Raw genomic sequence first — 144,179 nt, forward strand, 5'->3', positions numbered from 1 at the left:
ACACAGTAGGCAGCCGAAACGTACTCTGCTGAACTCAAGAGTCAGATTTGAAGCTGGCCAAAAGTCTGAGGCCTCCAGATGAAAGGTACTTTGCTATTCAAATAGCACTTACTTAAATATTAATAGCTATTTCTGAGCCCTATACCAGTCCAAACAGAAAGATTATTTCTTTGAAGAAACATGAGTCACAAAGATTAGAGGCTAAAAAAAACGATCGTAGTGGAAGTACATCTGGTTTTATCAAAGGAAACTTTTCAAAGCAGAAGGTGCCTAAAAGCCAGTGTGTTACATGCAGACTTCAGTGAGCTGTGGTTTTATACCATCCGAGGATCGAAAATGATTTTTTTAACACAGCAAACCAGTTAAGGAGCAAAATTTTCATTGGAGGTTAAATGAGAGAGGGAGTCTAAAGTTATGTTTGGTATTTCAAGTGCCTAACAGAAATGGAAACTGTTAAAATTTTAGGAGTCTCTATCGATCACCCTGAGGGAAGGAGGCAATTCCTTCCCACCAAGGACCTTTTCTTTCTCTATAGATGGTGATTCACTCTTGATTGCATATTTCTTCCATACACTCGCTAGTATTGGTGCTATGTGACAACTGCTTATGTATCATAAACTGGGTTTGTGTTTGTTATACAGTAAGCTCTATTTAAGGGGCTCCCCAAAACCATAATGTGTTACCCTAGAGGAACATCCTTCTTAAATGAATATTGTCGTTACGGTGACTGTTCAGTATCTGTACTGGTTATGTTGGACAGTTGCTGTTTTTGTAGAAGTGGATGTGATGGTCTATGAATTTTGAAGAAACGAAAATTGCCACTATGCAATCAGCACAGAACAAACATCCTTACTGTCATACTGTCAGCATTTTCAGGGAATTGTTCCTTTCATCTTTCTCATGACCCTCAAGGTATTCACCTTAACCAGAAAAGTCTGACAAGTATAGTTCGTAACCGTACAACATTCTGAAAATCACAGACTGAAAATAAAGCTGGTTTTGTAGTATATACTGCTTCCGCCTACTTCCCACTCTTGGTTTACCCCTTACAGGTCTACGTTGTAAGGAGTAAACTACTTCTCTCTCTTTTTTGGAGCTACCAACCTTTCAGCCTTGTCTTTCTAGCATTCATCTCTGCTTTACAGGTATCAGCCACCTCTTCTTTCAAACCGTTTAATAGATTAACATGAATCAAGTTAAAATCTCATTCAAATTCTACTTAGCTTTGAGGATGTAACTTCTCCATCAGACTGGAAGAAGGGCTGTGGGCATGTTAGTTGGCCTGTCTGATTATATTGGTTTATCTAACAAAAGACATTATCTCTTGTAGCAAACAGTGCCTCACAGAAAGTGTCGTCATAATTTTTTACGGTGAGTTGTGTGGTGGTTCAGTGACGCTATTTCTCAAGAGGTGCAGCTCTGGTTGATCAAGTTCCTCTCTACAGCAGTGAACAAATGACTGTGAACCTGCTAAGAGGAAACACGTTTCTGGAAGTGATACCCACTGTAGGCAATGTTGCTCTCTACTAAGGAGGAGCCAGCAGGAAGGAAAATACTACAAGTTCTCTAGAACTAAACTGAAGATTCACAAGCTGCTCCAAGGGTTGAGCGTATGATGACAGCCTTTGTGTAAGACCAGAGAATGAATACCTGAACATCATCTCTCATGTCTAAGGGAATGAGGAATTATTTTCATGTCCGGCCTGTGCGGTATCCACCTGTCTGAGCACACGCCCGTTTAACCCCCACAGGAGAGAATGCACCACTTCCAGGCCCACCTGAGCTATGACTTGAGCTACAAGGGGGACAACATGGACTGAGCAGGACAGTGGGTGAAGTAAAGCCTATGACAATCTAAACTTCTGTGTCAATAACTGCAAGGCGTGACAATATTAATACACTAGGCAGGTCATCCCTGCCTAGGGAAGAATCTGTGAAAAGAGAACAGAAGAGCTGCAGAGAGAGCTGCCCTTGGTAGTTAGCCTGGGGATACTTCCAGTGGAAAGATTTCCTTTCTGCCAGCCTCAGAGCAGCCAGTTCCTTACAGACAACTTCAGGGACATTTGAATTTCAGTGCAAGGGTTTGTGAGCACTTGTGAGCCTGATGTCTGAGGGCAGAACTGAATTTAGGGTCCCTCCTGCCCCTTCAGTACAAAGTCCCTGCAAAGACACAACTGCCTCGGCTTCCACTGCAGAACTGCTCCTCTGTGCAGCACAGCAGAATCCGTGCAGGAAAAGCAGATTAGGTTTACCTGTTTCGCAGTTCGTAAAATAAAGTATATGTAACCTGGAAGAGCTATTGCTTAGGGTAGTTAGGCATACTCGTGATTTCCACCAGTTGCCATGGCTTATCAAATACAGAGGATGAACACGGCTTCTGATAAGGCTTTGAACTATGTGCTGTAGCTTATGAAGTTTCAGTAACATGGAGCACATTTCTGTGTTGTTACTTACTAATGCTAGGCTTGGCAGGCACTACAGATTATTTTGTTAAAGTGAGACAGTATCGTAATCTGTAAAATAAACTAGGATGTAATGCCTGTGACTCATGAGTAGTTTTGTTAGAATAAAGCTGCTTCATATCCAACATAAAATTTAGAAAACAATACCTGGAATTTATTGGAATGAAGTCTGCCTGTTCATCTCTCCTTGCTCTGTGTACAAGAATGAACTGGAAACCTTTGAGGGTTCTTTTTCTCTTCTACTCCTCCCAGAAACAGGAGCTGTACCAGGAACAAGAAAAGATGCTTCATAAATTAGGGTGAAACATGATAGCTGAAAAGATTTTATTCTGTGACCAAAACACCAAGAAAAAAGGGATGCTGTGCTAACGCACTAACAAAAGGACTAGACGAGAGCATCTGCATAGGCACAGCCTAGATAGCTTGCCACAGGTGGGCAAAAGAGCATAAAGACTGGCACAGTGTTAATCTAATAAATTAAAGCACAGACTACAAGCTTGTCGGAAATTTATTTCTTTTTGGAAGTTAAAATTGACTGAGAGGTAACTGCAGGTGTTGGGGGGGGATAATTGTCCAAGAATCTGGTTACTGATATTTGCTGGCTGTCAGAGCAAGCTGTTTATTTTAACCACTGACAGTAAAAAGAGGCATGGGTTTATTCCAAGCCTGAGTATCACTTAGTATTTTTAAGGGAATTAGGGTATATCTAACAATTATAAAACAGTTTTAAAATTAGATTACAAGACTGGCTCATAAAAATAACTGTTACATGTAATATCTGCACTGTGTTCAGATAAGAAAATTAATCCCATTAAAATGCCAATAAGCACATATCAGAAGGGGTCAGAGCTGGTTCAGGTTTTAAACAGCCACCAGTGGCAAGGTGGCATAGGCATGAGCTTAACTGATTTTTAAATTATTATTATTAAAAGCTACTTTAGAACATTCAGTTTGTAGAGAGAGGAACACAGACTGAAAGTGACACATAAAGAAAAAAGGAGTGTATGTTAGAAATCTGTGATTCTGAAGAGGTTTAAAAGGACAAAACTGTCAGTAAAGGATGTAATGGCTGTTATGAAGGAGCTATGTCAGCCCTATGCCTTACTTAAAAAGGGAATACTCAGGATCGGTACAGAGGTGATATTTGCCTCTCATGTGGCTGATGCTGGAATAATGCCTAAGTTCTGATCTACCCTCACTGAAACAGTGAAATGGGTTACCAAAAGGAAAAAAGGGATGCTGTGTTCAAGCCTATGAACCTTATCCAAAGAATATTAATTATAATTACACAATTACTGGAAGAATATACTGGGAAACAACTTGCTTTTTAACAGAGAAATGGAACTAAGAGCTTCAAACAACTGGAGACAGCCTTTTCAGTTGCTGAGCATAAGAGCACACCAAAAGATGCTCCAATGGAAGAAGGTGGATTCTCCTACTGCCGCTGTGGCCAAGGAGGGTCTCTCAGAAGCTATTCCACTTGCACAGCATGGAGTTTCCCCACAGTTTTTCTGCAACTTCAACTTCATACTAGCTCCATCTTAAAAATTATCACTTCTGAAAGCAATATGGCTGCAAGATATGAACACAGTTTATTACTCCCCCACTTTTTATTAGTGTTACGTGTATCTGTAGATTTCTACTAATGTGACTGAATTAAACCTGCGCGGGTGGCTTCTGTTAAAACTTCACTCTCCATTCATGGATGTTTTAGTTTTAGCTTCTAATTTAGTTTCATGTTGTAAGGTATGTGAAGTATGCTTTCCCCTATAATATTACTTCTTTCAAAACGTGACAAAAAGAGGAACTCAACAGGGTTTGAAAGAAAATAAACTTTTGCAACTTTGAACCCTGAATTTTTAAGTACATTTGTCTATAAACAGCACCGGGAAGCCGACTAGAGCAGCCTACTCATAGATCTGCAACCCTGATAAGTTTTTTTCAGAGTGTAATACAGAAAAATGGTAAATAGGCTGAAGTTTGTTTCTTATACCGTTTTTTTATTAACATACAAATGCAAACAACTTTATTCTTGTAACATAGTCCTACTTCTCATAAGTAGTGCAGGGAAGTCCGTCTGTTGCCTTCCATTTAAACCACCACTGATCTGGAAGAACTGCAAAGCTCTTAACTCCGTAATAACGTTCCCTTTCAAGACTGCTTTTTTTTCTGTGTCAATTCTAAGTAAGCTACAGTGAAGAGGGTTTTTTTTTTTTCCTTTGCTATTGCTTTCTAGATGGCTGCTAAACCCCAGGCAGCCACTAACCATACGTTAATCTAGAGATTTGGCAAGTGAGAAGGACTGGTAGAATGAATTTCTGCAGAATTTGTGCTTTAATTGTAAATGTGGTCTCTAGCTGTGTGTCACGAAACCCTGGGCTGATGCTGCAGCCGCTGAGCCGTAAGAGGGCAGCTGCTGCAGATGAAGCTCCATCCTCATTCTGGTCAGCCGCAATGTGAATGCTTGTGCTGCCTCTCCTCTTCCCTCAGCTGAATTTCTTTGCCTTTTAAAAATTCCCACTGCTGGCTCTATTAGGAGGAAGAGACACTAATGATGTGCATGAAGAGACAGAAAAGGAAATGATAGGAGGAATGGAAAAAAGATTGTGCAGCACTCTTATCTACACTTGCAGTTTGTGCACCTGCAGTTCCACATCTCATCGGGAAAGAACACTACGTTTCTTCTGCTGCAGTCTCAGTCACGTTGCTATTACTAATAGTCATTAATTCTGCATTTTCACTATGTGTTAGAAGTGAAATTAAGAATCTTGAGTAAATGCTAAAATTCTGTTTCATTAGTCTAGCGGTGGTTTGTTTTTGTTTTGCCTCTTCTGCATTTGGTATACAAGCTCTAAAATCTTTCCTTAAAGGACAAAGCACAGGAGATGTGGTGGAAGCGGGGTATTGGCTACATGAGGCTTCTTTCTTTCAGAGGGAATTTGAATGCTAATTGTTTCTTTAAGGCTAAGAAAAATGAACAAAAGCCTGAGTCATTCTGCCTTTTCAACCGCAGTGGAATTGGCAGGAGATGGGAGGTTCCCGACTTCCCGTTATGCTTATTCACTTTTGTGATCACGATGATACATAAGCGCCACTTCTATATTTTTTAGATGAAGATGACAGTATTGACAGCTTTTATGACCATTGCTGGAGAGAGAAAGCACTGTCCAAGATCACAGTCCTGCCTGGAAAGAAATAGATGAAAACCAGTGCTTTCACAGATGCCCTTACCTACACAACCTGCGTTCAGGAGCAAGACGACAAATGGATACGAACAATACAGAGAAGCTGATGCTATAGTAAGTGCCACAGCACTAGCAAGGATCCACTGTAACGTCTGAGGGTGGGTATTGCAGCAGGCTGGCGACTTCGCTGGATAGGCGTGTTGAGACTTCTTTCCTAGTACTGGACTGAAAAATTAAGTCGTGTCATTCATTACAGCACTCAATCGCAACAAAGATGATTAAAAGCCACGAAGGTAGCGAAGGGACTGGAACATGTGACGTATGAGAAGAGACTAAGGGAGCTACGATTGCTTAGCCTTGAGAAGGCTCAGGGTGCTCTTATCAATGTGTATAAAGAACTGATGGTGAGACCAAAGAAGGTGGAGTGAGATTCTTCTCAGTGGTGTCCAGTGACAGGACAAGAGGCAATTGAAATAACAGGAACTTCCATTAAACATGAGAAAAACGTGTTTGTTTTTTTTTTTTGCAGTGAGAACGATCAAACACCAGACAGGTTGCCCAGAATGGTTGTGGAATCTCCATCCTTGGAGATACTGAAGACACAACTGATGTCCTGAGCAACATGGTCTAGCTGATCCAGCTTCAGCAGGCCTAGACAATCTCCAGATGTCCTACTGACCCTCAATGCTTCTGTCATTTCCTGCGCTTTGATAATTGCAAGCAGCAGAGCCAGCTACTGATTTCACATACTCTCAAAGGTCTCTTGGTTTTAAGAGCCTGCAGTTTGTAGGGATGGAAATGCTTCAAGAGGCCACATAATGCCCGTAGTTTTAAGGCACTGCCCTTCGCCTCCTACCAGCTGAGACAGCACCTCTCACAACCCTCACTGCCCCACACCGGGAGCAGGCCTGGCTGCCCAGAGCTCGCTCACCATGACTCCCCATGGGGGCCCTTGGGCCCACCCACGTGCAAACGCTTCCCGCGGGAGCCGGCCATCCTGCTCAGCTCTCCTCACCCTTCGCAGCTGACGTTCCCCCGGAGATGCGTGCGCTCCGCAAAGCGAGCACCACACGCGGGGGGTTACCGCCAACTGCACCCTGCCCATCAGCAGCCGGGACAGCTCCCTGCTGGCTCCCTTCCCCTCCCCTCGACGCCCGCGGACGCGCACGCCGAGCCCGGGACGGGACATGGGACACGGGACACGGACCCCGTCGCCGCAGACCCCCCGTCGCCGCAGACCCCCCGTCCCCGCCGGCCGGGCCGCCTCACGCCGGGCCGCGCTACCCGCACCTGCTGCCGCCCATTAGCCCGGCCGCGTCACGTGGCCCTGCCATGCCGCCCGGGCGGGCTGGGGCGCCGCAGCTGCTGCTGCTGATTCACCGGCTCTGGCGGGGCGCGGTTCGGTTCGGTTCGGCCGCTACCGCCGCCCAGTCAGGTAGGAAGGCGGGGACGGGCGTTACCCCCCGCCGGCTCCGTCCCGCCCGGCTCCCCCTCAACGCTGCTTCGTGGCTGGGCGAGGGCGTTCGTAGGGCGGCTGCGCCTTTCGCCCGGGACGCGAGCGGCGCTTCGGCGGTTGTATCGCGCCCGGGGGCGCGGGCGGAGGTGCCCGGTAAGCGCGGTGAGGGGAGGGCGCCACGGCGGGGGGCGAGCGGGCGAGCTGAGAGCGGGAGGGACGGGGCGGCGCTGCCCGTCCCTGCCCTGCCCCGCGGTGGGGCCCGCCGCTGCGGCGGGGAGTCCGCGGGTGGGTGCATGGGTGCTCCCGGCTGGGCGGCGTGGAAAGCCCTGTGCGCGGCGTGGGGTGCCGCTGCTCCAAGTGCCTGTAATTCAGCCCGCTTGAACGGGCGGCTGCGTGGTTTCGAAGCCGAGACCCGTCGACTTTTGCGAGCCTTAAGGTCTGAATTGCTCCCCTATTTTATTTAAAATAATTTTTAAAAGAGCTTGAGGTGGCACTGTTCGTTTGGGTGATGTGGAAAATGCCACCTGCAGAAAGCTTGTGCCACGTTTCTGAATTTGTAATGGTGTGATTCCTTCTGATGTTATGAAGTCTATGTATTCAGAAGCAAAACAGCTAGAAAGCACGTAGGTTGCTAGGAATACATGGAAATTAATGTCAGTCCCCCCCAGTTATGTGTTGCATAACTTTCTGACTGCGGGGCATTTGAATTAACTTAAAGATGTAACCTAAAATGTTTGGGGAAAAAAAAAAGGCAAGATAAGTTTGTGGTGTGTTTTTTTCTTTTTTTTTTTTTCTTTCCAGATGACATCTCTCTTTTTGCTTTCAGTCTGAAGGGATGAATGTTTCTCCTCTGCTCAGCCTTAGACTGCTTCTCCTATTCTCAGTCTTGCCCTCTTCCCTTTCCCCAGTGTTCTCTTCCCTAGTCTGCTGCTGATTCTCATACTCTTTTTTTTCCTCCCCTCCCTTCTTCCTCCCTTAACAGTCTCTTCTTTTAACAGTCTTTATCTTAGCAGTCTCTTCTTCTGGTGAGCAGCCTCTGTTGATGACTGGTATGGTAGGCAGTTCAGGTCCCTCTCCTGAGATATCTGCCCTTGTTCTTGCTGGAGACGATCACCTCAGTGACCAGCTAGCAGAAAACTTCCCTCAGAACAGGCTCTGTTCCCTGACATCTGCCTTGCTTGTTCTGGTGTATCAACTTCGTCCGGCACTTGAAGCTGGGTGGTGACTGGAAGCGTAGGCAGATTGTTAGTTTGCCACTTCTCCTGTGACAGGCATAGCTGCTAGAGGGACGGGACAGCAGTGACAATGCTGTCTTAAACTGCCTGGGCAGGGCTGGTTGGGGTTTGTTTGCGAGAAAGTTGAGGTGCTTCCATTTTCAGGTGTGTTTCCCAGCCTGCTGCTCTGTTTTGGAGTCGCTCCTTCTGCTCCTGCCTGTAACTCTCATATGAGCTCCCCAGAAGCTGTATACACAGGGATGCAGATTTACGTAACTGCTGTGGCAATAAATAGATGTTTTGGTTTCTGCTTGGAGATAATCAGGTAATAGTCTCAAATACTGCTTGTTTTTTCTTGTCCATTTGTGGTTTCCTATTCAGGTTCCTAATGTGAGAGTCAAGATTTTTTTTTAACCACAGGAGTAAATGCCTGGAAAGGTGCCAGGGGAACGACAACTCTCCATTGACTGAGGACAGTCTGACTCCATTCTTGCCAAAAATAATGAGACATTCTGGGTGTATCAGTCACAAGCAAAAAAGTATTAAATAAATGAAGCTATTGCAAGGCAATACCCTTTTTTTTTTTTTTTGAAGAAAAAAAAGTAGTCCAGAGATTAAGAACTAGACAGAGTTGTTTACTGCCTGTTCTTTTGCTGGTTGTCCATGTACGTTTTGTGGTGGAAGAGGTTTTAAGGTGAAGAACAGATGATACTTTTGCAGCTTGTTCAACATTTTAAATCAAATTTCCAGTCTTTGAACTAATAATATGATCTATCACTGGCAAAATTTTAGTACAGATTTTAATACAAATAAATGAAGGCTTTATTCTGCATACTCACTGCAGTGGGCCTTGGCTGTACTGTTTTAATGTTTCCTTGGTCTCTAGTTACTTGTTCATAGCCTGGTGTAGCACAGGGATGTGGCAGGGATTAAAAATGGGACAATTCAGACGTGTGCTTATGAGTTGTGCACTGCTGTCTGGTTTACCTGAAAAGAAATTTGTATTTGAGGCACTACAATAAATTGTGTGCTTCCTCAGCAGTATGGGAGGGACGAATTAGATCTAAAGACATTAAAAAAACCAGTTCTGGTTTGGAAAAATCCCAAACCAGTTTGACTTTTAATAAACAGCTCAATTTCAGTGACCAGAATTCTCACTGAATGGATTAAGGCAAAATTTCTGCATCGTATTTTAGGCTAACTACAGAAGTTCAGAAAATGTTTTTCATTAGAGTGTGAAATTTTTTAAGAAAAGCTATGAACAGCTCTGAACAAATGGTCTGTTGTACCTGAGTTCTTTTTCATCTCTGCCAGTTTATCTTCCACTGGCTTCAGCGTAAATGGGCAACAAAACTATTTCTGTAGGGACAACCACTACGAAATGAAGAGGTGCTATGAGAGGTGTGCTATGGCCTGTACTTCAGACCATATGGACCTTACATGAAGATTAAAGTCTTATTTTGTAATGGGAGAGAGGAAGTGTACTCAGCTTCCACTCAGTGCCTTGGTGGTTTTTTCACTGATGCAAAGCCAAAACAGCTATGAAACGAGGCCTCAACGCGCTCATCCATTTTCTTGGCTGCGCAACCCCTATGAACATCTGCTCCGCGTTTAAACCATGGGGCTGGCACATTGTGATGGGGTGCCCTGCAGGTTTGGTAAGGGTGGCCTCGACAGCAGCAGCACCTCCGCTGTGTGGCATGGGGTGTCTTCAGGCCCAGGCAGCTGACACGAAGGGTGCCCGGGTAATTTCAGCTGTTAATCAGCACCGAGTTTCCTAGGTGCAATCAGACAGGAATGACTCTTTCTTTCAGCTTTGCCCCTGTTTCAAGTAACCACACCTAAACTGACCATTTGTAATACTCCCTAGTGCCTCTGTTCTTGGATTTGGTTGTTCTTTTGGCTAGGCTGAGCACTCTGCTTCCAGTGTTTCTCCATGACTTGCACTCTAGCCAATTTGATTAAATCTAGTCTAGTAACCCTATATGTAGGGTTATATGCATTGACATAAATCCTCATAACAAAGATTACTTTTTTCCTTTTAAATTTAATGTCCTTTTTTAGTTGAGACTGCTTTTTAAAATAGGTTCTTACATTGTAGACTCTTAAGACTTAAGACTTACTCTGGCTGTAATTTTTAAGGCTTTTGGTTAAGCTATTTGGTTCAGTGTGTTTTGGGAGCAAATCACAATAGCTCTATGCGAACTGTTCCATGTCCCTTTACTCTCAGTGCAGGAGTTAAACTTTTTAAGAGCAGAAAGGATAGATAGCTTCTGTGAGGGCATGTTAGGTGTAATTCAGCTGTCTTCTCAGACAAGGCTTATAAGTGACCTTATATAATGTTCGCTTTATTTCTGAATCCATATAGTTGTCTGTGAACTCATAGTATGGTATGATTTCATGTTAGTTTCTACTTTACTTCTAGGTGGCTCCTACTGAGTTGACCTACTAAGCTTGCATATGTCATCATTATCTGTTAGGAAAATATTTGGCAAAATGTTTTGGCCTTTTATTTGTTTGACTTTACTTTAGAGTAATAAAGTCATCACTTTTAAATTAAGTACAAACAGTAGCTATACAATTAGCGTGCAAATTGTATATAATGGTGTGGAGACCTTTTACACTGCAGCACACACAGTGCAAGACATTAAGCATTAGTACATGGAAAATAAGATATTTTGATGAAAATTTATATGTGTGGTATGTAAGCAGGTTATTGTTGGAGTCTAGTTTACATTGCATAGTTACAAGGATAATAAAATGTATGTTACATGATGTGTAATAGAGTGGTAGGAGGCACAGATGTCTGTAACTTAGTCATTTCTCATCCTTAGTTCCCAGGATAAGCAGTGACTAAACCAGCATTTTTCCTTACCATTGTTATAAAGTCCTTCTGTGATGAATCCAACCATTCTTGCTATTTTAATGCAATAGCTCATGCACATGATGCTGTTTGTGAGCATCAGTCACGAACCTAACCAATGCTAACAGTGGTGCTTCCTTTTTCCCTCCGAGTAGGTCCCAGGTGTAATGCACTCACAGCTAGCATGTATGATTGGTTTTGGTTTTTTTTTTTCACAATTATACAGTCCGTTGTCAGTTATCTTTCTGTTTTTCTTTCTAAATTTCACTTGTTTAGTATAGTTTGCTTTCCTTTCCTTTAATGCAGGCAGGAAGATTGGGTATTCTGAAAAGACCAAAAGTTTGATCTCAAATCCTGCACATCTACGATCCTGAGAATTTGCAAGAAGCAAGGACCATTTGGTTAAGTATTTCCTGTAGACTCCTTTCTCATCAGTGGTTGGGAGTGGCACAGCTTGTTTGAAGCAATAGCCATGTAGTAGGGTTGTAGTAAGATGGTTTCTGTATTACCTTTCAGCTCACACAGTGCAGAGTAAATAAGTTTATGCTTGCTTTTCTTATTGAATTCTTTCCCTCTGACCTCACCTCTTCATCCTTGGAATGGAGTAAAAAGGAATATGGTAGTGGTGGGCGATTCCCTTCTTCCCCCATGCAGATTATTGTTGCCGGTGTGGGGACTTGCGGGGTGTGGGAACAGCCTGAGTTGTTAACTTCTCATAGCTAACAACTTCTGGGTTAATTGTACTGCCTAGCTGCATCAGGGTGTAGTGCTAAGCTTTCTCAGGCTAGGACTTCTCACAGTTTGAAATGTTGCTACTTTTTTTTTTCCTGCCTGGCTTTTGGGGCCTTCGCAGTTTGCAAGGGGCCAACAGTTTGTTTGTTTATTCTATGAAGACTGTAAAGTGCTTAGACTCTATAGCAGTAAGCAGAACAGAAGTATGTGGAAAACAAATGTAGTTTTTGATTGTGAATTTACCAAGTTGCTTGTGTCTACCATATCGGTAGTTTCTCTTGCTCCAGAAATGAACAGTACATTGACCACTCCACATGGATTTATTCTTGTGCATGCAGGTCAGGTGTGGAGGTGGTTCTTGCTGGTTATTTACAAGGCTGGTTCCAGATATACACAAACCCAGATTTGCTTTTGTGGCCCCAGTGGTGGTGTAAGCCATGAAGTTGTGCTTCAGATACGGTGTGTGCCCAGTTTTGCCTTTACAGTGACTCAGTTTGAAAGGTAAGTGGCTGTAAGCATTGTTTAGTGTGCCGATGATGTCCAAATTGAAGCAAATAGCCTAACTGCAGCAGTGTTTGATGCTGTGCTGCTGCAGGTCAAAGATGTGGATTTCGTGCAAATGTAGCCCAACGGTCAAACTGGCTTGCTCAGGCACCACTGGCAGGCAAGCTGTGACCTTACAGACTTTTCCAGGGGTCACAAATGAGTTCTTACGAAGGTATAATTCAACTCCACAAGTTGCAGTTTTTTCTCTGTGGAGTGTCTGGGTACCTGTTGACATCTTTTATCTGCAGAGACCAACCCAATCCTCCAGAAGGTGGCCATGAGCACTTGCCCTTTTTAGTTTCCAGGAGGCTGACCTGCCTGAATTTCCTGGCTAGCAGCACTGAACACAGCCCTCCTTTGGGGTTTCTTGAATGATGAACGTGAAGCTCGCTTACTTGCTCCTGAAAGAAATGAGTCAGGGTGAGGAAAGGCTGTCTGCACCCATACACATCAAAGTCAACAGAGGGGCTTTCATGTTTGCCTTAAACAAGTCCCGTGCCCCCACAAAAAACCCTCAGTAAGGTCAGTTAGAGGCGCTCCCTGCCATGCCTCAGAGCTGTGGGATGAATCACTGATGGCCGCTCCTGGCAGAAAGAGCACTTGAGTGCATCTCCTGGGGGAATTCCTTCCCAGAAGCCCTTACCTGGCACCCGCAGTTCCTCCATGACCTGGTGCAGCCTGGCAGATGCATATGACAGGCTGCTAGCGTGCCAGCTCACCCTGCTTTGCTCTGCTTCAGGAGATGCAAGGTCTTAGTGTTCACTACTTTAGCTGTGCTGGTCCTTGTTCCACCATACAAGGCTGGCTTTTTAAGTAGAAAAGTTTTGCTTTAACGTGTTTCAGGCAGAGGTTTTGGAGGCATATGGACAGAAAAAGCTTACAAGTGAGCTGTGAGCTAGTTTGGGACCATGTTTATGCTTAGCTGTAATGGGTCATTTAGAGGCGTATTTCCCACAAACCTTGAAGCAATGGTTTAGCCTGCGAGCTGGTGACCCAGGTTTCAGTTAGCACCTCTCCTGCTAGTTGCTTGTCTGCAATGGAAGTAAGTCTAGAAATGCTTTTAGTCAGTTGTGAAATACTGGAGCTTCTAGTCTTAACCTAAGACTAAAACAGGACAGAATCTCTGTGTCCTAGAAGTGGCTGTTCTCCCCATAAATCATAAATGGGCATTTGTGACTAGATTGGGAGAGAGATCTGCATGTGGCCCAATTAATCCAATCTGCCCGCAGTCGATGCGCAAGAAGAAATGTTTCTCAGACTGTTCATGTACTCTGTTCTGAAGTTTTCTGCCTGCAGATTACTGTTCAGCTCTGATAATACTAAAAGCAAGGAGGTGACAGTGAACATTGGTGAGGCCATATGAGAAATATTTAAAGACTTCTCTAGAAAGCTACAACGGAGAAAAGTAGTCTTTAAACAGGAATGTGCTAATAACATTTGGCAAGAGACGCATCATCAACAAAACACTGAGGAGAAGGGGAAAAAGATAGTGGGAACCCTGTGCAGCACCATGTAGTCTCTTGAGGGCTCAGTCACAAAATGAAACACAAGTCTTGTAAGAGGTGACTGACAGAGCTGAGATGGGAGCAAACTAGGACAAGAATCTCTGCCATTTGCTTCTCCCAGAAGGCAGCAGTTACCTTAGTTCAGTAAAAACAATAAAAACTCTGCCTAAAGCTTAATTAGACATTCTTTCTTTGATGCCAGGAAATAAAGTTTTCTAGTCACTGGGAAAGCAAAGGAGGAACTTGACTGTTAACACAGTCATTTAAAGTTAGTTGTGTTCTTTGAGGGTTGGAAGTAGAGGATGGGAAACATCCTCAGCCATGAACTGGATTGTCCATTACAGCCACATTTTTTTCCTTCCTCCTCTATGCTCCAGGTTGGTTATTCTTACTGGGAGTTTTCTGAGTGGTTACAGGAGAGTGAGGGTAATGTGAAGCTCCTTATCATGACCCAAGTAAATGGGGTTGGTCACTTCTTTCCTCCCTCCCCCCTGCCCTCTTCCTGTTGGCAGATTGCTCATTGTGAGAACTAAGTTGGTTTGAGTTGAGAAATAGATCTGTTTCTTGTTTTAAGGGGTTCATCACTTGCTAGTCAAGTTTTGGCATGTGGTTAAGGTTCTTAATGTTGTAACTGGGTATGAAGTTTACTTTTTCAGGCATACTTCCCTGTTTATTTAAAAATGTTTTGAGTCATTCTCGCTAGCATTTACTCATGGTAAAACAGTTGCAAAAAGAACTTTGTTACAAATTTGAAAAGCGGTTCATATTCCCTGGGTGAATTAGTGTTCCTCATTTTGTGTCTGAGTCCTGTTCTTTATGTATGGCCCTCTTAGCACTTCAACAATGTGCTTTACTTGCACAGCCTTAAACTAATTCTCCTTAGGAAGGACTGAAGGCTCAGTTATTTTGAGTGACATGGCTATTTAGGGCCCTTCTTTTCAAGAAATTTTATCTGGATTTGACTTTGTGCTGCGAGAAGTTTCATTGTCCACAGAACAACTAATTGCAATAGTTCTATGAACTGCACGAAGTCATCGCCCTGCTGGGTTTTAATTGAATGCAAAATTACCCGAAGCTCAATTTGCTTTTACAAATAGTGTTTTGTAATATGTTTCAAGTTGGATGTCCTGACTCCAGCTGCTGCAGCAGATGTTTTGTGCAGAGATGTGCTCTCTTTTTGGTATGCATGAAACTGTCTTAATATTCTGGAAGAAATACTCTGCAAAACTCCAGTCCCTACTGCAATGTCATGGTAATGACAGAAATATCTATCAAGCCAATTTAATGATGCTTAATATTGCATTGCAGTTCTTGTTAATCTGTGGGGAAAATCACTTCTGCTTTTTTTCCTTCCATAGTGGCGTATTGAAGCTGTTTATTAGTGCACAGAGAAATTTAGGTTGGAAGGGACCTCTGGTGGTCATCTGGTCCAAGCTCTGGCTCAAAGCATGTTCAATTAGGTAAATTTTTCCTTATATCTAATTTAAATTTTCTGTTTGCCAACTTGTGTCCATCGCTTCTTGTCCTCTTACTCTCTGCACCTCTGAGAAGAGTCTGGCTCCATCATCTCTGCACCTTCTGACTGTAGCTGTAACTGTAGACAGCACGAAGGTCTCCTGGGAACCTTCTCTTCTCCAGGATGAACAAACCCAGTTCCCTTAGGCTCTTGTGCATCCTGTGCTTCAGCTCCCTGACCGTTTTGGTGGCCTTCCACTGGACTTGCCCCAGCACGTCCGTGTCTTTTTGGTTTTGGGGATACCAAAAAGAGATACAGTACCCCAGATACAGTCTTACCCATGGTGAGTAGAGAAGAATAAACACTTCTCTTCACCTGCTGGCTATACTATTGTTAATTCAGCCCAGTACACACTTGGCCTTCTTTGCCACAAGGCATATTGCTGACTCGTTCAGCTTGTTGTCCATGCCAGGTCCTCTGCAGAGCTGCTCCCCAGCCTGTACTACTGCATGGGCTTATTTCCTCCTCCCAGATGCAGGACTTTGCATCTGCATTGGTGATGCTCATGAGGGTGCTGTCAGTCCCTTTCTCCAGCTTGTCTGGTCGGTCTGAGTAACAGTCTGCCCTCCAGCCTCTTGACTGTCCTCACGTAATCCGTGAACTTGTTACAAGTGCACTTTAATTGTGCAGCTATTTAAGGAAGATGTTAAATGCTATTAGCCCAGTGTCAGTCTGAGGGGTACTGATGGTAACCAGCTGGCAGCTGGCCTTTGTGTGGATGATACAGCCCTTTGAGCCTGGTGGTCCTGCCATTTCTCCATCCAGATTCTCATGGCAGCATTCACCCTAAGGTGCTGAGGCTGGTGGTCTTTGGTATTTACTATTTTTGAGCTATAAAAGCTATGTTCAATCTGAGGAGCCTGGGTTTTGATACCTTTGTACGCTTACAGGCATCTGTGTGCAAGTGAACATAGATTCTCTTCTTTCCATTGAAGGGAAGCTCTGTGTTGCCTAGTGGTTGGCCAGGAAGGAATGTGGGAGAATGTGATGGCCTTGTCTGATGGGCCACTGATACTGGTTTTTAAAGGAATAGGTGAGAGCGCCTTTGTAAGTGTGAGTGGCTCTTCTGGGGGACAGTGGTGAGGAAGAGATCCCATAAAGAAGGAAGAATTCTGTATAAAATCAACAGATGCACTAGAGGTATGTAGTCTCTATTAATGCGTTTTGTATCCACAGGTATATATTTATGCAAGATGTCTGCCCTGAGGCCGATTTCTAACAGAACCTCCCAGCAGGCCTTGTCTAACTCTGATTACACCTGGGAGTATGAGTACTATGAGTATGGACCAGTGTCGTTTGAAGGCCTGAAGGCTCATAAATGTAAGTTCAGTAGAGGTACACTTTATTGCAGCTGAGCTTGCCCATCTTAATGTTCCTACTCTTCATTTGTAACTCATTATTGTACAAAAATCTCTCCCCTAATTTTTTTTTATTCTTAGCAGTTACAGTTATTACTCTGTTTATTAGATTATTGTAATTGTTTATGATTCAGTGTATTTTTATTGACTGTGTTTCTTGTGCATGAGAGAACTATGGATTTCTTGGCTGTGGTAGAAATTTGTCAATGCTGAGGAATATCAGAGGATCAGGAACAGATTATAACAGCACATACAGCCACTGCTGCTTCTGGTGACTACATGGTATGATCTGTTTGGCTCTGGTCTTGTTCCTGTTAATGCTAAAAAGGCAGTGGTGAGCAGCCTTATGGCTTTTGTTTTTTTTTTCATAGGAAATAAATTTAAGACTATAAAAGATTTAAAACAAAAGAAAAAATTCTTCTTTCTGAAGAAAATTTTATCGTTGGGACTTCATAGGAAGAGTGTGCGAAATTCAGCATTCTGCTAATACTGGAACTGTTTTACAGAAGTAACAAGTGGAGGACAGGGGCCAGAGAGATGAAAACTATTGGTAGGAATTGAGAGGAGGTTTAGCTAGGACAAGCTGGTACAGCTGGACTAACATGTACCTAAAGTTTAGGCAATGGCTTTGACTTTTACAAAATTTCTTTTTTTGGGGGGGAGGAGATGAGTGTTGGTAAAAAGAAAAAAAACTGACAGAGACTAACCCAGAATTACTGGACATGTTTTGCAAGCATTTTGGCAAGGAGAAGGAAACTATTTTGTGTCTCTGTTCCTGATCTGGATACACTGTGAAGGGGTTTGAGCACCAGGTTTCAAAGTGGGGAGGGGTCTCCAGCCAGTGCTGGAGCACTGGTCTGGTGTGGGATCGTACTTTCTGCCTCATTCATCGTGATGAGGGTTCAGACTGGGAGAGAGGAGTGCTTGCAGTGGCAATCAGTAGTCCAGAAAGGCTGACCTCCCTTGGCTCTGGACAGTCAGGATGTTTTGGGGAGACTCTGTAAGGGTCAGAAGAAACTTGTTGAAGTTATTGATAACTTTTAAAAGAACTAGAGCAGAAATTGCTTTTTAGCCTGAATTGTACTTTACCTATTTTTCCCCCCAAAGCCTGCTGACTACTGTCTGTATTTTTACAAATGTTAGGTACTTGAAAAATGTAGGTCAGCTTTTATCATATTTCTAATTTATATTCCATTCTTCCACTTAATCAGAGGCCAAACCTGATTATGAAGATCACTGATTACAAAGATTAGCTACAATGTTATGTACATGCCTTCTTTTTAGCTCGGTGTATAGAAAGAGTGTGACAGGAGAGAAAAATATGCATGATAGTTAGCTCTGGACCGCAGAAGGTATAGTGGCAAAATGGATCTTGGATTGCCATCAAAGTGATTGCCATGCTAAATGTGGCAGCTCAGCTTCGCTGTCTGGCTGTGCTGTTTGTAGAGTAGGAGGGTTCTGGACAACTCTAAGAGAATGGTACAGAAGACACAGTTGCTTTTCAGGTGGAGCTTGATGTACTTATGAGAGATTAATAGTAGAATCAGTGACCTAGGAAGTCCCTTCTGTGTTGGTGTGTTTTTGGTTTTTTTCTTTTCCTCCCCAGTTTTTTTAACCGATGGATTGGAGTTAGTTCTGTTTACTTTGGTGTTACAGCATGCATTGTGAGACGGCTGAGTTTAACCTAGTAAAAGAACAGTCTACGTCTGTCTTGTGTATGGCATGATATTTCTTGTCATAATATGTTCTTGGCATGTTTCTTTTTCTAGCTATTCCCAGCTGTGTTGAGACTGTTGAGGAATGTGGAGGCAACGTGATCAGACATTTAAGTTTACTGCAATCCTAACCTGAGAGGAAGGAGGACAGATTACACTGGGGTTGTATTAGAAGGGAGACTTTGGAGACTTTGAATATGGACAAATCCTCATTTTTTTATTTATTGGCTTTTTTTTTGGCCATGTAAGAAATCTTGACTGTCATAGCCTTTGGCACAGCTGCAAGTAGGCTTAGTTTCAGCCTCTGTTAATAAAGATAAATTTTGTAGAGGCAGGTACCACAAATGGTGAAGTTGGGGCTTTGTAGACTTATTATCACTTGGAACTATTCTGTCTCCTTCAGGCATGCTATTGTAACTTTTGTAGTAATGGTAGAATTCAAATTGGTGATATAAACTGAGGTGAAAGTGATGAGAGAGGCTGCTTCGGTGATCAGGCTTACAATGTAAAGTTAAAGTGTGCTGTTGGCTCATATGTACGTTGTACTGTGAGCTGTAATGAAACCAAGGCGATAAATGGTCTGACCAGTTGGTGGAGAAATGTGTGGTGCAGGGAAAAAATGTCAGTGGTACTGCTCCATTTAGAAAATGCCAGCTCATCCAGACTGAGTACTGATAATCAGAAGTGGCTGAGTAGCTTCTCTGAGAGCAGGAAGCACCTTGAAGGTGGGATGGTCCTTGAATGCTGCTGGGTATATGGATGTGAATGCTACCGAAGTCTGCAAGTGAGTCTAAAAGAAAATAAAACAGCAGAGCTGGAGAAGGGGTGTTAATGAATGCATGTAACTTATGTTGGAGAATTTAAAGGGGAGAGGACTTCAGTTTCAGAGATGGTTGCAGTGACAGTTGGCCAGCTGTAAAACATCCCTGACCCTTCTTAAAATTAGAGGTGTGCGAATTTTAAATTTTTTAAAAAAATTTAATTCTGATACACAAGGTATTTCACCCAACATGAGAAGGCACTGTTTTGAACCAAAAGGTAAAATGAGTTCCACAAGATAAAGTTGGCAGCCACCTTCAGATTAATGTTGATTAATTAATTGTAGGCAAGTGGAGGTTCCTAATAATTCAATGTATATATAAAGGAATTCCAAAGCCTGCTTTCTGAGAGAAAAAATTATGCAAAGTGACCTGTGAAGAAAAAATATTCACAAAACAAATTAATACACAAAAATACATTTCTCTAAAAAAAACAAAGTGGAGATGGGGGGATGATGAGGTGTTCAAATGACACAGTGACTTTTTGAATATTTCACTGCAAAGGAAAAAAAAGGTGTTTTATAAGCAAAAAGTGTGTCCTGCCTGAGGATAGGTGAAGGCAGGAGCTAGAAATCAGAAAACCCAGAAAAGTAAGTACCAGATGTTTTGTAAATTAAAATTTAGAAAGTAAATATACAAAGATATCCAGGTAATATCTGTGACTGGCAGAGATACGAAAAAGATCCTTTTTGTGCCTTTAGATCAGAAGAAACCTCAGTAACGTTAGAGAGAGAGGGGTAAAATAGGTAGGAATGATCGGGGGATCGGAACTGCTGCCAGGCTGTTACGAGTCTGTGCTAGGAAGGAAAGGAAGGCTGATATTGCAACTTGGGAAAGTCATGGGATAATTTCCCAAACTATTTGTAACCTGGGGCAGTATTAGAAATGTAGTCCTGCATACCATATTATTTGAATAAATGTTGTTTTATGTACTGTTCATTTTGAATAAACGTTTAGAAATTAGTAGGTTTGGATAATTTGCACTTAAATGAAATACTGAAGAGGACTCAGGCCACCTGCTTTAATTTTAAACAAATCCAAAGAATGTAATTGATACAGCAGAGGGTTGGGAGTGTGTGAGGAGCCACAATAAAGCAAGGAAGTTGTAGCTCTAGGCTCAGTAAACATAGGAATTCTGTTGGTGGGGGAGGTCACCGAAGAAACCACAAGACAGGCTTGTTACTCATGAATTACAAGAGTACACAATGCTGGCAGGTGTGATTTTTGTGGAGAGTAGTTTATCAGGATCCTGATTTTTTTTTTTCCTTTGGTATTTTTCCTTAGTTGGTGATTTTAGTTTTGCAGCTCTATTGATATAATCTATGTGCATATTTCTAAGACATCCTAATTGATCAGAATTTACGTTCTGGTTATCAGTGCAGTTGCATATCACTGAAGGATGCCTGACTTATTGGTAGGTAGTGGTACCTGTAAATGGTTAAATGGTGATTTTTAATTTTTTTTTTAATGGGAGTATTTCTTTTTAGATGAAACTTTCAGGTACCGCAAAGTCCAGTAGGATGGGAGATAATCATGAGCTATTGTGTAGTAGTAAGGCCAAACACAAGTTGCGTCTTGAACCAGTTAATACAGGCTAGACTTATAGAACGATACTGAAAATAATTTAGGGCTCATGATGCATGGAATTAGAGAAATGAGCTCATACCAGTGTGCTCTAAGCAAAAAGAGGTATTGCAAACTCCCCCTCCCCCCTTCTAGTCCCCCAACCCCCCCATCCCCCAGCATGGGAACATCTCGTTGAACCACTCTCTAGTTATTTTCACAAAGGGTGTTGAGAGGGGGAGATGTGGCAGATGAGAGATTGAATAAACCTTGCAGTGCAAGACTTGAAACTTAACCTCCTTAGCTTACCAGAAAAAGGGATTAAGGAGTGACTTGATTGTGATAAAGTATTTTCACAGGGAGAAAATCTCAAGTTGCAGCAGGCACTTTGACTTTGCAGAGAAAGAGCAAATGGTTTGAATTGATTTCCAGTTTCCAGATCTGCTTTTTGATGTGGAAGATAGGGGAGTGTGGGAGTGTGATGAACTGTTGTGGTCAAGCACCAGGCAGGATAGCTGATTCCTTGTTTTCTGGTGTCTTTAGTTGGTCCTGTAGGAGATTCAACATGTTGGCTAAAGTTCTGCACTGTGCCTGCTGCACTGGGTCAGACAGATCATCATGTAGCTTTATAGCTAGTGAGTATCTTTGAGGTTCAGTAGTAGCTGTGTAATGAGAGGCTGAGGGTAGATCAGATACATGTTCTGACCAAGACTTCCCTCTTGCATATTTATATGTTAATGTTTCGAACTCTTACAGTGGAAGTTCTGAATATTTGCATAAACAAAAAATAACTAACTGAGATGACAGTTGGTTTGGTGCTCTGTAGCTTTGGGCCGTACTTATAAATTGACTGTTGTCTGGTAATATGTTTGTCCCACTTGTACCTCTCAAGCTCAAAGCTTCCAGGGACTTGATTCCTTCAGCAGCAATTGTGGATCAATCTTGAAGTCATAACTGGGCATAGATTTATTTTAAGTAGGACTGATGATTTATCTACGGGTCTATGTGCTGTAAATGAGAATAGTAGGTACATTTTATGCACACAGGCAAAAAAACCCCCCGACTTTGTGCACAGATACATTTTATACACACCACGCTCTTCCCAACTGCTTCTATATTTGGCTATTGCATTGGTGTTTTCCTTGCAATTAACTGGTGGTTTGACTTGTTTGTCCAAATCCCTTTGGCTCCTCAGTGTGTTGCAGTTTTCTCTATGCAAGTTGGAAGCCCAAATTAAAAATTACTCAAAAATGCCTTGTATATGTTGATTATTGTTATTTGTTGAGGTAGCAAATAGTAGTATCTGTGGTTCTGTTTATTTCAGAACCCTCTATCTTACCACTGAAAGAAAGCTAGATCTTCCTAAACTTATTATGTCAAAGAAATCCATCAAAACCCAGAAACCTAATGGTCTCAGGCAGGAATAATTTAAAATAGGAGGAGTTCAGTTCTACAGGGATTGAAGTTTTTGCTGAAAATCAAATAATCCTCTCTTCTGAGTTGTAGCACTGACGTTGTTTCCAAAGCAATGCCTGGACATGGGCCATGCATCACAAAGGATGCTGCTCCAATTTTACTAAGCAAGAGAAGTCAGTGTCTTCCCTCTTTCAGCTTGTTTTTGGTTTGTCCAGATAATAAGTGAAATTCAGGCTAGAAATGAAAGCTTCAGTGGTGGCATTCTGTTTAAAAATAGATAAACATAAATCTGATTGTTCTTCCTCTTTGCCATCCCAGAATAAGACGTAAAGTCTGGGTTTTGCAGTCATGCTGCACATGGAAAGGAACTTCCTGCAAATGCAGGTGAAATACTGATCATCTTGTTTTCTCTTTTCCACCAGATTCCATTGTGATTGGATTTTGGGTTGGTCTTGCGGTTTTTGTCATCTTCATGTTTTTTGTCCTGACCCTGCTGACCAAGACGGGAGCACCACATCAAGAGTGAGTCTGAAAACTGGAATAACACATCCAACTTGCTAAGTAGGGTGTCTGTTCTTTGCAGCACCCAAAGAGGCAGCGACAGTGCTGACGTTGCACTGGCTCAGCACCATCTTGTTTTACTCTGTTCTGATGAAAGGGTGAGGTCTGTCGTTGTTTCAAATAATCTTTGTTCCAAGCACTTCTAGGAGACCAGTTCTGTAGAATGGGATTTGGTATGTTCCCTATTTAGCAAATAGTCAGTAGGCATGCAGTGAGAAGGGAATAACTGCATGTATGTATTTTCATGCTAAAATGAAGCTGGTGCGTAGGCTGCCAAATAGGTGGCTTTAGATTACTGTTCTGCAAACAAATGGAGTCATTCTAGGTAGGGTCATGATGGAGTGGAACAGAGCAATGTGAATATTGACAGAGTGTATACAAATAAAATGTGGTGCATATGTTAAATTAAGGAAGTTGAAGTCTGGAGGGTTTCTACATGTTTTTGTGTTCAAGTCCAAAAGGTAGACATTGGTGTATTTGTAAAATCTTCTCTTAACCCTGTAGCTCCCCTAGTGTCAGAGAGTCTTAGTTTCTGCTGAGAAATTCTAGTAGATGCTGAAGTACAGATCAGCCAACACGTGTTTAACACTAGGGTCCCATGAAAATCACAAACTAATCACTCACCAGCTGGAAAGAACAAGAAAAAGCATGTGCAGACCATGTCTTTGCCTCAACCATTTATCTGCATTTGCGCAGCACACAAGCTGACAGTGTCCCTTCCTCTGAGAAAGTTAGAACCCACATCTCCTCCCAGGCTCGCATGCCATAAAGTAAAAATAAAAAGCCTCTCTAGAGAGTGAGAGCACTTGCAGGAAGGTAGCAATGATGAGAAGCTGATTGTGAAAGGCAGTTGTTAGTGCTTATCACTTCCTACCTCTGCCTACTGAAGGCCCTTTGCTATTTAGTCATACGTAGACTGGCTCTGAAACTTCATGTAAGAGCACATCTCTAGAGGCAGAGCTATATGAGGGAGGGCATACATATATTGTGAGCCTCTTCTGTGCTCCTAAATTTATTTCTGAGAGAAGGAAATAGAGGCAGAAGAATTCAGCTTCCCAGCACTGACTTGAATTTCACAGCTGGTATTTTTGCCTCCCTTACAGATTGCCAGAAAATAGCCAGACCTTACTCCCAAATATATTTAAAGTCCTTGTAAGTATTGGTGTGTTGCTGCTTTTCCCTGGAAATCTTGTTTCTTAGCTGAGCATCTGAGTCTGTATCCCATGTGAATAATATGAGAGGGGAAGACGTGATGAAGTCAAATAAACAACAAAAAGGATTTCATATGGATATTTGCCAAAAGCGTGTACACTTGTAAAATCATACTTTCAGGTAGCAGAGGGCTGCTTGATAACTCCCACTGTGCTTCTGCTTTCTTCATCAATTTTCTGGGAACAGGTTGCCTAGAGAGTTTGTGAAACCTCCATCTTTGGTCAGCTTCTACATCCAGATAAACCGGATCAGAATTCGGAGTTGGCCTTGCCTTCAGCAGGGAACTGGGCTAGAGACCTCCAGAGGTCCCTTCCAGCCTAAATCTTAATATGATTTCTTCAGTTGCTGAGAAGAGCCCAGTCATTTCCTTTCTGTACTTGCTTTAAACTTCCTTGCAGCTTTGGGAGCTGTGTGCTTGAATGCTTGTGTGCTTACTACATATGCTGAGTTGGCACCTTTAAGAAATTTGAGCGCTTTTTTTTTTGAGATTCGGTAACCCCTTGTGTGCGGTACTGGAAACAGAACATCCAGGAATATGCTAAGGGCAGTGAATACTGTTGTTTCCTCTTATTTTTGGTGCATGTATATAAGAACTGAAGAACATATATACCTACCTGTAAAACCAGTGCAGACTGTGGATTTAGTTTGTCTGCATCTTCTGTCTTTACACCTGACTGGATTCTTCATGACTCAGTTTCATTAGTGGCCTGTCTTGCAGCTCTCCTTTAGAAATAGATGTTAATGGGGTTCCTAGGTCTTAGGAGAAAGCCAGCCTGATGGATGGACATGTCTCTGACTTCAGTAAGTCAATTTAGCTGTTCTTTAAAGTACCATTAACGTGAGAGATAAGTGTATCTGGGTTCAGATGGATGGATCTGAAGTAGAATACTCTGTTTTTTCTAGTAGTATGTTTTTCTTGGCTCAATATAAAGGGGTATGATAGCATGTACTTTTCAAAATTGTACAAGATGTTCAGAATTGGGTACATTCGCAGACCAGAAGAAAAGGGTCAGGATATGGATGGGGAGGGGCAGGAATTTAATTAGCTGTGGAAATTATGCCTGTTGCATTCTTCTTTTGTTTGCTTGCATATTAGTATGTGTAGAACATTAGCTGGTGCGACAGAAAATTGTGTTGACGATCTTTCTGAATTTCTGCCTGAGAAGTACTCTTGTTCATCACTCGGGAGGAGATGGTACACTATGTTTCTGCATTTAAGAATGTCCTTAAAAATGCATTTGTGCAACAAATTCGTGTGTTCATGTAACCTGTCTGTACAAAATCTAGGCTATTGTAATCTCAAAGCTTTGTGCAGCTATTGAGGCAGGTTGTGCAATCCATTGCAGTAAAAGTGAAATGACTTTTCTTTTGTTAAAGAGATCGGTTTTGGTTAAGCATTCTGGGGTGGAATCCACTCAGAGAAATGCAGGTCCACTGAAACAAACACTTTTACAGATATATGTATGTGTTTGCTGAAAACTTATTCAGGAAGCTTTCTCAGGTTCATGGTAGCCCTTCTGGCTTGGTACTAAGAATCTGTTTAGATCCCCCAAGTTCCCTTTGGGATCCCAAACCCTGCTATTTTGGAGGATTGGCTTATTCCTTTCTGTGGTTTGCCAGGTACCCCAGGTCACTTCAGGGAGGGTTGAGAGAAGGGGTGTTTAAGCTAGAGAGGAATGTCAAGTGTCAGTCCCAAACTAGTATGCCTCTGTTAGAAAAGTGTACTGCGTAAAATGGTCTGTACCCTGACAGTGCACTCAGGTCCAATGTGCAGAGTCCAGAGCTTAATACTGAATCCAGCAGAGCAGAACCCAGCATCATATGCTGGAAGATTACCAGAAAATGGAGCTTGGGTTAGTTCGTTAGCAACTACTTGTTTTGAGTAGTTTTTAGTACGCGTGATGCTCAAGGTGCCTGGCATTCACCTTCCTGCTCTTGTTCACAGCTTCTGGGACTCTAAGTTGGCCCAAATATTGCAAAACGGTTTGAGTGTCCTGGTGGCTGTGCTCCCTTCCATACTAAAATGGGGATTTCTTATTTTTAGGGTTCTAAAAAGATACACACTGAGGTATACTTGCATACTGTAATGAGCAAGACTATGCAAGTTTCTAGTCTAGTTTAAAAAAAACAATTTCCTCTCCAAACTTCAGGAGGATGGTGTTTGTGAATTTTAGAATCTGAAAACATGACTGCGTATTATATCATGTGTTCCCCACTCATTAGCACAGGATTGTTCTCTGTCATATGTTCTCAACATCCTGGTTCATTACAAATTTTCTCTGCATCTTCTATTCTTTATAAAGCGCTTTCCACACCTGTGAGCTAGTTTTACTTCTCTGATAGATCCTTTTCAAGCTTTTTTCCGAAGTAATTTCTTCCTAGGCTTAAATGCACGTCCTTCTTTCTGAGCTTATTTACCACCTCCACTCTGTGCCACAACAGTACATAGAAACTCTTGGCGATGGATTTGCAAAACTACATCTGCAATTTAAATTGAGTGGTGATTTCTGTTGCATTATAAATAAATAAATGTCAGTCATCAGCTCTGAAGGCTACCACAGTATTATTCCAATCTGTTTGCCTCTTGGTATGTATACAGCAGATTATTTGTTACTTGTCTGCTTTGCGTTAATTTAAACATTATGCTTCTACATGCTTCACTTCAAAATGCAGAACGAGCCAATATAGTTTTGTTAAACCAGAGGACTCTCTGATTTGAAGGCTAGTGTAACTGATTTTGTTAGGAAAGAACCCTCCTATCATGTAAAGGGAGTAAATTAGCATTTGAGAAGCAGGGATCTTTAACTATCACTGAAAGACTAATGGGTTAGGGTTACCCTCTGAACTTGAAGGTTTTAGGGGTAGATTTCTGAAGGTGCCATCTGAGCCTTTTGGAAACATACAGGCACTTAACTCCTACTGCAGGCTTGAGGGAATTAAATTATAATGTTTCTCTGCAAATCTCTGTAAGTGCTGTGCGCACCCTTGGGAGCCCAGCTATCTGCCTCCAGTGCCATTTGCTATGTGTTCACATGTAAACAGTATGATTTATTAATTCTTACTTAACAAAACTTACATTCTGAGAATACATTTAGATTTTTCACTACTCATCCTCTGAATGCCTCTGCTGCTTTTCAGATGCAAATTAACTTGCATTTTATGATGATAGCATATAAATCCAGCCTGACAAAGAACGTATTACTAGCTGTAAAACTCCCGTCTAGCTCAAGCTTTTCTCACCCCTAGCTGTCCATGGCTCCTGCGCAAGCCCATGCCGATTAGAGCTGGTTTGAGCTAATGCTTCTAGAAGATGCCAAGAGCAATGTTACGATGTCCTTCCCGGGCTACATGTCTGAATTGTTGAGGCTGCTGGTCTTTATAGCAGCCTTTAGTTCCAGCTCTCCTGATTTGGAAATCTGAATGTCATTGACTGAAGTCAGTGGAAAAGATGGTTTCATGTCCGGACAACCAACCACTCAAATGATGCCTTTAGGGACAGCAGCGCTGCCTGTGTCTCGGAATGATTTTCTCGATCAAAGACTTGTCTCAAAGTGTTCTATAAGCCATTCTAAAAAACTTGTTACTACTCGATACTATTTGATGTCAAGAGTAAATACTGAAAAGTATTTCTGAGCTCATTCAGAGAGCTGATTATTTGAGTATATTGATTACTAGAAGAGCCGAGCCGTTTAAGAGTGCTGGCATTGATAACTTACTCCCATGCAAAATTATCATGACAAATCAAGACTTAAAATAGCATCAGCATTAAAAAATAAATAGTGCTGGCTTTTGAAGTCCGTCGATAAAACTGTAGGGTTTCCTTTCTTCCTGATCGTAATGGTTGCTGAAACTAAATCTGCTGTTAAGAACTCGAATAGTTCTTTCATGTTTACTCTATTTTTCTTTTTCTTCCTTAGCAATGCAGAACCTTCTGAAAAAAGATTTCGCATGAATAGTTTTGTGGCAGATTTTGGAAGACCTCTAGAGTCGGAGAGGGTCTTTTCCCGTCAAATAGCTGAAGAATCCCGGTCACTTTTCCATTTCTGTATTAATGAAGTGGAACATTTGGACAAAGCAAAACAAAGTCACAAAGGTCCAGGTCTGGAGAGTAATATCCAGTTCCAGGAAGTTCCCAGGAGCAGTGGAATGTTTGAGGAGGACCTAAATTGTCTTACGAAATTTAACATTCCTAACTTTGTGAACACTGAGCAGAACTCTTCGCTAGGTGAGGATGATCTCCTCATCTCGGAGCCACCAATCATTTTAGAAAGTAAATCGGTCATGCAATCTTCTCATCGGATCCTTGACTGAAAAGTCTTTTTACTTTAAGGTAAACATTCCTGTTATTGTCCAGTTTGAAGCCTTTCTTGGCCTTCTGGTATTCTGATAGAAGGTATTTCAGACCTCTGCTTTTTATGGTACATAAGACTGGCTGTGCTGACAGAACTCAGTTTAGACAAAAAGTAAAACACTGGATGCTTTATTCTGACGCCTTCTGTCGTGGTCTAAACATTTTGCCCAGCATTATTTTTGCTTCCTGATTACTTGTTGGTGTTTTGTTCTTTGTTTTTAAATGACTGCTTATGTCCAGCTTCTGAAAGATACCATAGTAATTTGCGGGGACTGTGAAGGCTGGAGCCTGGCATTGGGAGGTGTGTGAAAACTCCTCAGCTAAGAAAAGCGTAAACCTCAAATTAAGACTGAGGCGAGGAATAAACAGGCAGCCCCTGGGGAGGTTCTGCAGCTTCGGCCACTCCCCAAAAGGACACCTAAAACTGAGCAGCACAATGGATATCTGCTTGGCATTAACTGCTGTTTCTGATTCCTAACTGCTTTTCGGTACAGGTTCAAACCCAACTTACAAAGCTTCCAGAGGGAATACCTTGCATGTGAAATTGTTTGATTACAGTGTTTACAAAATGCTACCACCACCTGCTGCTGAGTAAAAGCAAATTAGTGCCTGTAATTATAGTACTTCAGAGTGACATCCTGACAGTTGCCCAGTGATGACCTGGAATTAGTATTCTACACACAAATAGACATTTGGCTTTTGTTTGGGTTTTGTTTGTTGTTTTTTTTTTTTTAATTGCTGATGCAGACTTCCAGTTTGGTAAGTGCGGATTCAGTAGTTAAATCACAGGAGATCAGAAAAAAGCTATTCTTCTTTTGCCAAGAGTTCCTATGTGCGAACAGTGGTGTTATGTTAAGCTGATGTTGCAGTTTGCTTATAGGCTGAACCTTCCCATGCTTTTTTTTTGGCTCTATTAATGGCCCTTTTTTGACCAGCGGGCCAGTGAAGGGCTGGCAGGCTTTGAGCTGTTGAGAGGACCAGCTCCAAAAGCACAGCTGAGCTGCGCTTGCTCCATCTTCTTTTGTATTCAGTTGGGATGGTGTTGCAACCACAACTGCTCTCCCAGGGAGAGGTTTGTTAAGGAATGGAATAGGTATAATTTCAACCCTTAAGTTTATTTTTTTTTAGAGAGAGAATAAGGTTCTGAACCTTAGCCAGCGCTTACATTACTTCTCAGCTTTCTTCAAAAGATGGTAACTCCTGGCCAAATGGTTCCAGGGCAAGCACATAGGATGCAGGGGCGCTGGGTTAAAATCCTTCACTGGATTTGGAGTAAGAGCACTCTGGGAGGTTCTTAACTGAAATGAAACTAGTGGCTTCAAGATACTGTGCCTCACTGGGTTTTCTTGAAACTAGCCTGCTTTGTATACATCATGTTTGTGTCAGAGTGAAAATGCAGCAATATGAGACAGATACATTCTTCAGACACTTAAATGGTGATTAATTCATTCTTCCTTCACCTGACAAATAGGAAAAATAGTGAATGGGTTGTGTATTTAAAGAATACAAAGTGGGGGAAACCTCTTTTATAATTAAGGGCACAGGAGATAAAACCAAACCACTTACACGTAAATTTCCTGTTTCCAAATGCAATTTTTGCACTACTTCCTAGTGTTTAAAGTAATGGGGTTATACTTAAAGCAAAGCAGAAACTGTTCAAAACTAGCAGATTACTGTTGGATATAGTTCCCAAGAGGAGACTGAAGTGACCCAGGTTAGAAAAGAGCGTGGCTGCGTGGGTTGCAGCGCAGGTCTCCAGCATGCTGCTTCAGGTGCAGAAAAGGCCTCCTCTTACAGTAAGTACTTCACCACAAGTATGAAGGCCACAGCTGTGGACTTTTCCTTTCCCAAATAAAGAAATTTGGGAAATCTGCTTTCTGAATGTGGCAACTGCTTCCTGCTGAGGCAGCTCAGACAACTGCTGGCTATCTGATGGTTGGGCTTTGTCTGAACTGAAGCTCAGTATTGTTCTTGCCAACAAGCTCTGGGACTTCTAAATGTGGCTTCTATAGCCTATTTCTGGGTGAGTGAGCTGCCTTCAGTGATGTTTGATCTATTCTTTTCTAATTTTTTCCTTTACCATGCTTGAAAACAGAAATTCTGCTTAAATGAGGGGAAAACTTGTGTAGAATCCAGATCCTCTGCAATTGAGAAGTGAAGCTTAATTTTAAAGGATTTAAAACCAGGTTTAAAAATAATGAAGGTCTAGTTTTAGAAAAGAAAAGCTTGCTATTCCCAGTGGGCTAACCTAAGCTTTTCTTCTGCTACCTTAAATCATTGTGGCTTTTTTTCCTGGGCGCATAACTGCTGCTTTGGGGAGAAAGGAGGAGTATTCATATGTATGGATACTGGTTACACTTACCGCCTAGATGAAAAGTATTTAATCAAATTATCAAGGGCTAATACCAGCTTAACTTACAACACACTTGAATTGTATTTTTAGTGTCCTTCTGAAGCATGTATTAATCCCGTAGAGGTATGTAAGTGTTTGGTTCCTGCTTCTGTTTGTCCCTGATGGTGGTTCTACTTTTTCCATCTTCTCTCCCTTCTATCTTTAAAGTCCTTCACGCTGCTTTTTCCAGAAAAACAACCTGGCAGTCCCCACGGCGCAGCTCCCACGTGACTTCAGAAGTGCTGCAGCAGCAATAGTCTTATTCAGATTTTTGCTCTGCCTCTGCATTAGAGCAGAGTCAAACGCAGAAACTTTCTGCAGTCTTCAAAAGCAGTTATTTTAAAGCTGTTCTTTGTTTTTCCTTTTTTAAGAGCTAGTAATAGACACGATGTTTTGCCTCAGGGGAAAGGCGATTGGTGTAATGACTGACTTTTGAATATAATTTTTAAAAAGATTCATCTTTTCTGAGAAAACACGAAGAGTTGGTTCACTATGAAGTAAATAGAAACTGTTTTGACAAGGGTAATCCTTCAAAAGGAGTACTCAGAATTCAGTGGTGTTTGAAAACACGATTTTTGCAAGTTTTCTTACTGCTTGGGCCATCTGTTTCAGAGCCTCATCTCAAAACTCATTAAAAATGCTTTACCTGTGGTAGATCTAACTTCATGGAGAGTTCCCCTAAGATAATTACATATGTTTGTTTGCATAAACACGTATTGTAGTCTGTAAGAACTTACTAGGTCAAGCTATGTATTCCAGTTTTCAAATGTGAGTATTTGTGAAATGTTCTTACTGTAAACAAGTTTTAGTTGTGTACCTTTAAGACAAACAAAACACATACAAAAAAACCCCAACCCAAACAAACAAACAAACAAAACCCAAAAAAGGTATACTATAAAATCAGAAAATGCCTGTTCATAGAGAAAAGAAAGGGAAAGGTAACCCCATGAACTTCTCTACTAAAAGTCCAGTGCTACATGGTCTCTGAGGCTAAAAGGTGAAGTAAATGATGGGTATTTGCCATGCATTTTAGTATTTATGCACCTGAGCTGTAGATGTTGAGTACTTTAATACTGACATTTTTAGCCACCCTGTGGTTAAAAGAACCCACAAAACCCTTCATAAGCCACTGGCAAAGGAAGAATTCAAGCGTGCTTCTTCCTCTTCTACTCTGCCCTATCCTCCTGGCAGTGAAAGATGACAAAGCTAAATACGCCGCCGGAGATGCTGCGGAGCTGGACTAGTAGTAGTCTCACTATGCGAGTGAACAAGTAGCCTCAGCTGTTGCCAGGTAGCAGGGACGTTCTCCAACAAGAGCAAGAGTTGGAGGCCTGTGCTTTCCTTGTTTTGGACATGAGGTACGTAGTTAGCTGTGTGAAAGGCTAAACGTTATGATTCAAAGTTACCAGGGGACTTTCTGTTCAAAAGGGGCAGGGCAGCACTCGATGCAAGGCGCCCTTCCCTGCAGAACTGGATTTGCACAGCTAGTGCTAGTACATAGATCCATTTTCCTTCTTTTTTTTCCAGAATACGTTAAATACTGGCTATTGTGGCAGACTTCAAAATGTATTATGTACTATCAAATAAAGTCTTCATCCATGAGAACCTATTTGTTACATGAACAATTCTGACATGTATTTCAGAGGACTTGAAATGGAACACGCTGCATCTCTCTCCACCACAAGTGCCACAATGAGATCACATATTCTTCTGCAGACCCAGTTTTCCTCTCTTGAAGCAAATGTCTTCTCTGCAGTCTGGGTTGCTGAGTCACCCAGCCAGCTGCTCACTTGATTCCCTAAAACCTTCACACATGACAATTCAAATTATTATACTCCAGCTGCTTAGCTGTGAACAAATGAATTGCAGCTAAACATAAAGCAATGATTCAAAGGAATGATGTTTAGGATTCTTTTAATCCATCCATTGTAATGCCTCCTGGAAATGCATGATGAACTAGTGTAACATAAGAAAACTATACATGAGGAGTATGTAATTCTAGTACTCTCTGAAAGATCCCACTGAATTGCTTGGTGGAATACAGCAAAAGCCAGTGACCCGTTTTGTCAGCCTTTGCGCCGTTTCAGGGGATTTTCCCCTTTCTGCACTGTCAAGCCTGCTGGAGAGTCAAGAACTACTGACTTCATCAGAATAGTTACAATTTGAACCTTAGTTCTGCAAAAAAGAACACCGTTACTGCGGCCATTCAAGAGCAGAGAGAGGCTGTTAGTGTGTCACCTTTGTGGTAAGTGCCTAGAAACTAAAGCCCATGCTTCAGTGAGTCTACAACTACATAAATACATGTGAGAACACAGTCTAAACTGTACCATAGCTTACAGAAATGGTAAGTAAAACTGTCTCTGCTCAGTTAAATAGACTCACAGAGAAAATTTAATTTGAAATTTAATTAAAACCATGTAAGATCCCAGCATTTCCTGAGAACTGAATGTAAGAATTTTAAAAGCTGTTTGAATGAACTGCATGAACATTAAGGCAACCCCTTCTTGATGACCTAGCTGTTACATGTTTGAGGGAGAGCTTCCAGCAACCAGAAATGCTTCCCCTAGGCCTTCCCGTCCCAGGCGGTGCACGCACAGCATCCCTGCGTTCCCGCTCGGGGAACACGAGGGTTGCTGTAATTTAACAACAATCTCACTCCAGGTCACACACTGTAATACAGAGTTACACATAGAGCCAATTGTACAGGAAATAACTAGGAAGTTGTGATTATCCAATTTTACCCCTTTCATTTGCAAAATATTCCCAAATCAAGAAAATGCAGCATATTTACACGTAGCTGATATTTTTATATACAAAGTCTTGTTGTATGTACATTTTATGAATACAGACTAATACTTCATGAATGGGGGACAAAACATCCATCCAAAAAATACTGAAAATATCTGAATATGAAACAACCAAGATTACTATATTAATTGCAAACAATTTTTTTCATGTCTCTTTATATACACTCTCTCTCACATTATCTTTGTGTGCATGTGTGTCAAAAAGAGCATGGAAGGGCCTTGAAGAGGCGTGTGACTCCAGCAGGGCAGAAGCAGGGAGGGAGAAGGCAATGGTGTCTCTAACATTCTGCTTGTTACCCGCTACGATGCCCGTCAGTTCAGCAGGCCGGTACATCTGCAGGCGGTGGTTGGGTGGTAGATCACTCCTGCTTTAGCAAACTAGTCTCCCTTGTCACTCTTGAAGATGTTTTTTTCTTCCTCCTGGCCCCTTTTCCAAATCGCTCTGTATTTTAACTCTGAATTTGCCCACCACCCTGACCCTGCAGTTGAGCTTTAGTACATTGTCTTCACATTTGATGGGCCTCTATTCTGTCAAGACCATCCCTGAAGATGGTACTCCGTCAGATCCAGAACAGCCCTGTGTAAACTTACTCAGGACAGCCTTCCCTTTCACAAGGGATACCAATAACTACTCTCGCACTGTATTTTACAGGCTTTTTTCCTATCTGCCCTGTAACAATTCAGGCAGCCACTCTGCCATCATTCTTCCCAGTGCAGTTGGAAATCTCTGCAGAGTAAACAGGGACGACTTGGAATCTGAGCATCACCAGGGAACACCTGCTCTGCTCCACCCCTCCAGTCATTCACAAGGGTAAAAGGTGTCTTAAGGGAAGGAATATTCTATGAAGTGGAGGGAGAGAAGCAACATGTTGGGGGGGGGGAAGGGGGGAGAGGATTTTTGTGCCCTATCAAATGAAAAATAACAACACTATATACTAAAACCACAAGCCAAACAGCATGGTAGTCAAATTGTTCACAGAGGAATCACTGTGAGACAAGTTATAAGCAGAAGTTAAAGGTATTCAGGTATGTCCTCCAGTATCTGAAAAAGCATCAAATGTAATTTCTCAATGGTAAATGAGTTCATGGAATAATCTCAGTATTCCTAAGATATTTAAAAAATTGCATGTAACTTTATTACTAACAAAATACGAGACATCATACAAGATGACTGGGGTGGTGCTCAATGCGAATCTACCTTTGGACAAGCAAGATTCCAGGTAAGATCAGAATGTAATTAAATTTACAAGTGTTACATTAATGGTTTTCAATAATATTTTCTATAGATAACTGAGTGTGAAAATTCTGCTTCTCTAGCCCACTCCTACATAATCACGTCTTCCAAAAGCTGTCCGTCACGTTGAATCCACTGGAATTAGGTACAGGAATAACAACCCCTTGTTTCTGCAGTTCACGTAGAACATCTAATATCGAATCCAATTCCACTCGAAATTTCTCCAGTTCTCGATTCTTCCGCTGTGCCAGCCTTCGCCACTTCTCAGCCTCGCGGCTTTGCCTTGCTTCAGTAGCGCGCTGTGTTAGTTGGGCTGCCTGCAAACGAGAAGTGAGTCAGCGCTGGGACGCCCTAGTCAAAAGCTCAGCCAACGCCGTCCCTTTGCAAAAACACGCCACTTCGCTTTATTTGATGCTCAGTCTCAGAGCCCAGTGCTCATGTGAAGTGGAAACAATTTGTCCTGACTGTTACGAAAATCATTCTGATAGCGATGAAGTTCTTTAAATAGCTGCATTAATGACAGAAGGGTAGAATCCATTACTGACTAATGAGCCTTGAGAGAATTTAACTTATCCTCTCCAAAGCAGCAATGAAAGGTTTGAATAAGACAAAGCTGAGCATTTAACATAAACCCCTCTATAATCAAAACGAACCTTTTGAATTGCCATTTAAACGTGTTAATTAAACAAACGCTCTGCTAGAGAAACCAAATCTGAATGACATGTTCTGGGCTACAACTGTTCTTTTAGAAAACCACAAGTTCTATGAATGATGAGAAAATATCCTGTAGTCACAGAGGTCTGGAGCTGCTGCAGATAAAAATTTGCAATAATTTTGCCGTGACTCCATGGCACAATCCTATTAAATTGCCCAGAATAAAAAGTATCACAAGGGATCAAAATCTCCACGCCACTATTAATTGTAATAAATCCTTTAAGGAAAGCTCTGTCACTTGAAGGCCATAATCACTGTATTTGCAGTTTGATCCTAAGGATAACCTATTATTTCCTTGTTCAGCAGTTAGTTTTTCTACATTGTTCAGTTCGTTATCACTCGGCTGGGGGACTGTTCGGTGCCCCGCCGCAGGTGAGTAAAGGTGCAACGCTAGGACAGACAAACCCCAAAGCTTAATAACAAGGCCAGCGGCCCCAGGAAAGAGGAAATTACTTAGTAGTAATTGTTGCGTGTACTGTCGCTCCTATTTTATTAAAGTAGATTACGAAACAGCTTAGTAAATACTATGGGTCAGTAATGATTTCAGTGGCGACAGATGACAGACTAGGCAGCGGCAGACACTTTAGAGAAATGGAAGAGAAATTGTGTTGTACAAAAGCTATTGCAGTTGCCTTTAGCAGGACAAAAGGTGAACCGAAATAATAAAGTCATCGGTGGTGGCAGGGTTCGTTCTCAATGCACAGACTTGTTTTATGCACAGTTCTTTCTTTTTGGGAAGAAAAGTAAATATCTGATGTAGAAATGTATGAGAATAAAGCCTTCTACCACCAACAATTCTGTAAAGAAAAGTGTATTCCTTGAGATCTGGTTCAAAACTGTAGAACAAACTCCACAAACTAGGAACAACGGCAGGTTTGATTATGTTCCAGCCTAACTGCCCTTCGACTCCATGTATTTAAGTAAAACCTAAGTTAAAACACTAATGAAAGACAATCATATATTTAAGTGATGAAAGTGTTGAGAAAAAAAAAAATCTATATGAGCTAGAAAACTGTTTCCAGATGATAGAAGCTCCCAGATAGGTGAAAAATCAGGATGGAGGCCATGACATAAGATGGAAGTAACAATGCAAAACTGTTTTACCCATTCAAGGGATACAAGCGTCAGATACAAGAAGCTGTAGCGCAAAGAGCCAACTGTCAAAATCCAAAAGTTTTAGTTTGTAGAGGATAAAGGCTTTGTAGTTGTTGTTTCATGTATTAAAACCAGTACGTGGTAAACTGCTGCAAGATGTTTCTATGCTTTTAACGCAGCTTTTCTGAATGGGACTTCTAGGACTAGAAAATAAAATTAGAGTTCAGCTGAGGAATATATCATAGCTTAACTAACTCTGCGTTACAAACTGCCGCAATTTTTCAACACCTAGCTTTCACTGTGTAACTGAAATACGAAATAACTGAATGATACAAGCGACTACTAGAGGTCACGTGGCCCACCCAACCCTCTGCTAAAGCAAGGCCTCCTGAGGTCAGGTTGCGAGGAAGTTACGCACCTGATAGGCAAGTCACGCGCAAGGTACCACGGCGAGGAGGTGCTGACTGACGCTGCATCCAGAGTCACCGGTGTCAGCCAGCACCAAAGACAAACCATGGCTGCACTCAAAAGTTCCTGCCCCGCTGCAGCGTGAGCTAAACGAGCCTGTGCATAAAGTTACGGCTAAACCCATAAATTGCTCTTGAGAAGTAAATGCAGATATGCTCCAGCGTACCTTTTGAATTTCTTGCTCTCTTTCTGCATGTCTGGTCTCTATATGCTTGATTTTCTTTTCCAGGCACAAGAAATGCTTCATTTCAGGACTCTGGCTCTCCTTAGCCTCTCTCAGTTCTTCCAACAATTTTGTCACCTATGGTTTGAGAGAATCATTGTGTTAAGCAGCATATGAAACAGATTCCTTTCAAAGTGTATTTGTGTTGTTTCATCATTCCGTTCAAAAGCTGCAGAAAGGAAGACCAAAGAGAAGTCTTCTGTTTTCAAACACTTAAACAGGGGCTCCAGGGACTTCAACCGGGATCTTTCATTTGTAAGAAGAGGCCTGAGGATATGAAAATCTAGTCCTTTTTTATAAGTCCTGTCCTGTTCATAATATGTTATGAGATGATTATTTACAGTAAATTTTTGTAGTTTTAAACATACTAAAAAGTTAACAGAAAATATTATGATTAGATGTTCTTACAAGATCCCTTCCCACACCCTGGTTAAAGACCAAATATAAGATGTATCAGTGTGTATTTCTAAGGAATAAATTAAGAAAAGACAGGCTGCTAACACACATGATTACGAACAGCCTTTGGTTTAATAATTGCCAGGTCAAATCAAGTCTTCCAATGACTTACAACTGATTTCCTAATCCTCCAGAAATTCAGGTAAGTTTTCTTATGAACCCCTACTGGTTTATTCTAATTCTTTTCCTATTTTAAGTAATCTGATATTTCTCCATGTAGCATCCTTCGAATTTTTTGGTCACTTTCTTAATGTGTATAAATAAACTGAAGTGAAAGGTTTTCAGTTTTTCTCCTTTATTACAAGCCTTAGATCCCTTTACCCAACATATCTGCGAACTGCTGATCCTTTTCAAGCTCTCAGCCATCCTTGGCTCTCTGCTGCTGAATTCAAGTAGCTGGAAGCATTGTGTGCTTCATAAGATGTTGCCACTCTTACTCAGAACTGACTCCAAGATGGCTTACTATTGTCTCCATTTTTTAATGTTTTCTAAAATACCAATGCCTATGTTACTACATTCTTCCTGTCCATTTCTCCAGCAGCTTTGAACCTGTGGGCCGATTTCAGCCACATTTGTCAGCGGAGCAGAAGTCTTGGTTTCGTAAGTTCTGTGAAAATGAGCTTTTCTGCTAAGCTGCGCCACTGAAGGAAAGGGCTGATGCGTGATCTCAAGCATATAATTAAATTCCAGAAAAATTAATGCAGGAAAGATGTTATGAGGGGGAAGAAGCCCCAGGAGAAAACGAGCTCCGTGTATTTTGCCAGCAACAGAACTGTGTTAAATACAAAGCTGTGCTACGTGCAAGCTGTTATTCAAGAGAAGAATATAGTTAATAGAAAACATCCACAAACAGCGTTTCTGAAATCACTATTCAAATAGCAATCTTCCAGTGAGCCTCAGAAAAAAAGTTTGCCTTTTTGAGGTACCACCGTTTTAGACAGAGGATTCTCAATCCTACTGCGAATGGTAGTGGTTTTCCCTATCACGACTAATGACGTTTGCAGGTTTGGTTGCCTTCTTTTTTCAGCTCAACTTATTTAACCATTTAATGCTTAAAATGTATTTTAAAAGCAGCGCAGATTGTTATTTAAATAAAGCAGTCATACCAGAGGGCAAAGGCAAGGCTTTATTTGGATATTTCTCTCTGTATAGTCCTGCAATGATTTTTGCAACCAAGACACTCCGTTACATTTTCTTAAATGCCAGCATCTCGAACTCGGCCTGTAACGTCTGGGTCAGACAGGATGACCATCCTCTTAAGCATCGCTGTCATTAGTAATCTCTAAAGCAGAGAGGCATAGAAGAAACATATCTGTTGAATAACATTTGTCTCGTCGTACTCTTGCCCTGTTTTCCCAGGAGGAAGTATTATATATACACCGAGGTCACTGGAGTGAAACCAGCGTCGTATGGAAAGGCAACATCTATCATTAGATTCATAATATGAACGCAAAGTCTCCGCCTTTATTCTGGAAATACAGAGCTTGTTTAATAGGAGATCTTGCCTCTCACCCTACGAACCCTCACTTTTTTATAAATCCCAACAGAGGTGGAATTTGTCATGGGTAAGAAATATTGAATGAGTTTAGTGAGACTAAGGTTTATTATATTAAGTACGTACTAAACACATACTGATAATTCTTTCATTTCTTCTATGTACGGGCAGCAAACAAGATTAAACATCTGAAGTTCTCAGTCCCTTACAGAACAGAAGGATTCTTTTTAATAACACTTGCAGGTTAATTACTGTATTATCAAAATTAAGTTAAAATTAGCAATGTATCAGGGGGATGGTGAATTAAGCATAGGCACAAGGCTAAGCCAGGCTATATCCTCCTCCTGACCAGCAGGTGATATAAAAAAGACTGGCAGCATTTTAAGAACGACAAAAGCATAGCCAATAGTTCAAAAAGCTTGAGCTGAAAGACAGACAGCAATTTTACACATTAACTCAAAAATGAAAACATGAACAAGTGTAATTTTTATATGTTATTAATAGAAGATTAGGAAAAACAGATACCTCACAAACCAGTGAATTTCAGAAGAACTATTACAACTAACCTTCTCTTCTTAAGAGATCTCAAGTTTTGTAGACATTAAAGGAGAAAACCAAGAATGTAATTGCCTAAGTCAGTTTTATGGCGATGAAGGATGAAAAAAGGAAGGCTTTATCCGAACAAAGAATTTGAAACAATAATAAAATATCCTCTTGTAAAGAAAAAGTCCTGTGGTCTATTTACTACCCATCACAACTCTCAAAAGAAGAGGCTATGAATGCTTGGATTAACATGCTGATCAATTTCCATATAGATGTCAGACATTTCTAACATAATAAATAATGATATCATCATCATCAAAGGAGGTCAGAGTTCCACCTTCTGTGCTGTGTTGTTCTCTTGTTCACATTAGAAAAATATATTGCATTCTCAGGTACAATTGATGTAGAAGCAACTGAAAAGATACTGTATCTAAGACTTATTTCCTATGTATTATTTGAGGCTTTACAAGGATGAAAGTGAAAACTCTCTAATTAGTATAAGGTACCCCTAGTCCAAATTTAAATATACCTCTTTTTGTAGGAGTTCCTCTCGCATTTGTGAAACTAGAAGGGCTTCCTGATGTCTCTGTTGTTCAGTGATTTGTTCTTGGAGATGCTTTATTAATATCTACAAAAAGGTTAAAAATAGTCATTGTTAACGTAAATATCCGTGACAACATGTGAAGACCTATACAGGAAAAATACACCAAAAATAAAATTAGTATTGTAGTATTGCAGGTATAAGTGATGCATATATTAACAATGCAACCCCTGACACATGCTTATCTGTGCTAATTAACAGTCCTTTACGTGGACTGTTAAATAGCGCACATGTATGTACAATACATGTACATGAAAACAAGTCTTGATCTTCAAGTTACTTTCTTCAGTTAAAAGGAGTTCTGAAATAATCTGAATGCATTAGCTCTTTCTACGTTCATACCGTGTGTAAAACTTTTCCCAAAATAATAATGCACAAATATAAGGACAGGCCCAGGTCCTCATGGGGGATTTCAACCACCCTGATACCTGCTGGAGGAACAACACAGCAGGGCATAAGGAATCCGGGAGGTTCCTGGAGAGCATGGATGACAGCTTCCTGACCCAAGCGATGGAGGAGCCAGTGAGGAGAGCTGGGCCTTAAACCCCTGAACAAGGGTTTGTTGGGGGATGGTAACCTCAAAGGCAACTTGGCTGCAGTGGTCATGCGATGGTGGAGTTTGGGATTCTGAGGGGAGGGAGAAGGGCAAAAAGCAACCTTGGACTTCAGGACAGCAGATTTTCTCCTGTTCAAAGATCTGTTTGAAAGGATCCCATGGGATGGGGCCTTCAAGGAGGGAAGAGGGGCCCAAGAAAGCTGGGTGACATGCAAGGATCACCTCCCCCAAGCTCTAGAGCAGTCCATCCCAACAAGCAGAAAGTCTGCCAAAAACACCAGGGGGCCTGTATGGATGAACAAGGAACTCCTGGACAAACTCAAACACACAAAAAAAGAAATGTACAGATGGTGGGAACAAGGACAGGTAACCTGGAAGGAATGTAGAGACCCTGTCCGAGCATGCAGAGATGTGGTTAGGAAACCCCAAGCCCACCTGGAATTGAGTCTGGTGAGACTGGCAAAGGCAACAAGAAGGGCTTCTCTAAGCACCTAGGTGGCAAACAGAAGACTAGGGAATACGTGGGCCTGCTGCTGAATGGGGCAGGGGCCCTGGTGACCCAGGACATGGAAGACGCTGAGGTACTGAATGCCTTCTTCACCTCAGACTTTACTAGCAAGACTGGCCTTGAGGAATCCAAGGCCCCAGAGACTAGGGGACAAGCCTGGAACGAGGAAGATATACCCTTGGTGGAAGAGGATCTCATCAGGGAATACTTACGCAAACTGCGCATACATTAAGTTCATGGCCCTGATGGGCTTGGCAGATGAGGGGAGAGCAGTTGATATTGCCTACCTGGGTTTCAGTAGTGAGGCTTTCAACACTGTCTGCTGTAAGATCCTCATAGAGAAGCTGATGAAGTACAGGTTGGATGAGCAGACAGAGAGGTGGACTGCAAACTTAAATGGTTGGGTCAGAGGGTGATGATGACTGTAATAAAGTTGAGCTGGAGGCCAGTAACTTGGGGGGTGTAACACATAGAATGGTCAATTCTGGGATCAATCCTGTTCAACATCTTCATTAAAGATCTGGATGGAAAGGACCTGGGTGTGCTGGTGGACATCAAGTTGAAAAAAATGCTAACGGTATCCTGGGCTGCATTAGTATGAAAGTTGACAGCTGGTCGAGGAAGGTGGTCCTTCCTCTCTACTCAGCTCTGGTGAGGCTGCACCTGGAGCACTTGTTCTGGGTTCCCCAGTGCAAGAGGCATAGAGCTACTGGAGGGAGTCTGCAAAGGGCCACTAAGATGATGAAAGGACTGGAGCATCTCTCTTATGAGGGACTGTTTAGCAGTGAAGAGAGAAGGCTCGGAGGGTATCTCGAGTGTGCAAAGCGAAGAGAGCCAGGCTCTTTCCAGTGGTATCCAGAGACAGGAGTAGCAGCAAAGGCCACAAACCGAAATACAGGAAGTTCTGTCTGAACATAAGGAAAACTTTTTTTACTGTGAGCATGACCAAGCACTTGTTTGGGTCTCTAAGCCCAGAGAGGTGGTGGAATCTCCCTCCTTGGAGATAATCAAAAGCCACCTGGACGTGGTTCCGAGCAGCTGGCTCTACGTAACCCTGCTTGAGCAGGGGGGTTGGACAAGATGACCTCCAGAGGTCCCTGCCAACCTCAGCGATACTATGATTCTGTGAAAACAGTGGCACAGGCTCATTTTTGGAACTATAGAACCTACTTCAAAGCAAGACAAAGTCTACAGTAATCTAGAAAGAAATAACTTTAACAGGTATCTACGTACAATGACTGTATCTACAGCATGTTACCTCTTGTGTTGAAATTCTGCTGCTTAGTTCAGCTACTTTAGAAGTAGAATGCTCCTTTGCGTGCTGGCAAAGAATCTTCTCCACTTCCCTCTGATGGGAAGCTTTCAGAGATGAAACGTACTCTGCTGTCTCTTCCTGTATCCTGAACAGAGTGAGAGGAAAATAAGATATAGTAAAGCAGCTACAGAGAGTTCTTCAAAACTGCGGTGAAGTTTCTCACTTGAACATATTAAAAAAAAGTTAAAGGCATCTTTTAAATTTCAAAACAAAACCTCGCAAGACAGCACCACTGCTACTTCGGCTGCTCTGGAGGGATGACAGGGTGGGAAGCCTACAACGTTGGCTATGTGCCTCACTTAACTGGAAGTAGCTAGAATACAGAAAGCTCAGCCAATCACTTTTTTTGGCGCCTCTTATTAAAAAAAGGGAGAAAATAGATGCTTTTAAATCATAATTCAGCTGTCCTATTTCAGATATCTATTTTAGAACAGAATGTGCCGCAATCTAAATAAGCCAATTTCCTCTAGTTCAACTATGAAGGGGTCTAAGGGAAACGAGGTGAAGTGTGAAGTTTCTACAGTTGGTCAAGTAAATCCCACTTAAAGCATATCCCAGATTGAAGGAAAGTATGTGTACCAAATATTAATGCTATACAACACAAATACAAAGCATCTAAAATGCAACTATTTATACTGAGATCTTTTTACTCAAAACCATGATGAATTGTAGCATTAACAAGAAGGATTAATATAGGTTTGCCTGTAGAAAGAACCATGACAGTGCAGTGCTCTAAAACAAACAAAACAAGCAAGTCCAGCAGAGAGCTACCAAGATGCTCAGGGGACTGGAACATCTCCCTTATGAGGAAAGGCTGAGACACCTGGATTTGTTCTGCCTGGAGAAGAGAAGACTGAGGGGGGATCTCATCAATACCTATAAACATCTAAAGGGTGGGTGTCAGGACGATAGGACTAGGCTCTTTTCAGTGGTGCCCAGCGACAGGACAAGGGGCAATGGGCACAAGCTGGAACACAGGAAGTTGTACCTGAATATGAGGAAAAACTTCTCTCCTGTGAGGTCGACAGAGCAGTGGCACAGGCTGCCCAGGGAGGCTGTGGAGTCTCCTTCCCTGGAGACATTCAAAACCTGCCTGGACACGTTCCTGTGCCCCCTGCTCTAGGCGTGCCTGCTCAACCTCCAGAGGTCCCTTCCAACCCTACCATTCTGTAATTCTGTGAAAAAAAAAAAACCCCAACCCAACCACAAACCACCAACCAAAAAACTCAAAAAAACCCGGAAAACCAAACAGTAACAATGACATTTACAGAGAACACTGGCCAAGTAAAAGCTAGCTTCACACACGGCAGACATGTTAATGTGTCACTTCAATCCTGCATCAGCCAACACTTTAATAACTTTTTTAAAGGAACACGTTGAGCATTTACCTTCGTATGTTATTTTCAGAATAAGCCAGCGTTGCTTGAGACTTCACCCTCTGCTGGTTCATTTCTAGAGACAATCTGTCTAGCTCCTCTTTCAGCTGTGCATTTTCTTGCAGAACTTCCGAGAGGTTAGAATCAGAAAAGGTACGTGGTTGGTATATTTTGTCATCCTTGAAAATGCTTAGAAAGGGTTCACTGTTGCTGGAATTCCTTTTATCTGTTGCTGAAGTACTCTTTTTCAAGATGTCTGTACAGTTTTCCTTATTATCAGTTTTATTTCTCAAATTATTATCGGACAACATCACCATTCTTTCTTTTTGAAGTTTCTCTACAGTTTTTGTAAGGTCTTGTATTTCCCTATTTTTGGTGACCAGTTCTTCATTTAGTTTTAGCAGCCTGTCTTTTGTGTTACCTTGTTTCATTTGAGAGTCTGTGGACTCTAAGTCTTTATTATCCTTTTTACCTCTGAGTTTTAATTGGGAATTTTGACTTTTAAGGTTTTCAATTTCTGTCTGGAGGTTTTTAATGGTGATCTGATGGGTCTTCTTCAGATTCTGAAGCTCCTGTTCAAGTTCTGCAGGACTGGCTTTATCACTGTCCAGTTTTGGCGATTCGCTCATAAATTTGTAGGCAAGCAGTTGCTCAAGCTCTACAAGTCTTTGCTCATACTGTATCTAAGGGAGGGGAGTGGAAGGAGGGGAATAAAAAGCGTTTTCCTCACGTGTACTTTTATTATTAGCTCTTCCTATTATTCTTTAAAGTTACTGCACAGCTGAAGCAAGGATACACATCAGTATTACTAACAACACTACTCAATCAGTTCAGAAATGAGTGAGTGAAAAAATTATGTGAAGCAAACTTAAGTCTCCTGTAAAACAGAATTACTCAAAACATTTACTACAAAGTAATCCTCTACTCACGATGCATGCAGTTACTATGGGAAAGAAAATTAAATTGACAAGAAACTATTTCATTTTTATATAATTGAGTTCTCTTCAGATGTTACCGACTTGGACAGGCAAAGTAGCGCCTTATTTTAATATGGCAAGAAGTCTTTAATTTTTTAAACATCTGTCATTATGTATTTGCCATGTGTCATTTTGCAAACGTTACTGTCACATGCCTCAAAATTGTACTTCACATTTTTTAAAAAAATCTTACATTGTAACAGGATATATTTTTATTTATTTACAAGTATGAATTCAGAGACATAGAATCTTTCTTCCTAATGAGCTGAGGAAAACCTAACCCCTCTTAATAGCCTGAACAGCCTCTGGGGAAAGCATGATGAGTTATTCACATGGGGAAAAGGAGGAACAACTGGCCAATGCTTTACTTTCCTGTTCATTAAGCACCTGTGTGGTTCACCTTTTCCTTGAGGTAAAATTTCAGACTTCCATGCTTCCTAACACAAGTCTTAAGACTTGCTATCATGTAATTTTTGGATAGAAAGTTTAGCGTTCCCAGATGTTCCCTGCAGAAATGCTCTGTCGGCAGACCTTTGAAACCACAGCCTTTGGTACAGCGAGGAATTAGGTAAGCAGCTACTCTGACCCACAGGATGAAACCCACTTATCTTAGTTGTAAGAATTAAATTATCATGCCTCAAGAATTTATCTTCTCAGTTTCAATACTACTCTAGCAATTTCAATGCTCTTTTAATCTTAGGTGCTGAGGCTACTGAAATTCTGGTTATAAATTCTTTAACTACTTTTTCCCTTGATTGTGGTCTTTGCCTTCAGTTTTCACCAGTACTCTGTGTTAGACCCCAGTAACTTGTGACTGTTACTTGTGGAGCAGACTACTCAACAAGCCTCCAGCTCTTACCTTTATTTTTTGAAACTGTTGTTCCATGGCACGGAGACTTTTTTTAGCTTCATCGTCCTTACCTTCAAGTTCTGTTTCTAACTTTTTTATTCTTCTCTCCAAAAAATCAACAGTGCTTGTTTTAGCTGAAAGACCATTAGCTTTCTCAGCAGCAGCAGCAGCATAAATCAAAGCAGGCAAAGAATTTGGGTACCTTCTTTTTAGAATTCCTTCCATTTCTCTGATCTATTAAAAAGAAAATTAAGTCAGAAGTCAAAATAAGAGAGTTCTAATGAAAAGTGAACTAAGTGACAGAATATTAACAAATCTCATCCACTTAAGCTGGGTGAAGAGGAAAACTAGAGATGCATATGTTAAGATTTTTTTTTAATATTGTTTATATTTATGTTATTGTTTATAGAAAAGCAAGACTCATCATCTCTTACTGATTCACTTATACATCATCTTAAAATATTGCTCTGGTCTTCAGACTGCCTTATGTCAAATGGAGCTTTTATTTATTTTCTTAGCACTGAAGTTGTATGTGGCTCTTAATGCTTTTAAAGTATTTGCTTTTTTTCCTGGACGTACATTCACGTTCTACTTTTCCAACTGTTACAGAGAGATTTCATAAGAATTTATTCTTCTAATAACAAATTATATGCCTTTTATTTTCGAGTCTGCAATAAAATAAAAATACCATCTTGCATGCAAGACTAATAATAAGCCCCTCTTTTATCTATGGATATTCTTCACGTTAGAATATTGCAGAGGCAATTTGTTCCGCATCCCTACCAAATGCAGATGACACCTCCTAAGAAAGGCCCACTTCCACCTGACTTTTCCTCAGTACAAACATGGATTTTAAGGTCTCTACTCCCCCCAGTTTTCACGAATCTTGTAGGAATCCAATAAAATTTAAACCCCTACTCTTGAATCAACTTGCTTGAAATGGGTCATGTTAAGGGATTACTCAACATACTCAGAAGGAGCCTTAGAAAATAAACAGCAAGCTTGTGTGTGCTTTTGCCCTCTTGTCCCTTTCCAAGAGACTAAACAGTATGTCAAATGATTTTAAAAGGGATATCAGTAAATAGCTTATTAGAACATAGTAGAAGAATCCTTTGTAAGTAAGTAATTGCAGCTTTTTGTGCCAAGAGTGCTCCACAGCACAAGTTACTTTATCACAGAGCTTCACTCAATGTTTTATCCTTATGAAAGGGCTGGTAAGTGTTATAAGAGACCTTATCTGAAATAAAGGTTAAATGAAACACAGTTCATACTTGTCGCTCAAGATCCTGTATTCTTTTAGCATCTGCCGCTCTTTCTGGCAAACGTTTCTTCTGTTGCACACACTGATGTCCAGCTTCAGCTCTGAGCTTCTCAACCTATCCAGTTTATGAGAAAATAAATTGAAGTATGTATTCAGAGACATTGGCCTGTAGTACAAAAGTAAGCATTTCAAAGACATACAATCTAATGGAAGTATTCTGCAACTTAAAAAGTGGTAATAGTAATTCCTGTACTAACTGATTCTTCAGGTTCTTAAACTAAGTTACAGCTTCTTCAAGCCAATTAAGATCAAAGGAGCTGAAACTAGATATGGAAATCTAAAAGAGAACTTCAACTCTGGGACATTCCTGTCTTCAGAACAGTAAATCTGCTTTTCTCCCATACTTCCAGTATGCAGGCTTAGTTAATAAGCTACAATATAAAGTACTACAGTTCATTACATGAATTCAAGGTAAGTTAAGGAAACAGTTTGTGATTTGCAAGGCTATGCTCTGTGATGGGATACAGATACAGCCAAAAAGCAACGTTATGTTGTGCCGAAATAAATGCTGACTCTCAGGATCAGGGGAAGGAACTGGATAGCTTATGCTTCTGCACTCCCATGAAGTCTGGCCACGAAGACTAAAAGCTTTAATCTAAAATTGAATTTCCTACCTTTATCAGCCACTAAGATCACTGTACAGGCACATTACACCTTGTATAGTTGGAAGTATTCCTATCTTGATTTCTCTCTCACATTGGCAATGTTAGCATAAGCAATGCTTTTATGCCAGCATAGTTTGACTAATTTGATTGTTTCTATGAAGTCAAAGCTCTTCATTGTTTTTAAACACCAGTCCATCCTGGAGAAAATGTAAATAAAAATATTTCCTTTCACAGCAATGATATGTTGATCAAAGTTTGATATGGTGGCGTTTAAGGGATCTCCTTCACTGGCTGCTCCTTCAGAAGCACCTCCTTTCATCTGTGCTCTCTCTAATAAAACACCATGAAAAAAATCCCAGATCAATTATATTTTATAATTGGTAAAATTCTTTATTTCTGTGAATCCTAAGTCAAATCTACTGCCACGCAGGCAATGCAAATCTCAGAACTATTCAGGATTCATTTATTAGTTTTGCTTGCTTTATATTTTGAGTGTTTTGGCTTTTTCCTCCCTACTAGAGCAACCAGAGAATTTTTCTAAGAAAGAATTTAGAACCGGTACTTAAGAGAAAAAATAAGTGTTGCCTCTGTTACCATGGAGTAAAAAGGAGGAAAAGAGAATGACAAGAGGGATGTTCCAAGTTGTTGATGTAACAATGGACATCCTTTTCTTAGCCAAGAAATTTCCAGGTTTTAAGGAAGCACATTACTTTTGTTTCCAGAAGCATCATCAAGATGTCCAATAGAAGCAAAACCAGGTTTTAAGCATTCTGCACTTGCAACTCTCACTGCATATGCAGTAATATCAATTTTGCATATGAAGACTCCACATTTCATTTAAAGGTTATAGAGTTTACATGTTTTTTTTCTTGATTTAAAAAAAAGGGATTATTTTAAAGGACAGAATTACATTATACTCATCACTAGACAAGAAGTAATTTTAAGTTCCATCTTCTTAGATAAAGCTAGATATTATCACCTCTAGTTTTAGTTTCTCAATTTCTTCTCTTGCATCTTTAAGACGGGCTGCATCTTTATCCAGAAGATCTTGATTTTCTGCATACCACTGAAGTCGCCTTTTTAAATGAGTAATTTCCTGTTTGTATGATTCTTCCATAACTTTAAATTCATAAGACTTCTCACCTACAAGAATAACACATCCTTAGTATTGTTTTATGAGTAATTATGTATTGAAGTAATCAGTCAACACCATCCTTCTCAGCACAATTCATACATTTACACTTTTGATTTATGCTTTACTGCAGTAAAGTTTTAAAACCAGACCCTAATTAGGATTTTAAATGCAACATTATTTGAAAAAAAAACCTTTTCTCTCTCATACATAGTAGTACTTAATTTTTCTCAGTTTACCATGGAAAGTATTTAAAACAGAATCCCAGGGGGATCTATTCTTGATCACGTTCTAGTAAACAATTTTCTGTAACAACATGGATGACAATACAGAATATAAGCTTAGAAGTGTATTGACCATACTTCTCCTATTTAGGGATCAAGCATTTTGAGGAGATATGGACGTAAACATTACAGCTGTAAGCACTTGTGATACATGATACTGAAAGTGAAAGAGTCCACTTTCTGGCCTCTCACACCGAGATAACTGCAGTCAAACTGGAAAGAGTTCTGATAAGAATGTTGAAAAAAAAAGGTAAGTTATAGGTTAAAAATGGGCAACATCTAAAGAGGAAACTAAGATGCAACATCGTAAATCTTTTCTTATGAACACAGTTGTCATAAATGGAATGATCTGTTTTCCGTGCCCAGTGGAAGATGGGCAAGAAATCAGACTTAATAGGCAGTAACAAAGAGTATGGCTGGGCAGAAGAAAAGGCTTTCTAATAGAGTTCAAAGGTACTGTAGCATGTCCTTCACTGTATGTTTTTATTAGAAGTTTCAAGAATTAGTCTAGATGCACTTGACTAAGTAATGTTTTAATAAGAAACTAGTTACATACTTATTTGGTGAAGCACAGACTAGGCAAAATTATCCAATAAAATGAAGGTGCTTTACCTGATGTGGATGCAATCTGGACTTTTGCTAAATCTCTCTCCTTCTTTGCTTGTCCCAGGTCTACCTCAAGAGCTTGCTTATCTTGTTTGAGACGTCTTATCTCTTCTTGTAATTTAGTTTCTTCCTTCTGGGTTTTAGAGAAAACAGTAGACAAGGAAAATGAAACACACACAGTCATACAAAAAAACCTGAACGTGCTTTTTCTCCATAAAATGATTAAGTCACAAAAGCTGTGTCAGACTGCAGCAACAATGAGGTTTTCTATTTTTAGTATTATTCTTGGGCCTTGCTACAGCAGAGCATGGGAAAACTTCAGCTAAATATAAAAAATCCCATTTTTTAAAATATGTCTTACATAACTGTTTTAGAAGTAGAAAACTTCTGCCTTTAGGGATGGTCAGTAAAGAAAATGGCTCCTACTTATTTCTAAGACTTATGACTGTAGCTTAAGTGGACAGATGTATTGTCCAACAGGTCATCTTACCACATTCTACTTATCACCATTTTCTGCATGCACTCTGGTCTGTTTATTTATGTGTGATCACTAGCAAACTTCAAGATTAAGTAGGATGAAAGGTCTTGGTGCCAGCCTCTGGAGATGGAGGCCCTTGGTCCTAGAGAACCATAGGTACAGGGAGCAGCAACTCCGGACGGGCCGAGATTTTGGGGCCAGCCGGCAAATAGACCAAGCGTCTAGAGCCAGCAATGGCCAGCATCTGCATGTATGTGTGTTACTGCTTGTCACAGAATCATAGCATGCCCTGCACTGGAAGGGACCCACAGAGATCATCAAGTCCAATTCTTGTCCCTGCACAGGACAACCCCAAAATTCACACCACATCTCTGAGGGCATTGTCCAAGTGCTTCTTGAACAGTCAGGCTTGGTGCTGTGACTGCCTCCCTGGGGACCCTGTTCCAGTGCTCCAGCACCCGCTGGGTGAAGAACCTTCTCCTAATATCCAACCTAAACCTCCCCTGGCACATCCTCCTGCCGTCCCCTTGGGTCCTGTCATCAGTAACCAGAGAGAAGAGATCAGTGCCTGCCCCTCCTCCTCCCCTTGTGAGGAATCTGCAGATGGCAGTGAGGTCTCCCCTCAGTCTCCTCTTTTCTAGGCTGAACAAACCAAGTGACTTTAGCTGCTCCTCATACGGCTTCCCCTCTAAATCCTTCACCAACTTCATGGCCCTCCTCTGGACACTCTCTAGCAGCTTTATTTCCTCAGTATACTGTGGCGCCCAAAACTGCTCACAGTGCTCGAGGTGAGGCCGCACCAGCGCAGAGCAGAGCGGGACAATCACCTCCCTCAACCGGCTGCAATGCAGGGCTTGGTGCACCCCAGGGCACGGTTGGCCCTTTTGGCTGCCAGGGCACACTGTTGACTCATGTTCAACTTGCTGTTGAAGTGAACTCCTATCCTGATGTGCTGAACAGGGTCAGTCCATACGTGCTCTGTGTGTTTTGTCCAAGAGTACTGTTTGTATTTCTGTGGTGTGAGCAAAGGCATTGCTCTCTGTATTATCTGTTTGCCTGACTGTGTTAGCATTGTCTGCGTGTCTGTCTCCATCTTTGGATCTTGTGTTCAGTCTCCTTACAGGCTGGACCTAAGGACAGGGAAGCATAGCAGCAGCACCTATGAGGCTGGAACTAGGGGAGTCCCTGGAATTTTAAGAGCTCAAAGTCAGCTCTATCAGACCAGGAATGCCTCTGCTGGTCCCGAATCTCACTGGATCCAGACTCTTTTATAACCTACCTAACCAGGTTTTTTTTTGTTTGTTTTTGTTGTTGTTTAATTTTGTTAAAACAATCAAACAACAAAAACAAAACAAAACAAAAACAAACAAAAAACCACCAAAACCAGAAGAAGTAGCTTTTAATTTCTGGTCTAACTATCAGAGGAATTACGTACCAGAACAGTCCCCCTCTTGTAGTAAACAGCAAACAGAATTTCCTGAAAACCTTTAATTTTTACATGAAGCTTACTAAACATACTCCGTCAAAAACACAAGCATCTGTAGAACTACACAGAAGTTACATGAGTGAATAACAAACAATTCTTTTCACTCTGATGTTCTTTTCTAGACCTTACTTGGGACAGAGCATGGATAAGCACTCTTATGGATTTGTCTTATGTGGGAAAGCTATCACGACTTTCAGAAGCTCTCACAAGATATTTCCGAATTTCCAGTAAACATGGCAACACTACACTTCTTTCAGTGAATCTGTGTCTTCAGGGATTACTTCTGAAAGTTCATTTGATGAGACATTTGTGATATACAAGGATGGCAAATAATTACCACTGGAGAAGAGTAGCGTGCTCCACTACTTAATTTACATTATTAGTCTACAATGTGGATAGTTATGCGTTTTTTGTAAGAACACGTGAAAACCAGGCTTGGTATATACCTACCTGTGCAGCTCGAAGCTCTGAAATCAATTCTGTGAAGCTTTGATTTCTGGCTGGTTCAGAATCCTGCACGATTCGTGACTGGATATTAGTCTTCTCTACCTTTTCTCTAAACAGCAAAAACAGGTATGCAATGTGGTGACTTGGCACACTACAGTGGTGTATTAAAAACCAGATGCTGTTGTCTCCCCCACCTGGTACCATGACGTTAATCCATGCAGGCTCAAAACAAAGAAGCAACTATGCGGTACATCTTTATACCAAAAAAATTTCACCTGTAAGGTGAAATTTTCTCACCTTGCATAAACTTGTTTGTTGGGACTACACAAGGGAGGGAAACAAAACCTACTCTGCATCAGTGGAACTCATCTATGGGCCTCTCCCAAGCAAAGGTTAGTAAATTAGGAGTATACGCAATCGCTAGGCTTTTTCCTTGTTATTAGCACAGGATGCAAATCTTACAGGACCAACAGCGCAGTGAATCTAATGGTTTCTCCACTACCAGGATCCCTTGCGGCCCCTGATCTACAGTGTATCTTACAACAGTATCAAAACATTTTGACACGTGAGCACAGCTGTAATACCAGAACTAGTATATGTCTTTCACATCCAGATATGAAGCAGAGTATTTTAATTTTAGCACTGAAATATTCCCCAAATGGAGGACTCTAGTCTTCCCACAGGTCTGCAACATCAGCAAGAAGACTAAGAATTAAGTGCCCATAATCAATGTAAATAAATTCTCAAAAGAGAAAACAAAACCACAAACCCCAGAAACACCAGAAAACATGCACCTGACAGACTCTACAGTGATTCTTCGTAAATAAAATAAACACAGCTGAATACTCCAGAGATTTTATATCAGATGTTTAAATGAGCCTACCTTAGGGCTATTAATTCAGACATTAAACACTGATTCTCCTTAAACATTCGTTCCTCATTTTTTTTGTTTTGGATTTGTAGCTCTTTCATTTGTTTGTATAACCTCTCATTTTCCTAAGACAGACAAAGTTAAAGAATGTTCGTAAATTACTGTTTTATCCAGTTCAAAAACAATTGTCTATGACTTGCATAGTTTGCCCACTGAAACAGTGGAAGCAAACAGTAAATGTTTTATTACTAAGTTTCTAAAATGGACATCTACTTTCATTATCTTTATGCTAAAGTAGTATACAGTGACCTCTACAATCTTGTCTGAGTGTCTGTTCACTCTGGAGAACCTATGCTAGTTCCTCTGCAAAGCTACCCCAACTGTATTCTAAAAGCACAGAGATGGATGGGTGCCGACAGATCAGAGCTCAGCCTGCCCATGCTCCAATCCTGTGGACACAAACCATCACCCCTTCGGGATGCTCACAGCCATACTGGCAAGACATTGTGCCTCTACCAAGAAATGCTGCTGAGCACCATCTGGAAACTGGTTAAACTAATCTATTTGATTTTACAGCTGCAAGTATTCAAAAGGATTATTAAGTTTGCATTATCTATTTCTACACTTGGCTAAGTAATAAAAATCAGACCCACTAATAAGGTTTCCTTGAAAGCAGCTGCCGAGGTCCTGTGAAAGACATCTTGAAAACAGAACCCTCCAGATTTCTAATTTTGCTTAAAAATACTACTTTTCTACTATATTTGGGGCAAAATGTTTGCAGTTCTTTATTGGCCATAAAGTATTTTCCCAGTTCCTAACTGACAAGTCAGCATATTTTTAGAATTTAGAGCAGTTACATGGAATCATGTCAAAACTTAGTCCAAACTAGACATACGTGAAACACTTCTTAAACGTGCAATACGTTTGCCTTTCCCACTTAAATTTCATTCACTTTTTACATAGGAAGATAAATGTTTTCAACAGAAAAGTAGTAACCACTACACAATTTTGTTTCTGAAAAGTGGCTAGAACAGCTCAGTAAGCTGTGTGGTATACCTGTTGATAACCTTGAATAATGACCTCTTGATCTTCAATTTCTTTTTGTATTTGTGCCAGTTTTTCTTCAGTGACAGGAACTGTTGCTGTGTGATGGGTCCATCTCTTTTCCCGAGTCTGCTCTTCCATGCTTCTTAACTTTCAGAAATAAAAAGACACACAATTAATAATACAATTTGTTTAGCAATATGGAATTCTTTACAAGACTACACTCTTATAATATAAATAGGCCAATCTTTTCATTAAGATATGAGAGCAGACCAATGAGCCGATCTTATTATTGGAGTTTTACAGAAGCATTACAAACAGCAGCAAAGTATAAAAAGTCTGGGAAAAGTTAACAAAGTTTTACCCTCCCTCTTCTGTTCTTATGTATATAGACAGGAGGTTATAGTGGAATAACCCTGGGATTATGCCATGTAGACAAAACACAACATTGAAAAATGCATCAACCTCGCCTCCCCCCAGTGTCTCAACATATAGTACTTATCTATAATAAATGGTATGGATCATCTCTTATTCATATTTTTTTTAGACAAGAGTGAGTTAAATCTTCACAAAAAACCTACTGCAGAACTCTCAACACAGAAAACTAAAGGAACTCAGGATAACACAGTTTGTAGGAAAAAAAAAGATTGTGTCTTTTGGGCAATAGATGTAACAGAAGGTATGCATTTTCACACTAGCAGTGTGTGTATAAATCAGGATGTTCTGCTCATTAACAATTTACATAAAATAACAATATAATTTTCAGAAGCAATGTCTCCTCTGTTTTGTATTAAAGGTATATAAGATGATGAAGTACCTTACTCTGAAGAACATAGTTCTCCTGACCCAACCGAGAAATCTCTTTTTCATGCTGTGTTTTCAGTTCTACTATCTTTGTCTCTGTTTCTTTTTCTTTTTGTGAAACCGTGCTGGTTAGCTGTTGAATCAAATCACGAGCTGTGTTCAGGTCCTCCTCTGCAACTTGTACTCGTTTCAGCAAATACAGTTCTCTATCACAACTTTTGATAGGAGAAAATGATAAATCCTAATGAAGAGAAAAATTCAGAGAAACATTACACTGAGCTGATTGTTTATCAAAAATTCCACTCACCAATTTTATTTAACTGGCTTGTCTGGCTCTCAGCAACCACATAAGGCACTTGTAATGAAAAAAACCCCAACATTCTCATAGCAAAACATTCTGCATTTACTTTAATGAGCTATGTTCTCATTTCTGAAATACGTATGAGGAAAACAAGCCAAAAAAACAACCAGTAAAAACACCTCTCATATGATGGCCATTACGTAGCTACCAGAACTACTCTATTATGCATCTTACTTTTTGAAAAGCAGTAATGATTTAGGTATTCAATGAATAATTTTTTATCCAGTTTATAAGGAAGAAGGGAAATCCATCATGGTGCTGCAAATTCAGTCATCTCGGAGAAGTCAGAAGATACTATTAAATATTCAATGCAATGCAAACAGAAGAAAACCCCCAAACCGTAGTACTATAAAACATTCATAACAGATATTTTTAAGTAAAAGTTTTAAAATTTTCCTTTTCTACCACAAAAAAATAACTTTTAGAAATTAATAAGCATTCCAACTTTAAGCATATACAACCACCCAAGCAATAAAATTATCCAAGCAACTGAAAAGCAGTATGATTATACTTGCCTATTTTAAAAGCAAAAACTAGTATTTGAGTAAAGGAAAGGCTTGATTTAATATTTCAGCATTTGCCAATCTTGACAAAATAGGCTTGCAACCCAAGTTGTATATACTATCATTAGAAGCATCACTGATTATTACTTACATGCTGATACTGCCTGCAATAATCCACAGCCTGGTGTCCAAGATTATTAACAACTGATTGGCCAGACGTAACTCTGTTAAAACTTCCCTTCAAAGTTGGTTCATTTGTTGCAGATCTTATTATCCTAGTAGCAAATAAGGCTTCTTCATTTAGGCAGAAAGTAAAATAGAGCAAAATTAAACTCAGAATTTGAGGTCCTTTCAAAAAAATCTACTCATGCGATCCACCCCTTAGGCATATAAATTAAGTATTCTACAACTTGAATTTTGAGTTAAATATAGAAACTTGAGAGCAATGAGACATCATGAAAATGCTGTACTTTTTTTTAAGTAAGGCACTGGTGACAAGATAAAACAAAACCCAAAGAACAACTGAAACCAGTAGCTGGATAATAAACCCCTCATGAAACAAGGTTATCCTCAATTGTCTACTCAAGAAGTGGCCAGTTATCTAAGTATAGAGAAACACAATGTATTTCAAGCTATGGTGAAGACAGGACACAACAATTTTCAAAATGGACTCTGGAGTGCTGACAGCATAGAAAGACATGCAACATGTATTTGTTGCATCAAATAGCACCTTGACCAGAAATTAAAAATCAGTGAAGTTCCCCCTAGAGAGTAACTAATATACATGGAACTATGCATATCTTAGTCTTCTGAGATACAGATAGTAACAACAACTGCCATTTCATTTCTGCCTACAGCAATTTAAGCCAAGAGCTCCTGCTTTGGAATGTTATACCTGAAAACAAACAGGCAATGATCATTTTCCATATTTGATATTTTTTACATTTCTCACATTATTCCCTTGCAAAGGTGCTCCCTTAGCACTGATGGTTAGGGGACTGTTTGATTCAATGTCATTCTCTTCCTCGCTTTAGAGGCCCTTGCAGAATGCATCCTGGTGAGATTAACTTCTGAAGTCACCTGGAATTGCTATGGAGAATGGCTATAGCTAGAGAGAGAAGAACATGTTTGAATGAGGCTAGTGGTCTCGTTTTCTCGGGACTTGTCATTCACTTCACCACCGCCATCTGGCTGTACACCCTCCTCTTCTCCAGGGAGCACCACAGCAATGCACTGAGAAACTAAGGTCCCTTAGTTTGATAGCTGCCACTGAAGCATCTCCTTAAGATGGGCAACATAATCCTAACGTGCTTTTCCCAAGACTACTTGAAGGGTTTTAAAAAGCGTTAGATGCTAGAAGTGTGCTAAAACCTGGGCATCTGTGGAGTTATTTTCCCATGTCTCAGAGATAGCAAACATTGTCTGTAAAGACACGAAGCTGAATTATCTCATGAAACTCTTTAGGCTGCACCCAAAAATAAAAAAGTTCAGACCTTTACTTGCAACTCAGCTTTCACAGGTCTACATGGTTATTTTCCTTTCCTTAGTGTTACAAGAGACATGAACAGAAAATAGGACTTTCTTTTTAGCGCTTTCTTTGTACTCTAGGAAAGCAAAGATAAAAAGAGGCTGAGAGTAGAAATTAAGAATTACACACGAAAGTTAGTGTGTCAGAAAATCTTTGCATTTACTGTAATGAAAAATGTAACTTGTAGACACTTATTTTTGAACACCAGCTTTTTCTATTGTTTTGGTCCTAGCGATGAACAATAGGCAAGTCTCAAACATAGTGGTGGTATACGTGAGTGGAAATGAAACAAGACTACAGTGCAAAGCTTTATTTAAGTCTCTCTTCCAGCAACTTCATGCTGATACCGAAAAAAATCAGTACTTTATTGCATTTGAACTTAGATTTCTTCTACTACTTTTTTTTCCCTGTTTAGTTGGTTGGTTTTTGTTTTTTAAATGTGAAGCACTGACAGCAAAGCTCTCTGGCTCTTAAAACTCAGACTTTGTACAACAGAATTACCTTTAGATCTTGCTCTATCTGCAGGACTTTTGGTTTTCACACTGGTCTTTTTCAAAGTTTCTTTTGGTGTTTTCTTTTCATTAACTGGAAAAGACTGTTTTGAGAGTGATGTGGGTTTTCCATACCCAGAACTTCTAACCACCCCATGAGGACCATATGAAGATTTCTTTTTATGTAAAGGTGCTGGACTTCTGATATTCTTGTATAACACCGGTTTAGTTGTCATTGATTCTGATCTTTCATTCTTCAAGGAACTAGACCGAAGAGCCTGTGACAGAGCACATTTGTTTAAAACAAGTTTTAGGCTCTAGTGTAATCTGAAGGTAACTTTCAGTACTAAACATAGAATCAGTTACCAGAATTACACAGCTGTAGGAGTCAGGGTGGCAGGAAGCATTATTTTTAACTAAAGTAATAGTATGTAATTTTGCAGAATTTTACTACTTCAGAAGTGTATGTAGTGCAAGTATTTTCTACTGGCTTCGTTTAATTTTCTGGGAAGTATTATTACATCACAGGATCTTCAGCTTACCAAAGCAGGTAGTACATGACTAAAGGCTAATCACAGTGAACACAAAGCCAGTGATGAAGAGAGGAATAGTAGCAGGCAGAGGAACCCTACTAAATTTGATCATCAAAAACAAAGCACACAACTCCTAACACCAGCAAATGAGAAAGCTTAGCTGGTTGGCCCTGGTTGGAAATCCACCAGGATGAATCAGCCAAACAATCTCTCTCCCTGCAACACCTTGCAGACAGAAGAGGTGATTGCCTAAGGCAGTGTGGGGATAATTTAAGGGATGCAAGAAGAGAATTTGGGGATGCAGGGAGAAGATTTGGGGTTGTGTAAATCTTGTTACAGAATGTTTGAGAGGATTGTGAGAATGTGCAGAACTTGTAGAATGTTTAGGGAGAGGACAAAAACTAGGTAAAGGGGAGAGATTAAGTGGATCAAGTAGCAACAAGTATGGGAAATAGAGGGAAAATAAGATTAAAGAAGGTGGTGACATGACCAGGTTGCTGGGCAGTACACTTGTCTAAGTCCCACATTGATCGTTGCAGTCTCTCCTATATTCTTATTGAATTCTATTTCTAACTGTCCTCTCTATTCTGAGCTTGTGTGTGTTGATACATGTCCCTGCAATGGGAACACATGCTCAGACTTGCTACCAGCTTGAGCTGGGGACATGGAACTGCACAGCCTTGCAAATATTGGGCTGGGACAGGATGAATCCCGCTGGTCCCAAAGTCCACTGGTTTTGGCTACCTCTAACAAAAGCAATGGTAACATGAGAGTTTCAAGAAAAACAGCAACAGCCTCTCAATTTCTATACATCAGAACATAATCAAATGACAGGCAGTCTAAAAGTATATACATTTTAAATATATTTCCATATAATAAAAATCTGGTTGATATCACTTACTTGTCTAGTTTTGCTGCCTTGTGAAAGCAGAGAGTCTTGTACTATTTTTCCTCGTAGTACATCAGGCTGTACGTCACAGGTCTGAATTTCTTTCTCAGTCACCCTCTGAAAGTTATCGTCATTCACAGCTGTCTGCAGAAAGATGCTCTCTTCTCTGTTAAATTTTTCAAGTAAGTTTGTCTCCCAAACTGTATTACTCTGGTACTCTTTAAAGGGCAAGTGGCTGATGAGGTCATTTGCTGTGCTGTCTACCAGTTTCACAGGACTACAAGAGAAAGGAATAAAGTAATATATAATAAGACTTTTCCCTTTGCCTTTCTATTGCCCTGGAAAAAGTGGGCCATTTTTCCTTTAGATATCAGCTATAAAGACTGCTTGAATTTGAAAGAGCCACTAGGTTCCTTTTAAGAACAACCTCGCAGAGTTAGTTACACAGATTCACTCTCACGCTGCGGAACAAGAATAACTTCCCAGCAGTGACTGCTTTTGTGGAGGTACCAAACCTGGCTACAAGATGAACACCTGCAAGCATGCAGTTAATGCTAATAAAACAATGAATGGTAATTTCTGCAGGGTGCAGCTATGCAATAAGCTCCCAAAACTCATTTGCTAAGCACAACCTAAATCCGACAGTTTCAGGGCCTATGCTTTCTGCTCTAGACACAACAGCTGGAGCAAACTAGAAGGAAGTATGGAGCACAGGTTAGTAGGAATCACGAGAGTAAGCAGAATAAGAGGACTTGATCTTCGGTTACAGAGGTTGGAGAGCTATGCATTCTGAAATAAATACCTTTCAGGCTCCACATCAGAACTTCTGATATTACATGAATGCCCTTTAATTGGTTTCATCAATTCTTCCACAGTAGGTAAATCTAATTAGCACCAAAAGAAAAAAAACAACCCTTAGAAAAATATATGTAAAAAGGACAACATTTAAAAATGTTTCATAGAGTATTAAAGATACTACTAATTCAGTCATTTTATGTGCTTGTACAATACATGCCTGCCTTTGAGGTATTTACCTGACTCAATAGTTGACATGTTTTTTGAGCAGATGTCATTATTTTGCGAAACACCTTGCGCCAAGTATTCCGAGGCTGCTGTTGCAGAATCATGCAGGTTTTTTTGCTCATCAGTGTCTCCCAAAGACTGATCAATATGATGGTATGCTTGGTGTAACGCTTCGATGTCACTGGTGGTTTGTCCATAGGAAGTGCCTGTGAAAAATGCAGGCTCATAAGAGACAATACAGGATTTTCCAGTTTGGAAAACATCCCACTAAAGTCTGTGTTTCAATTACTAGCTTGATCTATCACGTGGTAAGAACAGTGATTTCAGTTATGAAAAAATATTTTAAAATCTCATCTTTGCTACAAAAATAAAACAGTTGCCAAGTTAATTAGTACATACTAAATAGTCTCATCTACAGTTTGCATGCCTCTCCATCCCCTTCCCCCGCGTCAATATTTTATCAGTACCAAAACTAACAGTGTATGTAATACAATTATTTTAATAGATGCCATCAGAGCCATACTCTGGATATAAGTGGCATACACTGTTTACGAAGTTTGATAAGAGAACATGTTTTATAATTGTGTTCAATGCCGTCAAAGAAGCATTTTAGCTGTGAGGAATAACAAAGGAGATGGTATTTAAGATCGAACTGCAATGTCAAAAGCAACTTCACAATAACCAAGTGTAAACAGATGTCTTTTTAGTAGAAACATGACTTTTTCCTGAAATATTTCCTCTTCCTTTCAAGATTTGTTACTAAAAGCCAAGGGCTTCATGTTTGCTAATAACCTAAGAAGAAATGAAGACATCAGAGCCACCTATTCTACTAAAGTAAGATTTTGGGGTTTGGGTTTTGTTGCCTGGGTTTGGGTTTGTTGGTTTTTGGTTTTTTTTAAAGCAACCCTTACCTGCTTCATTCATTTCAGTTCCACGGACTTCTTCAGGCAAATAATGTTCACCTACAGCTACATCTGATGTTTCAATGGCTTTTTGAAGTTCTGTAGTTGAATCTTGTGAATCAAGTAATACAACTAAACCCAAGGAGATAAATGTTAAAGAAAACACAATTCTCTTATTTATACTCTGTCTACGCTGGAATTAGAAGTATACCGAAGCTTATCATGATGTAGTAAACATACCAAAATTGCTATATAGATTATTCTAATGTGATTAACGGCAAACTGATTAACTCTGATTGCAAGCATTGAAATCCGAGTACTGACTGGATGTAGTAAAATTAAAAACTTACATTGATGATCACTTTGAAACACTAATGTAAAATTTTCAACCATTTCAGCCTAACAGACTTTCAGCAGAAGACAATAAAATCAGGTGAAAAATATCAAAATAGTAAAAATCAGGTAAGAAAGTTTCAGAAAGTTACATTTAGTATTATCCTACTGATCCAAGTTTCTATTTTACCTTTAGCCAGCATGCCAGTGTTTGCTTCTTCCTAGCAAAAATAAAGAAAAAAAATTACATTTTGAATTTCAGGGGAAAAAAAGTCTGGACAAACTTTAAAAGTTGGTTCAGAACCTCAGAACAGTTCTTAGAACTTAGAACTAAGCAGTTCTTGGTGCTCCAAGAATATGCACTTCTCTGAAGCTCTCCTCAGGAGAGGTCCTCAACATCCTGTACTCTAAACGTTCTCACAAGTGACTGGGAACTAAATGCTACTCCACGTAATTGGGATAATATTTTTGCACCTTCCTGATTCTCTTACATTGTAATTTGAGAAATTCCTCCTGTATGTTCCTATGTATATAAAGGTTTACTCTATTTAGATTTATACATTGCAGAGCTTTTACAATTCATGCAAGTAATATAAACATTTGGTAAGTCATACCGGTTCTTGAGGACTTAAATCAACTCCTGACATGTTGTTTTGATTCACCTGGCTTCCCTCAGTTTTAAAGGCTGGATTAGCATCTGTTTCTTCCTCAAAATCTTCACTGTAGCTGCCTGAAGAGTAAAATAAACATCAAATAGAATGAAAATTCAAGGACGATAAAGCAGTAAGGGAAAGTTATTTCCTCTTCACCAATCTCTTGTCTAAGAGCAGCTACTGCCACTATTACTCCTTTCACAAGGGCAACAGAAACGTTTCGAGACTGAATGTGGTACTAAAACCACAGTAAACATCACATGTAATATCTCTAAATTCAAATGAAGTTTGCCTTATGATCAGATACACTTTACCTCTGTCTCCTCATGGCATACTTGAATTGACCCCTTTCATTCAATCACTTTCTCTCACTTAGGGGTGAAATGATGCCAATTCCCCCCCAGCAGACAAAGTACTCTGTAGACCCACCTTGACAACTCCAGCAGTTCTTAGGCTCAGAATCTGTAACTCTGCTTCTTCTGACCTGCTTTGGTGGCCCAACAGCCACTCTCAAGAGTAAGCATTATTTAAAAACATAAGTGTGCCCGAGAATGATTTTTATGAACAAGTCAAATGCTTTTCCCCCAGTTACCTAGATCCTTCCACAAGTTCTGATTCCCTGTTGCTGTATCTCCCCCACTGCCTGGGGTTACAGGCTTCAGTGTCTGCATTGTCTTAAACACTTAAATATAGAAGTGTTGCACAACACCGGTTTATAATGCGTACCTTCTGTGTTTTGTCTAACTCAGTCTAACTCATATGTAAAAACCACTCTATCAGCATTCTCTTTGGTTTTGGACCATGAAAAGTCTGATCAGCTGGAAAGAGCTTTCTCATACTGACTTAAGACATACACACTGCTTATACTATTCCTGCATAAGTATTATCCACTATTTTGTTTGCTATTTCATGAAATAGCAGTTTGACAAAGACTAAATCAAACCACACATAACACAGCTTGGTCATTCCAGGTATTCTATAGAAACTCTTTTCCTAAAAATCAGAAGTATCAATTTCATAAAACTGACCATAACAATCAGGTAATTTCAACCGTTTTGTTCAGTAAAAGGCTACCAAATTGTTGTAGCAATTCTGCTACAACTATCATGAACTCTTGCAATCTACAAAGTAACCAAACTTGCAAGGAGAAAAGATTTCCTGTGATTAAGGTTTGCAAATACAGTCTCTTTATGTTTGGGAAATTCAAGCCTGACAACAGGACCTCCCAAAAGTTCAATTAAATATATAAATTTGAAAATACAATCTGTTCATTAAAATAGAGGAATACACTCTATCACACGCCAGCAATGAACAGTGAAATAGAGATGACAAGTGAAAGACAAAAAAGCAAGATGGAAGGAATGCGGCATGGAAATTTGGGAAAAAGAACAGGTAGGAGTAATACTGCAGATTACAGAGATTAAACTCAGGTATGAAAAGACAGTACAAAACCAAAGATGATAGGACACTGGAGTAACTCAAACATTACGATGTGTTTCAACATGGTGGTCATTTTTTCTTCACATTTTGATCAACAGTTGCTTGTGGGGTTTTTGCTGTTTTCCTTTTAGGCATCAGTCACAATAGATTAAAAATCCACTTCAAAACAAAAAAGCACAAAGCAACAGCAAACCCCTGAAAACCCTGTCTGAACATGAGCTGCACAGTCATAATGCAAAGGCAGACTAAAAGGCCATTGTGAGAACTACAGATAAATGCAAATCATTAATAAGAAAATTAAAACAGCTTTCAGAAAAGTAAAAGCTTTACCCACAATGGTCAGGGGGATATGGGAACAGAAGTCAATTGGTTTACATATTACTCAGAACAAAAACGTTCAATGAGGATGCTGGACTGTCTCATGAATCTGAAGCCTAGAAAGTCAAGTTTTTTGACTAGCTCCAAAGGCAACACAGAGTATAGAACAAGCTAGGAGACTGTAGTACAATTTCCTCTTTTCAGATCTTTAGATTACATCCCACTACAAACACAAAGATCCTATGCTACCCTCCTGACGCCCTGCTGTGACATTTTCTGAAGACTTTGCATTTGAACTGGAGCACTAATCCACAGCTTTCATTTCCATTATTCTGTTTGATGGGATACTCACAATTCTTAGTGCACACATAGTAAATAAATAAATAAAAAATAATAAAAAAGATTTTTCAAATTAATGATAAAAGATGTTATTACCAGATTTTTCTTCATGTGCAGATTCCTCTTCTCCTTTTCCAGTTTTTTCATTTCTGAGAAAAAAAAAATTAAAATTGTACTCTCTTTTTGGACAGGAAATAAATATAGGTTCTTTTCTCTAATTCCAAACTTTGATACCTCTTACAATTAGCAATAAAATTAAAAACCTGAATCTGTCCATCATAACAATCATGAGAAAGGCAGATAAATGTCAGCAATTATTAAAATAAATAGTTAAGATTTTACAACTGTCCATAGTTAAAATCCTTAATGTAACTCTTAAAATCACTCCCTTTCTGCATTCCCTCCAACATCTACATTAGCTTCTCTGAGAAATTTTTCTCATGAGGTTTGCTTCCTTTTCTGACCACCTTATTCTCCATTAAGAAAAAAAAATCTCTCCTTTTTTCCCCTTTTCCTGTAAGGTTAAAGTTTTTTCCTTACCTAAAACCCTCTAGAATTCTGACCCTCCAACTGTTTTCATAGTGGAAGCTTCCTTTGCACTCAGCTTGCTTTGAAACAGCAGACTGAATTGCCCCTTCATCCATTTCTCTCACATATGTTCGAACTTATTTTCACATAACTGATTACAAATGGATTGCCCTAGTCTATGAAGATTTTGTATCTTTCCTCTAGTACCATCATGTCTAAGGGGACACAGAATCTTTCCTGATCTACATCCGTGTTATTATCAGTTGTTAACTTTTCATTTAGTTACACCTTACAATGTTAAATTGACTTCTAGCTACTGAGTTTTGCACAGGACTGTGTAGCTATGTCCACTCATCACCAAGTCATGCTTTCACCTTATTCCTTGCTTTTACTTATTAAGCTCACCTCTGTTCTTGTCTTCCAAATAAAAAAAAAACCAAAACAAAACAAACCCCAAAATAACAAACCAACCCCAAACCAACCAACCAAAAAACTGCGTGAAATCGTACAGGATCTTATCCCACAAAATCTCAGGGGCCATGGTATTCAGATATCCAAGTCACATGTGCCCACTAATACAGCCCACAACTTTTCTTCCCTCTAAATTACCGTACAAATGGTGCTAGTAATACAGAATCATTGGAATCCAGCCCTTTATTTAATCTTGAATAATCAATACTAGAGGAAGCTTCTTGTTCAAGTTTGGCAAAAAAGATCTCTTGTTCTTCTTGTTCTTCCAAGGTATCCAGTCCAACTCCCACGATACTTTGATTAGGCCCAGAAGCTAAAACTGAATCTAAATTTAAAAACAAAGAATAAACTAATTGTGTCTGTGCTCAAAGAAGAGTCATAATAGTTAACAACTTTAGACAGACTCACAAAATATCAACAGTATCAAATAATCACAAGCTACTACCAGGAGCCTTCAGCTCACGAGATGCAGCTGACAGAAGTGAAGAATCCCAACTTGCAATGAATTAAAAGGAACAGTTCATAAAATAGTTTCTTTAGATGTAGCCAGCTTCATGAAATGGCTGCACTTTCAGTTCTCACCGTTTGTCTCCAGGCTGCCTCTACATAAGGAGACAGCAACCCCATTACTTTTCTGAAGCTGCATCTTTTCCATGTGCACATTCTCATCTGTTTCCCCCATAGGCTGAGAAGAGTTCTGTATCTTGACAAAGCTTCCATTGGCTCCAAGCATTCCTAGGGAAAAGGTTGCAATATTCTTGACTATCATCTAAAAGCTATTTATATGACACTTTAGTTTTTGAGTCATCTTCCAGAACCACAAATTTTAAGCTCATCACAACTGCAAGGATGCCTAGTTTCACAAATCACATTCATCTAACTTCAGTTTCTATTAAGAGATATATAAATCTTATTTAATTGCAATTAATTAGTCTGTTATATACATTTTCTTCCCATCCTTCAAATTTGCACACAAACCTATAGTTCAGCATGGGGCAAATACAACTACTGTAAAAACTGACTTATTATAACATTACTTATGGAGGACAATCACACACAAAACCTTGCACAGAAATTAACATTTCTTTGTCAGAAGCCTATTAATTTTGTTTCATCTACTACCCACAGACTTCTGAAAATTGTAGCCATTGGCCCAGCAGCTTCTTTACATTTGTTGCAAATTAATTGCTTTAAGGAAAAAAATATTAACCAAAGTTACTGAAAGGTCACTGATGAAAAACGAGTTCTCCCACTCTGCATGTTTATGCAACTACAAAAGGCAGTTGCTCTCCTTACTGTAATTTCGTCATTGTGAGGGTTCAACATCGCCCTACCAACCTTAGGTGTGAATTCTGCTCTCAGACAGAATGCTGCCTTATCTACTTCCTTGTAGAAAACTAAAAGCCAAATATTGCAGTACATTATTAGTTAAAAAGCAGTACCAAGTCCCTTCTGCCTGCCCCTAAAACACACACATTTATACTTTGATTCTTCCGAGGTTCTCTCAGGAGAAGGGCTAGTGAACACACTAGGGCTAGAAGGGCTGGTGAACATACCAGGAGGGCTGAAGACACTGACTGCAGCTTATTTCCTGCAGGCAAGAGACTGCAGGAGATGCGTACATCAATCCTTCAGACCAAGAACACTAAACCAGTCTTGCACGTGCTGACCAAGTGCTTCAGCTCTGGGATGTTACTCCACCCTCTACACAGGTTCAACCAAGTTCCTTTTAAGAATTGCCATATTTGCTTATATCATGACAATGGAGAATCCCCTCCTTTCAGTACTGAAAATGTACCCAGGGTGAGGTGGGGTGGGGAAAGTAAGAGTCCAAACACCTTTTCTTTCTCTGCTGAGCAGCCCTTAGCACATCCATTCTGATTATAAGAGCCTCCTTGTTAAGAAGTATAATAGGTTTTTTCCTTGACTTGCATGACAAAGTCCCCTTGCACATTTTATTGGGAGGCTAAGTGCATAAAATTCTACATCTTGGAAATTACTTCCACATTCTGTCCCAGATACAGAGCTCTGACTGACTGCATGCAAAATGTCAGAGACATTGACTAAAGGTCAAACTCTCCATGTATTTAGGCATTATCCTTGCATACATTTTGCTACTCCATTGAAAAGTATAAAACGGAGAGCTCCAAGTGCTGAACAGAAGTGAAAAACCATGAATAGTCCATTTCTGTGGTAGCTAAATGCAGTAATTTAAGTAATTTACCCAGGTGGTGCTGTACTCTAGTTATCAAGACAGCAAACAGGAGTTTGCTTGCAGCTGGGTCACAAGTTTTTTGCAGACCTTTAGATTAGTCACAATCTCACCAGACCCCAACACCCTCTTTTTCACGGAGAATATGTTAGTAGAATACATAAACTGTTCACTGCCCTCTTTTGTAAGATCTACAAGAAAGGCGATGGGAATATACTTCAGTAAAAAGACAATTAGAACGTTTAACAGAACAAGATTTTAGAGAAAAACATTTTCCTGAGTTGGTTTATTTAAATAATCTCAAACTCAATGAACTTTCTGAACAGACTTACATTGATCTTGAAGGCTTCACAGGACTTATGTAAGCTACCTAGTATTTTTAAAGTATTTTGCCAGTTCAAACCAGACTAGTGCTTTTTTTTTTAAAAAGCACCTCCGGTAATAATCTGAAAAATCAAACGCTGTTTTGCAGCCATTCAGCTTTGCAGCTCTGTCACTGCCAATTCCCAGATACACACCCCACCTTACAGGAGATACTACTGTTGCTAATGAAGGCAAAAATGTCTTTTTACTAGTCCTACACAATCTGAACTCTGAGAAACTTGTCAAACTTGGAAGAAGTATCAGCTTGGATGGATTTCAAAGTCTCTTTTCACTGTGTGTTTTGGCTGTTTGAACAGTCCTACTGATTTTTCTGGGGCTTGCAAGAGTGAGTTATTTTGTGGGGGGGTATTTATTACTTTTCATAAAAACTTCTTGAAGCTGCAGTTTTCTTAAACTCCAAAGATTTCACTACCCATATCTTCACATGCAATATTTTGTAAGGCTAATGACATAGAGTATTCTTTTTTAAGTCCTGCCACTTAATTAAGAACCTGAGTTTGTTTCACTTAGAAAAATATTTCTAAGCAGCACACTTGCAGAGCAAAATTTAAAACCATAAATACAGAGGACACAGACCTACAGACAATGACAAATATCTGGCTAAAAAGTAACTTATTTTCTCCTTAATCTGACCAGGACTGTCAGAATCGAGCCATTTTAGCTTTTTAAGATGATATAAAATACAATAAATTTGTTACCCTCAGAATTGCCTGGACTGTCAGAAGTGAGGCTTCCTTCTTCCTTGTTTAAGTATGAATCTTTCTTGTCCTTATGAAATTTTTCCAGCATTTTGAATTTAGACAAAGCTTTGCTGTGAGATGCACTGGAAGAAGGTTTAGGGGGAACTACTTTTAAGTGTACACAAACATTTATAAATTTTTATACATAATGGACAGGGAATAAAAAGAAAAGTAAGATGTGAGAATTCAAATTGGCACTTCTGAAAACCTAACGCAGCTCAGTTTCTTGTAGATTGAATTATCTACAATTTTCTAGCTATAACTAAAAATTAAAGTTAATACTTATAACTTCTGAGAATACAACTCTTTTCCTCTTTTTTTATTTAAAAAAAAAAGACAAATTCATTCTTGCACCATGTATACCTTGTATGCAAATACACTGTTCTAGGAGCTCAATATATTACCTGAAAACAAAGAAAATCTAGTAAAACTACTTCAAGCATAAAAGTAGTTTTGTACTACAAGTTTTGAAGGAAAGCATCTAGACCGGTTCAAAGAAAAAGCAGAAAAACATAGGTATATAAATGTGAATTACTACTGTCTTTATCACTGCCAGGTACGAGAACGGCACATGGTTTGATCAAACCCTGTGAGGACTTGCTTAGAAGCAAATACAACCAAATGCCTTCCATTCACATTAGTAGAATTAAGTTTAAGATAACAGTACCTGTGCTGAAAACTGTGCTCTCTCATCATTCTTAGATGATAGTCACACTACACACTTTATATGCCTTAGTCTAGCCAGATGCACTGTATTAGACTTTTCCTCATTCAAAGTGTTGGGGTAGAAAGGGCTTCTAAATCAGCTAGTTCAGAGAAAACTGTTACAGGTTTTTTGAATTTACCTTGACAAAAGAGAGTGCAAGAGTAGTCTAGGGGATCAGGCCAAATACTTTTGCTATCTAGAAACAGGACTAAGGGGAGGTGTGACCGGAAGCTAACACAACTCAGAAAGATCCAAGATGACTAAAGGAAGCTGGTGAGTATATGGCAGGTGCAATGCAAAAAGAGAAACAATATGAGATCCATTCGGAAACAATGCATGGGTCCTTTATTCCCTCAACTGATGTCCAAGTCCACTAGTAAGGCATCACTTCTCTAGATTTATATTCTCCCACATTTACTGGGACACTAAAAGTGTGGACAGCATGCCTTCTGCTGGAAATAACGCAAACACCTGATGCCTTTTAAAACAGTAATTTGAAATAACTGCCAAAGTCTTCCTATTGCTCATATTTCAGATATTAAGCCTAATTTGAGAAATACATTCAGTTTTAGTGTTTATCTCCCAGACCGAGATGCTTTGTAGCTATTCTATGCAAATGAAGCGTATGAAAACAGGGCAGCACACATGCTCTAGAAAGCTAACACAGGGAAATGTTCTGTAGGCCACACAGTAGACCACCAACACAATCTGAAGACCAAGTGCCAAATACTTCTTTGTCATGGCTCTCCAAAATATTACTGATCTGCTTGAATTTAAAACCAAAGCCACATTTAAACTACATAAAAGTTAACTGCTACTGTCATTTACACAAAACTATTTCATGGATCAATGTTAATAATTCTTAATGATTCTTTGGAGTTTCTCTTAAGATAGCATAAGAAGTAACTTCATGTAAAGGGCTGACTCTGAAGTTACATTGACTAAAATAATCCTGTAGATCAAACAACTTAGTTTGTCATTATTACACCAACTCTACTGGTTCCATTCCAGAGGCAGCATGCACAGAGCAGCCTGCTGGCCAGAGATGGAAAAGAATCACATCAGTAGAAAATAAATAGAATGCTTCTCTGACTGGAGTCTTTGAAATTAAACAAGTAGAAAAGTGAATATTAATATTTCTTGAGTATGAAATACAGACAGTGTAAGAGATTTTCTGTTTACTAAACATATTGACCTTTCTTTAGATTTTCAAAGTTATTCTCCCATTGGCTTACATTCAATACTGTCTGTCCTTCCACATCACTATAGGTAGCGATGTATGATGTAATGCCAATTGAGCAAAAGCTCACATAGTTATTAGTTTCTTCTGGAAATGACAAATGAAGTAAGTGGCAGCTTGCTTTCAGTAAGAACACTACGGTCAAATGGACAATTTGCAAAGGCTTTTCTATAGGAAACACACTAGTAATACAAGGCTGAACTGAATAAATTTAATACAACTTATTTAATCAAATACCAGACTGAGAATCTGAATGGGGGCTCTTTTGCTCACTATCTTTCACTATTTCAGCATCGCTTTCCATCAGTTTCTTCTCTTTTCTCGGTTTAACAAATCTTGTTTGAAAATCTTGAGAAGTAAGACAAACAGCAAGAATAGATGGGCAAGCAAGACAGGACAGAAATTCTTATTATCCAATTTCTTTTTATCATTTAAATGACAAAAACAGGTAAAAAGGACATTAGCTAGAGGTATGTCTTTAGCCTGTCAAATATGGAAGACAGTATCTTGAATCACAATTTGCACATTTCAGTTTAAAGCTTAAGAACAAAGAGTTCAAACGTGCCCAGAATTACAAGTTGAGTTATTTTAAAGTGTACTTTACAGTACTCAGCCAAATGAACAGAAATAGTCTACACTGTTTACCATTAATCTACAAAGCCAAGTGAAAACAGGCTATTACTTTACATCTCTACCTGTTTCCTTGCACTTCTGCAACAAGATGCCTTGGAAAAAACAATCAGACAACAAATAAATATATAGCATATATTTTGTCTTCCAGTCATCTGTCTTGTGTCTTTTAAGACAGCATGATATAGATACTGAAGTGACTCAAAATGAAAACCTCAAACTGGAAAAAACTTATCAGCTTGGTGCATTACTCAAGCTAATTAGCCAGACTGTACCTTGTTTATATAACGGTATCTCTATGTAGTGCTACCCGAACACATAAACTCATACATATGATGCACATATTTGTAATGCAGTGCCACACTGTGGGTGGAGGTGAGATTTATACATTTACGTAAGTTTGATTCATGTTGAGAAAACAATTCAAAAATAATTCTATTAGCTGACATCCTGTCAACAAGAGACCTATCTGCAACCAATGAGGAGGTTCAAGCCTAGGAGAAACCAGAAGAATCTCCACAACATTTCAAAGAATGCCAACCTTACCCTTTTGAGAAATAAATTCAGCTTATTTCCATATTTGTTATAATCACAGCGATATTATTATTTTTTTTTAAGTGGGACAATTATTTTGCTATTTAGGGCACATTTAATAACCTTACAAAAAGCTAAAAATCTAAATGATCATCTTCTCAGTCATCTCATGCAGTAACTTACATTATTAATAATAAACCATTGTTAATACATCTGAGCACCATGCTACTCTTGTACTCTCAACTTTATTATGTCCAACTGCCAAGACGTGCTGGACCTTTGTTTCAAAAAGCATTACACACAGACTATTTCCAACTCCCTGCGAAAAAGTCCAGCCCCTCATCATGAAGAGTATGAAAATGAACAGGCTAGCTTCTTTTGCAAGTGAATAGTTTCCATACTGGCGAAACTGGGTAGGCCCACCTTCTGAATGTTTTCCTGTTGAAGGAGAAGCTTTTTTAAAAAGAGACCTTAAAAAGTTTACCAGAACTCTCTTTTTATTTTATACATCAATAAACTGCAGATCAAACATGTTTCAGTTCTAATAGCTTTACCTCTAGTTAGACTACAGAGCTGGTAAGATACTCTTAATTTAAAAAATAAAAGTGGTAGAATTGGTTTGGATGGGAACAACTGGATATGATCACATCATTTCTTCTCATTCTGCTTCGCATTGTACTTAACCCACACAAGCACTGTTCTCTAAAACTTTTAATCACCCTGCCCTTTAAAGTACCTACTCCAGTGTTTTTTGGTAGAAGTAGCATGAGAAGCAAAGTGCTTTATGGGTTGCCTCAAGCAACTCAGAAAAAAAGCACGGAAGAATGCTGAACTTCTGAAGTCCCCTGAAAATCTTCTTCGATAGTAAGTCGAAAAATGAGGCCATGCTAACTGCTTAATTCTCACACTTTGCCCAGTAAGAACACTCTGTCCTGGTTTTTTTGAAAAGCTATAAGTAAGGAATTCATAATATCTCATAATTACCTGATATGAAGTTGCACACCTGTTACGGTTATGCCTGAATGGCACAACTGCTGACTGAAATTTGCCTCCTAACTATGACAACACTGACAGGACAGAGCTATGCTTAAAATCGGAGACTACCAGCAGTATCTTAACTCTGTCATATGAAAAACTGATTTCTGGGACCTTCTGTTAAGCTCCAGTTTTAAGTTATACAAATCATGAAAACGAGAAGCCACCACTACAAGACCAAGCAGCAATAACCCTGTAGAAACTAACTGCTCATAGGCTTTACTACCCAATAAGAAAACTAGAGGTGGAAAGCTTGCAAACAATAATATATTTTCTTCACAACTATGTGACAAAGTCAATACTGAACTAGCAATCATGTCATCACAACTCTTTTCCCCTTGAGCCATGGTCCTTGGCAAGGGAAACATTGAGAATACTGACAGACATACATCTTTGAATCAGCTGCTGTTGAAAAGTTTTTCTGTGCTTTCCCAACCTATTAAAAATGTTGCAATTAGCATAAGGTTATACAAAATGGTCTTTTTCCTCTCCAGTTTTGAAAAGAGAAATCTATAAAAACTCAGTATAAGGAACAGGTTAGTTACAAAACACACCTACAAATATTTCAGCAGAATTCATGAGTTACATTTTCTAATTATCGTACTATTTATAATATATTTACTCTTTACAAGTTTTAATAACTTGAAAGCTACAGAAAAAATAGCAGACAGCTTGCTTACAGCTTGAATACAATCCATTTTAAAAAAATACAATTACATTTGAGCTTTATACTTTACAAACTTGCATTGTTATGTTCTAAAGCACTTGAGTGGCATCAACCTGACTTGAAACGAGGCCTATATGACACATGAGGAGGCACTAGCCTGACCCCCTGTGGCCAAAAGATTGCAAAACCACATTATTTACCACCATCATCTGAATCCTCCTCAGATATCCACCACGGCACTGAATCCTTTTTCTTCGTTTCTTTTTTCCTGGGCTGTCCCAATGTCTCAAGAATGCTGGATTTTTTCTTTGAATTTCCAAGTGAATCATCTGAAAGAGACTGAGTCAATTGCACACAAGATTAAAGACAGCTTTTACATTTTCACATTGTTTAACTGTCTTTCAGCCACTCAATTCCGGACTTCTGAGTCCGGATGCCCCTCTTTAATCCCCACTGCTGCTTTTTTTTTACATGCAAGACAAAGCTGAGTAAGAAACAATAACTATATTCATGTGGCATAATACTGCCTGTTATAACAACCTTCCTGACAGAATTTAGATATGTTAAAAGTTAACTGCTTAGTAATATGTTCAAATGAATAGCATAATCAGCTTTGTCAATTACTTACAACATATAAGAACCAAAATCCTGACTATATCCTTGAAGATAATAAAGTAAAGCAGAAAACAGTTTTGCCTTGGCCTTGCTTTGTACATGAACAACGTTATTAATATTCTAAAAATAAACCTTCACATGCAACATTCTAGCTCCCAGCAAGTCAGATTTCATAAATTAATTTTATACTTCGTGTTCATGGAAATTAATAGAAATGCCATTCCAACCCAACTCTGTGTATTAAGCTTTCATATATGTTAGTCATCCATACTGATTTTAACTGATGGTATAAATCAATGGAGAAAAAAGTCTGTGGGTATGAACATGCTATGAATTTAAGTTACTGAAGTGTAACGGGAAGGAAAAAACCTACAGACACTTCAGAAGACAACAGCACTTTTTTGAAGTGATGTAGTTTTTTTTTTTTTTAAGAAACTAATCTCTACTCTTTTCCTTTAATAGAGCTCTTTGTGGCTTACAGCAGGCTCACAGCCACAATTAGCTGTCCAGCCATTGAACAAGGAAATATATTCATTAAGCCAGTGCACTGCAAACTCATGTGTTATGCATTCTTCGTGCTTAAACTCAGTAAACATGGGTTAAGGGGAGTGGTGTACTTTTTATTTTTATCTAATTTTTAGCCATAATTATTGAAACCAATTGTCCTAAAGTCTTTTAAAGAACACAGTGAATAGAGTTAGCAAAAGCCATAAAGCATAAGAAACAAAGAATTCACATATGAAACGCATCATATGGGAAAATTTCAAAAGCTTCACTTTTGTAATAGTCACAAATAAGAAGATGGGATAGTGTAAACAGAATACTAGAGGCAACAGGACTGAGGGTACTTAATATGTAAAACACAAGAGGATGTTTTATTGAAACAAGCCTCTGCAGTCTACTACCTGATTCCTTTTGCATAAAAAGCACTACCATAAAAGCCTACCTTTACTATACATCTAAGACTTCAATTTATATGGGCCTAACAAGAACATCCATAGCTCAAATACTAATTATCCAAAACTACCATTTAAGAAAAAAAAATCATAAAAAATTAATATTCTTATTAATATCTCTGACCAATAACACCTTTAGAGCTTACAGTTTCACTTGAGAAAACTAAACACCTAACACACGGTCTCAGAAAGAAAATTCAAGCGCTGCAAGCCTTGTAATTTATTAAAGTTGTATTTTATTAAATTATGAAACTGCTAGACAACAGGGTATATTGCAATTTTTTAAAGTTGGCTCAGTGGCATAGAACAAAATAGCCTTACATTCTTAATAAATGTCCTATAAATAACAAATTCCTTACACTAATCGCAACACAAGTACTACTGCCATTGTCCCCAAAGGTCGGATTGCGTCACACTAGCTAGAAGTACTGACAGGTGCTTGATGCAAGCTTTGTTATCGCTTGCTGTTTCTTTTACGACTAACTTCAATGATGCTCATACTCCTTAGAGTACTGTAACTGAAGAAACTGAAACTCCCACAGGTTGTTTTCAATTTCTGGAAACTTTCTACGTCCAGCCATCTTGTCAACTGCAGACGGTAAAGTTGCAGCAGCTGGGAAAGAAATGCTGACACAAAAGCACTCATGCATTTTCCCCAACGTGTCAGTTGTCTCACCAGCAAAACTTACAGATTTTTTCCTTCCTTTGAAAAAAGTAAATAAATAAATCAATCAACTTTTTGGACCAGTAATGGCTTTTCAGTGCCAGTAAGTGGCACTGATTTCTTCTTTCCCCTCCTCTGTAACAGCCTGTCAGCCTTTCAGGAAGACAGGCACAGGCACACACACACACAGAAAAAAAAGTGTCAGTTGTTTAATCTCAACTTAAATAAAAGCCAAAAGGGTCAGTCTGAAGAACTGGGACACCTATATGGCACATAATCAGCTTACCACCTCCTATACACATGAAAGAACTTTAAGTAGATAGGTAATACAGGATTGGATCTACAACACTCAGACTTTCACGACCAGTTGTCCTAATTATTTAATGAAACAAGTATTTTTCAATAAAGCAAGTCTACTCCAAATTATATTTTTAGTACAAAATAATATTTTAATATATTTGGTCTTTTAATAAAAATTAAAAATGTTTTCCAAACACGATTTAATGTGTAGTTTACTCTTCCAGGTACTATTCTACAGATTTTCTGATGAAGATGGAATAGGCTTAGCCTTTCCTTTTGAAAGTCTTCCTTCTCAGCTGTCCATGAATATCAAATAGAACAAAAGCCAGCCTAGAAGACTAGAAGCAGACAATGGCTTTTTCCTAACTTCACTTTTCTTGAAATACCATCAAAAAAAGCAATTAATTCAAGTACTGTTTATTAGAAAAAGCTCCTCACACTGCATGTTCCAAGGGAAATTCACAGCCAACACTCAGAAAACTCAGTCATACCAACACAACAGATGATATGTAAACTAAAGTGACAACAGGGGACATACGCTAAAGCAAGACACTGGTAGTGGGGAGTGGAAGGTTCACGGGCACATGGAAAATTGAAGAGGAAGAAAAGAATTATGGATGACAACAGGCCATTCTGGCAAGGGGCTGGGAATAAGTGTGACCAGGCAGACATTTTTGTTTCCTTCTGTATAACAATAAAAGCCTAGAAAAGCCTCTTCACTGATAGTGCATATGCTGAAAGACTTTAGTTTAATCCTCATATTAGACCTGCATCATCCAACTGCATCTACAGTCTGTCTTTATGTTTTAATTGCAAACATACACAAAATCCTCCCTCCAAACAAATGCAGTTTCACTAACTATGAGCTACTTGAAAGGGAAAAACTATCCTACTCCATTTCTTCTCCGAAAGATTTGCTTAAAAATATATTGTCTTCCTCAAGCTACTAAGAAAGAGTTTTTGCTATTCCTGTCCCCTGCCGTTATACTCACACAAACATCACCTACACAGTGATTTCAAACAATGGAGCACACCAGTTTCTCATCTTTCTAACATTAAAAGGCTGCACACTTTTTATAAAAAAAACAAAAGCAAAGGGAGGGTCATAACAGAAGATGAATGCATATAAATTAACAGAGAGTAGATAATGTCATTGTTATTTGGGTCTGTATCTAGCTGGCAAAACATAAAATAATGCATATTTTTAATGACTGGATTGCCAGTATATGCATTTAAGCAAGTTTAAACACTTTACAAACAATTTTAGTTTGAAACAATAAAAAACAATTAAGACATGAGTTGTTAAAAGTTACATTCTCTGGAATGTGCCAAATACCACTCTGGATACTTCAGTACAGCTATTTTGATTTTGTTTTCCTAACTCAAGCATTCTTAATGTGGCAATAGCTGAGGAGGAGGAAGAGCATGTCAAATGAGGAACAAAATACTAGAAGGAATCATATGCAAAGTTTTGTCAGATGCACAAAATAAAAGAATAAGCCTCCCTTCTCTTCCCCAGAGCAATTCCCTTCATAACAATAGTAAGAAAAGAACTTTTGACAGAAATACAGAGCTTAATTTTCTCTTTTTACTAATGTTAATAATTTCAGTGAATTCAAGAATGTTAACTCAATTACATCATCGAATTGAAGGCCAAAATCTACCTTTAAGTTATTTGTGAATCTTAATTTTCAGGTGGTATTTTGGTTTTCTATTCTCTCCATTTCGTGTTGCTCAGTGAAGTTACATTTATTCTGTATCTGTAAAAACACCTCACAAGCTACAAAGTAAAAGCAGAGTTACACACCAATCTGGGAAAGCGAAAATCTTGAAAAAGAAGCCTCTGGCTACTACAGATCTTTACTACAGTAAAAAGTGCAATTTTTATAGAATCTAGCACCTACATTCTTCACAAGTCATTAAATTGTGGCACAGCCTCTACATCTTCAAGCATACGTTACAGAGACCCCAAGAATATTCTCTGCCATCATCAGCTACACTTACATACAGCAACAGAATATAGTAAAGGCCTTATGTATGTGGTATTTACATCTCAGGATTACTACACTGCGTGTCTGATAGACCAGAGGGCAAATTCTGAAATTAAAGGTCTATATGCAGTAAAAAAAACATACCAAGGCAAGCCATTTTGACTATGTCCAATAACTTAGCTTAAGACATAACCCACAGACTTGCATGATTTTGCCTGTACTCAAAATCAACATGAGGAATAAAAGGAATCAAATAAAAAATTTTCTAATCACTACAACATATCTTGTACTAATCCTAACAAAACAGTTTTTTTAAATAGAACTCAGTAAAAGGTAGCTTATACCTACATACAGAAAAAGTTTTTAACCTCATTTTCAATTATATATCAATTTGAAGCTTTTGGTACTAAATAACACACACAAACTGAAACAAAAATCAAGAAGCCAGGACTCTTTCTGAAGATATGGACTAGGGGTGACAAAATATTTAATCACAAAACTGTTCTCTTGATTTTAACACAGTAAAACAGTATGAATTAAGTTTAGCAATGAAGCGAAGACCTTGCAAAGGCTCACACATAAGACAGCTATGTGAATTACGTGATACAAGCACAGCTGCATCTTCTATTTCATATTCTTCCATACTCAATTTCCCTCCTGTATTTTAATAGGCAAAAGGGATGTGACCTTGCTCTGAAACATACCTCTTTCAGAAACTCTTCAAACTGCTCATCTAATTCTTCTTTTGAAATTCGATGAGCCATGATCTGCAACTGGATGTTACCTTCCAAACAACTGAGTCTAAAAACTAAGATTTTTTTTTAAAAAAAAAAAGTTAGTTAAAAGCATTCTGAAATCAGAGGTAGCCTAGTGATTTGCTGCTTTCATAGGGAGCTATAGCAAACAAAATCTCGAGATATGCCACATTTCATTCCTCCAACTCCTAATTTAAATTATTTACTGAACAAGACAATCAATGCAAACATACCTGGGTTACCCAAATTCCTTATAATCAAAATACTAATTTCCAAAGCAACAGTCTCAGCATTTAAACTTTGAGGGATAAATAAATCACCATCTTTACATTTTTCTTCAAAAGACAGCTCTCTTAGCTACCCACAATTAAGCATTTTGTCAGTGATCAAAAAAGAATCCACTGCAGTTATACTTCCCATCCATCTTAAGGGCTTTTAATTCCTTTCTATGTTTCTTCTCCAAAACTGGAGACATCTGGCATTTTAAGTTTTATTTTGTCATCTCTGCTATGCTTAGGACTCAGTAAGCAATAAATGCATGAAAGTCTTCAAGATTAGAGGATGACTTTTGGTTTGATCTGCCCTGTCTCAGAAAGCCAATGGCACTTGCCCTCCTCCCATTCCCAAAACTCTGTGCTGGCTTCTCAGGTATCGAATATACTCCACACTCAAAACGCTACAAAGCTTTCATATATCACACTGCTCAACACATATGGCTACCTTCAAAACTGCGTATGTATGGCAGCATTAATCTATCCTAGCATCTTCCAGGCTGAAAAGTGCTATGTAAACATAAAAGGGCTAAACATTTGCAGAAATGTTTTTACCATTAAACAAAACTTCTCTCAATATGGAGCACTCTCGGTACATGGGACTGTTACCTACCTAGTAAATTGGTTTTGACAGGCAAGTTGTGACAACCGCTTCCTGCTTTCACTCCTTATTCATCCACAGACCACCCGACACTTTGGCTTTAGCAGTTAAAAAAAAAAAAAAAGTTATAGCAGAGTACCCAGACTTTGAATCGAATAATATATCCTTCTGTAAGCACTTGGACAATAACTCTGAGAACATGATAAGAAGATTATGAATGCTACCTCTCATGACACACATAATCCAGTATTCTTTTATGCTTTTACATCAAAGAACGCTAGATGCAGTTTACTAGCTGTGCCAACTACTTCAGCAAGTGGGGAATACTTAATTCCAGCCTTGTCACAAAAAGATTCTTCTGACATTATCTGTACTTTAGTCTACCCTATAACTACACCTTTTATAAAAACAAACAATATAAAACTTTTTCAAAAGGACAGCAACGAATATGTCAGACAGTTTCCATAACAGAAGACTGGGGACAAACATTACCCTTCGCAAATACACTTTACAGCCATACCTTTACAATTGGAGGCTCACAAATGACTTTGCAAGCTGCCAAACACATAAGCCACTTGCTGGGCTAGACGCTGTAACACAGGGCAGAGAGCAGAAGTTTTGGGAGGGTACGGCTAAGCCACAGGGATGAAGGAAAGCTTATACAGCCTAACGCATTTCATGTAATCTTTTAATCACCCCCGGGCTAGGATCGGCCGTGACCTGATCATCCTCCTCCTCCGGCTCCCCTGCGGCACAGGCAGGGCTGGCACACGGCGGCGAGCCCCGCTCCCCCCCGACCCACGGCTCCGCGGCGCTCCTCCAGCCCCGTCCTCTCTCGCCCCGGGCCTGGCGAGGGGGCGCGACGGCCCCGGAGGCGGTACAGGAAGCGGCTCGGAGCCGAGCGCTGCCCGGAGGGAGGGAGGAAGGGAAGGCAGGCGGGCGGGCAGCTGCCCTGCCCCGGGGCGCCGGGCGCGTACCTGGGCCGCGCCGGGCCCCTCTCGGCCATGGCCGCCTCCGCTGGCGGCGCGGCGCGGTTGCCTAGGAAACCCTCCCAGCCACCGTACCGCCCGCCAACACTGAGGGCGGGGCGGGGCGGGGCGGGACGGCGCCTCACGCGATCCCGCCAAACCCGCCGGCTTGACTTGACTTGGCTCTCCCCCGGCTCCGCCGCCGCTGGCGCGCGGGGCAGGCACGTGACGGCAGAGAACGGTCCCCAGCGGCCACTGCTACCGTGGCAAAGGTCGCCTCAGCCCGGCCCGGCCCGCCCCGCCCCGCGCGGCTGGAGGCGGAAGTCGCCGCGCGGTGACGTCCAGGCGGCGGCAGCGGCGGCGGCACGCGCTGGGCGAAAGGAGCGGCGCCACCTGCTGGGCGGCGGCGGAGGAGGGCGGTGCAGGGGCGGGGTGCGGTCCCCGCTCCCCGGTCCCGCCATGAGAGGTCACGCCAGGATAACGCAGCAGCCGCCGGTCCAGCGGGGCCCGCCCGCGCACCTGCCTCCGGCGGGGGCTGCGAGCCAGCAGCGGGGGTTTGGCGGCGAGGGGAGGCCGCTGCCGCCGGCTCCCTCCTTCCCTCCCTCCCTACCTCCGCCCGGCCGCCCGGCCGCAGGGGCGGGCTGGGGGCCCTCCGGCCATCTACCCCCGGGCCGCGGGGCTTTGGATACACACACCGCCCCCGCCCGCTTCCCCGCTGTCGGTTCTCCTCAGCCGGCGGCTCTTTGGTTTTCCCGCCTTCTGGGAGCCGCGCAGGAGCCTGTGGGTGAGGCGCGGGGACTGAAACCGAGTTCAGTTTATTCCTCCTTTTGGTGGCGGTGCCAGGCCCGCGCAGAGGGCTGCCCCCTCCGCGTCCATGAAGCCCGCGGGGCTAGCGCTGTGGCCACCTGCCGCCACAATTCCTTCGGCGATTTTGGGAAGGGCGCCCTGCTTTGGAAGTTTCCCAGCGGGCCTTTTGCAAAAGCAAGATGGAAAGAGTTAAAAGTGCGTTGCTTTCCCTACTGCAAAGGTCAAAACCAAACCATCCCTTCTCGCTGTTGCACAGGAGTCCCCTTCTAAAGCTTCTTTTAACGTTTCGGACTTAGATGTCGGCTGCTGTGCTTTTAATGCATTTTAGCGCATCTCTGGAAATGTTTAAAATACGCAGAGAAATTAATGACCCCTGTTTCCCTGACCACTGTCTCTCAAATAACCACAGAACAGTTGCACTCTGTGCTTGCATGTGCTCTCCAGCTAGGGTCCGACAGTTGTTTGTTGTGAGAGTCACATTGCTTTAGGAATTTTTACGCCAGCATTTAGTAAATGGCAAAATAGAACAAGCTCACTTAAGAATACAAACGAACATTGTTCGCACACACACATTTTGATTCTGTTGAGCAGACTTGGAATGGAAAGATTTTGAAAGGAAGTTTTCTTTGGTGAGTGTTGGATGCTCATTGCAAGTGAGAAACTAGTTAAAATCCTATTACTGTCTCTCATTTCCTCTTAGCTTGTGAGATAAAGACCGTGCTTCCAATATGGCCTTTATATATCCCAGATTTTTTAAAAATGCAAGTATAAATTACAGTTTAAATTCAAAGAAGCAAAGAAATACGGACTCTGTATTTTCCACCCAAGTCTATAGCAGTTACTTTGCTAAAGGTGCTGCAGCGCTTCTTTCAGTCAGGCCTTCTGTCTGCAGATGGAGTGCTATATTTCTATTTGCTGAGTATGGGTCATTTGTTTTGTCTTTGTGTGCAACTTCTGCTGCTGTCTATGGGAAATGTGGGAGCTGATCAAGGACAGGATGCCCACGTAAACTAATATACTTGAACAATTTGTTAAGCGTGACAGCCTACTGCTGGTGAAAACATCAGTTTCCAGCGTTTGTTCTTTTCTCTCGTCTCATGAAAAAGCGTGGAGTGAGGCATGAGCATTTAAAGAGAAATATGGAAATTAATTAAGGGATGTCAGTCTGATGCTGCATGCCTTGATCCTGCTCAGACTTAAGCCAATGCAAATTTTGCTGCTAACTTCAAAGTGATAGCTGTGACATCATTCATTGATCATGAGAGTTATTTCATATTTAATCAAATAATCACATCAAGGGCTCAGTCCTGCAAGCTGCTAAAAAACTGTTGCACATTGAGGGCTTTCTGTTTGCAGAAATATGTTCAAAGAAAGAGGCTTGTACAAAGTATAGAAAAATGTGCAGCGGGATCAATGCTGTTGGAAACCTCAGTGCCCATATGGGAAGAAAAAAAAAAACCAAACCACTCCTGATGACTGTGGTGGAGAGGAGGCATTGCCTGGTGCTGAAATGTCATCCAGTGCATTCAAATGACATGCACAATAGCCACTTAAAAGATTTTCATTTCCTTCTAATGCCAACCAGTTGGAGCAGTTTTCTCAAGACGTCTTAAGAGTGGAGCTTAAAAAACGGAGAGCAGGGCTAGCCCTGAATTTCAGCCAGGAACGTGGCAGTTTGTGTGGCGATGCTAATAAAGCAGAAGGGTGATCACAAATTCTGAAATGGATCCTGCTGGGCAGAGCCCCAGAGTATAAGGTAAAATTCTGGCTCTGCTGACATGGGTGGGAGGCCCTTGTTGACTTCTATGAACCCAGATTTTGCCTCTGTAGTCACCAGTTTCTCATTTAAATGTGTGGCATGTGTACGCTTCATGCAATTTTTTCCCTTCCGATTCCTAAAATACAGGGCTTCATGTATTAGTGTAATAAGTTCAAACAATTAGTGGTAAAATTAAAAGGGATAAAATATCCATACTTTTGTTTTTGCACGTCTAATTTCAGATTCATATCATCCATAAATGTCAATGGGGAAAAAGACATCAAATAAAAAAGAAACAAAACGTCTGCCACATCCACTTTGGCTGAGGCATTGCATTAGATAGTATTTCAGTACTGAACTTGCAAATATGTGAAATATGAGATTATGATAATAAATATTTAGCCATATTCTTGGTTATGTTTTTTTAAAGGTTAACAGTTTCATACTGAATGAAAAGCAAACAAACAGTGGTGAATTAAGAAGTTAAAACTGCATTCTCTGTGCATGCCCACTGTGATAATACTTCCTTACATGACTATGCAATACAAATCCTTTCCAGTATACCCATCAGAAAAAGAAAAAGCCTTCCATAAAAGTACAAGTTGCACAGAAGATGGAAAAATTATGTGAAACTGCATTTCGTGCGAAAGAAAACAGTACTCTGACATTGTTACGTTAGGATTAGTTATAAAATAGTCCACCTAACTATAATTTCAGTTTAAAAGACCATCTTTAATACTTTTATTTCACGGCAGGTCTTATTTTGTTCTGTCACTGATAACCCTAGTCCTCAGATCCTGAGGGCCAGATTTATTGTTGGCCATGTTACGGTAGCTAGCCTGGACTCAGCTTAGCATCTCACCTGCCAGGTCTTTTCCATCATGTGGTTTCTCCATGAGCTGAGAACTAAATTCTGCGTCGTGTTTCAGATTGTTCCAGAGGCTTAGACTGGTCGCTAATCTTTCTGCTTCAGGCTCGTGCCCCTTGAACGGAGCTCCAAGTTTGGAAGCTGGGCTGTCACGTTGCCGGCCATTTCCCGGTTTCTGGAAGTCAGCAGACGTGCAGTGTTTCTCAGACTTTTTGAAAATGGATCCTCCCTTTGGCTCATTTGTGTAAATGTTTAATTGCCTTAATGTTGTGCCCTGTGCTGCCAACTTTTCAGTTCCTCTGGAAGAGGGGAAGCGCAAAGTTGCTGTAATTACTGGCTGCTGGAGTTCTCCATCATAGAGAAAACTGGGCTACCGCCAGCAAATGTAAGCAGTTAAAAGTTCCCTCAAGACGGTGGATGTTTGCAGTCAGTAATTATAGCTGCTTGTCACTCTCTCAGCTTGAAAGAAGTGCATTTGCCAACATTTCACACTGCTTTTTCTTCCATTTCCCAATTCTCTATAAACTTGTTGGGAAACATTGCTTTAGTGCATAATCCAGCCAGCGGAGCAGAATCCCTCCTATTAAGAGCTTTCACTTTTAACAAATCCTGGCAAAATTATTGTGCAAAGATAGATGCAAACATAGCTGGTGTGACTGTGTTCAACCAACATTTGAACTAGCCTAACGATCCTGCCCTATGCCTACTGTGGGTCCGTCTTTGCCGGTAAGAGGCTTCAGGGAGAACACCTACGACTCCTACTCTCCACCGGGACTGGACAAACAACTTGGGTCGCTTTCACCCCAGAGTCATTTGAGCTGCAAGCCCTCATCTGTCGTGAATATTCTCTTTTGTATACAGAAAGATTTGTAATAAATTTTTCTCTTTGCGTGAAGACACACCACATATCTTCGGTTCAGAAAAAATTAAGGTAAATATTTTTATAAAAAATTCTTCGTGGCTTAGGAAAGTTTAAACTCAGAAAACTCAGAAAAGAAAAATTAAGTGTTCTGATTTATTCAAATTTTTCAGATCTTTAAAATCTCTCGTTAATCCTGACAACATATCTGCTTAACACTGGCAAGAATATTAGCTTTGCGTTTCAGATTTTCACTTGGTTATTTTTAGTTCTTCTGAAGCCTGGGAAATAAGAAATATAACCGCTTTGAACAGTCTGAAAGAGCCAACTCTAGCAGGGCCTCTGAATCTGATTAGATAAAACAACAAAGAGGTTCTGTTAGGGCAGAGGCAGGAAGAACTAAGGTGGGTGGCAATATCTGTCATAACTCAGGGGAAATGTAGCCTCAAAGCACTCAAAAGTGGGTGAAAAAATAACATAAGCAATAGACAACTTTCCCACATCTTAGGTCACTCTCCAAATGCAGTTTGAAGAATTTTCTCTGCGCTTAACTTTTTTTTCTTTTTTTCTTTTTTTTTTTTTATTTTTAAAGTACAATAAACAGCACATGCATGTGTGTTTATCTTAAAAAGCTAATTTAGGGGAACATCATTTCTCTGCAGATAAATATCCGAAAAAGCACAGTATGGCGAGTGCTCTTACATTTGTCGGTACAGAAATAGCGCAAGATCGTAAGTGATAGATTTGCAATTTTCAACATTTTCCTCTGAAAGTAAGGTAGCTTTAGGATTGCCACGGGAGATTTCTCCCTAAAATACAGCTAGTCATAACATCACATTTTATCCTACTGAAAAAGGATCAAGCTGTTGTGTTTTGTGCAACTGGGAGGTCTTCAGGGATTTAGGGGGGTGATTTAAAAATGATCTGTTATTGGAGTGGTGGGAACCTGGAACACCCACTTGGCCAAGGATCGTCCTTCCCTTCTTTCAGTGCAGGCTGGTCGTTTTGGGTTGGAGTCTCTGCTGAAGTGAAGGGGTAGAAAGAAAGATTTGTGCATCTTCTCAGGAAAACTGGTCAAAATGTTTTCAGAGTTGCTATGCCTCCACAATATTGAGATTTGTCTCTGTTAGAGGCCAGGAGCGTCACCTGTTAGACGCGTGCCGCTAGGCGTGCCCCACACCAGTGATGGCTGCAGCTGAGGAACATGGCGCTTGTTCCTCGTACAGAGGCGTATGAGAACAGTCCCTCCAACCTGTTCTTTACCTGTGTGTAACTGCTGGCATTTTCCCAGTAACTCTAGGTCTGTCTTCCCTGGGACAGGCGTGGGGCATAGCGGCAGGTGCATACAGGTATGATAATGAATGCTGATCCGATACCAGTTTGTGTTGCTCCAGTGGTTCGGCCCTCCATGCCGGGCTGAGGGTGTCCAGCATGCTTGCATGGCTCTTTGCACCGAAATGGAGCAGTGGAGCTGTAAGCACCACAGTTCAAGCTTGGTGGGCAGGGTCTACTCGACTCCTTGTGGCTTGTAATTATGCTGCTGAGGTAATGATTTCATTAAGCAGTTAGGTATGGGACAAGATTGTCTTCTGGCTTGAAAGGTCATTACTTTGTTAATGGATCACTTGCTTTGCTGTATACTAGCCTACATTTTTAGAAAGAAAATTTGGAATGACCATTAATTTATTTGCCAGGAGTTTGATTTAACTTTTTAACCAATAATGTATTCCACAGTTTTCCTGACTTCATGTCTGCTATAAACGGTATTCCTGTGAACCAAGCGGCTTGTTAGCAGTATTTCTATGGCATTTTCAGCAGGCTAAAGTTGGTTACAGTGTATATTTGGACAGGAGAGCTGGAGTGTGAAATTTATCCCAATTACCTTTCACCTGAAGCTTTTTTCTCATTATAATTTAATCCTAAATTAATCTGCTCCATGTTTTTTATTTTCTTTGAAACTGTGCTGCGAGGTTCAGTCTTAACATTCCTACACAGGGAGTTGAGCATCAGGTCTTAAAATCAGATCCTTGCCAGGAACCATTGCCTGTACAAGTTCTGCTCCCCTGGCTGATCCGTGGACTGCCCAGGTGAACGTGTTTCTGTTTCCCAATGAATGGAAAAAAGGTACATGGGCTCATATGGATACCCTTTTTTGTCTTTGGCCAACAAAGGAATAAATTCCCCAGAACTCAGGTTCACACATAATAACAAAAACCCTGGGATGTGTTAACCGGTATCGATGGCGGGGGACAGGGTGACTATTACAAGTCTGTGCACAGCAAGTTTTCGTGTTTGTCGATTTAATGTAGCTGTCTCACTCGTCATCCTCTTGCTCGTGGAGACGCAGGCCCTAGTCCCGTGCTGTTTGTACAGATGCTGTTAGTACAAAGCTGGGGGATGGGGAAGTCAGAGGATCTGTGGTCTCCTTCTCTACTGCCACATCCCCAGCAGTGTTTGGGGCCATTTCGGCTGGGTGCAGATCCCTCATCTACAACACATTTAAAGCACGTTGCCTTTGTTGTCCTGTGCTGGCGGTGCTCGACGGAGAGGTCTTATTCTCCACTAGATGAGGAGATGAGGCAACCTTTCTGGAGTCAGCATGTGTCCTCCTTTTTGGGTTTTTTTTTTCATACTGGAAATAAAGATGATCTAAACTGATCTTACATGTACAGAAAACAAAAGCGGGCCAGATAGGTATGATGGAAAGGAAAACCTCACCACTCTAAAACTCTCGAATGTGGACAGGCAGATATTTTTTTTTCCCCATAAACAGTGCTTTAGGTAGGGGTATGACCTGTCACTACTTAGAGATTTCCAGCAGCTGAATAGTTGGTGTCTGTCTGCCACCCACCTAGTACCAAAAATGCCACCAAGAGATCAGCTTGTCAGAGGACTAAAATGGTCCTTAAAGCTTAGCCTCGAAGGACTATGACACCTGCTTTCCTGCATCTTCTCTTTCTCTTCATATCTACTCCTCTAATCGCCTATTAGCTCCTAAGGAACCAGAAATAAACATGAGCAGCCCCAAGGTTCAGACAGTGTATATTAAGACCTGTGAAAACTGCCTTTTGCAGGCATTTGTCTGGAAAATAATACCTAGCTTAAGGATTTAAAACCTAGTGAAGTTCTTTGTTGTTTCAGGCTTCTGGAAAGTGGTCATTTTCTTAATGTGATAAGAAACTGAAATGTTTTCAAAGAAAAGACACTTAGATGTGTGGCCTGTGTGGATTAGTAAGACTGGAAGCTGCTGTTCCATGAATCCCCTAATTACGACAAATCTTCCCTGGCAAGCTGCTGTATTTACTTAATAGAATATTAAGATACGATTTGTGCATGTACACTAAAGGTATTTAGGTCTCACTTTTTCGTGCAGTATAATAATATTTGATTTGATGTCATTTAAGTTTGGATAAGCTTGGGCTTTTTGTTAATTTCCTCCACTATAAAGGACAAAATAGCCCAGTGCGAAAGCCTTTTAAGATTCAACAATATTGTTTAAGCATGGCATCTGCAACTAATAATAAAGACTATGAAACTTTGAATGAAAAAAAAAATGTCTAATTATCATGGCAACGGGAAGATGGTTGACTCATCTTCGGCAGTTTGGATTACATGTGTGGGATTGTGTTTTGGACGGAGCACTCCAGAATAGCAACACTCCATCAAAAACACAGTCATGCACCTGTACTCCAAATGGCCGAATAAGGCAAAACACATGTCATCTGAACGCTGTGAATCAAATTAAAAAAAGAAAAGAAAAGAAAAGAAAGCTGGAAGAGAAATAAAGACAAGTACCATAACATTGGTGTGTGTGAAGACTTGTTTCTCTAAAGCTTCCTGAGTGATTTATTTATCGCTAAACCTCTGTTCGCAAGCCATGTTTGATTTTGCTTGATGCTGATATAGACACTACAGCCGGATCTTATGGAAAGGGCTGCCAGCAACTGTTTGATCCTGATAAATTACAATAACAGGCACAGTTTATAATGAGAAACTATTGCTGCTTCTGGCCCTAATGTGTGATGAGGTTTAAAACATGGTGGGCCAAAATTCTCCTTACCTGGTGGCCCCCTCAGCCCACTTACAGGAGAGCGTAAGAGAGCCATTGAGCAGAAGAAAATTACATTCACAGCAAGAGCCAGGACCAGTTTTATATCAAAGGTGAGCATGCGTGTGTATGTGTATCTGCCTGAATCTGGAGTGAAAGAGACGTTGTGAGGAAAAGAGGTACAAGAAGAGTGTATAATCCATATGTTTGGAAACTTGTGTGTTAACTGAGCAGCCCATTCCCCCAGTTCCTTCTACATGTGCACACACACACCAACACACCCCACCCCCCAGCATTTATGCCTGCAACACATATGTGTTGTGAATATTGAAGTATTTGCTTTGGAAAGTTAATTGATGACTGGCTGCTTATTTGATCTTCACAGTGTCGAGTTCAAAATGTAATAAGCGATAAAAAACACCCAATAGTTGGACATGGAAAGAGGTGCAAATTCAGAAGGGAATGTGAAGTGATATGAATTAGACCCCCCCTGCGTATTTTCTTTGCAGTAGCATTCCCAGACACCTGCCCCTGATTTCAGAAATGTATACGAGCCACAGTCCACACCCAGGAGAGTAAAGCCAGATTTCTTGAGATATTTCATTGCCTAGAAGCTTGTGATAATCCCTTCAGATGCTTTTTTGCCTTTTTAGGGGACTTTGAGTCTAACCAGATTAACATACACATTCTTACTGATGTGCCAAGAGTTAGCTGTCCTGGAGGCCAGTGTTAATAATCCAAAAAAGATACACATTAGAGAATGACATGGAGAGAAAGGGATGTTGCAGGAAAAAGAGGAACAAGAAAAAGGTACCAACTACATGTTTAGAAACCTGTGCGTTCTCTGAGCGGCTCATATTGCTGGTGCCTCCTGTAGGGAAGCGTACAAGGGCAAAAGAGACAATTTCACACACTTTTGTTAGTGAAATGTTGCAAGACACTTCAGAAAATCTCTAGGAGTACTGGTGACATTCAGTGGCTCTGATGGATTGTTTACCAGCCTTCTGAAGCACTCTAATGCACCTCTCCTCACACTGGATTCCTGCCTTCGGGAAGTGTTCAGTGAACCAAGACTGGGACAGGTGACCACTGACTTGTACCTCTATAGCATGGAGCACAGGCTGGGTGCAAAGCCTTAGAGAAGGACTAAGTATGAAACATAGGTCTTGAATGCAAAGGGGACAGGGTTTGAGATGAAAGAGGTACATGTTTCTGTAATTCTAAATATAGACAAATGTTTAATGTCAGTATCTACGGTCTCTGTGTGAAGGGGCAAACTTCCTGAGAAAAAGCAGCTGAGAATCATTGCTTAAGAGATACCCATTTGTATTAACTATTCTGCAGGAAACTTGGGTGCCAAAAATTAGGTTGGATAATTTCAAGGCCAGGTTCCAAGATTATATGCCTGCCAAGGAAGCATACATTAGAAACTGGAATTAGACACGACAAGTCGATCATAGGAGAAAAAAGAGTTGAAGTCAAAATATTCCAAAAAAGGGATCGGCCTGAGATTAGATTAATGGTTGCAAAAGGCAGCTTGTGTATTCCAAATGAGAACACTCTATGGGAAATGCCTTAAATGAGTCTGTTTTTTTCTGAACATGGCTGCTCAAATTGCCAAAAATTAGCAGAATTTAAGTTTTTTTTGTTTCTCAGTTGGTCCCACAGTGGAAGAAGAAGCGAGACTGTAATTTCCCTACATTTTCTGGGAGTGTAAGGGATGTATCCACTGCTTGGTGGTTTCCTGGAGTATACAGGGTGAAGGTGACTACACATTGTGTAGTCTGATCTCCTGTCCATTTGAAGTCTTGTGGCTCTGGAACTGGTAACTTGTTTGACTGTGACCTGCCTTCTAGAAAAGCAGCCATAAAGGCATCGCTTCCCCTAGTAACTGGGTCTGTTCAGTGATAACGTTTACTCCTCTTGTTAAAAACCCATCTAATTCATCACTTAGTTGTTTTTAGCTTGACCCTTCCACTTGTGAGAGCATCCTCTGCTAGATTAAAGAGCCCTGGAGTGCACTCTGTTTTGTCTCTGTGAAAGTACTAGTCCACTGAAGCCAAACCACTTCTTAATCATCTTCTTGACCAGTTGTGACTTGAGGCAAGTAGACTTGCTTCGTACAACTGTGGGAAGCTACTCGTTTCATTTTAAGCCAGCATCTATGATAATAGAACGGTGGGATGTGCAGGTCACTGGAGTTTATCCTTCCACCTGCTTGCGTAAACTCCAGCCAGCAAACACAAGCGATGAGAAAGCTAACAACCAGAGACAGCAGAGCTGGCCACATGCAATCCTCCCCATATGTCAGCTTTGCTTCAGATGAGCCGACGTTGCCACAGGGGTGTCGTAGGTTTTGAGAGAGGTTTCCACGTGTCCCTTCTGCCTTCTCTAGGCAGCAAAGTACCTCGCATAGTTCAAATTTCATTGCGAGCTGTGTTTACGGAGTTGTCAGAGATAAGCCTGGCTCTGGAGGCAAATGTTAGCATGGGGAGCAGAAATGCCAGCAGTGAGCACAGATGGCACTGTTTGTACTCTTAAGTTTGAAAGAACTAAACAAGTTAACAAATACAGATGTTTAAAATCAGTAAGAGTGTTTAATGAAAACAAACAAAATACTGTAGTCTATAAAGCAAAACCTGTTTTTCTTTTGCTCCTTTTGACCAGCTGGGATTAGTGTTTTTCTGAGCCTATACACTCCTTTGACATATGGGACGTTTTTGAGGGACATTAGTCCCAGCAGATGCTGGGTGGCGCTTGGGTGGATGCCTCTGATTTTTAGTTACTTAATAAATCAGCTTTTACAACCATGTGTATCCTATGATTTAACACATGCGTAACAATAATACTGGATTAGGAAGAACAAACTGTTTCACTGCAAAGGATATTTTATTTCTTAGTAATACTGCATACAATATGAGCTTTTCTGTAACATAAACAAAGGATTCATGCTATTTTTTTCATTTAGCCAGTGCCCTTCATCCCCATGGGTCAAATTGTACTCAGAATTGCATTAGTACAAATGCAGAGTACCTCCGCTGAGCTCAGTAAAACTCTTTCCATTCACTTCAAAGGGTGCTGCTTCAAACCTCATGCAGCCTGCTTTTCACAGGCATCAGCGGCCACTTCCTGCCTAGTAAACTGCTTAAGTGACGTTCCCTCAATTAAAAAGACTCATGTAATGCTTTACTTAATCAGAAGGTTAAATAGTGTCACGTTGCTTTCCTTCAAAAATCTTTTTCCTATATGTCCTGCTCTTGTTTTTGCAAGGAAAACTTTCCTTTTAATCTTCAAGCTCCCGCTTCAGATATGCGCTAAACTACTAGCACACATGACATCATCCTTGGCTTCAGCTTTTGAAAGTGAAATGGTATTTAAAAATATGAAATTCTGGTAGCAATGTCACACCCGAAGTTGATGTTTAAAACAAAACTGACAATAAAATCAACTGCCAGGAAACGGACTATTTTTTAAATTAGACATCTATCATGTCAGCTTTGGGTTAATCTCTGGAGCCAGCTCAAGGATGGATGAGGTAATATTTGCACGTGTTATGGATAAGATAGAATGAAAATGGATATTTTTTTTTTTTTTTGGCTAATGTGCTACAAAGATTATGAGCCTGATGGTTGGAATCAGTACGAGCTGTGATTGAGGGGTTATGTGTGAAGCAGCAGATTAGAATGGTTTTAATATGTTGCATGATGGTCTCTGAAAGTCCCAGGCTATGTACGAAGTGTTGTGAATAAGGGCACTTGCAGGAGGTAGGAAGATAAGTGATAAGTGGAGGGTTGACATAATTCTGGAAAAAGCTCTCAGAGCCAACACGTTTAGTGGATAAGTTTAAGGGCTTGGTCTTGTTGCTTTAGTTATGAGTGCCAGAGATTGAGGCTTAACAGGGAGTCAGGACTTGGTGACAGAGCCAGCTAAAAGATGGCTGGACTTAAGTTATAATACATAAAAGAAAATGAAACATTGAATCATAACCTGTTATAATAGCAACTGCTTTTGCTATTACAGAAACTATCTGAGAATTTGTTTTTGTCTGTGTTAATAGTATTTAAAACACATACGAATTACAGCTGGGGAAGGGATTCCATTAATTCCTGTTTTCTGTGCTTTTTGTGAAAGCTTTTCTTAGCTTTTGTCCATGCTGTTCTCTAAAGTATATTCCTGGCAAAGGCCAACATTTGCTCAGCGTTTGCACCAAACTGCCTGTGAAAGGTTGACATGTCCAGAAACTCTCAGAGGCATGGCTTTAGAAGTGTGGGTCTCAGGTGGCTTCAATCTATCTTGTTCTCCTTTTTCAGTGGCCTCACTTGTCTTCTGCATTATCTTGGCAGTTCTGGAGACCCAGTTAAGTTAAATCAGTCCTTTCCAAGAACCTGCCCAGGGGTCCATGCTGCAGCCTTGTTCATAGTGAACAGCTATGAATTGCAGGTCCTTTGATCTGTTTCTCCACACCATTGGAGCTGCTCTGTACCTCCTAGAAATGTGCAGGAGCAGAGGCAGGAGAGGACCACAGGGTAAGGCTCCACCTACCCACAGGCAGTGAAATGAGTTTTGTTGCACCTTTTGTGCCTGTTTGCCTCATGTTGTCCACTGGAAGAGGACTGAAGGAGGTACAAGGGGCAAGGAGAAAGAACGTACGTTTCCTCAGGAACGTGAGGGCCAGGAAAATAAGTGAGATGTTGCATTGGTCTTTGAGTCAGAGAAGAGGAGGTCTGTCCCACAGCCATCTCTATTCCTCTTGAGAGATATGCAGAGGTAGGCTTCAGTCAGTAATATCAGGTTTATGAGTGTAAGAGCTGAACTTTCTCCCAGGTATTTTTGCCATGGGCAGCTGTGAGTTTGCTACAATATTTTGAAAACTCCACAGTCAGGGAAGCTCCTGTCTTTATGCACAAGTGGCCATTATGTATCCAAACATAGTATTTATATGGGTAGTGTTTTGTGGTTAGCCATGAAAGACATACCTGATGCCGCAATATACCGCTCAGAACACGTCAGAACAATGGAAACACTGACTTCCTTGTACATCCCACCTTCCTACCTTTATTTCCACCTGACAACTATAAAGAAATTAGAATAGCTTGCTTTTAGATCTATACTTGTAAGGTTATTGTCGTTGTCACAAGACATTGCTGAAAATACCCAAACAGTCAAGGGAAAGCAAGAGTTAGCCCAGACAACAGTATGACTGAAGCCCACATTTTAATGTCAAGAATATTAATTCCAAAATTTATAGAACTGCTCTCCAGCTGAGCAACAGGTCTGAAAACTGATTACCTGTGTTTAGGGCAAGGACATTGTGCTGCTTAAAAATGCCAGAGAATGCTCAGGTGAGAACCAGCAAAAGGTGAAAGGACATAATGCCAGCCTTGGCTGTGGACACGACTCAGCTGAGGAGCCCAGCTTTCCCCAGAGAAAAGCACACTGAAACTTCTTACAGGACCACCTATAGGACCACAGAACAGGACACAACACAGAGCATTTTCACAGCCAGCTGCTACTCTGCAAATGGGAAGAGAAGTAAAATCAAGAATAAAAAGAATCAGTGGTTGTGAAGGTTTGGATTTTTCAATAGGATATAAAACGAGTACACAATATTGACTGCTTCCAAAAGAGAGTCACTGGAGAAAATGTGAAGTAACCATGACTGGGATTGGGAAGGAGTGGAAGTGAAAAGGTTTAAAAAAAGTTGCACTTCTCTGTTTTTTATTTCCCTAAGAGTCTTGGATTTTTCTGAATTCGTTTGACTTCTGGAAAGTTGTTTACATGTTATTTATGCTCTGTACATCTCTGTGAAGAAAGTTATACAACATACATGTTAGTCTATGCAGGTGTTTATAACTATAAATGCTACTTTTGTAGTTTGCCAAATGGAAAATACACCCAATGGCATCTTCCTGAACCTGTAAATAAACTGTTTTCCAGAGCAGCCTTCAACCACATCATGAAAGGAAATGGCAGAGCAATTCCACTGACAATAGCATGAGAATTATTATGAACCAGATGTGAAACAATACAAATATTAGTGAAAAGAATACTTTCTGTCTACCACAGCATGACAAAGCTTCAGAAAACATGTTGATACTGATGGGATGTGCAATGAAAATAAGTGTGCAATGCTCTGACTGAAACTGCAGGATGAAATACTTCTGGGTGAGCTCGCAGATGATGTGCCATTGGTATGAACACCAACAAAATGCCGCTCATCCTTTTGACCAGGGCTGAGCTTTTCTTACAACTCTAGCACACCCCCCATAGGGAAGGAGTGGTGGCATCCCTCCTGGGAAGAAGAGAGCATCAAGCCCACAGCTCTCTCCTGCTCCACAGCCACTGCTCTGTTATGGGTGCCTGTAAAGCCTGATCCTGAGGTGGCTTAGCAAGTTTATACCATGGATGTAGGGGACTCCATTTAGTGCTTCAACCTTTGCTGTTGGCAATGTTTGCAGTGCTGCAGGGTGTCGTCCCCCCCGAGCAGCTGGCTGCCACTCTGGAAGGATGCTGATGTACAGAGACACAGGGACATGGGCTGTGGTGGGTTGTGCACCACATCTGCCAGCCCCTTAGGGATATCTCAGACATGTTGGGGCATTATGAAGAGCACCAGGACCTATTTTTTTGCAGCTGAATCATGTCCTAAGTGTTTCATGCAGCAGTAAGATGCCACCAGCTTGGATGTGAATATGAATACCAGCGCTGCACCATGGCTTAAGGTTGAAAGTAGTGTATCCCTGCTTGGCATTTCAGAAACAGAAGATAAGGCTTCACTCTGGAATTTACCAGAGTAGCAGTGCTAACATGTAAATTATGCAGAATAATCACATTTTATCTATTTAACTAAGGTTAGAGCTGTTCCTTATCAGCAAACAAAGTATTTACCAACTGACCAGGTTTCTGTTGAGACTGGGTGAGGGCAGACTAATATAATTATAATCTGACACTTTTTTTTTCAGCACTCATGCTTCATGTGAGAACTTCAACAGCCCATCTGGCCTCAGTTGGTGGTTTTCTAACTTGCCAGCTTTACTTCAGTGTATTCTGATAATATTATTTCAAAACAGGCACATCATCAGGTATCTTTCAAAATGTGAAATGTTTATAAAAATACATATCCCTGTTTCAGCTTATACAATCCCTGCCATCCTTTACCTACCAGAACTGTGTCGTGAGCTTTTTTCTGTTATTACAAGGGAGATGTAAAGTCATGTGGCCATCCTATCACAAGCTTCTGCCAGCTGTAAACCTCATCACAGTTCCTGTAAAGTACATTTCCACAGATCAAGTTACTGCCAGGGAAGACTTTAACAATCTTCTACCCTACTTTCAACCAGCAACAATTAGTATTAGCAAATGGTCCAGGCCACTGCCTGGAATCACATATGATTTCTATTCAAGAAAGACAAAGTTTTATTCAAACCAGACCCATAAGCTAAACACATGAGTTTCCCTGCTTAAAATAATGAATCTGAAGTAGTTTCTATCATTCATTTTAAAAATCACTCTCACATTTGAAATCAAGTTGGCTATTTTCCCTTGTCTGTATTAGCTATCTGGTAAGGGTGACTTTTCTAACACTGGTGTCTAGGGCTAGGATTTATTGGTTTTTTTTAAAAAAAAACCCTTCCCCTTTCCACCTTATTTTTTTCATTTTTAGAGCTTGTCTTTGTAATATGGGCAAAACTCATCCTATCTTTGAAAACAGAGAAAAACCCCCACACATGGCATAACTTCCTTTATAAGATTCTTAATATATTTTACAGTCAAAATGTAGTTTTGTATGCGATGATTTAAGAAGGCACACACATGCTTTCAGGTCATTAAAGCGCATTGTAAAAATAATAGAGACACAAAGGGCTTATTCTCAAGAAACGATGCACACCCTCTTCTCCATGGAATATTGAAGATCTGTTTCATTTTTCAGTATAAGGCAAGTTCAAGATGCTATTTCCTTACCACATACCTCAGCGGTGCATGACCCCAGAAATAAAAAGTGAGGGGATTTATACGCAAAAGAAAAATATTGGCACTTCTTAACATTTTGCTCCTCTTCCTAAATAAAAGACCTTCAGAACAAATCCTGTTACTGCTGTTGCAAGGGGGTTGCTCTGTCAGACGGCATGCACCTTATTCTCTGTGGACGCTTGGGCTGAGCGAGCCAGGGAGTTTGTTAGATGCTGCTTTTTAAGAAGTGCTAGTGAAACAACTTGTGGTCAAAACTGCCCTTTTTCCATACCTGATGACTGACTGTCCACAATGAGGATATCAAGCACACACATAACAGCAAACTGTTGCTGATCCAAAGACTGGTAAAAATACAAAGGATGAGCCTCTGAGGTAGAAGGCACCTAGAAGACAAAACTGAAGCTTACATGTGGTGGAAAAACATGGCATGTCCCAGGAAGAAACACCTGGTTTCCAGAAAAGAAGTCCCACTGATTTTACTCAAGGTTTGTCGTGGCCCAAGGCTGTGTTAAAAGCAGCCAACTAAAAGAACAGTCTGGAAGTCGCTGTATGCAGATGTCTGCAACTGGGTGATGTTCAAGATGCCCAAGATTGCTACTGGCAATCTTTCCTCTGTTGTTGTCGCATAGAAGTGAGAGTCTCATGAAAACACCAAAGGCTCAGGCTTTTCGTAAGAACATGGTACACCCTGTGACATTACGGCCACCAGAGCCTTGCAGAGCCAAGGTTTGGTCCACATCATGACTGACTATCTGGAGGAAACTCCTCCTCCCTATTGAGTGGAAGAGAAAGCTATAGATATGAAAAGGAGAAGCAACAAAAGGAGGTCACCGAAAGGAAACTGAGATGCTTACATAGCTGTGGAAGAGAGATGGTACGTGTGCTATTGATGCAATTAGTCTAACAGAATTGGAAGTAGAACCCAAAAGCCAGTTCAATCAGAACATTTTTCCAATTAAATAAAGCCCAAGACCTCTTACCAGTTATGTTTTGGCAGAAGGAGGCTGTCTGTATTTTACCACCTCCTTTAAAAATATAAAATGTCTTGATACACAGAAACAGAGCTCAATAAATTGCCTCTCCACAACAGTATAACACGCACAGTATTTCTGATAGCATTTGGTCTCAGTTTACTGTCTGTCCTTGCAACGGTTGAGGCCTGCCCTCTGTGAAGGTGTTGGTTCCCCCCGGATGAGTGAATGAATTCAGTTTTCAGAGGGAAAGAATTCAGTTTTTACCACAAAATCACCTCTGCCTGTACTCCTGCCCTGTTAACAGCAGATCAACAAGACAAATTCTGTGTTGTGTGATAATCCAAGAAAGCAGGGCATAGTGAAATTTGGTAATAGCAAATGCCCTGGAGATGCTCCAAGAGGTGCAGCAGTCTGTGAAGACAGGTAGACCTTACCTCTGGTGAGGACCTGTGCTGTGCATGTGAAGGAGTCTATGACAGTCCTCTGCATGAGTATCAACACAGCACCTTCCATGTGTCCCACTGTTTGTCCAGGCTGCTTATTGCCTCCCACTATATATCAACAGCAGCAACCCTGGCATGAAGACAGCGGGAAAGGGCAGTCTGGGGCTCACAGCACCAGCGTGGAGAGAGGAATAGCCCAGCCGGCATGTTTGGTGCATGGTGAGAGGACACTGAAGCCTCAGCTGGGGCAGGACATGATGGCACCTCCGTCCCACCATGAAGGGTGTTCAGCACAGAGCCTCCAATGGCTGTGTTTCCTGCTGGTGCAAAAATGGACTCCTGTGCCACAGACTGGAGATAAGCAGCTAAAAGTTTGAGGCAGGAGGATGTCAGTTTGGTTTCTATCTAAATGAGGACATCCCTCTACAATAGGTTTTTAAACCTGCCCTTCTAATCAAAATAATAGAGCACTGCTGGAAATGACATTCACAACATTTTTATCAGTCAACAAGGCAGGGTTTGTAAGGGAAGGCAATATCTTTTATTACACTGCTCTGAAAAAGCAGACAAGCTTTCAGCAAACTCTTCCTCAGGTCAGTAAAGGTATGCCTAGAGAGCCATGAATGCTTTGGTTTTGCAATCACTTTTCCAGTAAAAAAATGACCTAAGACATAAGCAAAATTGAAAGCAAGCTGAATTTGCACAGTGCCCTGGAAAGATTTTTCTGTAACATTTATACCACTTACTGCATTTTGGGAATCTGAAGTTAATCATAATTTTAAAATCTCTCAAGGATTCCTGATGATGTGAAGAACCATTAGCTCACCAATTAGCAAATACTCAAAAAGTGTTTAGAAACATTTAAAAATATTTCAAAGAAGTGAAATAGTAAATAGACTTAGTGTTCATAGAGATAGATGTGGTAAGAGTAGGAAGGATAAGCACTTGCCACCAGCACTCTTGAGCTACACAATGGTTCTTTAATGAGCAGCCATTGCTAGCTGTGCCAGATTGTTTATTTATGATGATCTGGTTCACACATCCCTGCAGGAAGATGCTGTTCAACTGTTCTCACCATTGTTGCTGGCATTTCCAGCTCCAGAGCTGTCATGGATGGGAAGGGAGCTGAAGAAGATCCACCCAGTGCACACTCCTAGGGAGAACCTGTCTTCTCAGGCTGTGACTGCTGGTCCAGAGCATCAGTCCCACCTGCAGAGAGTTATCTTTGACACAGCAAATATATCTGCCCATATCCTCTCCTGTGCTCCGCTCAGATCTGGGGTGATTTAGGAGTACGGGGCAAACACCATCACACACACCAGCCTGTTTTCAGGTGTAGCTGCCTAGACCATTTCCTTGTGGCTTTGGCTCAAGAGGAGCCCTTTCAGTGTGATTGCTGGAGCACACGCATGGAAAGAACACTAGGCTTTCTAAAAGTGACACTTTGCAAGTTGAGGGTGCGTTGCATGGGGTTCCTGAGAATTACACATCAGGGTATTTCCACTAGAGTCCCCTTCATTTGTGCTTTGTTGGCCATGAAGCCTTGCTATTTGCTGCAGAGCGAGGGGTTTAACAGTCACCACCACCCTGGAGAAGGTGAGACACAGTGTCCCTGCAGCTGGGGGCTTGCCCCCAGCTGGCCCCCCACGGCGGCCATCACCCTGCCTCAGGGCTGCTGCCCCACATGAGTCAGCAGAGGGTGCTCCTGCAGCAAAGCAGCCCACTCCTGCTGCCAATACACCCCTACGTTAAACAATATGCCCAATAGGAAGTATTGGTTTATAAATTATTAACCGCAGTCCTCTGACACACTAGCAGACTCACATCTGTGGACATTTTATGTAAAAGACAAGTAATGGGAGAAGGTGAGATCTTCAAAGTGTCTTGTAACCCAAGAAGGTCTGTACTGTATAAGCACAGGAGGCAGCAAGGGATTACAATAAGTTGTGTTTGGGCTACGGCGAGAGCCCCTGCTCTTCGGGCCGGTGTTTGATTCCTGGGGCCACCAGTGCCTTTGTGAGCAGCAAGTTTCCTGATGGTGATGCTGAAGGGAAAACCTGGAGGGAATATTTCAACTGTTCCCTCTCTTTTTGGGTGGGCAGGCCCTGGTCAGGCGTTGAGTATTTGCAGAAGGATGTATGGGGATGCACGGGGGATGGGAGGAGGGCTGCGGGAGGGGTAGCACGGCTAAGGGAGGAGAGGGAGGATAAAAGCAGAAGGAAAAAGCAAAAGAATAAAGGGAGGAAATACTCCAGTGTCCCCAAACACCTGCTGGCTTTGCCGCATTTTTTGTTTTATACTGTGATTTTTTTTCCAGGCATTTTAAAAACTATGTGCGTGACTTGTGTGTACATGCAAAGAGGAGGCTGTGGGGACACTTTGCAATGGGGATCTCCAAGCCTGCCATATGAATACTAGACTATTTCGATGATTTGGAAGTAACCCCACCTTGAAGACCTGAAGATTCACTGTAGACAGCTGGATTCTAGTTTTTTTGTCATCTCATTAAAGCCAGCTAGTGAACCAGCTGGGTCACAAATAATTCTTTCTGGATGACATTTTTCTCTTAGTTATTTGCTGGTGTCCAGGACGTTGGGAGTTGAGGGAAACAAAATTTTTTTTTCTTGAATAATTTTTGCTACTAAAATTCTCACTCTCTGTGTCCTTTTCTTGTCCTGTTGAGTAAACTTAGTACAATTACCAAGCATTTGGGTGTAGGCAATGAAATAAAATAAAAGCATTTTTGTACTATCTCACACTGTTAGCTCCTGAGGGATACTCTCATAACAATGAGGTTGGAAACAGACATAAATAAGGCTGTAACCTCAGCTGACTAAATAATAGCCAGAGTTTTTTGTCAAGTAAGTTGTTCAATTAATATTTTTGCCGACTTCAGCAGGAAGAAATTACTTGACAACATAGTTATGTTTTTTTCTACTGTTAAAAATACTTTGATAAATATGGTCTCCTTTGCCTGGAGTGGCTGGCTGTCTCTGCCTTCATATAATTCTCCTTTAAACACTTTCTGAAAACACACTTTTCCTAAATGGCTTATATGTCCTCTTTTCAAAGAGGCATTTGCAGGTCAGAGGAAAAAAATTACCCAAACCAGCTTCCAGACCCTTATAATGAGCAAAGCTTATTTCAGGGCACTTTTATTTCCCCTTCTCTTGACCCTTCTCTCCTATCAGGGGTGTATCTGTGCCTTTTCTCTGTTTCTCCCTACAGGTAGACCTGTCTGCTCCTCCTGCAGCCCCCTGACTTGAGGGGGATGCAGGGTGTGTGTGAGAAGATGCATCTGCCCCTGCAGACAGGGCTTGTGGTTGGAAAGCTATTTCAGTAGTGACCTTTTCTTCTGCTCCACGGTATATCCTCCAGCCAGCTATCAGTGCTCTGGGAACAGCAATAGCCACATGCACCAAAACTGAGGTAGGTCAGCACTGATGTGTAGCAGCGTCTATCGGAAAAGTAGCTGCAAGTCAAAGAATATGTGATAGTTGGGTTAGAACAGGATTGTCTGGTGGATATGAGGCAGCTGAAGTCTGCTATATCCATTGCTGTTGACAGTCTTTATAAGTGCAGACTTTTAAAAATAATAACAAGGTGTAACATCAGCTATCCATTAAACCAGGGACATTTCAGCCCCTGCTTATCTCTGAAATTCCTTGTATTATCTTCACCAGTGACACTATTAACTTGTCCTGCCTTCAAACAACTGCAAATCAGAGCATTTCCCCAGATCTAATTCCTCTGGATAGTTCATTATCCAAATAAGCCAGACTGTGAAGCGGCTTTTTGTTCCCTGGATTCACGGGATTAGCCAGGAGGATGTGTGGTGTGCAGAGTTAGGAGAAAAAGGCATTTTAAGCTTTTGCAAAAATGTGAAACCTTCAACTCGAGTAATTTCAGTTTTATCCCCACTTTCACAGTGGATCTAGGCAGACATTAGCAAAGGCTGTAATTGTAACATTACAAGGTGAAAATGCAGATTTTGCATGCAGAAAACTTTTCTGTAGCAGAACAACAATGCCAGGGTAACCAGACATGACACCTGAAAGCATTTTTTCCTCCACGTTGTTAGAGTCAACCTGATCCTGGAGTATTCCACACACACTGGTGGAATTCAATGGCAAAATCTCCATGTACACGCCAGGAATGGGACCTTGAACCCAATCGCTGCAGTAGTCCCACTGAATCTGAGCACTGCTCGCAGGCATCAAGGTCTGTTTAATGGACTACATTAAAGGACTACTATGTGTGCTCAACAAATTGCAGGATCAACCTGCCTGCCAAATGACTATGCAGCTGCTTGACTTGGCGAAATCTAGAGTGTATCAAGAAAGGTTGCTATGAAATGGTGAATCTGCCCTGGGGAGTCTTTGGGCTCTGACTCACACATGGCAGTGGATTAATATCGGGTGGCTGAAGGGGTTTCTGCCCCCAGCTGTGTGCTCCAGCTGGCCGAGGGGGCTGCAACCCCAGAGGAAGGTACCACCACCAGCCCTTGGGCACCTCCTGCCCTGCCACGGCTTTAGGCTTGTGGCATTGAGGGGGACTGAATATCTGGGTAATTTCAGACTGAAGTTTGTGACTGTTTTGTCTTTCTGTTGAACTTTTCCAGGATGGATGGTTTTTCTGCAGTTTGGGGCGAGGGGGAAATCAGGTTAAACCAAACCTAAAACATTCAGAGATTTTTGGTGGGTAGCACAGGCAAAATCCTAAACTACCAGGGACACCTATAGGTCTGAGGGCTTTTAAAACGTTTTTTAAAAAAGAAAATGGAAGGATATTTTGGAATGAAATCTCCTATTTTAATTAGGAAAAATAAAAATATTTTTTTATAAAACGTCACTGTGAAAAGTTATGGTTTGGGTTTTGTTTTTAACATTTCCCAATCTATAAGCAATTTGTAAAAAGCAAAATGTGTTCATAAACTCTGTGCTCATAAACCTGATGTGTTCACAAACCTGATGTTAGGTCCACATTTATGCAACAAAAAAGAATCAACCAGCTAAATGAAAGAAGCCACCCTTTTATTCTTTTTTCTGAAGTAAAAACAATGCTGAAGAGTATTTTGATGTTCCTCCTGTGACAAGTCCCTGATCCCGCTGCAAGCTGAACTACTTAACTTCTAGCATTAGGTATATGTGTAAGCATAATGACATGATGTAGTCTTTGTCTACCGGTTTATCAGTGATGACCTGAAATCTTAGCTCAAGTCTTGTGTCTTGCTTGATACTTGCAATGAATACGGTGTATCCAGTCTGTAACCTGAAAATGAAATTACATGAAATTAAAGAAATAAGCAAATTACAGCACATTCATAGAATATTTGCAAATAGAAAAAACCAACTATAATCAGTAACTCGGTGGTTAGCTATGGCTACACCAAGGACTTCTGGTGTGCATGTTTCTCTGCGGGGCTGGGAGAGGCAGGATAACTTGAAAAGGGTAGAAGCCTGCATCAGAGGTTCATGAGAAATGCAAAGCCTTGAGTTTTATGGATTTTGGGGTTGAATTCATGTCTATGGATTGATGGCAAAATATTATTTTAGTGTCACAACCATTTTTTCTAAAATTTTGTTTTGTGCTTATCTAGTTGAGAATACAGTAACTGAAATGGTTTTGAGTTTAATTCCATTCGACTGTTGATGAATTTTGTCTCCTGACAGTTGCAATTCCAAGTGTTTGCATGCCCAACATGAAATTGGCTATTTTACAAAAGACTTATAAAAATCCTGGAATTCCTGGCTTGCAAAAGGACTGGAATGAATTATGACCTTTTCCATAATAGCGTGTCATCCTAGTTGTTGTATATAAAATTAACTAAAACCCTGAGTACAGGAAAATGCCTTCAGCCAACCCTTTTCTGCTACTAGGCTCTTTCTAAGAGATCATACTGAATTAACTGTTTCAGCTCCTTGAACTGCCAAGAAATGTAGTGGCTGGCAAAGATCAACAGATCTCTGATTAATACAAAAGCACTGGCTATATGAAACTGGGATCCTTTTGTTTTAGGGGCACAATAGGAAGGCTTCCATTTTTATTTTTCATTTTTAATGGAAAGATTCTCCTGGGCTAAGCAGCTGATGCCTGTGCAGTTACATCATGTCAGCACAGCCCAACAAAGTGAAAGGAGTTGGGTCTATTCCAAGTATATTTATTCCTGGGGTGGTTATATGGAATCTCATACGTAGGAGAAGCGAGGGATTACCATGAAGCCTATGTGACACAAATGAAAATTTGGATTCTTGAGTCAAATCACAGACAAAAATCCCATATGTGTGGACAGATCAGAACTAAACAGGATGTTTGATAACTGAACAGCATTAGATGCACTGCATAGATGAAATCTGTATTCTGGGGAATAGTTCTTACCACAACAAGAGATTCTGTCTTTATTCCTTAGAGACTGAGGGGAAGAACTGGGGATTATGTATCACTTAAATGTGCCACACACATTGTCTCTGAACACTCTGGTAAAGAGAAAAGTGCTTTCTAAGGTCATGGCTCCCCTTTGCTTAGTTGGATAGCTTTCAAGTTAAAAAAAAAAAGAATGAAAAATTAATAAAGGAGGGGAATTTTTACATGTTTCACATTACCTTTGTTTGTTAAGCTGGAGTATGATGTGTGGAAAATTTTAAATCTTTAAGGCATCTTTTAATATTTTAGTTACCTGAAATATTAACTGATTTATTAGGTTCTACGATATTGGATCCAGGTCACTACAGGAAATACTCAGCTGCAGTGAGTCTCTACAAAAAAATAGGTCAGACTATCCATATATCTTCTTATATTATTGGGAAATTGCTTCCCAGATAGCACTGTAAGTAGAAATGTGAGTTTTTTGCATCTCACCGTATCCCCAGTGGTCACACTGTGACTTCCTGCATATGCTGTTCCAATGCTTCTTTGTCCTAGTCCATAAAAAAGCTCACTTCGTATTCCCCAGAATATCATGAAATATGAAGACAGTGATATTTTCCAATTTAGGAGCAGAGCATGTTGTGACATAATAGAAAAAAAACAATGGTCAAACCTGTTGGTTGCACAACTGTCGAGCCTTATCACCTCAAAGGCAAAAGAGCTTCAAAAGCTAGGCATAGATTGCAATATTTTAATGGAAAAATACGAATGTTTTTGAAAACAATACATAGTTATTTTACTAACAGAATCCAACTTAAATTCTACTACAACTTTATGGCTTTGTCAGAATTATTATACTAAACCAAATTGTACTATTTGCTCCAGACCCTTTTTCCATTTTCTAGTATACATACACATGCATAAAGAGATCAAGAGGATGAGTAAAAAATCTGCAATGCCAGAGATAAAAAGCTGTTTCAGGTACTGGATTTTGGGACTCTGTTTATTTACCTTAGCCCTTCTCACAAAATGTGACAAAAAATATCTCTGCATGGTCCTGCCGTTATACTCAACAGAGGCTGCAGCTTTCTGCCCGTGTTGCAGCCAAAATTGAAGACCAGCAGCTGGATCCAGAATCTTAAGAGTTGAAAGCCCTATTGAAAGTCAGGTATTTTAGCTCAGGCTGTTTGCAGCAGGTTGTTGTGTAATTTGCTCTCAACCAGGACACTTCCTGCCTGTCTTGGACATACTGTAGGATAAAACATAGGAAAAAAACACTTCTAGGAGTAAAAACCTATAGGCCTAGGTTCAGTCAGCCTCACTTCACTTCAATACCCCTCTTTTAGTGTTTTGTATTGCATAGGATGCCCAAAGGTCTAGAGCCAGCCACAGGAAACCCTAAGCACAGGGATTTAAGTGGAATTAGGCTGCCCAAAATCTGGACCGTGGAGCTCTTCCCTCTTAAGGATGTGCCGGAAAACTGTTTTTCCCCTGATTTATGAAGCAAGTTCAAGGCCTTGGTGCTTGTTTGCAAAATAGGACTGGAACTCAGATTTTCCAGAGGACGGGCTAAGAGGTCTGGGAGGTAAGACCATAGATGGCTGCCTGGCTTCACCTTGAAGGCCCTGACAGCGACAAGGACTGTCTGTGTCCATGGAATAACCTGTTACAAGAAAGGAGGGCCATCTGCACCTGTCCAACGAGCAGGGTGAACATCCATGACCTATTGTCTCCAACACACCCATCCTCTCTGTGTACCTGAAAAGCAAACCACAAAAGGAAATGCCCAAGCAAAACAACCCACTGCCTTATGCATGACTCTTATCCAGACAACCAGCCATGTATAACAGATACCATGCTAAGGGAAGAGGCTTCCACACTTACATACTCTTGTGATGACCAAAGTTATGTGGAGTACAACTGGTAAAGCAGTTTTTTCTGGCCTCCAAGTCCAGAGCCCCTGCATATTTGGGGAGTTAACTTTGCTCACACCCTCTCTGTGGCCCAGGAAATTTTGCATTCCTCTTATATTTGCACACTGGGATGACCTGGCACATTGTTTACACATTGCTATCTAAAAGGCTTGTTTATACAGTTTTAGTCACCATATCACAGGAAGAGGATATAATTTGTCTACTTCTAAAAGCACAGCATGCAGTAATCCGAAGAACAGTAGGTCTCAAGGAGACCTGGTGATAAGGAAAGGTTATAGAAGCTACATTTTTTTCTCAAAGGCAAAGGAAATCTTTGAAGTGGCCTTGTCCAATAACTCAAAATGATAAAAAAGTAATTAAAGCACAGGTGACCCAGTCTACTACATTAAGCCCAAGAGTAGCTCCATGAAAAGAAGCAGGCATTGTAACGCCCAGGTTTGAGACATCATCTAATAAAGATATTAGGATTGGTTCTTATGCAGTGCAGTGCATGGGTCAAGTGCCTAAGAATGGAAACCACAAAATCCAATAGGCTGAACTGGAGTCATAGAAGCTAAGAAATGGTGAAGAGGGAGGTATGTCTTAAAGACCCATCCTATGGTGGGACTTAGTTTATTAACTCTGGACTCACTGAAACTTGTAGCCTTGAATATCCTTTTGGACTTAGGCACTCTATCACCCTTTTAATGCAACATCTTCATTTTAATTATCCACATCTTTGTAGACTGGCCAAAATAGTTTTTGATAACTTTGGAAACATTTCTATTTGCCCTGTTATGGTTAATGTCTTCTAGATGAGAAGGTGATTCTGTGGTGTGGTAGATTGGTTAGGTTTTGAGGATGCAGGGACGACAGTATGTGTAATGTTCTCTTTTTATCCCATAATTTACTGGATTAACTCAGCATGTGAAACCACCTTGTCAAGCTGCGCTGAGTTCTTTGTCTTTACATCTTTTCTTTTTAAGGGTATGTGGTTTCTGTGGAAAAAGCCCTACGGTGTCCTTTATGTTGGTGCTCTATTAGATGCTTTTTTTCTCTAAAAGCTCAAATGAGAGGACCAATATCTGTCCTTGAAGATCTTGCCTGGCATATTTCAGCTGAACCTTTATTATTATACCTCAACCAGTAGAGCAGTGGTTATCTCACTTGGACAGGACAGAGTGGTGCTGCTTTGTACTGCGGCTAAGGAAAAAAGCAAGGAAAAAGAGTTTGACCACTTTTATTTAGGGCAATGGAAAGTTTGCCCATTTGGCAAATGCAGTTAGCCACTGGTTGAGTTGCTGTTGCTTGGTGGTGCTCTGCACGGCACAGCTGGAACATCTCCAACGATGGGACGTGTCTTCTGCAGAGTGTCCAAGTCTCACACCTGCAAAGCAGCAACAGCCTTGCTCACCTTTCATCTGGTGGAGAAGTGGATTCCAGCCTGGCTCCACGCTCGCTGAGTGAGCCTGCCAGAGGCCATACAGGCCTTCTGGATGCGAGAGACTACTTCGCTGTCAGTGCTGGCACAACTGTTTGCAACACTTCCAAGCTAAGTGAGAACCTGTGGCTGTTAATAAGGAGCCTGTCCCTACAGACTAGTTCTCCAGCATCAGACAGCTTTCTTTTCCAACCCGTATATCTCCTGTAAAAAAGTTGCCTCTGAATCAGTCACCCAGAACATAAAAAGGTTATTTCTATCTCTGGATGGACATGTAATGATTTTTTATAGAAGAAAAGCCTGTTTTCTCTTTTTCACATTGCCAGTCTTCCTGCTGTTTTATTCCTCATGGAACAGAGCAGCTGTCAGGAGCATGCATGTGTTTTGCTGCAGTTGCATCCACAGTGACAAGCAAAAATAATACAGGAGGGAGATAATTAACATATTGCTACTTTTCTCTTTGTACTGTGCTGCTTACACATGTATTTACTAACATGCTGCTCTATCATGGCTCCCATTAGAGTTATAAAGTTTTCCTGCATATGGGCTTTAAGCTTTTCTAAGCACAAATTTGACTTTTATTAGAGAAACTTGATATAAGACAGTAATTTCAAAACTGACTTATTGCACACTTATTGGCTCAATTTGTGAAGTTTTATAAGATGCCATTATTTAATTCCCAGAGCCCGCTTGCAGCTGCTGCTGCTCTTCTTGGAACACCTTTTTGCCTTGGCAAAACTGCGAGTGACAGCCCCCTCCGGTTTGGTAAACACACAAACAGACCATTGAGTGCTGAAACAAAGTATCCTGTATGCTTCTGTAAGCGATCCTAATGCCTGCTTGAAGGGTTGAGCAATACTTTCAAAAACCAGAGTTTTCTGTGCATGACCACACAGGCGATGGGTTATCTCTGGAGCCAAGATTGCCTGCCGTTTGGTTGGGATGGTGAATGTGGCTGGAAGCATGGTGCAGTGCAGACTTACTTATTTAAGCTAGTTTTAAACAAGGTGGCTGAGGTACTGGGAGAAGGCCAGTGGCCAGGGCTGTGAACCCCAGATGAGAGGCTGGCTAAGCTCGCAGGCAGTCAGCCACCTTGCTCTCTGCACTGCCATGGCTGCTTGCGCATGTCGCACTGCCTCTGAGCTTCTCAGCCGTACCAGTCAGTGCTGCTGCTGCACGGAGGAAGAGGAAGAGGAGGAGGAGGAGGAGGACCAGGAGTGTGCTGCAGAAAGGCTCTGGCCAGCTGTCTCAGCAAGAGGCATTGCCTCACACGTCTTCGCCTCAGGGACGGCAGCAGCCAAGCAGGGCAGATGTCAGAGTTGTGGGTGTTTTCTGCATCCCATGCAGCTCTCTGCGGCCATTACGTGTCTATGCCGATCCCCAGCCACAGGTCCGCAGGCTGGTGAGATGAAAGCTAGTTCAAGCATGTCCATGATGTCTCTGCTGAGGCTCCCAGGCAGGCAGAGGTGAGGAACTGATGACATTTAATAAGGCTGGGGTGGAGTGGAGAGCATGTGCTAGGTTGTAAACCAGGAGTAAACAGATCCTTACTAGCTTTTCCATCCTATGTCCAAGTTTTCCCATAGTATGGAGATATTTTAAAACTGTCTTGTAATGTTTGTCTTCTGTAACATCTCTAAGGCTGGACTGCTCATAAGAGGTCAGTTTAACCTCCCTAAGTGTTGGGTGAAGAGACCCAAGCCAGGCTGTGAAGAGGCTTAAATTTATTTTAATTGCTATGATCTTGCAACATTTACAACAGGATCATTAATTACTGACTGTCATCATAGGCTTTTTTTCTGGAATTGCTTCCTTTGAAGAACTGAGCAATCGTGGCCCAGCATTACACTCTTTTGGGCTGAGGGAGTTGATAAGGAAGGAGGAAACGCTAGTGGTTCTCTAAATCATTCTGGCAGTCGGTTGACATTGCCTTTAATCTTATTCACCTATCTCTGAGGAACCTGCAACAATGACTGGTAGCTTGCTCTTGCTGTAGCTGATTTTCTTTTCCATATGTCTCAGCATTCCTACATCTGGTGCAAGAAACCATAACAAAGCAAGCAAAACCATTACATTGCAAAAACCAAATGTGAAATGTTCTCGTGCATGCTGTGTATGTGTGTATTTTAAAATGTGGCCATTTAGAGAGGTGTAAGAAGGCAGAAAACAGCCAGATTCATTTCAGCAGACATGTGGAAGGGTGCCTTAGTTGGGAGGCTGGTCCAAGGCACTCCCTCACTCTCTAACCACTACGAGCTCCAGGCTCCTCCGGAGGGAGATGGAGAGCAGAAGCCTGGAGCATGAAGTCAGGAGTTCTGAGCGTAGCTGCACCCTCTGGAACTGCCTGTCTAGGACTGTCCTTAGCATAGATTTTTTTTTACTTATTGAAACTTGTGTCCAAAATACACTTTTGAAACTGACCCACTGAGATGCAATTTCAGAACAAAGGTGCTGATATAATTTTAATTACACTTATATTAATGCTAGTGATTCAGCTTTGTTGAAACATTCAGACTTATTTCATTAAATATACCCATTTATAGAAGGTACAGTCAGGGTAACCTGAATCTGTTGCTGCCCTAAGGGGAACATGCCTTATTTTCTGAAGCTCAGGGTAATTTCCTCTGTAGACTTGCCACCCTTCCACCAGCTAATAAGTAAAGTATGCTGGAGATTAAAAACACTATTCAAGATATCAGGTGATAATTTGGCAATCCTGCGATAGGAACATGAGTTTTCACTGCTTATTCATTTGTTTGCTTTGTAGTGTTTCAGTCTGTAACTTTAACGTTTGAATTCAATACCTGGCAGGACGTCCTATGAGTTGTTAAGCTCTCTGGAGAACATAAACATGTTCTTGTCTTTGTGAAAAGCTGAAGATCACTCAAACCCAATATCTTGTTTCTCACAGTGGTGGCAGCAGGCACGAAGTGACAGAATAGTAACACAAGGCATGTCGAGTTTCACCCATCTTCCTAGCCTCTAGAAATCAGTGGCTTAGTGATGCCCTATGCTGATACCCACTATGATTAATAACCTGAATGAGATCTACCTCCCATAAATCTTTCTGATTCTTTCTGGCTTTCTTTTTAACACTACATGCAATGTTAAACACTACTTCTGTACAGGTGTTTTAAGCATCTGATAATTTCACAGGCTGCACGCGGCAAAGGGTAGGTCCAAAGGCAGTCTGCCTACCTCCAAACATTCTTTTCTTATTCATCTTTGCCATGCCACTTACAATACCATTGGTTGCTCTGTAATGTCACTTTTCTGCTGTCAGTCTTCCAGACTGAGGACTTCTAACCTAAATATTCTCCTCTTGAATGGCAGGCACTGTGTAAGCTGAGTGATGAGGTTGACATGCCTGAGGGATGGGATGCTATCCAGAGAGACCTGGACAAGCTCAAGAAGTGGCCGTTGTGAACTTCATGAGGTTCAACAAGGCCAAGTACAAGATCCTGCACCTGGGTCAGGGTGACCCCCAGTATCAGTACAGGCTGGGGGATGAAGGGATTGAGAGCAGCCCTGCAGAGAAGGACTCGGGGGTACTGGTGGAGGAAAAGCTGTACATGAGCCAACAACGTGTACTCGCAGCCCAGAAGGCCAACCGTATCCTGGGCTGCATCAAAAGAAGCGTGGCCAGCAGGTCCAGGGACGTGATTCTGCCCCTCTACTCTGCTCTGGTGAGACCCCACCTGGAGTCCTGTGTCCAGCTCTGGAGCCCTCAGCACAGGAAAGATGTGGACCTGTTGGAGCGGGTCCAGAGGAGGGCAACAAAAATGATCAGAAAGACGGAACACCTCTCCTATGAGGACAGGCTGAGAGAGTTGGGGTTGTTCATCCTGCAGAAGAGAAGGCTGCGGGGAGACCTTATTGCAGCCTTTCGATATATAGAGGGGGCTTATAAAAAAGATGGGGACAGACTTTTTAGCAAAGCCTTTAGCCATTGGACAAGAGGTAATGGCTTTAAACTAAAAGAGGGTAGATTCAGACTAGATATAAGGAAGAAACAGGTTGCCCAGAGAGCTGGTAGATACACCATCTCTGGAAACATTGAAGATCAGGTAGGACGGGGCTCTGAGCAACCTGATCTAGTTGAAGATGTCCCTGTGCATTGCAGGGGTGTTGGACTAGATGACCTTTAAAAGTCCTTTCTAACCCAAACTATTCTATGGTTCTATGACTCTATGTGTGAATGTCCTGGTTGTCTGTCTATGTATTTTCTTTAATTCTAGCACACAGATTCGCACCGATTGAGGATCTGGTCCAAAGATGTGTACTTACCCATCCATTTAAAATGAATATGCAGGATGAACGCCTCAATTTTTTACTCGACTTTTTTCTGTTGATGTGTTCACCTCTAGGACTACTTAATGGTTGATTTAACACTCTAGTGGATAGTGTATGTACAAAGCAGATACTGTATGTATTCTTAGGAGCACAGTCAAAAAACCCAAAGCTTCTTCTAAGACAATGGAAACTGAAGTGCCCTGGTATTGCTTCAGCTTGCCAGATTACCTGTTGCCAGTTGGGTTTTTGGCCTAACTTGGTAGTTTCAATTGCATCTCTGATTTTCATAGGCCATTGTCCAGCAGAGCTAATCCAAGTGTATAAACATTTTCACAACACAGGACTGCATCTTCAGTATATTTACTTTATTATGAATGCTGTTCCTGCTTTCAAAGGCAAGTACTGTGACTTTTCCAAACCTCTTTGCCCATGAGCCTCTCCTGGTTGGGCATCAAGTGCTTCCCCTGCTGTTGCCTTCAATTCTTTCCTCCAGCCATTGTTCTAAGGGAAGGCAAGCATATTATGAAAGGGGAGCTCATTTCCTAAGCAAAATCAAATGAGGTCTTTTACTGCAGTCCTCTCTGTACTCACAATATTAGACCACTGTCAAGAGCTGCACTTATTTTTCCCTCCTAATGATAGTATATTTTGGCACTCCAGTGCCTCAAATGCAAACCCACCATCCTCAGATCTACCACCAGTGTGCCAGTCATGCACAATTGTTTTCTGTGCCGATTCCGTTTCCACTTCAAAGCTATCAGAAAACTCAGGAAAGGATAAACATGGTCCGAGGACCATGTGGACCACAGTATCATCTGGGAAAGGCTAGTCCCCCCTAGAGCTTTTTGGGACCTGCATGACCGCCCTTCTCTGTGCTTAATGAGGCCTGTGGGCATAGAGCTGATTTAGTGGAAACTAACAGTCAGAGTTTAAATATGCTCTGATGACAGCTGACTTTACTTGCTAGAGCTGTTGCACAAGGCTTTTGCTAATGATTAAAGCAGATGGACAGGAGGAAGAAAGCAGAAAGCTCGAATGTGTGAGAGGTGAAAGGGCAGGAGAATTAGCCCAGAGATTTCCTGTGGTCTGTGGGTGTTTGGTGTTGTGCGCTAAATCAAAGAATTGATTTTAATGAATGAAAGCACTATACTTCAGCAGCTTAATTACAACTAGCCTTTTTCTCCTGCCACAGTGGGAGTGGGTATTATTTTAGATGTGCTTGTGGTGGAGTATAAAATCGCCTCACTTTACCTTTCTGCTGTGTTATTCTGCAAACACTTAATCTGGGGCGACCCTGCAAAAGGCTGTGAAACATCGCTCAGACTGAGCAGCATAGCGTTACACAAGGCAATGGGGAAGGCAAGGGGGAGACCCCGGCTGGCATAGGTGTTAGCCAGCAGTTGCCCGCAGAGCAGACACAGTTGTCACACCTGCTGTACTGAAACTTTGCAGGATTTTTCTTTACATTAGCCTTTGCATGGCTGTACTACCATACTGTTGTCTTTAATTTGTCGGTACTGAGGAGCTGCTATCACCCCTGGCCCAGCAGTGTGCCTTGCCGGTCTCCCCTGTCCACCTTGGAAGGCTTGGGCAGCACAGCCACCTTGTACATTGGGGTCTGACCTCATGAAGGACATGCTTTTGTTATGGGTGTTAGAGGGATAAACAATCCCAGGATGAAGCTCCAAGGTGCGTGCTTTTCACCACCTCTTTCCTAAGCATTACCCATTGCATTTCTAGTTAGTCGTCTTATCTGTATAAAATGCCAATTTACTTCTAAACCTTATTTTCTCACCTTTGATCACATCCTGTGTCAAAATATTCTGTGCCCTCCTTTTGCATTTTGCTGAGGTTTAGACATCATCTTTGGATTTTCTTGAATGACACCCAAAAGTCCCTGATTCCACCTTCAGTTGCCACAGTATCTGTGTAAATGAACTTGTAACTACATCATATTCTGCTTTACATGTCCATGGTGATACCAAAATGTTCTTCTTTAGCCTGCAGTGATGAAAATTTTAAATAAATTTTAATTCTATCTTAAGAGAAATCGGAGTGCAACTGCTGCTATATTTACTCCAGCATCAACTGCATTGCAAATTAAATTAAATGCATTCTTCTGTCAATGAAAACATCTGCAATTCAAAGCAAAAATTGTGTTTGCTTTGGTGAATTTTATATTTCAAACCGGAAAGAAAATGATTTTATATAAATATATGAGGGAAAAATGTAGTGCTACCTGCCCAAGTTCTTTAAATTTTGTTGTTCGTTTTTGTGAGGAGTTGGCTATTAACTTCAAGATAAGATTGTATTTTAGTTTTAAATTAATTATTGCGCTAGGTAAAAACAAAGTCTATGTAAAAATATCAATGAAACAATGAGAAAACTGTTTGCAACTTGCATTCTCCAAAACTTCTGTCTGGAAAACAACACTCTACTTGATGATTCCAAATAATAATGATAATGATGATGTAAAGTGCTATAAATTTTGAAATGCATGGGAATTCCAGAATAGCAAAATTAGCTTCTTTTTTTCCATCTTTCTGTTGCTATTTTATTGTTGCTTTCACGTACCTTTTCCCTGTAATTTAACATTTGGAATAGTAATTTGTTTTAACCTCTCCAATAAACCCATGAGAGTTTTCCGCTCTCTTTTTGGTTAAGTCTCTGCATATTTTAGGCAAAGAGTTCTCTGTTCTGGAAGAATCTTTTTGTTGTGAAGAAATCAACCTTGAGAAAACTGCAAGGACTTCTTACATTCTGGTGAAGATAGGTAAATAATGATTTTCATAGTGAAAATCGGCGTGATTTTCCATTTGTATATGTACAGGCAGACTAAAGGTGCAGAGAAAGTATTTTATAGAGTTTGGCTTAAGATGAAAAAAGAACCAAACCAAAATAACATTTGTTCCTGTAGAAAAAAAAAGAAGAAGAAAAGACAAAAATGCCAAAAACTTTTGTTCCAGTAATGTCTCCCCAGCTTTGATTTAAGCCTTAGTTTCATTCAAATGAAACCACTTAGCTTTGTCTGGTTTGAGAGTCATAATCATACGAAACAACCATGTTTTGCCAAACACAATAAATCAGCCCAAGTTCAGTCTAAATTTGTCTCACATTTTTTCCAATTTCAATAAATATTTAGCAGGTTGGACCAAGGTTTGAGGTTTCTAATGGATCCCCTGACTGTGTTTGGCCTCCTTTGATGGTTTGATACAGAAAGAAAACACAGTTCTGCTGAAATCTAGAAGATGGTGACCAAGAGAGGCAGATGGAGATCAGGGTAGACATGTTTGTCTGGTCCCTCCGAATTGTTTAACCCATGAAAACCTCTGCCTAATGGAGCACTCTAGTGATAATTAGCCATGCATGTGGTCGTAGGCATCATGAATGTTTCAAAGGCAGCCTAAGACCCCAACCCCTAAGCTGAATGAACTATTCTTCTCCAAGTGATGCTATCTAAGTTCATGTGCTTTGATTTCAGACAATGATTTTCTTTTGTCTGGGTGATACTGTGTAAAATTATGAAACAATGTAGGATACTTCTAGTCTCTATTTATGCACAGGATCTTCTTCATATTACTGCATTTCTGAAACTGGATATATATTTACTGAGCCTGGAGACAATCCTTCCTATCAATGGAAGGATTTGTAGTTTGATGGATAGTCTTAATTTGTTGAGGAAAGAGGGAACCATGGTGATCATGTGACTTAGATATTGAAAAATCTTGATTTATAATGGTGCTGTGAAGTTTGCAACATTGTCTTTCATGTCATAACAGTCCTGCCATCTATTCAGGACTGTTTCATTTTAGCTTCCAAATAGAAATGTCTTTGGTGGAGTAACATTGTCAAATTTCCTTGAGTACACAGAATTGTGAAATTTCCCTCATGGCAATTTTGGGATTACAGAGTGTTAAAAACAAAATGAACAAACACGTGAAAAAAACCCCGAACAGTATTGGCAGTAAAGTGTGAAACAATCTGAGACAAATTATGCACGTAGATTGAATTTCATGTGAAACTTTTTAAGAATTAAATAATGTATTCTTTTTTCTGCCATATTAAATTAATATTATTGTTACATTTGAGAAAAAAAAAAAGAAATATTATTTTAAAATGTGACATAGTCTGCTTTTGCTTTAACCAAAATGAATTGGTTACAATTAGTTTATGCAATTACAGCAGGGAAAATACTATCTGCATCTAATATCGGTAGAAGCAGAGAGTTGATTTGAACTACTTTCCATCACAGAACACACAACTAAAATATAATTGCTAGTGAAAATTAGTCCAGGCTACTGATTGTGCTTGTTTATGGACAGTTTGGTCCCGACTCTTATACAGCTGTGAGAAACTCCTGCTGTATATACTGTGATGCAGCATAAGCAAGCAGCGGAACGGATATAAAGCTATCTTTCAGTCACATTGCACATAGTAACATATGATGGCAATTATGAAGGACAATAAGCTTGGACAAGGCAATATGAACAGGTACTTGAAATATCGAGGGCTGGCTCCAACCCTCCTGGTTTTGTTTAAACCTCATGCATTGCCTGTGTTGGGGATGCCAATGGGACCTCAAGATAGGGGAGAAGTGATGTTGAGACTGCTGGGCACAGTCTGATTTATGTTCAGGCTCCACCTGTGTTCAGAGCTGTGCTTGTGTTACCAGTTTGAGTTTATCTCTGGATATAACAGTACAGGACAACTGAATGTACCTGAAACCAAGATGAACTTTTTTCAAGTTACTACATGAATCTACCATTTGAGCCAGGAAAATAAACGAAAAAACCCCACTCCCTTTGCAGCTGTCCTTTGCAGCTGTCTTTGGAAGGGAGAGCTGTGTAAAAAGCAAAGCATTTTTTCCCCAAGTGTTCTTAAAAGTGTGTGGTATTATTTTTCTTAATAATCAGTTTTCTCACTTGATCATGGTTGCCCAGGTGTTCATTCATCTCAGTTGTTTGTTCTATATTTATACTAATGGTTTACCTTTGGAGGGGTGAGCAATGTCTGTAAGATACATCACATAGGCAGAGAGGAGACAGCACACCCAAAAATGTTGAAGCCAAGAGGGGAATCAAGAAAAATGAGATTCAGACATTAAAAGAGAGTGCTGGCACTTCAAATTCTGAGAGCAAGGAAGCTGGCGAAAGCAGGAAGCAAGGGGAAAATGCATTATATGCTGCATATTATGTGCTGGCATGAGGAGGTGCTATGGATAAGATTAAAGGAGAATGGAAGGTGCCAGGACCAAAGAGTCCATGCATAAGCCCCCAAGTCAAGCAAATTCTTTATTAATTTGTTTTTCCATCCTTTGCTCTGGAAAGCAGGAGGGTTGAGATGTGAGACAGAGAAAGAACTGGCATGGAGGAATCATCGCTGCTTAGAAATTGCCTCCTGTGGCCCTGAGCAGGGCATGGCGAAGGTGGGAGTAGCCTCCCAGCCAAAGACAAGGGGTGGCAGAGCATAACGAGTGCAGAAAGCCCACGGTGGAGGTAAAGGCTGAATGAAAAGTCGAGACGCATCGGTTCAGCAGGGAAAGCTAATTTACGGAGGGGCGATAGGAAGTGAACAAAAAAGGGAATAAACATGTTGAAGACTAGAAAGACATTTAGGAAAAAGGCTTTTGCAGAAAGGGGACAGCATTTGCTACATGTAGCCTGAGAGAACTAAGCCTGGGTATGTGGGAGCCAGTCCAAGACTGTAAGTTAAAAAAGGGTAAGAAAACATACCAGCAGGAGTGCTGAATTGAGATCAAGAGCAAGCATCCTTACAGGTCACTGGAAATTCAGCGTCTGCCAGTCATTACCTCACTGTGGCCACAGATATCTTCTAGCCAAAGTGTAAAGAAAAAACATATTAATCTCAGATATCCTTGTGTGTGAATTCTAGATCCTTGATGAAATGCCGATGATACCCAGTGAGGTCCTTAGGTCTGATTGGCTTCAGTAGAGAGGTAGCGCTTGAGCCCTGATTTTGGCTTGCAACCATCTGCTCTGCCGTTTCATAACATGGGTGCCTGCCCCAGCCCTGAGGGCCCAGCTCCCAGTGGAAAAAATCCAGGATTTGTCCTGCATAACTAAGGACAGGAGAATGCCCTTAGCTCCACAAAAGAGAACGCAATGTAGGGTTTGAGAAGAGATAGTTCATTTCAGTGTGGCAGTTGCCATGTAACAAAGTCTTTGCAGACCCCTCTGGAAGATGCTGGTGGTGGAACCAGCCACTGTTTCCTCACATCTTGACGAAATTGCAACAAATCACAAGCCTGGGACAAGCTGAAAATGAAGCAGAGGCCTGGACTCCAAATGTTCTTTGTTTCATGGGGTGCAGTGAAAACAATGGTAGAAGCAGTTGGCAGGTCATATTTTAACAACTGAGCTTTTCCATTGTTTCATATTAATTTTCATAAATATTCATTAATGTGACACACAGAGTTGACTTGTGTAACAGTTTGCAGTATCTGAGGCCATTCTGTTTGTCTGATTATTTTATCACTTGCACATCTAATAGCGACAAGCTGGGCAAGCTGAATGTCAGTCTGCTTCATTCCTCCACCTAATTCAGTTGCATCTCTCTTTTACTTGCTTTATTACCCCCATATTTCCTCCCTATTAGACTGTCTGGTAGAAGATTAGTTGAAGGAAACTCACACTGCACCCTGGCTTCTGCCTTTGTAATCATCATAAACTTCTCATGTGCAATGTCTTCTTTCCTTATTATATACACTACACTTCATTCACCAAGGAATCAGAAAGCCTAATGATGCAACGCTCACAGAAGAAAATGTATGGATACATTTATTAAGTAAGTCACCCGCAGGTTCCTTCTCCCAACATTTCCTGCAGTCATGTGGATCCCAGTTCATGTTTCCCTGAGTTATAAAGCCTTATGGATTTCTTATTTTTATCATCACCACTACTATTCTTATTTAAAGAATTATACCTATTTAAAAGAAGTGGTTCAGAGCAACATTGATTGTCTCAACCACTGTACAAATGAGTGACAGATTAAAAGAAAGTGCCTCTATCCTAGACAAGTTAAAATCTTGGTAAATGTGAAGAGGAAATATGCTGATTAAATAAACAAAAAGGTAAGGAAAGTGAAGAAGAAACATATACTTTCTCTGAAAAGTTGTGACAAAGCTTTGCTAGTAAGAAAAGAAGGCAGTACAAAAGGCGTTTGAGGGATGAGTCAGGGCTGCAGAGGGATGGCCAGCATCCCAGCTGCTGCAGACAAGCCCTTGCAGACCCAGGCCACTGTAAGCTGTGAAGGCAGCAGAGACCTCATCCCTCTGCATTGTTCTGTGTGCAAAGCTGAGAAGGGACTGCCTTTATGGGATGAAATATGCAGGTACTATCATGGGCTCTTTCTCAGCTTGTTTGTTGGGATTCATTGCCTTATACAATGATTGAAAAATGAGAAGGGCAGTAGCTATTTCACACATACGTGTGCTACTTCAGGTCAGCTGAAAAGCTCTCCCACTGAGTCCTTAAAAGCAACTGGGTGGTATCCTGTTGGTAACTTACACCAGGTGGTCAACAACCTGCACCCCAGTGCCAAGGTTGGCAACCAGCATGTTGTGACTGACATGCAGCAGGAATGGTGCAAGGCCTGAAGATGGGAACCACAGAATCTTAAAACAGGTGTCTGTGAGGGGCACCAGCTCCTGCATCCTGCCTTCACTAATCTCAGCCCACGAGGAGTCCAGAGACAGATAATCTCTAGGAAAGAAAAACAAAGTCTGCCTCATTTCCCTGAAAAATTTGGCTACTGCAAGCCTAAGCCATGTATATGCGCTCATTCAAGTCTTCCGTTATGCAGCTTCATATTTTCTCTGAAGGCTTCATACGAACCTCCTTGCTACGAAATGAAGCAGTGAGAAGACTTAGAATGCACTTTCACTGTACATGACATGTCCATTTGAGGAGCAGGGAGTCTACAGCTTGGGCTTTATATCACATACACAGAGTAAAGTCCTTCTACCACCAGACCAACCCTAACAAAGGCTCTTGGCTTGATTTCCAAAGTTGCTGAACATCTGTTGTTCTTGCTGACTTCAGTGCGTGGTGCAAAAGCTCAGCAAGAGCTCAGCAACTCTGAATGTCAAACTGGTTGCATGACATCCTGAAGTCTCCTCTGGTACAGGGAGGTCCACAGTGGGTTTGATGCTGGCATGAGACTGGTGGTTTCACTACGCAGGAAGAAAAAAGCACTCATGCTCTGTGGCCAAACAGGCAATTGGTGGGGGAAATGCAGCAGTGGCACAAAAAATGTGGTGCAAGCTGAGGCAATCATCACTCCAGCAAGCACAATGAACACCTTCTGGCTACATACATGGCTACATGTGTTATGCATTAGAGTTACACATGTTAACTATACCCATATATTTTTTCCTTCTGTAGAGATAGCCAAACCCTGGTACTGAAGGCCAGTTGACTGACAGACCTAATGTGATCCGCTGGATTCACAAGTCTATGGGCACAGGAGGCCCAAGATGACTGCTGAACTGTTGACCAGTAGCTTGACCTTGGGTGACTTTGCTTCTCCACTACTGCCATTGGTCATCCATTCCCTGCAGTTGTAAGCTCCTGTCAGGCAACACCAGCAGGACCTAGGGGAATAAAGGTAGCTATTTCCAATGAGTGCTACTGCCTGCTGGTGATTAACTTTGTCTTAGGAGGGGCTGAAGGGTTGAGCAGGGTGGCTTAGGAGGAGGGACAGGTGTTAATATGGAGTTAGTCAGGAAGAGAGACAAAGGCCAAGCATAGACTTAGAGATAACAAGAGTTTGAGGAGCCATAGGGAGGCATTACCCATCTCCTTGACTCCAGACAGGATCTGCTGTGGCAAAAAAATTTCTGTCAGATGTCTTTCTTCTTACAAAGGCCATATGAATGAGAAATTGCACAACTTCCCTTAGAAGCACCTTCCAGTGCAACTTCCAGGATCCTTATGGCTGGAGGGTTTTCCTAATGCCTGACCTCATTCTTCTATTCTCCAGTTTAAGCTTCTCACACCTAAAGAGAGGTGAAAAGAGAAAGAAAGATTTTTCCCTTTCGGCAGCTATTGTTCAAAGCATTCAAGGCCTATTCCATTTCTTATCTCAGTTTTCTTTTTTTCTAGGCTAAGCAGTATAAAATTTCTTCTCTCTCTTTGTTTGCTTGATCTCTACTTATTCTTGTTATTTTTCAAGTCCCTCCCTTCACATCATTTTCAAGTGCTGCATCCAAGACCGGACTCAGTACTTCAGCAGAAGTCATCCAAGCAAGCCAAAGGATGCCTCATGAATGTTGCTGCTGTTTATAACCCCAATATTCACCTTTTCTGCAGCCCACTGTACAGTACCAGTATCTCACATTTTATGTCCAAGCCAGGGTCACCCATAGCTCCTTTTTCCATAGGTCTGCTGTGTAACAATCTGTCCCTTCTGATGAATTGAGGCTGCTGATTGCTAAGGAGTAAAGCACTGTCAGGGCAAACTAGAAAGCCAGTGCTTTGATACATAGTTCATTTTGAAATGGACCGTTATTTACTCAGCAAGAACAGGAGAACTCAACACAAATAAAACTGTTCTCCCAAGTCCGTGGAGAGCTGTCTGACCCCAAGGCCAGTTTGATTTAACCTCCACTGGCCAGGCTGTCATAACAAAGAAAGCTGCTGGAACAATAGTAGCAGTGACAGCAGCAAGGAAAACAGAAGCAGGGAGGTTTGCAGGAACTGGATGCCGGCCACACATCTGGGCAAGCCCACTGCACACAACCCGTGATGCAAGCCCTGCTCAATGCAAGCAGACATGTGCATTTAAGCCCAGCCTACCCGTAAGCTTTTAGCAATTGGAGGATCCCCTGGAGTGCCCCCCTTCAGCATTAAAGAACCATTTATTTCCATGCAGGAACATCATGGAGAAAGGCATGGCTAGGGTAGAAGGGAAGCTCGCAGGGTCTGCCAACCAGAACGGTCCTCTTTGGCCTTCTGGCAGAAACTTCCTTCACTCTTTTGATTCTCTTATTTAAGATTTAGGTTCAAACCTTAAAATAAATCAATACTAGTGAAAAAAAATTCCCCTCGATAAATAGTTTGAAGTGATATTTTACATTTCACTCAGAGTCCTAGCAATATCGAAATCGATGGGAGGGTTTCAGTTGTTCTCAGTTTGAAAAGCCAGTTTGCAGAAGGTACTGCACTGCTCTACATAAAGTTCACTGGTTAAGGCTTACTCTTTTCTTTATTTTCAGATAAAACACAATCTTGTGATATGACTATGGTTAAAGAGTACTCTGTGTGTGCGTGTGGGGGGGTGAAGGGAGAGAAGCACACAGCAGGTTTTATTTTCTTACTTTTAATGGGGCTATTTTGTGAGGCTGAAAAAAAATTGTTAAACTTGCCTTAATTGATTGTTTAAAGTACCATGGTGGATTTGTCTTTTAAACATAGCCCGTGGTTAAAGTTCCCGTTGCATTGTATTTGAAGTAGGTCCTTTGTGCTTTAAAATGAAAACTGTAAAACTTTTGGTGTTTAAGGCTTTCTGACTCCAAGTTAATTGTTTTCCTTTAATATGAACAGAATTAAAGATATTAAAAATCGACTGTTGGAGCACATAATTGTGGCCTCCCATCTATTCTTCTTGTGGAAATGAAAGGAATATTGAAAGAGTTTCTATTTTACAATACCAGAGGTGGCCAAGCATTTACAACTCTATATATTCTTTTAGTTGAATTCTTCTAAACCTCACGCCTGGCTAGCAGTTTTCTCCCAGACGATTTTCATTTTCAAAACATTCACATCCAATAAACTACACGAAACATAGTGTGAGAGAAAAAAGGGGACAGGAAATGGCTCTGTTGCATGGTTATTACATCCTATTGCCTGTGGGTTGCTTTGTTATGAGTTTTAACTATGTAAATATGACGTATATGACATCAGAATTTAATCTAAAGCTACTAGGTGGGAGATAGAGTGTGACTTTATTGTTAAGGCTAAAATCAACTGGGTGTTGACAGGTCTCAAAAGTCACTGAGTATAAGCTTGAAAAGGAAAAGCTCAGACTGATAAGCTGTTCCTTGATTGACAACTTCAGGCTTGACTGCAAGTATTGAAAACAGTTGAGCAAATGGAGGGAAAAAAGTTTTATTTCATAAGAAACTACACTGGGAAATATAGGAGGATTTATAGGCTGATGTAGCACAAAAACCTAAGAAAAACAGGTGTGAGGTTTATAAAATCTGGAAACTGGGAAAGGACATTGTCCGTGAATGATTTCCCCATTATGGTTTAATTAACCTTGTAAAAGCCCCTATGCAAAAATAATGCCACGAAGGGGGGAAAAAATAAAACACTGGTGTCCACTAGCTTTGACTTTCAACAAATCATACGTCAACAGCTCATGGCAAGGAGGTGGGTTGAAAAAAATGAGAAGAAAATGAGAAGAGAATAAGAGAGAAGGATTTCAGTGGGAAATAAATGCACCAGGGAAAACAACACACTGATTTTTCATCTTTCTAGTGAAGTCAGACCAATTTTTGGCACTGTAAAATCCATTATGCAGACAATAAAATAAATACTGTTTAAAGTAGCAATCGTGGGTTGATTGAAATGTTATGATAGCTACACATGCTATATCTTATCAAATATTATCCATAAGGAAGCATTCAATTCATATTGTGCCAATTATCATACTCTGTGCATCATAAACTTTTATTGCTTGTTATGGAATGCCACTCAGCCAACTTTTTCTTCAGATATTGCATCATCAGAGTCAGATGGAAAACATATTCTAATGTGGCAAAGTGTTAAAGAAATCTAATACTCTGGGGCTGAATGAAAATGTTAAGGTTCATCTCCTGGATAAGAAAAACAATTTATGAATGCAATATTCATTTCCTGAGGTGGGCATAAGCAAAAACCTCATCTGAAACTTAAAACCGAGATGTTGGCCTTCACTAGTTTCCTTAGTTTAACTCATTGATGTCATGTATTATGGACCACTGCTAAGACCACATCTGGGAAGGACTCGCTTTTTTCAGCTCTCCAGATCACTTTTACAGGGGACTCCGTGTATAATTGCATGTGCTGAGACTGAACCTCAAGGGCCAACAGATCATGTTTCACTTTTAATATATTACTGAAGAATATCAAAATAATCTACTTGTTTAATCTTGATCATGCCAGCCGATTAACACTTTGACACCCTGAATCACAGATGCTAAGTACTAGAGGGTAAGGTTTCAGTGAAACGTACATAATGAGGCTTTGTGAAGTTACAGATCTGAGGTTAATATATTTACGTAAACGTTCACAGTATGCAAAGCAGTGCTGTAGCTATCAAAAGACAACTTGGGCAACATTCATAGAAGGCACCCATTGTACATGGAGGTAGGTGCTGGAGTCAGCAGCCGCTTGCTGGGATGGGGTGGGAATATACCTCCTGGAGGAGGTAACAAAGTACTTCTGATTGCTCTTGCAGAGGCTTCACAAGTGAAGCATGAAGCGTATAGTGATAGGAATTCAGTCCAAGGGACTTGTGCATAAGTGACTTGCAATGGAATCTTGGACCACTTCTGATGCACCTCCTACGTGGAAGCAATAACACCAGCAAACAACAAGATTCCTCAGAACTGCAGGGAACACTTAAAAGCAGCTGAGCCAGGGGATATCCTGAGTAATGCCCCCGCTGAGGGCTGGAGCATTGAGGACCAGGTCAAATTCTGTTCTCTGATGTATTGGATCAGCTTGCACAGTTTGTAGTGTGCACCTCTTCATCCTACCAAAAGCCCCACTGATTTCAATGAAAATTCACAAAGGCAAGGCAACTTAACACAGCCCTAGAATAATACCTTTCCGAAGGAGATCCTGATTCTTTTCTTTCTAAATTCCCATGGATTTCACTTGGTAAGTTTACTGACAGCAGCTGCATTGTTCGGTAAAAGCATCCCAGGATCATTATAGATGCAGAATATATGGCAATGTATAAAGGAGTGAGACAGTGTGCCTGACTCTGCCAATCCATATTGGTCCAAATACCTGTTCCAAACTTTATTCATCTGGATCATGCTTGTTTGAGAAGAAAACAACCAGACATGGGAGGCCGTATGCTATGGTCAATTAATCTAATGTGTATGATGGAATAGGGAAAGACCTGTACTTAGCTCCTTCCAAGCACTTCTGCAGGTTTCTCTGTCTACCCTGCAGTTGAAGACCAGCTGAGGTATCCTACTGTAGGAGACCTCTCTTCTCAGCATTGGAGAGTATGTACCTGCAGGGGTTAAGTCTGTTAGTAGTCTATCATGAAAGGTTTACTCCCTGTGTGGGAATCCTGTATTACCATAAGAATTGCCTGAAGAAGATGTCTGTATCAGTGGACAGTGAGTAGGGCAGGAGCTACTGTCTTCAGTACAACAAGTGGGGGACCAGCTGGGTGTTACTGTGTCTGCTGCTTCCTCAAGGGATGTGGATTTATAACAAATGGGAGTCACCAGCCTTCCCTGATGCCCCAGTAAGTATATCAAGCTTTTCACCTAGTTGAAAAGCCCAGCATATGTACCACACACCTCAAAAAACCAAGGGGAGTAACAACACTGCAAGATGGCAGATGCTCTGCAGGTGTCCAACCATTCCACTGAGAAGGAAGCAACCAGTATCCTGACAGACTCTGTGACCACCAGATGCTGCAGCCTCTGATGGTCCTTTCTTCCTGTTCCTGAGCATCCCAGTTATCCACCAACACATTGCAGCTGCTGCTCGTGTAAAGCAGTCTCAACTCAGGAAACAACTGTGCTTCTTGTGAGCTACACGTGCTTCAAGTCATAGGTTGGCCACTCCTGTTTCTTTTTCAGCTTTTTTATATAGCTGCCTGCAGTAAGAAAAAGGCAGCCTGCTCCCAGAAGTGCATATTTCCATGCTGTGAAATATGACCTGCTCTGGAGTCCTTGATCTCTCTTTCCCAAATAAGAAATCTTAGCTATTCCCAGTTTACCCTGGCAGAGAATTAGTTGGCACCTATAGTGTGCATGATACCAGGCTTTGCTGCTATAATGCCTCTGACTCAGTGTTGCATTTTCTAAGCGAAGAACTAGGAGTCCAGAGATCCTCCATTTCAACTTCTTTACACGACTCGTTGCTCTCCTAGGCTGCATTTTAGCTTCCTGCATAGCAATTAAGAGTGAGGTTTGCAGAAGAACTCAGCAGTGGATTATTTCTGTTCTTTTTGAAGTCAGTGGAATCAGAGTTAAGCCAAATCTGAGTACTTAAAAAAAATCTGATCCTAAAAATGGATAGGCAAAAATAAATAGTTTCTTGAATGTGCTGTGGAACTTGAGATTTTCTGTAAGTCCTTCTGCCCTGGAAGCGTACTGGGAAAGCTACTGTTCTTCCTTTGTACAGAGAAATACTCTCTATCACTTCTTCCCACTTTATGGCAGGCACAGCCAGACTCCACAAATTAAAGAATTAGTTGTTTAGTTGTTGTTGATGGATTTGGGTTTTGGTGGTGGGGGTTTTTTTGGTTTTATTTAATTTACTTATTTATTTATTCATTGTTTTATTTGTTTTTTAAATCAACTGTTGCTGGACACAAATACAGCAAAACACTGAAGTCTTAATCACAAAAGAGAAAAGATGCAATCGGGTGGCTAGGGCTGTTTGCCATCCCAAGGGTCATGATAAACGGGAGTTACTTAGAGGGAAGGAAAAAAGAAAAGAAACTACCCCCGTTGTATCTCTCTTCTACATTCACTTTTTTAATACATTTTTTTCCCTTTGTATTAGACCACAGTGCCAGAACTCCTACCTCACACCTCTGGATTCCCTTGGCAATGTCATAAAAGCAGATCCATCAGCCACCACCAGACCCAGTCCAACAAACCAGTGATGAAAGAAATGTGAATATAACCAAAACTGGTTCCTTGAGCAACAAAAAAGAGCGAATAGTTGTGCAACATACTGCGCATTTTTTTAAAACTCATTTTGGAGTAAGACTATTTTTCCCATTCAGTTATGCTTAAAATCTGACACACTATACAGGAACATTTGTCAATGAATTTCATAATCCTTCTGACAGAATTTACCACTAAATTGCTGCTGTTGTTACAGCTGCAGGAAGACTAGGGGCCTTGATCCAAAACTCAGCACTAAAAAAGTTGTGGGAACTCAATACTAGAAATGATGTGGGAACCTCAGCCACACAGAGGAGCAAAAGGGGGAGAAGGAGGGCATCTGTTTACCTCCCTTTGTGCCTTTCCTGGAGAGCTGGACGGACACTGCAGCCAGAGCAACAGGTCGAAGAGCCTAACACTTCCAACTGGTGTGAGTTTCATCTGGGAATAAATACCTTGGCAAACCATTTACTCCAGTAGCAAATTAATGTTTCCGAAGCAAATATTCCTGGCTGCTCTAGTCGTGGATCCAACCTGTAATCAGATGGGCAGACACGTGCACTGCAGTTCTCAGCAAAGGGGGGATATTGATCCCAGTGACTTGTGCCTCTGGCACCGGGGGAAGAGGCTTGGATGCTCGGGCAGTGGAGGCGGTTGTAGGGGAAATGTGATCGCATTTACTGAGGTACTTAACAGTTATGTTGTGACCACTGTATTTTTAGTGCAACCGTCCATCTTCATTCTTCCTCATGCATCAGTAACATTCCCTTACAACCATATCTTGTTCTTGCCAGTAAAAACAACTTTGCCTAATCCTTCTGCCAGAGGTTGTAAAGTAGTAACGGGGGCCAGGTCCAAGCAGCTAGGGTAGTCTGAAGTGGGTGCGATGGCTCCATCAACTTTATTCCTACTCTGTTTTAACTCCAGGGCCTCTGTGTAGCTTGCTCTGGGGCTTGAAAATGGAACAAACCAAACCATGTCCTCCAAGAAGCAGCCAAAACGCAGAGGAAAGGGTGGCTTGTGCCAAGGTCATCTCCCCCGAGAGTGGCAGTGGGGATGTGAGACAGTCTAAACCAGTGGAGATCTGGCAGGGACCCCCACAACAGCCTGGACATATCCTTTATAAACCAGCCAGCCATGTCAACAAGCGTATCTGAGAACAGAGAGTAACTTAACCTGGCACCTGTGCAAAGTCTGACCTCTCCACTGATCTGGTGTGGAATGAAAGGATTTTGCTAGGAGAGGAGAAGACCAGGAGCAGTGTACGTGTATGATTAATGTAACCGTCCCGCTGTTCCCTGTCTTCCAGTACTGAGAGTTAATAAGCAAAAGCATCTTGGTACTTGTCCCTTCTCCTTCTCCTTAAGCCCTCCTCACAGTTGGCTGGTAGCAGGTAGTGGTCATCCTAAACTATGTCACTATTAGCAAATTAAATGGACCGTCCTTGGGCACTGAGGGCAGAAAAAGACAGCGCTCAAGCTATTCTTGTACTCTCCAGAAGAAAAAGGGTAGAAAACTTGCATTTCCTTCTTTTTAGCAATATGTAGAAGCAAAAATATGTCTTTCTCCTTGAGTTCCATATAACAGAAATTTTGGGTAAAACATCATAGTCCAATGAAGCTGCTCAGCATATAGGGGCAGGTCCCTACCCCTGCAGCATCAGGATTTACACTTCTAAGTAACTAGTTGAAAGATACTATGGCAGCCTCACCAAAAAAAGACTTTTTTGGCATTATTTACTTTGCTCTTGTGCTGTGGGCTTGGAGATGTCAGGCCTGTGCACACACATCTTGCTTTTCAGCTTTGTGTTACACAGTACAATGTAAGAAGTGAGATCAATGGACATTAGCTTGGTTTCTGCAGTGAATGCTGAAATGCATAAACAGACAAATTGCAAGCGTGTCAGCTGTGCTTGGTTAAGGATGTTTTCTAAGGACAGACATATCTCTTGTCCATCTTTTCTTCTGTCTTCTTGTAGATGCTTGGCTAGTTTGGAAGGGCTTAAACTATGTGAAGAAAAAGAAAGTGGAGGGACACAGGAATCAAGAAAGACAGGAGGTCTGAGGAGATCCTGCTTTTTCTAAGCTGTGTGCTTTTTCCAGCACGAAATGCCTCATAATTAATTTAAAGTTATCCTCAAAAGTGTAAATGGCAAAAACAGTGGCTTATTCACTAAGTTTAAATCCCTGGTAAAGAGCAGCTGTAAATAGATTCATTTATATACTTGCTGACTAAACTTTGGTCAAATGCTGCTTGGAGTTACATCAATGTAGATCTGGAGGGATTCCATCCATTTTCAGTGAGAGCAAGTTTTCTCACTCCCAAGATCATTAGGTTCCTTCAACACTTATTCTTTATTTTGCCAAGATAAAGATTCAGATGTTTTGATTTTTCAGTTCAATTTCTAGAATGCAGTTCTTCTATGTTCTGACAACATATGGCATGAATGTGTTCTTTTCTATTTAATACAGGAAAATTAGTCAAAAGTTCAGTCTTGCTTTAATGCTTTTCATTCCCCTGTAAATGCTTTAATTTTTTTTGATTGCCTTCTGAGCAATGTCAAAAGCCAGGACCTAGAAAAAACCCTGCCATTCCACTGCAGTGTCTTCCTACTGAAGTGTTGGCGTGTCCAGTAAAGCAAAAATTTAGGAAAGGAGCATTTTCAATGTTCACTTTGTTGGACAATGGGCCTGCCTTGGTAGAGGTTTCAACAATGAAATTATTGTACATATATTTGCTTTAATGCCTCTGTTGTTATCATGTTTTTTTAACAGCGGTGTTGGTTGTTGCCAGATGTTCTGCTCAACAATGCTTCAGCACACATGGGAATGCTTGTGATGGCCAATCAAGTGGGCTGGCAAAATAGAAACAGATGGCCATGGATGTGTGCTCTAACACATCTTTAATGAAATGGAGCCCTCACGTAGATGATTACATTGCGCTAATCAGCGTTTGCCTATCCTAACGTCCCTGCATCTCCAGTTATATACCACCTAGTGACCTAGTTTTGAATTACAACTTGTTTTTCACTTATTCTAGTTTTAGCTGCATTGGATTGTAGCAAAAGATGGTCCAATGCAGGGAAAACTGTATGAAAAATCCTGGGTTAACAAAAGCAGATGTAAAAACTACAGCCTGGCTTGAAAACTGCACAAAATAGAATAGAAATGTGCTAATGATTTATTTTCTGTCTTTTACCTTTCAGTGGTTTTTATTAAGTAACGTAGGGGCCGTGTATCATTGAGATACAGTTCAGATCTGAATCCAAAGCCACTCGTGGTCCATTATTACAGTGAGACTCAACCTTTAATAGATGCTCTGTGAGAGCAGAGATGTGTGCCAAACCGAATCCTAGCTGTACAGCTTCCCTTGGTTTTCCTGGGGCTCTTTAGCTAAACAGTAACTGTTTTCAGATGCAATCAGATGGGCTTAGGAGGGCAGAAATCTTGCAAGAAAAGTTGATTAGTTGGTATCTTCTGCAAGGTAATTGCACAATCTTTTGGTTCTTTCCTGATTTGGCATTGAACTCCAAATTAATTGCTAAATTCAGGAGATTCTAGGATGAACAAAATGCTTTGTCTCATCTATAGGGAGGCTGTGAAAGTATGCTTAAATATAAAATAATTTTAACAACTCTAATGTTTAAAAAAAGCCTTTAACCTCTAATCAAATACCCCAAACCATTTGATTAAGAAAAATTATGGGTCTGGAAAGGGATAACTAAGAAGTTCTTGCATATGCGTCCAAAATAGGGATTCATGTTTTCAGGCTTTCCCTTGCAGCCACAAGAGCTAGAAACATTGCTTTTTCAGAAAGCTAGTTGAGGTCTGAATATTGAAGGGCTCCACAGACACCCATAGGGAGCTCACAATAGCGTGATGACTGCTGGCATTTTTGTACCCAGTAAGTACAACTCTGCTGGGTCCAGAATATGTGGTGAGGAAGGGTAAATAAGTGGGGAAAAAAAAAAGCTGTATGGTTTTCCCTTCAATGCTTCTACGTGTTACAGAGGGCCTTCAGAAACATGGGCAGTATTGATTTTGCCTTTGTCAAGGCAACAAAGTATTTCAGTATTGCATCCATAAGGTTAAATTTGGGCAGGATTTTCAAAAGGTGATTAAAATGAGGGTTGGGGAAGGGACAGGAAGGCTCATCCTCCATTTAATATAGACCTATACTCAGCTGGGGGAGTGCAGTTGGGGAAGTTGAGCAGGCAGCACTTGGGGGACACCATGCAGCACATCCAGTTCCCCATGCTATGACCACCAAGAACTTGGTTCCCTCCCACTCTGGTGCCACCATACTGAGGCACAGCTCTTAAAGCTCCTACATTGCACTTAATGCAGCCCTAATGGCCGCAGCTCATCATCTTCATCCCTCAGTGTACTCATCGGGAGATGCCAGCCATTCTCTATTCATGTTTAAATTAATAATGGATACTTTTTCTCTGCTGCTTACTGCATTATGGAGACTTTTTTAACATACTCAATGGAAAGTTTTATTGAAGGGACCCATGTGCTGTTTTAAACTCTTTTCAGATATCTTTTTTTTTTCATATCTTAGAAAGAGGGGGAACCTTTAAGCCCCACAGAAACATTTATTTTCAGATTATGTCTGGTATAATCTTGGTTTAGGCCGGATGTAAATGGACAGTATTATTTTAAAATGTGTTCTCAAACCCTCTTTGCACTTTTCAAATAAAAATGGCTTCAAGTATTCATGTATTTTTGGAAGAGTACAAACAATGGAATGTCAGATTTCAGTTACTGCCCTTAATATATTTAACCATTCAGCATACTGTAATTGGCTCAATCAAAAGTTATTTCCCCAAGAAATACAAACAAGACCCGAAGGATGATGAAATAATTCTGAAATGTCAATCTTTCAAGATTCAGATATGTTCTAATAACATTACAGAAATTCCAAAGGTCTCAATTTGGAAGTAACAATAATACCACCAAGTATAGACAAATTTTTAAGGCAAGAACTAATGAAGTGATTTGCTTTCTTAACTTCCATTTTGGACTAAATCTTCCAGTTGTCAAGCTAAAATAATTCCAAAATATTGTTATATCTAACATTACAAGGAGGAAGTGCAGTCACTAGTTCTACATACATGTAATTGTACTTATACCCCAGCTTTTCACAATTAAGAATGTGGCAAAATCTGCTCCAATGCTCCTCTGGGTTCCTCAATATTCTACTCTGCTGAAACAAAGCTCTTCCCCCAACACCCACCCCCCTTTTTGCCCCTTTCCTGCAAACATCACTACACTAGGTAATTCAGCCTAGACCTATTCATTCGACATTTAAACCACAAATACATTGAATCAATACAGGAATATTACTATCCATGGGCAATGATAATGCCCTATTCTATGTAGCTGCCAGGGATAATATTTGTTTTACCTTTGCTATTCTAACACCTCTTAAAATAAATTAAAAGATTACACAGTTTTTTCATAAGCATCTTGGAAGCAGTGGTGCAGTGCCTTGGAAGGGCGTGAGTCTGGTAGGTGGTGGATGAGTGGATTTTCCATGCTTTGTGCTCAGCAGGATGCTGGGTAGATTTAAATTTACTTCTGTAAATATATAAATAACACTGAATGGAACAAAGAGATAGCAGAGATCACAGTAAATTCAAAGGATTTGATTCTTTATACTTCCAAACTGTCATACTGCTACAAACAGCAGAAATCTAATTGACCCCTCCTCAACTGCACTTTTGTGTTCAGAGCCAAGACTGGAATCTGGCTCAATACATTTCTAAAACACTACCCCCAACCCATTCAGGTATTTTCTTTCCAGTCCTTTTACTCCTCTCTCTTTACATGTTCAAACTGTGACTGCTAGGAATACTTCCTTTCTTCTTATTTCGTTGAATGTAGGGGGGGAGAAACTAAGAAGAAAAATCAGGAACGCCCCATCCTCACATTTCCCAGAGCTAATTTACCTATCTTCTGGATGTTGTTCTAGTCTGGACTCTGATGGCACAGAAGTTTAATCTTTAGAGGTTACTTCAGAGACCCACAGGACAGGCTTGACCACAATGATTTTGTGATGGGTGACAAATTGCTGCTCAGGCTCAGCCAACAAATGGTAATTGTTACACTGATGTAGCCTGATCAAGCCAGCTCTTAGGCCTATTTGCATAGAGTAAATATTGGGAAGGAGGAGGAAGGAAGAACACCATGTTCCTATGGCCATGGGATGTGCCCATTCAGAAAAGACAGTGTTAGATGGAAATGAAACTCCTTTGCTATTCTCCCAAGAAAATGAGTTTTTTAATTTAATCAAAATTCTTGTTTGGTGTGGGTTGTTGGCCTTGTTTGCTGTCACAATACATTGCTGACATGCAGTGCTGTTGCACTGAAGAAGTAGTTGCACTACCATGAGACTACAAATACAACATGTATAAGTGGGTCCAGATTCCTCACTATGAGGAATAAAAGCAGATCTAGAAAGATGAAGCAACAACGCATTAGTACAATGAACGTATATTCATAGATTAATTATGTATCAAGAGTGAGTCCTCTCATAACGGGGCTGAAAAGTTGTTGCTCAAAACTTGTGTAAAACTGGGATGTAGGTTATGGGAAGAGGAAAATACTTCAAATAGTGGCCATAACATCAGCGTAGAATGAGAATATCAGTACCTAGTTCATTACTTTCTCTTGGGTAGCCAGTAGCTCACTGGTGCTGATGCTCAAGCAGCTGCAGCTGTGTCAGGGGCTCTGTGCTGGATTCTGGGGCATGTCTGGTGTTGACCTGGTCATAATGGCCCTTCCGGCCATGGCCCTTAGCTTCAGTCACTAAAACACAATTGGCCTAAAGGCTAAATTTCCCACTAAATTTAGCCTAAAGGCTAAATTTCAATCACATGGGGCTTTAGTCAGCTTCTCACCAGATCCAGCAAACAACAGACTTCCAAAGTCACATCTTACATAGGCTAATCAGAAAATTACTTGGTATTTATAATTGTCTACTGCTCCAAAAATGAACTTCAGCGTTGTATATGGACAATTGTCTAAGTGACTGCTGGACTCTCGATATTCTTGACCACCCACAGTCACCATGCTCCTCACGGACACCGAGGTGTCACTGTCAAGACTGTGAGCAGGACGGTATTTAAGCTTCATCATTTGTCTCAGTGTGGTGCAGGACACAGAATAACTTGTGGTCTTCATATACTATCTGTATGTAAAAAAGAGCAAGTGTTTTAGGGGTTGCCCTTCAAAGATGGAAAGAGCTGATACATTCTTTCCATGGCTATGCTATTAACGGAACCAAGAGTAAGAGCACTGGTCACCTCCTCGGGCTCAGACCCTGGAGCAATTTGGCCACAGTGAAGGATGAGCTCCAAATTCCTGTCTGTGGGAGCTTGGAAACTGGAGGTCCTAGGGGCATGCAGCCTTAGCAAAGCCTGTCAGATGTGGGCTGCTGAGTGACACCACAGATTTGCACATAGTTCAGCACGATTCAGCTAATACTGTTTGTATTGCTATAAATTGCAACTTTCATTATTGTGCGCTATTTGTGCTACCAAAACACCTAGAAGCTCTTGTGATGGATCAGGGCCCCGATGCACTTGGTAGAACAAAAATCTGTGCCAATAGCTAATGGGTGCGGAAGAAAACTCATTTGGAAGAGTTAAATGATTTATTTTAAAAGTCTGTTATGGTTACCTTCCTTATAACACCACCACCTCATAACAACACCTTGGATGCCTGGGATAGTGTTATGATGAGAGCAAGCTAAAGTATATTTGTAACAAGAATAGGTCAATGGTCCAGAGGGTAGTTTCCTATTATGGGAGGGATAAAATAACTAAAATCAATAAATCTCCAGATCATAAATGTAGCTACAGTCTGGGCAAGGTTGAGAAAATTATTAGCAGAGCCTCATGATGTCTGGATATTGTAGCTAGTAAATTTATACATACATATGTGTGTGGTTATGTACACGCTTGCTATTCATCCCCCACAGAATTCATTGAAATGCTAAGAAGAATGTGCATTTGGTGCTCCTTTCAGTTCTGGTAAAATGAAAAAATAAAAAAAGAGAAAACAAAAAATAAATAGAAAAAAGGGAAAAGGAAAAAGAAAAAAAGAAAAATAAAGAAAAGGGAAAATAGAAAGAAAGAAGAAATAAAAAAGTAAAAAAGGAGAAAGAAAAGGAAAAAAGTAAAAAAGAGGAAAAGGGAAAGGGAAAGGAAAAAGAGGCAAGGGGAAGAGAAGAACAATAATTGCTAGAGAATGCATACAGCTTTACTGCTTTTGCCTTTCAACTCATGGTGAATTTTTTCATATAACTGACTGTACAGAGGCATGACAAAATGGCTGCATGTACTAGGTAGAGGTCTGGATGCTTTGAGGTCCATGAACTGTTGTGTCTTTTTTGAAATGTATATTAACTTTCCTCAACTATTTCCTTCACCTTTATTGTGAGCTACCATCTCCTTTCATTATTTCCTAAAATTTTTTAAAAGAAAAGGGCTTAGTCTCTTTAAACACCAGGTGTCTAAAGGTCTGTTGTTTAAGTTTAATGGACCTGCTGAGAGAAGAGGTAGCTCCAAGGAGTGTTTAGTCTCCAGGATCTAAGATAATTTTGTCCCTAGACCTGTCTGTTTCTTCCCATACTGGTTACATAAGCAGCCTTAGACTTAGCTATTAGTCTCCTTTCACATTAGATAGGAGAAATCTCACCTACTGAGCCTAAATTGCTTCCTGTTTTGACATGATCGTAATGAATAAGGTTTTCAAACTCCGATAGATATGTAAAATGTAACTGAAATGCTATGTGCATGCTATAGTCAGCATTAATACCTATGTGATTTCTGTCCATCTGCTACTCAGTGGTATGGTGTAAGAGTGTAACAGGGAAAAAACCTAATAGTCTCAGATGCTAGAGCATTTAAAAAATATGAGGTGTGTGAACTGTGTTTTCCACAGGCTGTTTGATGTATTTTCTAGAGATGAGCTCAATCTCAGTCCTGACTGAATCCAAATACTCACTAATTTGAGAAAAGTATGAGCCTTGTATTCAGATGTGAGCTTTGCCCCCCAGGCAGCTCCAGGATTGAACTGATTAGGCTTTCAAAAGACATGACTGGCTTGGAAAGCTTTAGAAAAATAAAGGAAAAACTCTGGAGAAAGTCATGACGCTCTGATGTAGCTGGTGATTCCAAGGCCATAGTCACCCATATTTTTATTGATTTCACTTTTGCTAACCCCATTATTGTGTTCCTTTCTGGCTTAGATTAAAAAGTTGTTCTGCAAGAGCAGAAATAACGAAGTCTGGTTTCCTATATATTGTATCTAACACGCCCACATACTCTTTCTGCAGTATTAGCAGCTACCCTCATCTTCCTGTTCCTCTCACTGGTGTCCACTGCTATATTTTCAGCAGTCCCCTATAACCCAGAGGTGTCCCCCTGTAACTCTGTTAAATTCTCCCTGTGTGCCCTTGCCCCTACCCTTGTTGGTGCTTCCAGCTCTCCCCCCCGTCCCTGACCACAGCTCCTTCTTGTGTCCCCAGCACCCACGTGTCAATCTCCCTGCCTCACCCCCAACCCTAGGGTATGGGGCAACAGGGCCCCTGTCTTACCCAGAGCTGTGGGAGGAGCCAGGCAGTCATGTCTTTTCTTTTACCCATTTGCCAGTGCAAACTGGCCCATGTGTGCAAAAGTCATTGGGAGAGTGATGAACAGGCAGCTGGAAAAGTCCCACCAGCAGAAATATTTGCAGTCCTGTATTGTTTATGGCAGATATTGCTCTTCAAAACACCACCACAGCATAGTAAAAACATTACCGAGAGAAGAAGATACTGGGGACAGTATTTCATAAGCCTGAAATATGCTGTCCCGTTCGCAGGATATTATTTGTTATTAAAAAAAAAACCCAACATTTAAAAGGTCAATGATTTTTAAAAAGGCTTTAGGTATTTGTCCTAACAAACTGTTAGCAGTTATAAATGAGGAATGTGTTAAAACTCTTGCCAATTATCCCAACCAATGTAAAACTGTGTACGAGCCTGGAGAGGCAAGAATTTCTCTAGCTGAGGCATTTTAAAAGAACTTAGTTTAACAAGGGTATAGAAGAAAGCATGGAAAAGGAGCCAGAAAACTTATGAGTAAATGAAATACCTCAATGTTCAGAGCCTAAGTTGGTGTTTTTAGGAGCTGTCAGAAGATTTATTAAGTCTTTTAACTTTACTACATGCAACAGAGAAATTTAAAAATTATAGACCAAATCAGAGGCCATAGGGGACTCGGGAGAACCAGTGGGCTGCAGAAATCGTATGGCGCTGATCAGTCAGGTCTCAGACAATCAAGGATTACCTTGGGACAGCTGTGGGACTTCTTGGAATGGCAGCAATGAGCTCATATAAACGACTGCATTGTAGAAACCTGGGTCCTGTCCATCCCTATCTGTGAGGGCTGCAGCGGTGTCAGCAAAGTGGATGGGTCAGGTGGGGAATAGGAAGTAACAGGCTGTGACCTTGTTAAGATATCTCAGTGGCCTGGCCAAACACTTCCAGTAAGTGAGGAGCTATCCTGCCTGAAAAAGCAGCTTCCCATGTAAGTGGGGTACAAACCATGCGTGAGACTCCTGTCCCAGGCCACTCCTGTTACCAGGGCTCCATATGGACAAGAAATGGAAGATGTTTTCCATTTAGAGGAAACACTCAGAGGGTTTGAAAAGCCACCAAAACCACTAGGAAACCCAGAGGATGCAAATGACAGGAGACTCAGAAACGAGGAGGACAGGGGAAAAAAAAAAAAAAAAAGAAAAAGAATGAAAGATAAAGCAATGTAGCAGAAAAAAAAGAAGGTGCTGTAGAAAGTACAGAAGGGAAATGTATTTAAGACCATTTAACATTGATTCAAAAGGACTATGAAACCTGAGTGGGCTAGCAATGGCATCTATAACAGATGGGCAAAAATAAAAAAAAAAATAGGGGGAGCTTATTGGGAATTTAAAAGAAAATGAAAGAATACTGAGTGCAAACTGCAGAATAAGGGGCATATCCTCATGAATCAATAGCCCAGGGGAAAAAACCAATTACAATTTCTTGGCTTTGTCAGGAAAATCAAACTGAAGGTGGCAGCTATCCTGAAGAGTGCAAGACACTTCCCACAGATCCACATTTAAGTAGGAGTGGCAGACAAATAGGAAGAAAAAAAAAAAACAGCTCAGAGAAAAGCACTGCTTGGAACAGAAAATGAAAACCATCAAAATTATTGTCCTCTCGTATAGACTGCAAACTCAGTGGAGATGGGAAAAAAATTATGCAGATAATGAACCAGTGAACACGGAACTGGCCAAGAAATTTTACGTTAGCCTTTTGAACGAATTGATTATAAATGTTAAAAGTTGATAAGTCTCTGTTTCACCACAGATGGGTAATCTTATTTACCTACATAAGTAAACAGACAAAAGAGGGAATATTTTCTATGAACTAACATGGCATCAGACAAACAGATGATGTTTGTGCATACTTGCTCATGTTAGCATACTTGCATCCAAATATTTCCTGGCTGAGGCTGTTTGAGTATTATTTCTTCTGTGAGAGCCTGCTGTGGTGTTTGCCTACGGGGCAGGAGGTCTGTGCCCTGGCAATGTGCTGGCCTGTGGGGCGAGAGGGTAGGGCAGCTCTCTGGGCACAGAGAGACACTGGTATGACACTTTGAGGAGAGATATGGATGATGCCATCCTGTGGGACACATGCTGATATACTGGGGCAATGCTGGATATGTGCTCCTGGGATGGGGCTGACATCCAAATACCTTGGTGCTTCCCTAGGAGAGGCTGAAATCTCCTCCCAGAACTCTCAGTTGGTTGCACAAATATGGCTCCAGATGAGCACTAGAGCCAAGGTGGTGCAGGTGGTCTTCAGCTGGTCTCCAAGACCAGCAGTAGCAGTAATGCCATGGGAGGGCACAGTGGGCACAGACATTAAAATTCTTTCCTGCAAGCCAGGGTCTACTTCCAGTGCAGTGGTGCAGCCCATGAGGCCATTAGACTGGCAATTCTTGGGAAAAGCCAGTATGTTATCTGTCTTTTAAATTATCCCCGTATCTATTAAACTTAATCCTTTTATTAGTAAGTGATGTTAAATACCCAAGGAAGCAGCTGGCACTCAGTCTGTTCTGTGGGTTGCAGCAGTTTTGTAAGAATGTGAGTAGGAACTTTACTCAGCTCATCCCATCTACCACCATTTATGAGCATGTCCTGGGCAAGAAGAGGCTCAAAAGAGAGACCTGGCTGGTTTCAGAGAGAAGTTACGTTATGTTCAGGTTGACCAGACTGTCTTATCTCAGCACAGCTCAAACCATGACCAGACTTCTCCCTTCCAACCCCCTCCTTCTCCTTTTGTTTGTGCACTCAAAATGGTAGCTGTTCATCGCTTTTTACACCACCTGCTTTCACAGTAGTATCTGATAGTAAACTTGAGAGTACTTTTAGAGGACTAATGTGACCAGCAGGCACCATCCAACTGTGTTAGCCTCATAGCTAGATCAATGCCTTGGTTGGGAGTGTAGGATTTCCTTAATGTGCTGTGTATTTTTCACAAGCAACATGCCATAATATGAAGTGCTGCAGAGAATGCTCTATCCTGGCATTTCAGGAGCTAGACCTCACTTTCTCAGTAAGCTGTTCTGGGAAGCATTAAATAGAAAAAGTTTGTATAATCATGAGAGTGCACCAAGGTAATAAGAGACACTCTAAAGAACGTTCTGCTTGTGAGCCTATGGAACAATACTTGTTGCAAAACTGTTTTACAGAAGACTTTGCATGCCAGCTTGAGTGATAAAATGGGGTTCAAGCTACAGAAAATACTTGATGAAAATTCTAACAAGATGGTGGAGGCAACTTAGGCTTTCTTCAAGAGAGACAGTTATGCCATTCCAGACCTAGACCCTTCATGGCCAGCAATGACAAATAGCATTACTGTTTGTCTTTCTGGGCTTTGTTTGCCTGTGGAAACTCAAGTACTTTCTGTGTCTCTTTGTGTGGATCTACTATACATCTGCCAACACTAACTCCTTACTAGTCACCCACTTTCAAAAGTGTCTAAAAATACCATCCACCAAAGAACGACTCTGTGACATACAGTGTGACAGCAAGTCCAGCCTGACCATAAACTGATCTGTTACCACCAAGGTCTCCCAGGTCCCAGGAGGAGGCCCTGGCAGCTCAAAGTACACCAAGAAAATACTTCTTCCTTGATGCTGTGGGAGGTGAACAATAACCACTGGTTCCTTTTCTTGAAGTCCAGAGTACAAACTGGAATAAATTTCGCTGTCACCCCTTTACTGGATCCTGGCAAATCTGATGGAGAAGCTGAGAAAGCCTGTTTGTTACTGCAGTAATGATCAGACAGAAATCCAGTCAGAACCAGCCAGCCCCAGCATGTGGAGCTAATGCAAGGCAGTATGGGCATGGTAGGGTTTCATGCCTTCCTTGCAGAAGAGTGTAGGAATAGAAGTGGAGGTGGAAGATAGGCTCTCCTGAAAGGGGTGTCAGTTGGGATGGTGGCCCTGTGGGCAGTGGCCATCACTGTACAGTCCATGCCCTAGTAGACCTGGCTTCCCAAGGAACTGATGCAGCTGGATTAGTAGCAGGATTATGGACATTTTGCTGCCTGCAGCTCCCTGTCCCTCCTGCAAATGTCTTTGCATTAGCACTCTTGAGAAAAGACATGAAATAGCCTGATGATGCTCCTATTGCTGCACCTTTTGTTTTGGACTCTGAGCTGTTCATTGCTATTAGGTCAAATATTTGCATTGTTTCACATTTACATGCGATGAAGGGATTTTTGGTGGCTGTCTACACATTTTTGACTAGAAAGTCTGGTTTTGTTCCAAGATGATTACAGTATGTTTAATAAAATCTGAGAAATGCAAGTACTACAATATAAAAATAATTTTCCAGACAGGAGAGTACAGTCACCATTCTTAAAAATTTTTGTAAGTTACAGTAACCTTTACACATATATGAAACATAGGTTTCATAATATGTACCCTGAAATCCTCATGTATTATTTTTGTCATTTCCATGAAATATTCCATATACTGTAAAGAAAGTTTTGGAACTGCACCTCAGTTTAAAATCCAAGCAGCAACATATGTAAGTACAGCTAACTCTCCTTTATCAGGAGTCATAGGGGGCCAGATATGCCATTTTACCCTGTTGATGCTTGAAACAGTCATTCAGAACTACCCATGTGGTACCAGTTTTAGCTGGAGACAATTACCTTGCCTGGACAAAAGATGTTTTTTGCAGGGAGTATCAGGTCCGCCCGCTGCAGCCTCAGCATCTGGCCCAGCCTGACTCTGTGGGTGTGATACACCTGCATGTCCTGCTGGACTGCCTTGCTGTAATCCTCCCTCAAACTTTATTCCAGCCACCAAGAACCATGCAGCACTGAACAGAGCTAGTCACAGAGAAAAGCTGCTCACAAGTTGCTAATCAAAGTTGTCCTCTTTCTCCAACTGCTATTGCAGCTGATGGAGAGGCTGATATTGAGGTGGGGACAGTCCTGCTGCTGCTTACCCTTTGTGTGACATGAAAATGCATCCCATGCTGACAAGAAAGTTTGGGAAATAAGGTGACCTTACACATCAGAAAGTGAATCCAGCTAAAAAAGTTAGAGCTATATTAATCCGCTCTCCATGCAGTGATTAATGCACTTTAATTAATCTACATTAAATTTGGGCTCTTAGTTAATTCAGAAAAATTGCTCCCATATTCCCTTGTAAGCTCTGAACTCACTTGCAAGGGCTAGAGAAAGTTCAACAAAAGACAGTCAAAATGTAGAAGAAACAGAAATCAAAATTATTGTCAGAATTATTGATTATATCCATGGCATGCTATTGATGAGTTATCATAAATTATTGTTTTACTGGTTTTGCTCTAAGATCCAGAGGCCTCAATCAGAATTAGAGCACTGCTGTTCATAAGTATACATGAATGCATGTATATACATACATCATATGTACAAATAAAAATAGAGAAAGGCATGCAGGCTATTCTTCCAAGAAGATAAAAAGTAGTTAAAGCTCCCAACTCTTCCACTCGGCTTTATACAAGTGTGTTTTTATGAAAATCAAGGCAAAGAAGAGTCTTTGAGGAAGGCAGAAGAGAAGAGGAAGAGAAAGAAATCACTAACCATCACTTACAGATCACAGAGCCTGGAGAAGTAAGCATGAAAAATTACTGGATTGACTCTTGAGGTACTTAAAACCAACAAATGCTGAACCTTTTAGAGCAATTTAACTACCCAGATCATTATTTAGTAAAAAATATAGCCAAAGCGTGCATAATCAAAGAGTTCTCTAAATTGCATGGAGACAGCTTTATGGTATTTGGCTTATACATCAGAGCACTGGCCTGTCGCCTATAGATGCATTTGAGACATTTGGCAAAATAAATAACAAATAATAAATACTCAAGCATTTGATGTAGGGTTTTATAAAACCTTGCCTCAAAATTAGTTCAGAATTGCCTGGGATAGGAGAGACAGCTTTCAAAATATTCATGAAAGAATTCAAAAATATTTACAGTTCTTTGCTTTAAAACAACATCATCTGGAAAGGGAGAAACCTGGAAAGTGTTAATACTACACAGGGCTGGATGCAGCCATGGTGTGGGTAATGGGGCTGCAGAGAACCATGGCTGGTCCCAAGATCCCTGGTATGGGTGCTGTGCTAGGTAGCACTGAAGGAGAAGCCCAAAAGGAGGTGGGGAGGGCTGCCTTAGCTCCTATGAGAGACACATGCTGGCTGAAAAACACTTGAGAATGAACTAATTAAAACAGCACTTCCAACACAGTCAGGCAGCAAAGTCAGCTCATGTGAAAGCCAGCCTCGTGTTTTTATATACAGAGAGATCTTGTACTCTCCTTGGAACTGCAACCCTGATCTGTTGTGTGCATTTCTAGGTCTCCCGTTGAATGGATGTGCTGCATATTGAAAGCATCAGAGGAGAGCAGTGAAAGAGATTGAGGTAAGATTGAGACATGTTGGTAGGTCACCCGTGCTAACACCCGAATTATGGGATCAGATGAGGTGGTTTGGAAGACATAACAATATAATAACAGAACCGGGTGTACACTGCAGGGCTGCAGGTGGGACAAGGGGCCAAAACTTGAGGTGGAAAATAAGGGCAGTTTCCCAATTATGAAGTCTGCAGAGGTAGTCTTATAAAAAAAATTATGGAGCTCCTGCTTGGCGAGTACTTGAACAAGAGATGACAGTGAGCAAAGTAATTTGCTGGAGACACTCTGTACCGCTGGGATGTCCCAACAGATCTCTCATATTCGTATCTCTTATTTCTGTGTGCTAAGAACAGCAACCTTGTCAATTAGACACTCATTTGAAAGGAAAAGCAAAATATTTGTCTCATCCTTCAAAGGCTGTTGGAGACGACAGTTTAGGCACATTCAGTTTCAAGATTTTGATAATGCTGATGTGCATCTGGAAAGGGCCAAAGAAGGTGCTGGTGTGAATTATGAGGGCAGTACATCCATTTTATACTGGTAAGGGCGTGCGTGTATGCACGCGTGGGGAGAGGGTGGGAGGCGGATGTTTGGCTTGTGTAAATTTGGCTGCATGCCTCATGGTCACACATGCAGATCATCGCAGACTGATGCATAAATCTTCCTCTGGCTTATTTATAAATGTTTCCACTTAAGTGCATTTTTAAAAATTTTGAAAATACAATAATCTGCTATCTTTTGCAGCTTCAGCCTCTTTCTTGAGGGGTAGGGGGTGTGAAGACTCTTCGCCAAAAATAAAAATGGGAAAAAGACAGATAAAATA

General features: G+C 40.8%; 2 protein-coding genes and 1 long non-coding RNA gene across 12 annotated transcripts; 1 reads left to right on the forward strand and 2 right to left on the reverse strand.

The window, feature by feature from the left end:
* The first annotated feature begins 7,028 nt into the window (after window positions 1-7,028).
* On the forward strand, window positions 7,029-30,237 carry MRAP2 (melanocortin 2 receptor accessory protein 2). 6 transcript variants are annotated; one of them, XM_075087215.1, is made up of 9 exons: window positions 7,148-7,256; window positions 8,483-8,642; window positions 11,487-11,581; window positions 12,251-12,413; window positions 15,322-15,423; window positions 16,656-16,799; window positions 22,772-22,871; window positions 24,014-24,062; window positions 28,040-30,237. In XM_075087215.1, the coding sequence occupies exon 9, from the start codon at window positions 28,071-28,073 to the stop codon at window positions 28,431-28,433; it is 363 nt and encodes a 120-aa protein (XP_074943316.1). In that variant the 5' UTR covers window positions 7,148-7,256; window positions 8,483-8,642; window positions 11,487-11,581; window positions 12,251-12,413; window positions 15,322-15,423; window positions 16,656-16,799; window positions 22,772-22,871; window positions 24,014-24,062; window positions 28,040-28,070; the 3' UTR covers window positions 28,434-30,237. The 6 variants fall into 6 exon arrangements, with proteins under 6 accessions (XP_074943313.1, XP_074943314.1, XP_074943317.1 ...); XM_075087216.1 differs by lacking the exon at window positions 15,322-15,423 and having other exon boundaries at window positions 7,136-7,256; XM_075087211.1 differs by lacking the exon at window positions 24,014-24,062.
* Window positions 30,238-33,521: 3,284 nt separating this feature from the next.
* CEP162 (centrosomal protein 162) lies at window positions 33,522-80,997 on the reverse strand. Of its 5 annotated transcripts, XM_075087207.1 has the most exons (29): window positions 80,753-80,997; window positions 80,296-80,365; window positions 79,788-79,873; window positions 78,852-78,955; window positions 73,822-73,960; window positions 66,056-66,208; window positions 65,612-65,798; window positions 64,571-64,623; window positions 62,339-62,454; window positions 61,915-61,945; window positions 61,401-61,523; window positions 60,501-60,695; window positions 60,269-60,350; window positions 59,479-59,743; window positions 58,055-58,322; window positions 56,177-56,319; window positions 55,175-55,402; window positions 54,370-54,507; window positions 53,326-53,438; window positions 52,446-52,551; window positions 50,038-50,164; window positions 48,989-49,152; window positions 47,355-47,459; window positions 46,093-46,317; window positions 44,269-44,939; window positions 42,824-42,965; window positions 40,430-40,528; window positions 37,350-37,484; window positions 33,522-35,223 (listed from the first exon to the last, which is right to left on the reverse strand). In XM_075087207.1, exons 4-29 carry the CDS (start codon window positions 78,909-78,911, stop codon window positions 35,005-35,007), a joined length of 4,287 nt encoding a protein of 1,428 aa, XP_074943308.1. In that variant the 5' UTR covers window positions 78,912-78,955; window positions 79,788-79,873; window positions 80,296-80,365; window positions 80,753-80,997; the 3' UTR covers window positions 33,522-35,004. The 5 variants fall into 5 exon arrangements, with proteins under 5 accessions (XP_074943308.1, XP_074943307.1, XP_074943309.1 ...); XM_075087206.1 differs by lacking the exon at window positions 80,296-80,365; XM_075087208.1 differs by lacking the exon at window positions 80,753-80,997 and having other exon boundaries at window positions 80,296-80,385.
* A 22,491-nt stretch (window positions 80,998-103,488) lies between these two features.
* LOC142055737 (uncharacterized) lies at window positions 103,489-106,045 on the reverse strand. Its single transcript, XR_012660019.1, has 2 exons — window positions 105,850-106,045; window positions 103,489-103,743 (listed from the first exon to the last, which is right to left on the reverse strand). It is a non-coding gene; the product is annotated as an uncharacterized LOC142055737 (long non-coding RNA).
* Between the last annotated feature and the right edge of the window lie 38,134 nt (window positions 106,046-144,179).

The sequence above is a fragment of the Phalacrocorax aristotelis genome, chromosome 3 (assembly GCF_949628215.1).
Source record: "Phalacrocorax aristotelis chromosome 3, bGulAri2.1, whole genome shotgun sequence".
NCBI lineage: Eukaryota > Metazoa > Chordata > Aves > Suliformes > Phalacrocoracidae > Phalacrocorax > Phalacrocorax aristotelis.

Coding starts and splice junctions, on each gene's coding strand:
- MRAP2 (XM_075087212.1), top strand. CDS start 16,673: ATGTCTGCCCTGAGGCCGATTTCTAACAGAACCTCCCAGCAGGCCTTG. Junction 16,800..22,771: donor AGGCCTGAAGGCTCATAAAT/GTAAGTTCAGTA, acceptor CTTTTCCACCAG/ATTCCATTGTGATTGGATTT. Junction 22,872..28,039: donor ACGGGAGCACCACATCAAGA/GTGAGTCTGAAA, acceptor TTTCTTCCTTAG/CAATGCAGAACCTTCTGAAA.
- CEP162 (XM_075087206.1), bottom strand. CDS start 78,911: ATGGCTCATCGAATTTCAAAAGAAGAATTAGATGAGCAGTTTGAAGAG. Junction 54,508..55,174: donor ACTATGTTCTTCAGAGTAAG/GTACTTCATCAT, acceptor TATTTCTGAAAG/TTAAGAAGCATGGAAGAGCA. Junction 53,439..54,369: donor TTATTCAAGGTTATCAACAG/GTATACCACACA, acceptor TGTCTGTCTTAG/GAAAATGAGAGGTTATACAA.